Raw genomic sequence first — 144,179 nt, 5'->3', positions numbered from 1 at the left:
TGGGTTGAATGGTTAAATTCTCGCCAACAAGATCAGATTTATTGGCAAATTCCTGGAATCCAAGAAGCTGTCTTCAACACCGGAGAAGCTAACTACGTTCGCTTTCTTGGTCTCAAAAAGACTTCCTTTTATGTTCCTGCCAGGATTCTGCGTCAGTATGGAAGGGAGCAATCTATTGCACCTCCCCTTCATCATTTCTATCCGCCTGAGGATCTCAAGCCCAAGATTGTCAAAGCCGTTTCATCCGCTTGGGATGTCAGAATCATCAAACCTTTTAAAAAAGTCAACTGAGGAAGATTGTCGCCCGAAGAAGAAGTCTAAAAAAAATGCTTAGTTCCATGTTTAATCTTATCCGTTTATCTTTGAAAGAATGAACCCTGTACTCAAGCTTCAATGATTGATCAATAAAGTTCATCTTTCTCTCTCATCATCTTGGTCTATGCGTGCATCATTGTCTACTTGTTTCTGATTTTAAAATATGTCTTTCAAATATTTCAGGGCAGTAAAACACCATAGCTAACCCCATTGCTCCTTGGGTTCGGGTCTCTTCACGATTGGAGAGGAATTCTGTCTCTCCACCACCCTCTCTGAGAACCCCAGCATCTCCTCCTTTCTCATCCTCACCAATGGAATATAACCAAGATGGCCTTCCACCTGGTGCTATTACCGATACCCTCACCTTGATTCTCCAGCAACTTCAAGAGCTCAAAGAAGAGAACCGAGTTATCAAGGCTCAGCTTTCTGAGAAGTTGGGACCGTCGTTGTCCAAGGATAAATGGCCCATGCACCAAGCAACTACTTCAGCAGCACCTGCCCAACCAGTGTTCATCACTATCCCTGATAAAGCTGAAGAAGACTTAGAAAAGGAGCAGTACAGCGAGGATCGCAGTAAGCCTCCTCAGTCCGCGGTTGATAAGACAGTTATAGAGAAATTAGAAAGTCTTGCCAGGAAAGTTCAAGACATCCAGTTTCAAGACCAGGGTTGTTTCAATCCAAGTGATCTTACGCTGTTTCCCGAAATCCGTCTCCCTGCCAATTTTCAAATGCCAGATTTCGACAAATATGATGGTGTGGGTTGTCCAATCACCCATTTACAGATGTTTACCATCATGTGTCAGCCTCAAGACTTATCTCCTGAGCAAATGGCTCAATTGTTCCCGGTTTTCCTAACCAATGTCGCTAGAAGGTGGTTCATGGTCCTAGACAAGACTCGTTATAGGACATGGAAAGACATCGGGGAGCAATTCATCAGGCAGTTCAAATATGACGATGTGACAAAAATTACTAGAAAGGATTTGGAAAGGACCAAGCAAGATTCGAGGGAATCTTTTCTAATTTTTGTGAAGAGATGGAGAAGACTAGCAGCCCAGATGATGGAGCGCCCTTCTGAGGAAGAGCAGGTTCAAATAATCATGAAAAATATTTCCCCCCAGCATCAGTATCACATGTCGTTGCAGTATTATCCGGACTTCAAGCACTTTATCGTGGCAGGCACCCAAATAGAGGAGGCTATGGCTCAAGGTGTATTCAATCGAAGTAACCCGAATGCCAGAGAATTCAGGAAGTCTCCATCAGCTGAAATTAATAACCTTTCCCACTCCAAGCCTCAGCCTTCAAAACCTCAGAACCCCATGGTGATGGATTATACCCAACCTGCTGTCGCACCTCGGCCACAGGCCCAGACAGAATTTACCCCTCTCCCTCTTCCATCATCTGAGATACTCAAGGAGTGTCTAGCCTCAGGTCGCATAATCCTGCCCGACATTAAGGCTCTTCCTAATCCTTTACCAGCAAATTGGCAAACAGATCAACACTGCGACTACCATAGAAATTTCGGCCATCTCACTGATAATTGCATTGCCCTAAAATTCAGGATCCAGAGGTTGCTCGACAACAAAGATCTTGTGTTCGAGCCAAAACCCGATAACCCATTACCTGGTCATGCAAACCCTGCTGCTGCTGTCAGTGCTATAACCATAGGGAACCCAAAATTTGATCCTCTCACTCTTATCTGCGCCTTAGAACCTACATTTGAGACGTCTGGGTCAGAACCTTTTGAAGAAGAAGAAGATACAGACAGTAAAGATGTTCTAGTAGCTGCTATCATGATATGAACCAGCCTTCGCCGAGCTTCTGAAGCTAGACAGTTGCGGCAGTTAAAGTTTCAGTCGTTTACTATTTTATGTTGAGTCAGTCATCACGGTCAGTATAATTGTTGGGTCCGGTCTTATATTTCAAGGTTAATGCCTAGTTCAGGCAAGTTATCTTTTGCTTTTCTTTTTATTCAGAGTTGTGAATCCTGAGCATGTTCAGGATAGGTCGTCAGATGTAATAGCTTTTTCTTTAAATAAAATTTTAGCTCCAATACTTCACTTGTGTCTATTTCTTAAGTGTGCTTCTGATCTTAAAATAAGACTCTCTCCTCAAATGAGGGCAAAATTGACGAAACTCCACTTCAGTCACAGCAATTACTTGAACAAGAGCAGGAGCGCCAATCCCAGCCTTTCAAAGATGAAATTGAAGTGGTAAACATTGGCACTGAAACTTTGATTCAGTGAATGCTGATTAAAAGTACATTACCCTCTGAAGAGTGTGAAGAATTGATAAACTTATTTCAAGAATAAGAAGATTGTCTAGAAAAGCTACAACCGATACCAGGGGCAAGACATAGATAGAAAGCTCAAGAGAATGAAGAAAGTGAGAGACATATGCTATACAAGGGGCATAGAGTGGAAACAACTTTCATATTTCCAATCAATGACCTTGGTTCTCAAATTCATAGCATGAAGCCAACAAATTCAAGATAAGAAGTTCAAGAGCAAGCATTGAAAAGTGATCATCAGATATTAAGAGTTACAAATCCATAGATGGAGGATGTCAAAGAACAAGTTTCGCTCTATGAAAGTCGAAAACACATATTAGAATCTTGAAAGAAGAAGATCCATTATCTCTTATCTGGAAATGCCGTCAAACTCCGTAAAAAAAAAGAGAGAAAAAAATAATAATAATAAATAATCAGTACCAGAGGGACTCTAATAACTTATATCGAGTCCCAATCTGAACATCGGAAGGCCTTCTTTAGTCGAACAAATCCCAGAATCATAACCCAATGTCAAAACAAATACCTGTTTGCAAACCCTTTGAGCCAGAATAAAATTTTCTTGAAAACCCATCAAACTAGGGACATTCGCCCCGAACTACGCAAGACCTGATCCCTACACTGGGGTACGTAGGCAACTCGGTTGAACCGAGTTCGGTCGATTCAAAAAAAAGAAAAGAAATTCAATCCTTTCAGAAAAAAGAGGGACAAATTCCAAAAGAAGAGAAGTCAATTATTTCAGAAAGAAAAGAAAAAAAAGAAAAATCAATTAACCTTCAAACAAGTTATCTTCAAACTAGGGGCATTCGCCCTGAACTACACACGACCTGATTCCTACCTTGGGATACGTAGGCAACCTGTTCACAGGTTCGGTCGAAATCTTTGTTGAACCTTAAGCCATTCTTTGAAAAGCCCTATCCTACCTATAAAGTCCTTCTAGTGTTCAGAACTAATGATACAGGTCCCGAAACACAAAAAGTGAAAAAAATGATGAATAAGAAAAGGAACGGAGTTTGAAGATCTGCTAAACTGAAAACCTGAAAGGTCGGTCTAGGCAAAATTTAAGATCAGTCCCCTGCTAAGTTGAAAACCCGAAAGGACGGCTCAGGCAAAAGCTAAGGGGATAGCCTGCTGGATCAAAAACCTAGAAAGGTGGTTCAGGCTAGCACGGTCCGCCAAGTTAAAAACCCTGAAGAGGTGACTTGGTCACGGTAAGAGAATCATTATAAGAAGGCTACAGCCGGTATCAAGACTGAAGATCAACTGAAGTTTAAGCAAATTCAAGTGACATCCTCAAAACTGGGGGCATTGAAGCTAAGCAATCTTAGGGGGCGTAATTAAATCCTTGAGGCATTACTGTTTTAAGGAAAAAGTCCAGTGTTTACCAATTGAAAAACCATTTCTTGAAAGGATAGACTTACCAAATAAAACGTTAACTAAGTCAGAAGCATTACTGTGTCTGTCAGTGTAGTTAGTCAATCTTTGTCATTCTATGTTCACTCCTTCAGGGCTGCTCAATCCTTTGAGTAGTGCCTTTTATCTAAGTTTTCTCTTTAGAAAGAGTCAATCGTCGTTCTTATGTCCAAATGATGCAACTGTCTTGGTGAAGGAGGCCCGGCCTCGGCAGCTCCCTGCGATCGTATGAAAGAGCTCGGGAATCTAGTCAAGCAGCTTCATTTCAAAGAAGATCAACTCAGAAAAATTCAGAAGTAGAAACATCAGAAAGCCCAGCTTCCGTAAAAAAATTATACCCCAGGAAGGCACCTTAAGCTTGGAAGAGCCTCAGATGCAATGGTGGTTGAGCCAATTTCTCAGAAAGATGAACCATTAAAATTCCAGTTAGTTAAATTCTATCCTGGTCAAGAAATGTCTATCTAAACACCTGTCAAGAGGCAAACCCCACTTTTCCATGATCATATCGAAGAGAGCCGTTGTTCTAAATCACCAATCTCAAATATCTTGTTCAAGGTTTCAGTTATCAAAATCCCCAGAAGACAAGACCAGCAGTCTCTTTGAGAAAAATCTTGTTGAAGTTTCATAAAAGTGTTCATGATCCATTCTTGCTAGTAATGGTTCTTCGTTCCTAAGGTTTGCCGTTTCATCATTCGTCAAAGTCCTAGTTTCCAATATCTTTGTCGGGCACGATCCATAATATCCCCGATTTCATTGAGTTCAAAAAATCAAAAATTCATCAAATCCAATCTTACGTCAAATTCAAATTCATGAAAAATCTCTAAATTCTTCGTTGTTGAACTCATCAATCGAAGCTATCTCGTTTCTTTGAACCCGTTTGTGAACGTTGTCTCATCTTCCGGGTTCATTTGGGAATGGCCTGTTATCTTCTTCTAACCCGTTTGGGAGCGGTGCATCATTTTTTAAATCCATTTGGGAATAGTTTCTTATATTCTTCGAGCCCGTTTGTGAACGGTGTCTCATTTTCTGAGTCCATTTGTGAATGGTCTCGTGGTCTCTTTGAACCCGTTTGTGGACGGTGCCTCATTTCCCAAAAATAAAAAATTCATCAAATCCAATCCCCGATTCAAAAAATCCAATCCTACGTCAAATTCAAGTTCATGAAAAATCTCTAAATTCTTCGAGCCCGTTTGTGAACGGTGCCTCTTTTCTTGAGGCCATTTGTGAATGGTCTCGTCTTCTCCTTGAACCCGTTTGTGAACGGTGTCTCATTTTCTAAGTCCATTTGTGAATGGTCTCATATTCTCTTTGAACCCGTTTGTGAATGGTGTCTCATTTTCTGAGTCCATTCGTGAATGGTCTCATGTCCTCCTTGAGCCCGTTTGTGAACGGTGCCTCATTTCTCAAAAATCAAAAATTCATCAAATCCAATCCTCGATTAAAAAAAAATCCAATCCTACGTCAAATTCAAGTTCATGAAAAATCTCTAAATTCTTCGTTGTTGAATTCATCAATCAAAGCTATCTTGTTTCCTTGAGCCCGTTTGTGAACGGTGCCTCATTTCTCGAGTTCATTTGTGAATGGTCTCGTCTTCTCCTTGAGCCCGTTTGTGAACGGTGCCTCATTTCTCTAGTCCATTTGTGAATGGTCTTGTTCTCCTTGAGCCCGTTTGTGAACGGTGCCTCATTTTCTAAGTACATTTGTGAATGGTCTCGTCTTCTCCTTGAACCCGTTTGTGAACGGTGTCTCATTTTCTGAGTCCATTTGTGAATGGTCTCATGTCCTCCCCGTTTGTGAACGGTGCCTCATTTCTCGAGTCCATTTGTGAATGGTCTCGTCTTCTCCTTGAACCCGTTTGTGAACGGTGTCTCATTTTCTGAGTCCATTTGTGAATGGTCTCATGTCCTCCTTGAGCCCGTTTGTGAACGGTGCCTCATTTCTCGAGTCCATTTGTGAATGGTCTCGTCTTCTCCTTGAACCCGTTTGTGAACGATGTCTCATTTTCTGAGTCCATTTGTGAATGGTCTCATGTCCTCCTTGAGCCCGTTTGTGAACGGTGCCTCATTTCTCGAGTCCATTTGTGAATGGTCTCGTCTTCTCCTTAAACCCGTTTGTGAATGGTGTCTCATTTTCTGAGTCCATTTGTGAATGGTCTCCTATCCTCCTTGAGGCCGTTTGTGAACGGTGCCTCATTTTCTAAGTACATTTGGGAATATCTCTTATCTTCCTTGAACCGTTTGTGAACGGTGTCTCATTTTCTTCTAAAAATCGTTTGAGAACGATCTTTGTTCCTTCTCTTCAGAATCCATTCGAAAATGAAATCTCATTCTCTCATTGCCTGTTTGTGAACGGCGCCGCATCATAATCATTTTTGTAGACAGAGGAGATATTGCCATAGAAAAGATTACTTCAGCGGATAACGTGGCGAACCCTTTCACTAAGTCTCTTAGTCAAAAAGTGTTTGACAAGCATGTTGAGGGAATGGGTCTCATATATATATGTATGACTAGCTTTGAGGGCAAGTGGGAGATTGTTAGAGTTAGTACCCTAAAAACTAGTGTAAATTGATTGAATATCAATAAAGTTTTTATATTTCATGACAATATTGGGTATTATTATTTGAATATGTGAGATGTGCTTGTGATATTGACACATATTTGTCCTTGGGTAGCAAAGTAGGAATGCCATGCTTAGAGATTCACAGATCTCAAGAAGAAAGGAGCTATGGAATTCCGGTTCTTTGCAGACCTTAAAGGTTCGTAGTTGGGGACAAGATTGGACATCTTCTCCTGTATACAACTAACACCAATCTAGCCTACATCAACGTGTCATGGAGTGGCTTATCTCAGTCACTCAGGTAGTTGACCCTAAGCTAGAAGAGTGGGTGGGACGATAGGGTCGTGCACTGAACAGTATCACATTAGATTAGCCTGTGGACAGGAGATAGTAAGGCTATTCTACCAGACAGGACCCTTTACTTGTCCTTTGACCTGGGGGATCATATTAGTCTATGGGCACGTCTTTCTTTCTTGGTCTATCTAACAGTCGTTCCACTAAGGATCACTTAAGGGTGGTACTGGAATGTTTGACAAACCTTCGAGATTAATAAGGATACCCGAGATTGGATTCTCTGCCCAAATTATTGGGGATCATCTATAGTTTTTGTCAAGAGCAGTAGAATTATGATATTACCTGGCCAGGTGGATTTGATAAAAGGTTTATCAAAGGTTTTACAAATGCATATGCGGGTAAAAACAGCGTGACTAAACGATATACCAATAGTGGGCCTAGGGGGTAAACGCAGTCCACCTCCGTAGGACCCAACTCGGTAAATGAGGAATGGAGAAGCGACTTGCACATTTTTGGATGTGGTTTGGCGTAAGATGGTTTAACGGTTATCTTCAGAGTTACGTCTCGATGGAGGCCACTGACTCAATGCGATTGTAGCGTTGACTACGGAGCAAAATCGCAGTGGGGCCGCTTATTTGGTTCTACAGGATTTACCGTTGAACCCCTGCAATGATCCCACTCCTACTCGTTTGACCCATATGTATCTATTGGATACGGGTCCTGCATTTATAGAATTGCAGACGCTAACTTGGTTCGTGACATTTGAATGAAAGGGAAAATATACACACATAAAAGTGATGTGTATATACTAAAGTAAGGAATTTAAAATACTTGGCTTAGTTAAAAGTTAACTAAGGATATTAGGGGAATTAAATAAATAACTAATGAAGCTTTGTTGATAAAGACGATCACTATTTGTGTATAAAATAAAGTGACGAATTGGGTGGGACTCATCCACATATACGTCCAACACTATTTTATTTTTTAGTGCAAATATATATATTACAAGGTCTATTGCTTTTTGCATGGATCCCATCCGGTTTGTGTGTGTGTGTCTATATATATATATATATATGAGAAAACGGTTCCTACACATATGTGTAGAAAGTTCTCTACACACTAGCTTAAAATACAGTGGGGGCCCACATTGTTTGGGTGATCCAAGCCATTCATTTTAAAGGCCCTCACATAGATAGGGTGTCTACAAAAAATCAGATCCATAGGATCATCCCAACCCTACGATTTGTGGAGGTAAAATGGATGTCTTTAAACCATCACAAATTAGTCCATTTTTTGCCTCCACAGTTCGAATGGTTAGGATGATCCTATGGATCTGATTTTTTGTGGACACCCTATCTAAGTGAGGGCCTTAAAAATGAATGGTTTGGATCACCCAAATAATGTGGCCCCCACTGTATTTTAAGCTAGTGTGTAGATAACTTATCTACACATATGTGTAGGAACCGTTTTCTCTATATATATATATATATATATATATATATATATATATATATATATATGCACGGTAAGTATATGTGCATGGAAAGAAAGAGAATGATCTATTAATAAAATATTGGAAGCTTGACTTTTATAGCACTTGCCATATCCGAAATTGGAATTCACGCCAAGCAAGGTGAGCTGAATCATTCTTTATGTCATGTGTGTCCAAAATAGAATGGTTGCCACATTATTTGTATATGTAAATTTAGATAGTTTACTAGTCATTCGGATTTTTACTATGGAAACACAGCTTGTTTCTTTTAGCAAAGAAATTCTCTTTATGAACACTGAAGCTGCTAGAATTTTGTGGGAACAATTTACCCTAAACAGATTTCGTCCATAGCTTCTTCTGTCTCTTCTTATTCTTAAACTACGATTTGGCAGTAGTTTTACACTCTATAAAGCTCTACTAAAAGACAACGAATTCCCTTTCTAAATAACTGATTAAATTGGAGAGAACAATTGTTTTTCTCATTCCCTTGTGCGAAAGGATCCCATCGGATCAACTTGCGGCGATCGCGGCGATTCAAGGAGTAGATCAAGCAGACGATCAATTTCGCAATCACAAATAAGGTATTTGATATTATCTTTGAATTTCTTTTATCATCATAAGATCATCTAGTCCCTAGGAATTCTGGATAAAGGGCAAAATCTTTAGAAAATTTTTGTTCTACGTGATTTCCTTTTCCGCTGCGCGTATGGATTTTGCTCGAGGGTTACGACCCTTGCAACAAGTGGTATCAGAGCTAACTAGGGAATAGATTAGGAGGCTAACGAACCAAAGATAGATCGTGCGGTATATCCACTGTGAGTCCGGACGTTTATCCCGGCTATCTGAGGTTCCTAGCTTTTGTGTGCTTAATTGACTTAGGTACTGATGTGTAAAGATCAGCGGAAACGATCCACTCCCTGGAATTTTTGTGATGGTTTCTTTATATGGTTAGATAGTATATTCGAATACGATTCCAACGCATTAAGAATCATCGAATTTCGACGGCCGGATTGAGAGATATGTATTTCTAAAGTTGGACCTTGTTTGCTGATTTTTAATGCGAAAAATTGCAACTGGTTTTTCCTGTAATGTCCAAACAAGTTTGGAAAGTCTATAACCAGGTATAGATCTTTCAAACATTGTCTTGGGTTGATCCTAGCATGATCAGAACCTTCTAAGGTCTCCCGAACAATTAGATCCCACTGAAAGTTGTTCGGAATGTCATGCTATTCAAAAGTGTTCCTGGTAAACAACTTTTTATGTTTTTCTCAACCAAACAGATTTGTTTTCGCACGAAATTTGTATGGTGATTTATCTGATGTTAAAAATGGTTTCTAACATGTTTTCAAAGAAATCAGTGCCATGGCTTGTTAATTAAAAATTGATTAACTTGTTTTAAGTGCGAATCAATTGCTATTGGTGAATTTGGGCTGAACTTTCCTCTGGGGTTAAATACTGGTGCCGAAAAAGATTTTCGGACGAGATAACCTTGTTTCAGGTCTCGGACCTTGACTTTCTTGTTGAATGCCCTTTCGATTCTTCTTTGATACCCTTGGATATGATACAAGGCTCTCAGTCTCTTTTCATCAATCATCTGTAACTCATTATGTCTGGCTTTGGCCCACTCAGACTCTGGCAAATTCGCCTCCATTATGACTCTTAACGAAGGAATTCTCAGCTTAACAGGGAGGACTGCTTCCATTCCATGTATCCAAGAATAATATACTCTAAATTCAATATAATTTCCTCCATGATACAGTGGATTACTAAGGCTTCAAAAGGATTCACGGCATCAAAATTTCCACCCCTGGGAGTGATATTGTAGGCTACTATTTTGTGAATCAATCTAGCAGTATCATTCATGGAGCTGGCAGTGATGTTTAGCTTTTCTCTAGGAGGAGGTACAGTTCCTAAGGTTTTATATACATCCGTCATAATGAAGTGCTTGTCGATCTCATTCTTACTCCAGAAGAAAATTCTTTTACCATTATTGGGCACCTCAATAATTCTACAGAATTCAGCTATGTTTAGCCCAACCTATTTTTGAAGATATGTGTTCATCACAACACCGTTTTGTGAAATCTCAAGATTAGCATAGAAGTATTTGATCAATTCGGGATAAATTATAGCACCATATTCGAGGAAGAATTGTCAACCTTGATGTGCGAAGAGCGGCCTAAGTTGGAATTTCTCGAAGTCCTTGAAGATCACTTTTCTGCCTGAGATGAGGACACACTTTGAGTATTCTTCATCGCTGTCCATTGCCTTTTTATTGAAGAAGCGCTCGGTGGGGAACACTTCTTCTTCGGGTTCGGTTCTCGCTCGTTTGCCCTTTTGAGCGGTCGTCTTCCTCGAGGTAGACATTCTATAACTAGGGTTTTGAGGAAAAATGAGTTGAAGGATGAGGGATTAGGTAAATGATGATGAAAAATAGATGAAGATGATGAATGAAGAGAGAAATTAGTGGATTAGGGAGAGATACGGCGAGAAAGATGAAGAAGATGAACAATTGAGAGATTTAATGGAGAGAAACGAAGACGAAGGAAAGAAAATGAGAAATCAAGGAAGGGGGGATGGATCAAATTTCACTAGAACCCTTTAATCTTGAAGCTTTGACACTTAAAATTGATTTAGAGGCGAAGAGGAGCAAAAACCCTAGGAGAAAAATAAATGGCGGAAGTGAAAAATGAAACGGCGGAAGCCCTTTAAAAGCAGTTTTCGACCGTCGCGGTCGACCAGGTTATGACGGTTGCCCGCCGCGATACTACTGTCCATTTTTTATTTTTCACATTTCGACCTTCCACAGTCGTCCGCAGAAGCTCGGTCGCCGGCCGTGACAAACTTGTTCCTTTTTATTTTTGTCCAGATTGCCTTCCGCGGTCGTCCTCCGAGGCTTGGTCGACCGCCACACCCCTATTTTCAATTTCTTGATATTTTTCAAAGGATTTTGTGGACAAATCGATTTTCTTCTATTTTTATCGCCTTTATGGGATTCTAATGAACATGCAAACTCTATCCCTAAGCAATATGAGAACATCTAAAAGTTCATTTCGATTTTTCTAACATTGATGCTCAAGAGGATGATTGGACATATGTTTTCAATGGAGTTCTTTGTGGATACTCTAGATGATTTTGATAGATACACAATATGATACATGTTGATCTATGTCTAGCAATGTTTGACATGTTAGCTCTTCTAGTTGTGGATGTTAAGTGCATATGTGTGTGTTTTTGCACTTAGATGGATTTCAATAAACGATTTTCAATAAAGCACAACATACAGCCTAACGAGGTAATTTCTTATTTTCTTTATAGACTATAAGGATATATGATGTGATCATGAAGCTCAAGAAGCAAGGATACATTCTATTAATAACACGACTGATGAAATGTATCTATGATTAATTATGAAATAATATGTCATTAAAGCACAAGTGATCTAGATACAAATAATGCACTATTGAATAGTATCTAGATAGAATTCATATGATATAGCAATTAAAGCACAACCCCATATATTGATAATTTCAAACAATGAGTTGAGGGGGGTATTTTGGAACCCAAATCAATTTGGTTCCAATCAAGTTGTGTGTGGGAGTGTATCTTTTCTTATCCACACAAACTTGCTCGATTTCACAAATCTAACCCTACACCTAGATTTGTGATACCCTAATCTACCACAATATGAATATGAATAAGTGTGGGTAGATGAGGAACAAGTAGAACCACAAGAATACATATGATAACAAACATGTTTGTCATTTTCTTCTTGTATTCTTTGGTTCTTCATAGAGAGTTCTTTATTAACTAATTTAATCTTTTCGAAGCAATTTGTTTGTTGAGATAAATTAGCTTTTAATTTTTCTTCATTCTTACAAACAAGATTATATTTTTCATTTAAATCTTTGTTTGTGTTATCAAGGCTTTCTTTTTCTTTTCCAAGGCTAGTGCATTGTTTTATTAAGTCATCATTTTTTTTATCAAAATTTTGCTCAAATGACTTAATTTTTCATTTCTTGTCAAACATTCATTAACTTCTAATTTCAAATTTTCAATTTATTTTTCTAGGTTGGAAATTGAGTGTTTGAAAGAATTTTCATTTGCAAAAGACTTTTTATTCAAAAAATAATATTTTTATCATTTGAAGAGAGACTACTATTTTTCTCATAAAATTTTGTAAGATTTGTCCAAATATCTTTTGCATTTGTACATGATGATATTTTCTCAAAAGCATTAGGACATAGTCCACAACATATTATAATAATAGCTTTTGAATTTAATGAAAATAATTTTGCATCAATTTTAGTGCATTTTCTTATAATAGAAAATCCCCTTTCAATGACATCTAAGATGTCAAAGTCTATGGATTTGAGATAGGCAAGCATTTTTATTCTCCAACCTCTAAAGTTCGTTCCATAAAATACTGGAGAAATTATAGCGAATTGGCCGAGCTCGAAATCCATTTGGATTGTCACTGATCTTTCTCTTGTAGATTTTTAGATTTAAAAATCTCTTAAAGAGCCTAAGCTTTGATACCAAATAAAATACAAGGTGACAACCCAAGAGGTGGCGGGGTGAATTGGCTAATTAAAAATTTGAAGCTTAATTAAGTAGATTATTAAAATCAACTTACCAATTAAGCCTAAACAAGTCTAACCCTTAATTAATCAATAAAATAATTTATGCTAGAGATTAGATTTTACTTTATGCATATATACTCTAACCCTTGTTCAATCAAACATAAACATAAGTAAAGGGAAAGATTACCAAACACCCAAGTGCAAAGAGAAGGAGAAGAGAAAGCATCAACAAGGCACAAGATTTATAATGGTTCGGTCACGACTTGACCTACTCCACTCTTCCAAGTTTTCCTCCTTGGGATTCTTTACTAACCAATAAGATTCTTCAACGGGCGAATCTTAAAGCCATACACCAACTCCTTCAACTTCCAAGGGATCACACCCTTTCGCATGAAGCCTTTCCGATGACGCCTTCCTCTTACAAATGATTTACCTTTCTTTCCGGGCCAAATCGGAGACCCTCTTAGATAGGCGGATTACAAACTTTAATAGCTCACAAACTCTCTAAGGAATATATACAAATGTAAAGCCTATGGAGATCCTCTTGATAGAATGTAAAAATATAAGTTCAAAGAGGTTTAACCTTTCATGTAAAGTTTAGGTTCAAGAAGATGTGATTTGATCTTGCAAAAGGTTGTTTAGAAAGGTTTAGATAGTGTATATATAACCCACAAGGAAATATGACCGTTTGGGGGTAAAACTGAAAATTACAGGCTTGAAAAGTCAACCTGCGAAAGCCCCAACGGAAGTATTTCCTTGTCGCGGCGGTCGACCGAGGCATGGCGGTCGCCTGTCCATGTCGGGTTCTCAATTTTGAATTTCTAATTTCATACCGACATGGTCGACAAACCCTATGGCGGTCGCCCGGCGAGGGCAATACGTTTGAATAAAAATTTGGCTCAAAAACACTATCACGGTCAACCGGACCCATGGAGGTCGACCGCTCACACCATACTGGATTGTTTCTGTCTAAAACAAAAACCTATCTGCGGTCGCCCGGCTTACCCCTGTCGACAGGCCTGATAAATTTCGAGATGCCTTGAAATTCTAGTTAACATCCCGCGGTCGTCCGGCATAGCCCGGTCGACCGGCCCTGAGTAAAATTCCATTTTTAACTTTAAAAATCAGGGGATTTTGGGCTATGGTGTTTGGGCTTAAGTCCAAGGTTTTCAAACACATTTCTATGTGTGTGTTGATGGTTTTCAAAGATGTAAAATGTTAAGTATGAAAATCATTTTGAAAACCTTTTGAGAGTGCATTTAAACATAAAATCAAGAAGACTTCAAATACATTCTAATAGTGTATACCATTGAGTCTTCTTGGAATGTCTTGGCTCCTTTGCACTTCCTCGGACTTCTTCTGCTTGAGTGACCATCTTGAACTTTGTCATGGCTCTTGTGACTTCCTCCAATCTTCAAATCATTTTGAGAGGTGCATGAGAAGTCATCAAGGCATGTTCATCTCCAAGCTTCTTCTTAACACTTGTTGGGAACTTGTAGGATCTTCATGATGAGCTTCATGACTTGAACGTCTTCAAATGAGGATGTCTCAATTGTAGGTGCAAGCTCTTGATCAATGTGAGTGTGGATCCACAAGCCATGTGTTGTGTAATGGCAATATAACATATAAAATTCCTATGTAGAGCACAACATCTCACAGCAACACATTAGTCTGACAATGCTAATCAATTTGTGTTTGCTAGCATCAAAACAAGAAGGTAAGGTGGATGATTGAACCCATGAGAACCCTTGGGCTTACAGTTTCGTTGTGACCTTGCTTCAGTGCTTTTAGATCCCTCTTTGTCACATCTATCCCATCTTCCATAGAGAATTGCTCGACGAATCTGTTTGCAATATCTTCCAAAGTTCTAATTTCTTCGGATTTTAGGCTCAAAAATCACTTCTTCGCAGTTCCAACCAAAGATCTAGGAAACAAAAGAGCAATCTGCTCTAGGGCCAAGCCATGATGTCGTAAGAGAGGGATAACTGACTTGAAATGGCTCATAGGGCATCCTGTCCCGTCGTACTTGTCCAAATCTGATACTTTGAATTTCGGAGGTAGTGTGACCCCTAGGTATATCATGAAGTCGGCCATATTCAGCTTCTTAGAGCCTTGGAACTTCATGGTCTCCATTTCTTGGGTGAGCTTATCCAACCTGTCCACAATCCCTTTGTCTTTGTCAGGTCTATCTAGATGAGGGAGACAATTCTCTTCTGTATACTGTTCCTCATCAAAGTCATCCTTAACAGTGAATACAGCAGGCCTAGTTGCCACAGGGGGTAGAGGAGGTATAATTGAGGGTTATTGGTGTACAGGTTCCCTAGATGTAGAACCCCTATCACTTTTAGACGAGCTATTTCTTCATTGATGGTATTCAGTTGCGCAAGAATAACCTTCATCATCTCATTTGTGTCAAGAACATTGTTTCCAGTCTCGACCATTTGTTCAGGTGTGGCTTGGATGGGTGAAAGTATTTCCTGAAAATCGGAGAAAGGTAACAAAGGAGAAGTAAAAGAAGTAAGTTATAAAGACTTTCTGCTCAACTTGGAATCTGATGACTGACGAGACCAGGTTGGTTTTGAAATGAGGGTTTTCTTAGAAGCAATGACTGCTCATTCAAGAATCCTGAAAATGGAAGTATAAACACTAGATTAAAACATTGATAATCGAGATAATGTATTCTGCTCAAATAAAGATAAGATAAAGCATGAACACATTTTCATTGATAATGTCTGAACGGGTTATAAAGATAATAACAGGTAAAATGAAAGATAGTATGTCATAACAATGAAACTCTGGATAATAGGATGTTTATGACACATATCATATATTTACAAGATAGAATTCTCAACCATTTTCCTCCTATACTCTCACTTTCTTCAATTTAGGACCGTCAATGTCCTCAGACAACCAATCATAATAATCTGGAGTCACTCCTGCGTGCACTCCTCCCCCATGTACTCCTGCTCCATATGTTCCTTTAATAGTTTTATCCTGCAGAGGATGCGAGAGTACTTCAGATTTATGATCCCAATCCTCGCAGATACTTTTGGCAGAGTTCCGGGTAGATCTTTTGATGGGACGGACTGGTGCTGGCAGATAAAACTCAGTTATAATGCCCCCATGTGGACATTTAGATTGAACTCCCCCATATTGACGAAAATACGGTCGATATTGTAAAAAGAATTTTTTTCCAAACTAAGGACTTGAATGTATCGGCTGTCTCGAGTTTGGATTATTACCCAATGATCTATGAAAAACCTCCATGTAATTTGGTCAGCTTGCAGGGAGCTTAACCAATTGACCCATTCTTCCTTTTTGTAAAATTGAAAGTTTTGCGCTCCCATATGTGGTATTTGGACAAAACTTTATGTGTCGGGGGTATGAAAATCCAAAGTTTTATGCAAAGCCAGACATACAAAAGAACAGGGGAACCCATGAGAAAAGCATTTTGGACTTTGTTAACTAGGTTATCCAATCCATTGAAGGTTTCAGCAAGGATTGTTGGAATTGGATTTGCCCCTCTAGAAATTTGGTATACAAACTCTAACAGCAAAGGGGAAGCATAATGGGTGTCCCCTCTAAGCAGCCACCTAGAATAGACGCATAATACCAGGGCGTAGTGACGACTGGTTTGGTATTCAGGAGTAAACTTTCCGGGTTCACGAAAGTATTTAACTAGTTGTTTGATAGATACACCTTTCTCCCCTAGGATGGATTTCAAGGGTGCGATAGTGGGGGAATTAGCTTTTTGAAGACAATATGATGACCTAATTTTTCATCAATTCTAACCAGGGGCCAGTACGGTCACAACTCATCAGCCAACACCAATCCTCGAAAATTGGACAAACCTCCTGCATACCAAAACTGAATACATGGAGATCTGGCTGTCAAAACTCTACAGCTGCTTCAAGGAAATTTCAATCTACTGGAATGGAGGCCAGATGGTATAAATTAGAAATATTATGACTGGCAAAATTTAGACAACGTCCTCGATGATCAGAAATCCATTCCTTCAACACCTCGTTCGACCTAATGAAATACTTGATAATTAGGAAAAGTAGATAAGATAAAGATAAGAGTCAACTCAAAATACTGAGTTACAAAGAAGAATGATATTGGCGATAACTCATATACTGAAAGGATACAGGCAAAGTCAAAATTTTCCAACGACGATTTCAAAATGATCCAAGGGTAAGCAAACCCAATGGTAGATGTACATGGATCAGGCTGACAATCAAAAGGTCAAAGGATAGACTGTGGTCAAATGATCTATTCCTGAATGATGGAGCAAAGTAATTGACTACCTTGGACAAAAGACTTTATAGAAAAGTAAGTCTTAAAATAATCAAAGAATATGAAAGTGGAACATATTATCAATGGATCAAGAGATAGACCATGGTCATGAGTGTGACCAGACCTAAATCTGAAAATGATCAAATAAGGATGCCTCACGGAATGAGTAGGCCCCAATCTAATAATCAAGGAATATAAGATTTGAATTTATCATCAATAAATCAAAGACAGACCATGGCCATAAAAGTGACCAGATCTATATCTGAAGGGTGAATGAATGCATAGAGGATATAGAAATCGACTTTATCACCAACAAATCTAGGGATAGTGGCTATGAGAATGGCAGATAGAAGCCACTAGGCAGGTCTAGATTTGAAAGATGAATTATCATAATTGATTAGATTAGACAGGAAAACCTCACTAAATAAGTAGACCCTAATCTAATAATCAATATATATATATGTATATATATATCTATATACTATATAGCAGAAGAGAAATTAGAGAATTTTTTCAATTTTTTGAAAAATCTGCCAATTTAACACGTCAATGTGCAAGGTTTTTACGCTTTTTTGCCCTCCCACATATCTGTATATACTAGCTATGGGAGGGTGAAAATGACATTTACTTATTTCCCCCCAAATATCTTCTCATTTTTTCACCTACTACAGATATTTCTCTGCTCCTTATTTCACCTACTACAGATATCTTCTCCTTATCTCATGATTCTACTACATTATTTTCCTCTCAATCAAGAAGAGCCGGTCAGTTCCGTTCTTCTTCTAGATCTCCCTCTATCCCTTTGTTTCTCTCCATCTACAGCTTACCATTTCATTTAATAATTTATTTTGGTATTTTGCATTTAATCAGGGTATTTAGTTTGGGTTTTGTATATGGGTTTTGGGTTTTCGAAAATATATTTACTCCCTCATTTTTTATTGCAGGTGGAGTGAAAAAGAACCCGGGGGATCGCTCTCATGGAATGGAGCCGGAGTCCCTACATCCGTTGGGGAGTTCTTTTTCTTCTTTTTTAGGTTTGAGCTGTTGATCTTTCCCTATATCTCCATCACCCATGCCCTACTAGATCTACGCCACCATCCTCTTAAAGTGTTAACTCCTCTCCCTCTCTCTCTCTCCATCTCCCATTCGCTGCTACATCCCCACTGCCATCCTCTTTATAGATACTTTTACAAGTTTCGGGTGTTGATTTCCTTTAGGTTTGATTAAAACCTCTGTAATTTCAGTTTTTTTACAGATTTCAGCTGCTGATTTTACCATCCTCTTCACAGTTGTTTCCTTTTTCTCGGCAACCATACTCTTTAGGGGTTTAATTAAAGCTTCTTTCATTTCACAATACTCAATTATAATTTTCTTAACAGGTTTCAGCTGCTGATTTTACCATCTTATTTATAGATAAATGTTTCCTTTTTATTCACCAATATGCTCTTTTCGTCAAATTAAAACTTCTTTTGTTTCACAAATTTATCATCTTCCTCTCTGTGACATTATGTGTCTCATAATCTTTGGATCTAATGTTTCAGGCTTTTTGTTCCTATGACAGAGGTGACTCCAAATATAGAGATACCTTCTCTCTCTCTCTCTCTCTCTCTCTCTCTCTCTCTCTCTCTCTCTCTCTAAGCACTGCTCTATATGGGAGGTCTACTTATCACTGCCCAGAGAAAATAGCAACATGGTAAGTTCCATAACTCTAATTGCGTATTCGATCAATTTATTGCTATTAATAACATTCATGGTAACTCTATGTTCCATTTTTCTTTTTTACTTTCTCTCACTCTCATCTTAAATTTCTTGCCTCTTTGCTAATTTATTGTGAAATTTTTATGCCTTTAAGGTTAGGGTTGAGAAGTTCTTGATCTTTGAGTCTAGGGAAGCAATATGTTTAATTTTTTTTCTCTATTCTCAATTTATGGATGTTTTCTCAAATGCTAATAGAATTGATAACAACTCTTTATGACATGTAGTTAAGTTAAATTTTCAGTTTTACTTGATTTAAGTGATCATGTTTTTTCTGGAGCCAAATACCTTAATTATGCAGTTTTTACTGTGCTGCTTTTGAAGGTCCATTGGAAATATTCAAAGACCTTAGCAGCATGAATTTTCAGTTGGGATGAGATTGAAGATGCAATTTGATGGTGCAGATTGTCCAGAAAGAAGGTAAATATCTACATTTTCAATGATTTTCTAAAGTGGGATTTTGACCACTTTAATGGAAATTTAAGTTTTCATCTGTTGTGTCAGGTTTTCTATTGTATCAGATTCACAGTTATGATAATAGAAATTGGTGAGGTTTCATCCCAATGAACGAATTCTAAATTTATATATTTGAAGATTATTTTAAGCTTCTCAAAAAATTTCAGACCATGCTTCGATGATGTGAATGGTGCCTGCTCAGGCTTCTCAAAAAGTTCAGAGACTACTAAGTTTATATTGTATTATTTAGACTAATCTAATTTCATATCACATTGCATGTATGTCTTCTATCAGATCCTAAGTTATGTCCTTGCCGATTACATGTCAAATCATAACGTTATCATCCAGAAATGAAACAAAGTTCTAAGGTTATATTTTCTTACTGATAGACCTACATCTATAATCACTTGATGTGCATGAATAAATCTCAATTTCTTTGTGGTGAACAAAATCTTATCAAATAATATCATTCCATATTAGCTTTAGTAGACCTCCTTACACTTGCACACTTGCCTTAAACAAACCTTTGGATGCCATCACCAACTTCTTCAGGCCTGTATTAAGAGAAACTATAGAAAACAGGAACAAAAGCCCTACATTCTTGAAAACTGGAACTCTGAGGTTCGTGCATGAAAATAAAGAGTATTAGAACTGGTAGAGTTGTGATCTTTCAATGAATATCCTAAATACTTTTAATCATCCCATTTAGGAAAATGGATTGATCTGTGGCAAGGTGGTAGAACCCACCAGATGAAGGATTAGGATCATTATTGTTCAGATATAATGTGACATACCTTTCTATCACTGAACTGGTTTAAGGTTCACATCACAAATTGTGAACCAATCCAAGAACCGAAACCAAGTGTATCCCAACATTTAACAACTTAAACTATTGGAAGGTCATTTTAGTGTTTAAGCTAATGCACTCGCTATGTCCTTGCAAACTTGGTTCTCTTATTGTTTCTTATATAATTTGAGGGCTCTTTGATTTAATTGGAACACAACTACATTGTTATCCAACTTTGATCTGGCTATGAGGTGTTTCATTCATATAGAACTTTCATTATGTGTGTTTGGAAATTATTTTCTATGTTTTCAGGATCTTGAGGCAAGGAGATAGATCAACTAGAAGATTTTTTCTAATATAGAAATTATTTTCTATGTTTTCAGGATCTTGGAGCAAGTAGATACATTGATTAGAAGGTTGAATTAGTGGTATACCATCATAGTGCCTTTCATCGTCTTTGAAATACTTATTTCTTAAATGGTATGCCATGATAGTGCCTTGCATTCTTTTTGTCATAGATGTTTTCAATCCTTACTTTAGATTATTTATATTTTCTGTTACTTAAATGTTGATTTCAATCTTTAGTTGATCATTCCAGTGACCATTTATTCCAGATTTTTGAAGTTAATACTTTCATGTTGGAATGCCCACTTCAGACCCCGTGATTATGTCTATTTGGGTTCTTTGATTGTTTCCATTACTGAGATCTATGCCACATTTCATGTCAATGAGGTGGCATCATGCCCGCTAATGTTTTGGTAGAGGAAAACCATCAGTAGGGTGCTTATCCTTTCGTGTAATGGGTTTACATTTCTAAATATTATATGTTTTTCCTTTGGGATTTATGGGAAGGGCCCACTAATGGTTTTGGTAGAGGAAAACCATTAGTAGGGTGCTTTTCCTTTCGTGTAATGGGTTTACATTTCTAGATATTATGTCTTTCCTTTGGAATTTATGGCAAGGGTGTTTGGGTCAGTATCATCAAAGTGCACCTGCTTCTTGCCTATGCTTCCTTTCATTGAGGTGAGACTGATGGTCAATAATATACCAGATTCTTGTGCTTGGATCTCAGTTGCTTTAGTAGCCATTGGCTAATTGGAAAGTTAAGGACTTATTGGCCTAACTTCAACCATACTTTTATTTGATATAAGGGCCTTATGGTTGTTTATGAATATATATTTCTGTTATCCATGTTATATTCTTTGGAAAGTAGTAACAGTTAGGTAAAATATATCAGGTTTCATCATACTCACATTCGCATTCATGTTTCAAACAGTTTTCGTATTATCCATCAAAGCTAGCAACAGTTATTTAATAATCATTTTTTTTGCATTACCCGTTAAAGCTAGCAATGGTTAGTTATTAATCATTTATGTTTTCTCTATCGATGGGTATATATAGCAGAAGAGAAAAGGAGAGAATTATTTGAATTTCTCCCAAAATTCTATGAGAATTACACTTCACTTTTTTGACTTTTTTTTAACAAAGGCACCCATTCAACCCACATATTTTCAATCCTACCCCCTCCTTTATGCTTTTTAACAAAGGCACCCATTAAAGCCATATAATTTCAATCCTACCCTCCTCCTTTATGCTTTTTTCATAAAACAAAAGTGGACAAAGTCATGGTGGCATATTTGTTTTTGCAAAATTAAGGATTGGGTGCATATGTTACATAATACTACGAATTTTTGTTAACATATTACATAATAGTACGGCTTCATGACACCTTTCAAAATATTGACGAATTCTAGGCACCTTAAGAGGAACAACATTTATGGAAACCTCTATAGATTGGAGGGCTACGGTCAGCCTATGAAAATGATTTTACGGGCACAACCTATTTATGTTGTGTTCCATCACATGGACGGTTTGGATCAACCTGTGATGTGGTCCATACAGTTCTTTGTCGGCCTGTGCATCACACAGGGTTTTTTACTAGTATATATATATATATATATATATACATCCTAACCAGGGGAACCAACCCTAGTCTAATCTAGCTGAATCAAGAAAGTCTCGACTCATGACAGACTCCTGAGTGTGCTAGGACTGCGTTGTAGCCACATAAAGTGAGCTACCCTACTCTATAGATAGGATAAGGCTTCTAACTCTAAGCTCCACATGTGTAAGCAACACATGTTCATCCCTATATGCAAACAAAAAGACAATGCAATATATAGAGAGGGTAAGGCTGTGAGGTTCACCTGGCCAGTTGCATAGTTACTTGTATACCGTGAGTTCCCTCCAGTATACGAACTATGTCCGTTTTGCACACAAAGTTTCCAGCTGCTGAGTATACTACTAGTGCGGTGGCACTAGAAAGCGAGTATAACCCTCACGGCTCCTAGTCATAGAATCCCTCCGTAATAGGTCAATTTGATATCCATCCACAACAAACCACAACAGAAAAGTAACCACAAAATAGGAATATACGCAAGGGATGAGAGTGAGTGTGTGAGCCCTTAATTTATTTACGCACCTATTTCGTGCCCCTGGCTTCTAACGAAAAGGGTTCCCATTTAAAATAATTTTGGCCCAAATTTCTTCAAAATTAATAAAAAATGGTATTTTAACAGAGTTAGGCAATGTTCCAAGAACTCCCCAGCAGAGTCGCTAGCCTGTGGACCCCGATCCCAAGGAAACTGGCGAGGATACGAGATCCACGTCAATCCTCTGAGATCTCCACATGAAAAGGAGAGCTCTACCAAGGAACTCTCGAAAGTGTGCCCCTCACAGCATGAGTGGCGATGTATGTGAGATACCTCTTGATTCGGGGACTAGCCTGAAACCAAGACGTACCTGAAACAAAGAAGAGTCGCCATCCAAAGAAGTCGGTCCTGGAACCCATACTATACTCTGTTGCAACGGATAACCAGAGATACAAAAGGTCCGTGCCCGGTGACGAATGAAGAAGGTCCAAAGAGCACCCCATCACCCAAGTGCAAGTACTCGGTCTCTTATGCCATTTTATATTAACTTTGAAGAATTTTGGGTGAAAATCATGTGAAATGGGAACAGATATCTCCGAGAAGATGTCTACCTAAGCATGCATATCCCGGAGATAGGCAAAAGAAAAATAAACATCCAAGTCCTAAGAAGAGTTGATATCAGTGTCATCTGTCATTGGAATGAACACTAAAGTTCAACGTCTCTTAGAGAGGCATAAAAAACTAATGTATATCCAATATAAGATAACCCTGCTACCTATCTCCATATATCAAGTCTAACATCCATGCCTAAAGAGAATTAGTACCAGTACCTGTAGACACCCCCATTTTGCTCCGCTTTAATCAACAGAAGAAGTTAGTGTTTCGCTGTCGGTTTTTCAGTGTTTTCCATTCCTGTGTCCGCTTCATATGTTTTCTCAATCTTTCCGGTCATTTCTGCAATGTTCTGATTTTTTTCTGCCAAGTGTTGAGAAGGGTTATTCATGAGAATCCGAGCAAGAGAGAATTTGGACCCGTTTGGTAGGCCCGCATTGAGCACTTGTTTAGATTTGGATCAAACAGGGGGCCCGCACATTGTTTTAATGAAAAATGAGTTTTAAACCTACTTCGATCCAATACATAAAGATGCCCATCAAGGGAACAGTCAAGATCTCAGAGAGGCCCTGTTACGAAAACAACCAATCTACATTGTGGCCCAATCAAATGTGCAATTTTAGATAGTCTATGGTGAGAGTAGTACAGTGATATTAAGGCTGTTTTAAGTGAGCCACCCATTCCCATTGGGACCCCTCAATTGAGTGGTTCAAATTACCCCATTAAATGAACGGTTCGGGTCGCATGGAGTTTTGAACTTTTGTCCAAGAAGGAAATTGGGCCCGCTAGTGACTGGAAGAATCGGATTTGCTTCACATTAGGGGTTTGGTAAATAGGATTCGAGGATCACCCAAAAGAAAATGTTGATATATAGAGTGCAACTAATTGGTTGATCTAGATTATCCAAGAAGAAGTGGTGTAGATATAAAAGGGTGGTGCCAATATCAAGTTGGGTGATTTTGGAATCAACCATGTGGATCCCGTATGTTCGACTACACATGCCGTTTCTATAAAGTTGCCAAAAATCTCTATAAAGTTGCCAAAAATCAAGAGGGGTAAGGAGTGCTATTATCAATAGAAAAAGGATAACTCAAAGATGTAAAAAAAAGAGACTAATATGGAGAGGTGTCTGCCACTAATTGGAAGGATGCTAAAATTAGTTAGAATCCATCATCACCAAGAAAAGTAATAGGCGATTCTGCAAAAGGAAGAAATTCATCGATTAAGGCAATCCATACTAGTAGCCATGCATGAAGGGTAACTGCAGATCATTGCTGCTAAATATGGAGCATGCTAGAGGGCCCTGTTTTTGGACGTCTATGACTTGGCGGTGGGAGAACGTCCCAAGAGGGAAATCCATGTTGCTATTCTGAGGATTATATAGGAAATGTTCTATGTGGCAGAGAGGGGGAGAATAAGAGGAGAGGATCGCTCCCCACGGCAACTCTCGTATCCTTCTTCGAGCAACAGACCGCTTCCCTTCTTCAAGCAGCAGATCTCTCCACACAGCCAGCCCTCTCCATCTCTCTCGGATCCCTCCCCACTCCCTCTAGCCATCACTCTTGATCGCTCATTCTCTCTTTGTCTCTCTGATTCCCACCTTCTCTAAAAAAATAAAAAAATAAAAACAAAAAAATAAAAAAACAGAGTATCGTGTTTTCTGTTTCTCTCACCCTCTGTTTCTCTCGCATTCACTCCCTCTCTGTTTCTCTCACACTCATTCCTTCTCTGTTTCTTCCACATTCATTCCCTCTTTGCCAAACTCTCGATCTCTCATTCCCTCTCTAGCCATCACTCTCGATCTCATCTCCCATTCCATTTCTGCCTCTCTTTGGTCTCTCTCTCAACCTCTCTGTCTCTCGATCTCTCTGTCTCTCTTTGTTCTCTCTCTCAACCTCTCTGTCTCTCAATCTCTCTGTCTCTCTTTGTTCTCTCTCTCTCTCTCTCAACAGTGAAGGATAAAAACAAAGAAATAAAGAGAAGAAAAGGTATCGGATCGGATGTCGGCGGGATTTTTCTGATTCTTCGGTTCTTGGATTTGGCGAGGATCGCAATCAAAGGTAGGTGCACAATTCTCAGATTTTTCCAGGATTATTTGACATTTTTTTTTATATTTTTCGCATGATTTTAGTATTTAATTGAATTTAATTCAATATTATATGTGTGTGCTCAAAATCATGATCTACATGAGTGTTTCAATTCCGATTCGTCCCGAAACTTAATACACTGATCTATTTAAATATACTAAAATAACCATCGGATCGGATCGGACATTGAATCAAAGGATTTCGAAAATTTGAGTGAAGAGTGGAATTTAATTTAAAATAGTGGCTGAGTAATTACAAAATTCGAAAAATAGCTATCTCAGGATGACCTATTTTTTGGAATTTTAAATTTTTCTTGTGTTCATCACATCAGAACAAGATTAAGGGATATTTTTCGGAGTCATAATTTTATCGAAAAACGTGTTTTAAAAATAGAAAACTCTTCAAAAATATCTCTTTGACGAAGAAAAATAAAATATATACTAATTGGATTCCAAAATTAATGAAATTTCGTGAAAATATAATATGGTACTGATACATTCTACCATGAATTTTTAAATATTTTTGGATTTTTTTGGTATATTATTTAATATTTTCTTTGAAAATTATCAGATTTTGTGAGACTTTTTACTGACATTAGATCACAATTAAAATTCTCAATATTTTTACAGTAGTCTTATATTTTAAATTTATTGCTCCTGTAAAATTTTCAATTGATTTGGATCTTTTTTCCTTAGGGATGTAGTCTAAATTCATAATCTGGTCATAAAATTGAAAAATCCGAAATTGGTAGTAAATAGTCTTTAAAATTCATGAAAATCTCACAGCATGCTATGTTTACTCATATCTTATTTCTGTAGAAATTTCAATGAATGTAGATTTCTATTTCTAGTAGTTTCTGTGTTATTTTTGCAATCTGGTCTCATTATGGTTAAATCAAAATTAAATATGAGCTTAATATAAAAATCTATAGAACTCTGTCAGTAAGCTACATACATTACCATCTTGCTTCTGTAGAAGTTTCAATTCATTTCGAGTTCGTTTGCAATAATTTCACTTGTAAAATCACTCATATGGTTTAAAATTGATAAATTCCATTGAAAATTCGAAATTAATTAAAAATCAGTTTAAAGCTTCTAAAAGAACCTTAGAATTCTGTCACATGTTCACTCCTCAATCCATTGAAACAGAAATTTTAGGATCTTTAGATTTCCCTGGTAAAATGGCCAGTGCATCCATAATCGTATCCCAATTGCAATCGATCTTAGACAATTTGAATATTTAAGCTATAGCACGTTGTTGGCTCCGAGGTTACTGTCCACGGAAATCCTAAGATATGCGAGGCAATAAGGTGCTATAACCTAAGTATTAAATTGCACAAGGAAAGAGCGCACGATTCCCTTCCGTGGATGCTATTCTAGGCCGAAATTGGTGAACCATAGAACCTTTGGTATTCCTTAAATGTCCAGAAACCAAAAATCCTTGAAATCTGAAATTAATTAACTTCAAGAACTTGAATCGATTTGTCTCGAGTCTTTCGGAACCATTGGATTATGGTTTCCGATATAAGAACCATTAGAGCCCAATTTAGGAACACTGGTGTCAGGTCGTGTCCTAGGTTTTAGGGAGTCTTAGGTTTTAGGGAGTCCTAGAGTTAGGAGTCCAGCCACATCACGGACGTTTACTCTGTCAGTCTCTTTTGTGTGAAATTCAGATTGCCTTAGTGATCCCAAGTTCACATAAAAGATGAATTAAAATCAATAATTAAAATGCACAGGCCAATCGCGTGGGTACGAGAGACCAAGAGAGAGCGTGGCGGCTCGCGCCCCACCCCTCCTGCGGGATCGGGTCCCACAGTACCATCTGTCATTAGAATGAATACTAAAATCCGCTGTCTCATAAAGAGGCGTAGAAGACTAGTATCGATCCGATAACAGATAACCCTGTTACCAGTCTCTATTCATTCATATCTAATCCTAACTCATCACATCAAAAAAATGATAAAAGTACACATGCACAACTATAGCTAAAGAGATAAACCTGCACAGTGAGCAAATATCAGTAGATGATAGCGAAAGTAATAATCAGCGAAGAAAAAGAACTACATCTAAGCATGTAAGAGCTACAGCTAAGCATGTGAGAACTACAGCTAAACATGTAAGAGCTACAGCTAAGCATGTGAGAGCTACGGCTAAGCATACAAGAGCTACAGCTAAGCAGGTGAGTAAAGAAATAATCTCAGTCCGAAAGAAAACACACAATCATGGATCTATGCAAGAAATAGTGATAACCACAAAATCCTAAATCACTAGTAACAAACCCTAAGACTCTAATGTGAAGTTTGACTCGGACCAGGATGGCCATCCCAGCTGCTCTATGCATCCCGGCCTCGGAAAGAATCAGAGTCAACGTAGTTTGGTGGCCTATTCTAAGCTACAATGCCTAAATGTGCCTAGACCACACTAGACTCGACACGACACGACTCGACTCATGTTTAAGTTGTTTAAGTATTTTAAACACACCTATATGGCCCTAAACTAATGTAAGTCAACCTAGTCTAATGCAGGTGGGCCCTAAATCCTATGTATAACTAGGCTGTATGTCATAAGGAAAATAATGTGCTAACTAAGTGCTTCCTAGTCTAGCCATCGGCTCGACTACGTGTCTGACCGACCACGACTCAAGGCCTCCTAACTCTAGGGACACTCACATGAAAAGACACACAAAGCATCAACATAACCAGGATAGACTTCTAACTCTAAGACACCCCAAATATCTAGGACAGACTCCTAACTCTAGGTGAAGATCTTTTCGAAAACCGCCGTAAAAGATTTGTTTGAAGAATTTTTTTTGTTTTTGAATGATTTGAACATGTTTATTTTGAAATGTTTGACTAGACTTGGGATAAGGATCCCAAGTAGCCTACGTACCCCGTGGGAGGGGATCAAGCCAACGTAATTCGGAAACAGACTCTCCTAACTACTCTCCTAATGACTCGACTTTTCAAATGTTTTTGGATTTTCAAATATTTTTCAAGTGTTTTTGTTATTTTGAATATTTTAAAGTGTTTTTATTGTTTTTAACTCAAGAGGACAAATTCCTATCATCATAAGGGGTAGGACAGGCTCCTAAGATCTGCAAAGGTTGGACTGAATCCTATACCTTGCAGGGGCTGGACAGAATCCCATGACTCGGTGGAAGGCATGACAGAATCCTAACTCTACATGGGTTGGACAGAATCCTCTACCTTGCAAGGATTGGACAGAATCCCATGACTTATGAAGGTTGGACAGAATCCTAACTCCTTATGAATGTAGGGCAGACTCCTAAAATACTGACTCTCTGACTAAGGACAGACTCCTATCTATTAGCTAACTCCTAACCTATAAACTCTAAGGGAAGTGCTAACTAGACTAAAGCAAGTCTCTTAGAAGAAGATGAGACAAAGAAGTGTGCTAGTGAGACTGGGTAAATCTCCTAGACACAGAGATGGGCTCCAAGTAACCTTATCATTGCCCTTGCAATGATAAAATAGGGGTTAGGCAACTAAAAGACTAAGTTAGTCTTCTAACTTGAACGGGTGCTGTAATGCTGGGACTAATCAAGTCCCCTATACATGACTTGGTTGTGAGACCATGCATGTCTCCTAAGGATATGACTTTTCTACATGAGACAAAAGCATGTCTCCTAAAAGGGTGGGCTCTAGATGACTCTTTCATCGCCCTTGCAATGAATGGGGCTTCTAATGTACATGTAAAGTAATCATGATAATTTTTACCTCAACACAGTAACAGACTAATGCACAATACCTGTGCCATGACATTTCCACAACAACTCCTCTTACTTTTTTATTTACTCATTCTTCTATAAATTAATTTACTACATAATCCTTTGGGTATATAAGCTAACCATCAGGCACACCACTTCAAAATATAGTACCAAGCACCCATCCCCTAATGTTACTTCAGAAGATAGCGCTATTAATCCAACTATGCTTCTGCACATAATTAATTATCTATCCTAATTATCCACTACTACAACAATCCTAAAAAAATTGTGTTATTGTTATCTAACAAGTGGTTATAGCAGGGACTATCGAATGATCAAACCTTGAATTTATTATGGTACACATCACAAGTTACTTTACAAATCGCTCTGAGAAAAGTGAGCTCTACCTTTTACAACCCAAGGTTAGATAAAGCTACTAATCTTGTTACTAGTTGGATTAATCCAGCTACACATTGCATATTATACTTTTAAGGGATACAACCTACTAAACAAATGCCAAAAGTAATAATCTTCTTTACAGAGAATATACAATGAGATGCATCATTATCCAAAACCTTATATAGGAGACACACAGTATATGAATTTATTCTAGAATCAAAAAGATGTTCGAAAAAAAATGCCAATTGAAACAATGTAATTATCAGGATATGATAGAGTTTAAATTGACTCCTATAGAAAAACTACTGACAACTTAACACAAGAGAAGTCTTTCTTCTATTAACACTACTTTACCCTGTTAATTGCATTAACTCCTGATTTTCCCTCAACAGACCCATAGGCCCTGAAATAATACTAGCAAAATTGACTTTCAACAGATAACAAAAATAATATATAGCAAGAAGGAAAAAGAAAACAAACAGCTCTGATCATATCCATTAGATTAAATTTGGTTTACCCTTTTGAACCTTAAGATGTTTTTATCAGTGAACCATGCAAATCCAATTAAGGCAATTCCAACATGATGCAAAAAAATATATCTTGGGTCATGTCATTAGGCCATATACTTTGACATGAGAAATTTCAGCTATCTAGCAAATACTCCAAATTACACACTACCTCTAGCATCAAATGGTTATCACATCACATTTTACCAGGTCTCTTACTATTTATACACTTCAAAACCATTGACATGAAAGTTATGAGACATCAACTTAAATGGGGGACAACCTATTTATGCACAGTTACACCAAAAATTGATTATACTAATCACAAACTCCAAAAACATGCAAGAAAGAACCATCCTAATAACTTGCAAATCAAATTTGGAAAATAATCTCCAATCTTACATCCATATCATCACAGCAATGGATCTACTTTGTAGACGGCAAAGTAAGAAAAAGATCATTTTCACTGCAATTATCAAACGAAAACCATATCATTATCAACATTCCCCCCCTTTTAAACACCTACAACTGAACTAAACTCTTTCAAAGACACGATCTTCTTCTCTTTCCCTAATCAAGAGTAATAGAAATTGAAAGAGAGAGTAGGGGTAATTAATAAAAAGGTCTATAATGTTTAAGAGACTAAGTTGGGAGAGGATGAGAACAAGATAAAGAATACGTTGAGCAAGAAAAATCCCTGATAACATGAAGATTGACATATATGAGAGTACTCTTCTTGTTGCTTCAAAATAATTCACTTATAATGTTTCACTCTACTCAAAGCAAAAAGCCATTACATGTCTTTAAGTACTATAAGAGAAATTGAACAAGAAAAGGCACAAGGCATAAGACACCAAGCCCACTTTCTATTTGAAACCACCACCATAAAGAATAATTACCAAGGCATGACTCTATCAACTATAAGATGATAACTTGCTATCACTATTTTTACAACAATACACACAAACTAAATTTGATCTACTTCACTTGTTTCAATCATCCTCTTTAAAATTCTAAAGGACATTTTTAACATGAAACACATAGATCAGAGAGACAAGCTAGATTCAAGGCATTCCATTAGAGGTAAATCAAAGGATTTCTTTCATAACGGATATAATTCCCTTACTCACATGCTATATAACACATGCAGTCCAACACTCACATACACACACAATGACCTACATACACCTATACACTTATACATATACACTTTTACACAAGCACATATTCACACACTCATAGATACATAGAGATATACACACCTACTCACACACCCCTACACACAGACATGTATACACACACACATGTACACACACACACACACACACACACACACACACACACACACACACACATATATATATATATATATATAATGGCAAGCTGAACCGGAGATAAAAAAACATTTTTATGCAATTGACATAACACGCACATACTAGTTTCTTTTAGAAAGAGATTACCCAAATGTATGTAATATATAACAAAACAAGTGATTAAACAAATTGTGATTTATGTATACCAAGACAAAACAATATTTTCATATTACAAAGACCTTAAAACCCTGTAATGTGAGATATAAATTCACCCTTGAAATATAAGGTTACGATGTGAGGGTCAAGATCAAGACAAAACCTCATTTTTTCAGTTTTTTTTACCATACTACTTATTTTTAACAAAACAAGTAACTACCCCCTATGAACAACAAGCTGAAAGGGAAATGATGTTAAATTCTGATGAGCAACAGATAAGGATTTCACTCAATGACATTATTAAATCATGGCCATGAACTCCAAGAAATAAACCTTGTACGAGGTTATGTCCACAAGCCCAACAAATGGAGTCACTATAATTTCTGACTAATCCAATGAGAAAAGGGAATCCTTTTAGAACAGTTAGCTCTACCATTACAAATATCAATTGAATTCTAAAGACCTCTTGGAAATGATGATATAATTTGCGATTAGAAAGGGGCCTATATGTAACTCTAAAAAAAACTTTTGCTTTCTTTTCAACAATGACAACGAAACCATTGCAATACCAATTAACAAACAACCATTGAAATCACTATAGGCTATTACAGAGCATAAAAAAAAAATCAAATTGAGATACTCCTTTGGACTCATCATTTCAGTAAGGGTATAAAAAAATCAGTTTGTCTTCCCCAAAGCAATTGATCACACAAGTCAACAAATCTCAATCCCTTTCTTCTTATTCTACTTCTTTAATACAGTGGATGTAGTAGCACAAATAAACAGTTAGCTCTATTGAAGTAAAACAAAACACAATGACATGATTGACACTTAGAACATAAAACACCAATTCATATGTAAGCATTGACATACAAATTGTTTTATTTAAAGAAAATAATCAGCTCAACGAATGTAATAGATCGAATTTTTGTCATATCTTTTCTCACAAGTCTTAACAGAACATGTATGTCAAATCATTTTGATTCTTACAAAAGAATTGATCAAGAATTAAAGAAGATCAACAGTTTCTACAAAAATCAAATACAAACACTATATGATACACAAAATCTAGCACTTAGCACATGCCCAGACCTAAAATCTGCTAATCTCACACTACGAAAATGAAGCTACTTAGAGCATTTCAGTATCAAAACGAAGATGCAACGACATCACCCACAATGATCATCAATAAATGAGAACAATGATTTCCAATACTAATTCAAATAAAAAAACACGAAAGACATACCTGAAATTGAAGATTTCTTCTCTTCTTCTCCAAAATCTTACCTTTTCTTCTGAAAATGAGTGATGTTAGCTGAGAAAAAGTCTAATTTCTCTTTCTCCTGCTCTCTTCTAAATTTTGCCCAAATTTTTCTCTAAAATGGCCAAACCTTGATAACAATAGGATAGCTCTTGAATATCATGGCTCAGATCTGAAATTTTAGAGCTCAAACTTGAGTTCCAGGTTAGGATTTATAGGATATCTATCAAGAGGAATGAAAATCCTTAGGGTTTCTAAAGAGGGAAAACTCAGATCCGATGATATTCCAAAGAAAGAAATGATATTGCCATGAAAGAGAAGAAGAAACTAGCTAAAATGTTGTCCAACCGGAGCTCCGGTGAGGCTATTGGAGAAGATGATCGGAGAAGGAGAAAGAGGTCTAGGGTTTTAAGCAAGGATTTTTAGAGCTAAACAAAAAAACAGAGGTCTGATATTACATTCAAATGATCATTAACAAAGAAAAATAGAAAAGACAGTGACCTAAATTTGATCAGAACCTCGTCGGAGCTTGGCCGGAGAAAGTAACTGGAGAAGAAAATGCAATGGATTAGGGCTCGGTGATCAGATCTACTCTCTCTCTCTCTCTCTCTCTCTCTCTCTCTCACATTAGGTAGAAAACCTTCATTAAAATGAAAATAATGGCTTAAGTTGCTATTTATTAGGGGAAAAAATGTTGATATTAGCACTACCAATTTTGATGGGCGCACCAATGACGGAAAAATTGATGGGTGCACAACCAAATCGTGTCCTATTCGAAATCAGGTTCTGCACTTCCTGGGATAATTCACCCCCCTCTTGCATTTGCACTACGGTTCCCATTCGGCTCGGTCGCTGGGCAAACCTGCTCGGATTTCGATGAAATTTTGCAGGGACCTAGCTAGGACCCTAACCTAGCTTAGGGTGAAATTTGGGGCTTTAAAAACACTGATTTGATGGGGTTTTGTACAAACATGGAGGGTTTAAGGGTTCGATCAAAATGGGGTGTCTACACCTTGATCCATTGCTCCTTGACTTTGAACCTTAGATGAATCCAAAACTCAAACATCAAACACTATTAGTATAACCAAATCACATGTGTTTGGAATCAAATTGCCAAGGTTTGAACCATTGGGCTTACACAAAGACTTGACTAAATTCTTCAATTGTGATCTTCTTCTGCAAGTCTTGAGCCTTCTTATCTATTGATCACTTTCTTCCTTTGGCTCCAATGATCTTCAACTTTGCCCATGCATTGGAACCAATAATCTCCTATGGCTCCATTGATCTTCAATTTTCATTCATTGCCTTTCTTGACTAAACCAAACATTCTTAAACATGCAAGCATTAGTATCACAAAGATCATATTGTGTATGGAGCCATCAAAACACGACTCAAAAAGAGACCAAGGAAGAACCCTTGAGCTAACATTTTTGCTTGTAGCTGCTCTCCACTGTCCCATGTTCTCAGAGATGGAACATCTAATAACCATCCACTTCACATGTTCCCCTCTTTCAAGATGGTTGTTGATGTTAGAAGGGTCGTAACCCTCGGCCAAAATCCCTACGCGCAGCGGAACATGAAACCGCGTAGAACAAAAAATTTCTGAAGATTTTGCCCTTTAAAAAAGGATACCTAGGGTCTAGTTGATATGATAGTGACTGAAATAAAATATAGAACAAGTACCTCAGTTGTTGAGTCGAAGAAAACACTCTACGTGATCTACTCCTCGAACGGCCACGAACGATCCGATCGTTGTAGCACCGCAAGTCGAACCGATGGATTCCTTGTCTTGCACAAGGGGTAGAATAACAAATTTTGTTCTTCTATGTGGGCTGTTCAGAGCAGCACTAATGGGGAGAATTAAATTTCGTTGGAGCTTTCTTTTAACTTCTCACAATTTCTGATAAGAGTAGTGAGAGAGAGAGAGAGGGAAAGGCCACACACCTTCTCATGTTTGTTACTGTGTGTTCTATATATAACGGCCACGAATGATCCGATCGTTGTAGCACTGCAAGTCGAACCGATGGATTCCTTGTCTTGCACAAGGGGTAGAAGAACAACTTTTGCTCTTCTATGTGGGCTGTTTAGAACAGCATTAATGGGGAGGATTAAATTTCGTTGGAGCTTTCTTTTAGCTTCTCACAACTTCTGATAAGAGTAGTGTGTGTGTGTGTGTGTGTGTGTGTGTGTGTGTGAGAGAGAGAGAGAGAGAGAGAGAGAGAGAGAGAGAGAGAGAGAGAGAGAGAGGCCACACACCTTCTCACGTTTGTTACTGTGGGTTAGGGGTGTAAACAGATCGAATTCGGAGCAGATATGGCTATATCCGAATTCGATTACAATATATACTATCCGAATTCGGATTCGGATTCGGATTCGACGGATATTTAATATTTATTACCGAATTCGTATCCGCCGGATACTGTTCCTGTTCGAATTCGGATATTATCCGTATCTGTTTATCCGGTAAATTCGAACATTTTATTGCAGCACTTCATATTTTTTCTCCTTCTTACTCGAATGAATTTTCCAAACCCTAAAACTAGACCTCTACATTCTCTTCACAAAATTAACTCTCAAAGCCTAAAATATATAAGATCATCTTCTTCCTTTTAAAACAAAGGCAGAGAGAGAGAGAGAGAGAGAGAGAGAGAGGGAGGCGGTGGGGATGGATGATAGTGTTGATAGTGGTCTTTGGGTTTTTCCTTCTTTTTTTTTTGTATATGATGGAATGGGTTTGAGCGAGCTATTTTGATGGAATGGGTTTAGGCTATTTTTCTTTTCTTTTAGAAACAAAAGATAGTGTGTCATTACTAAAAATAAATATTAATGATATTATTAATAATAAATAAAAAGGACTTACTTCTTGGATTCGGATGTTAAACGGATCGGATATACCATTTACCAGATTCCCATCCGCTAAGAGCCGGATATCTCATAAACGGATTCGGATAATATCCGCTTGAAACGGATTCGGATAATATTCACTTTAAACGGATTCGGATGCGGACGGTAATCGAATTTCCGAATATCCATTTACACCCCTACTGTGGGTTCTATATATAAAATCCTTTTCCAAACAGCGGCATGCATAATTTTATACATAAAAACGGAACGTTTTTCTATCTTGATGTATGTGGCATGTTACCATAACATGCCATCTAAAGTTAGCAAGATATGCACATTCCTTTTCAAGTCAACACAATAAAACAACTTTGCTTTTCTCAATGCATGCAAGAAAAAACAACGAACATCAATTGGTTTTCTCAATTTGGCAAGTGTTGATGCCTTTATTCAAAAGAGTATCAATGTGGTGACTTTCTCTTTCCAATTATATTCATCCTTATATTATTATAAAAAGCAATCGGAAGTTTATATGTCGGAAATACATGGGCGTTTTTTATAAGAATGGGTCCCACCCCAAATTCGTATATGGATTCTTTTATAATTCCATTGAAAAATATTAAATCCATTTAATCAAAATAAGACAAAAACTTCCTACCCAATAGGAACAAAGCTCCAACCAAATTATTCTTTAATCCCCAAAATGCCCTTGGTCAACATTTAACCAACTTTGCATTCCTCTTTCGTCCTTTAGTGCATATACATTATTCAGACTATCTTTATCTTTTTATTAGCATCAAATGCTGTGAAATTAGTTCGCATTTGCAATCCAATAAATGAAGGACCCGTATCCAATAGATATAAAAGGGTCATTCGAGTTGTTAGTGGGATCGTTGCAGGGATATAACGGTAGATCCTGCAGAATCGAATAAGCGACCCCACTGCGATCTTGCTCTGTAGGCAACGCTACAATCACATTGAATCAGTGGCCTCCATCGCGACATAACCCTGAAGATAACCGTCAAACCATCTTACCCCTAACCACATCCAATATGTGCAAGACCCTTCTCCATTCCACATCTACCGAGTTGGGTCCTACGGAGGGTGGACTATGTTTACCCCTGGGCCCACTCTTAGTATACTGTTTAGTAACGCAGTTTTGACCCGCAGATGCATTTGTAAAAACTTTTGATAAACCTTTTATCAAATCCACCTGGCCAAGTAATATCACAGGTCTACTGCTCTAGACAAAAACTATAGATGATTCCCAATAATTTGGGCGGAGAATCTTATGTCGAGTATCCTTATTAATCTCGTAGGTTTGTCAAACATTCCAGTACTACCCTTAAGTGATCACTGGTGGAACCACTATTAGATAGACCAAGAAAGAAAGACGTGCCCCACAGACTAATATGATCCCTCAGGTCAAAGGACATGTAAAGGGTCATGTCTGGTAGAATAGCCTTACTATTTCCTATCTACGGGCTAGTCTAATATGATCCTGTTTAGTGCGTCATCCCATCGTCACACCCACTCTTCTAGATTAGGGTCAACTACCTAAGTGACTGAGATAAGCCACTCCATGACACGTGCATGTAGACCAGATTGGTGTTAGTTGTATACAGGAGAAGATGTCCAATCTTGTCCCCAACTACGAACCTTTAAGGTCTGCAAAGAACCGGAATTCCATAGCTCCTTTCTTCTTGAGATCTGTGAATCTCTAAGCATGGCATTCCTACTTTGCTACCCAAGGACAAATATGTGTCAATATTACAAGCACATCTCACATATTCCAATAATAATACCCAATATTGTCATGAAATAAAAAACTTTATTGATATTCAATCAATTTACACTAGTTTTTAGGGCACTAACTCTAACAATCTTCCACTTGCCCCCAAAGTCAGTAATGCATATATCTGAGACCCATTCCCTCAACATGTTTGTCAAACACCTTTTGACTAAGGGACTTAGTGAAAGGGTCTATCACGTTATCCATTGAGGCAATCTTTTCTATGGCAATATCTCCTATGTCTATAATCTCCCGTATCACATGATACTTCCGAAGGACGTGCTTAGATTTCTGATGAGACCATGGTTCATTCGCCTGAGCAATCGCTCCATTGTTGTCACAAAACAGCGTAATAGGTCTCTCGACAGAGGGTACGACTCCAAGGTCGTCCAAGAACTTTCGTAACCATATTGCCTCCTTCGCTGCCTCACTCGCAGCGATGTATTCTGCCTCAGTTGTAAAATTTGCGGTGGTCTCTTGCTTACAACTCCTCCGAGACACTGCCCCATTAGCTAAGGTAAACGCAAAGCCCGAAAAGGACTTCATGTCATCAATGTCAGACTGAAAGTTTGCGTCGGTAAAACTAGAAACTACCAATTCATCTGCACCATAGGCTAAGCAACAATGCTTGGTTCTCCTAAGATACTTGAAAATGTGTTTAGCTGCCATCCAATGTTCAAGTCCTGGGTCTGACTGATATTTGCTAACCACACTCACAGAATGACAGATATCGGGTCTTGTACATAACATGGTGTACATAAGACTTCCCACAACTGAAGCGTAGGGAACATTACTCATAGCTTGCTTATCCTCAGGTATCTTTGGACACATCTTCTTTGATAGCCTTATTCCATGCCTAAAGGGAATTAACCCTTTCTTGGAATCTGCCATATTATATCTTGCCTATATCTTATCAATGTAAGTTTCCTGTGATAGCCCAAGCTTCCTATTTTTTAGTCCCTAGACAATTTAAGTCCTAAAATATATGAAGCTTCACCCAAATCCTTCATTGCAAATGTACTGGAAAGCCACAACTTTGTATTAGATAACATTCCTGCATCTTTCCCAATGAGTAGGATGTCATCTACATACAACACCAAAAATGTCACTGCACTCCCACTGACCCTTTTGTAAACACAAGCTTCATCTATGTTTTGAGAGAAGCCAAATTCTTTGACTGCTTGATCAAAACGACGATTCCAACTACGAGAAGCCTGCTTCAATCCATAAATGGATCTTTGTAACTTGCACACTTTTCAACTACCTTTTCCAGCAGCCTCAATACCCTCTGTGGACCCCGATCCGAGGACGGCAGTGAGGGAACGAGTCCCTAACACCCTCTAGATCTCCACAATGAAGGAGAGCTCTGCCAAGGAACTCTCGAAACGGTTGCCACCCTCACAGCATAGCATGAGTGGCGATATAAAAGGAAAGAGATACATCCTGATCCAGAGCCAGGGCTCGAAACCAAGATATATCTAGAAATAACTCAGAGTCGCCATCCATGGATGCGCCATGGAACCAAAACAAATGCTCTGTTTGCAATGGATAACCAGAGATACAAAAGGTCCGTGCCTAATGACGAATGAAGAAGGTCCGAAGAGCGCCCCCAATTCGTCTATCTAAGCATGCATTTCCTGAGAATAGAAATAATAAGCACACAAAAAAAATGGAAGAGGTGCCACCTAAATATTGCCAGGTTATGAGTGACATACCTAACTGGTGTCTAAGTTCTGGTGGACATACGCATGCAAGCTACAACTAAAGGTATAGGATCAATACAAGAAAGTAAGAAAACACATCATACAATAACAAATCCTAAGACTCTAAACGATTTAGCCCGAGTCCTCGGATGGTCTGGTATTCATCCAAAGAAGCCTACGTATCCCCGCCTCCACGAGAATCAAGGCAACGTAGTTCTTCGCACATATTCTAAACTATGATACCTAAGACACCTAGACCTCTATCTTAGACTCGATCTAAAAGACCGGACTAGTTATTAAAGCTTCTTGAACGATTATTTAAATTCCGGTGAATTGTAGATTTTAGGACACCCTATATGCCCTAACTAAATGCAGGTTAGCCCTAAGCTAATGCAGGTGATTCCTACAACCTATGTGTAACTAGGCTGTATTCCCTAAGGAAAACAAAGGGTTGACTAACGCATCCTATTCTAGTCATCAGTAGGCGATGTGGATCGCCAACTGACCGGACAGAGGCGCTCCTATAACTCTAGGACAAACCCCTAACTCTAAAACAAGCACAAACAAACACATAACAAATCAAAGACAAACTCCTAACTCTTAAACTCTCTATCTAGGACAAACTCCTAACTCTAGAGGAAGATCTTGTTAAAAACAAGGTTTTGAAGAAAAATGGGTAAAGCATTTATTTACAAAGTTTGGCTGGACTTGGGATGAAGATCCCAAGATGCACTACGTACCTCGTGGAAGAGGATCAACCCAACGTAGTTCGAAACGAACTTTCCTAATACGCTATAAGACTCAACACTTTAGATTTTTTTTAAAGGTTTTTTATGTTTTCAAATGGTTTTGAAGTGCTTTTATATTTTTGACGATTAAGAGTGTGCTAACACCCTTCGGCTAAAGGGGATCCGATAGAAGAGCCTCCTTACCCACCATATCGCGGTAGAGTAATTTAGAGGGAAACGGGATCCCTAAAGCCTAAGGGGGAAAGAAGACAAACGAGGGAACTAAAATTCCGATACGAGAAAAAAACAATCTCAAAGAGAAGACCAAAAGCTGACGAGGCTTAGCCAGCATCCAAAAGAGACGAATTCTAACCTGCGAGGGAAAACCCTAAATAAACGAGAGATGAAAAGCTTCTAACCCTAAGGGTAAAATTCTAAACAAAAGGAACAGACAAAACCCTATAAAAAGAACTACTAAATCGATAGAATCTCGAAACTCGAAAAGGATCCCGACGAACGTGTATAGAATAGTCCCGGAAAGAAAGGAAACCCCTCAAACCCTGTGAACACCATAAGATGGGAAAAAATGATAAGAAGGGCAAGGGGTTGGCTCATGAAATATTCCGTCATCGCCAAAACCCGAGGATAATATTCCCAATGAAATTCCGAGAATTGAGGAAAGTCCCTAAAACAAGCAGGAATGTATCTCGACAAACTAAAATAAGGCTCATCCCGAAAAATGAAAGGAGGAGGAAACAAAATGGGTCTCTAGGTAGCCTCATTGCCGCCTTAAAATTCAAAACCTCTAGAATACACAAAATTGAAACCCAAATCCCAATGAAATCAAATTAGAAAGCCAAACCCTAACTCTACGCTATTAGGATACATACCCGAACTCAGAATCAAGGAAGAAATGAGACTAAACAACTAAAGCCAAGGGCACACACATTCTAGGTCCATATTGTTCGACTGCACATATGAAAAGCCATGGAATTGGGAAAAGACCAAGGCCAAGGACCAAACCCTATCATTGTGGTATGCACATCATTCAGTCTACATATCAAAGATGACCAAATTGGAGCAAAGCTGAGGCTAGTAGTTAAACCCATATCTACAATATGCATATACATCCCAAAGACTCCAAAATAGAAATGGAATAAAAAAAAAACACAACAAAACCTTACCCCCAAGAGCGATCTGAGACACAATCAAAATGAATCCTAGACCAAATCTTAAGGTGCTGGGGTCTCATTCATGACCAGACGAGTACATGAAGATCTTAACAAATGCAACTTCTCGCCAATAGGGATTAGAAACAGGGAGTATAGAAATTTACAATGGCAGTAACAACATGACATGTCTGAACCCATTCTTTGAAAAATTAGGATAATGAAACCAACCCCAAAAGTAGATGAAGGTTGGATATAGGGCGATTAACTCTATCTCTGAGATCAAGTCATATCCCCTTCTTCTCCCTCCCCTTTTTTTTTATTAAAAATTTTTAGAGTTGAAAATGGAGAATGAAGAGTTTATGATAATTTTGAACAAACCATATCACAGAGAAGGAAATGAACCTTAATGAAGACCAAGATTTAGGAGTATATGTAAACACAAATCACACCATAAAGAAACTAGATTTTTGCAAACCTGAAGAAGATGACCGATGCCCAATGATCGAGGTTGTCAACGGCACGAGGCGATGACGATGATCGAATTAGGCGACAGAAGATCAAATTTATTGATTGGAGCCGATTGTGCTATTGGTCGACGATCGCCAGGTTGAGCGGGTTGCTGGATTTGACGAGAGATCACCGGAGATGGTGGCTGGAAATTGAGGGGTGGGAGAGATGGGTGATGGGGTTGGAGATGAAGAAAAGGATGGATGGGGTGGCCGATGGAGATCGTCAGATTCCGGGCCGGAATCTACCAATTTCGCAGGTAGAAGAGGTGTTGGGGTTGAAGGAGACGTGGAGATGGAGGCCGATCGGAGATGGGGTTGGTGGTGGTAGGGTTGCACCTCCCCAACCTCCTCCTCTCTGTTTTGTCTTCTCTGCAATTCTATCAAACCCTAACCTAAAAAAAAAAAAAATCTGCAATGGAGGTGGAGGAGATGAGGATTCGAGATTAGAGGTGGGTTTTGATGGAGGTTGGTGGCTTCTCACCGGATCCGGGCAATCCGGTCGGAGAAGATGGGTTAATGGCCGGAGTTGGTGGTGGGATTCGGCTGTGGGTTACAGAGGAGGAGAGGGGTTAATGGCCGCAGGTGTTGGTGGTGGTCGTTGGTGGTGGTGGTGGTGGAGAAGAATAAAAATGGAAAAAACAAGAATAAGAAGAGGAAGAAATGGAGGTGTTGTTCGGCTGTGGGGAGATGGGGTTCGCCGGATTTGGGTGAGATGCCCAGAGAAGATAGGAACGGTTGGATCTCCTGCGGGACAGCCGGAGAAGATGACCGGAGTTGGGTTTGGGTCTTGCTAGGTGTGGGTGAGATGGGTGATGGGGTTGGAGATGATGGTGGTGGAGAGGATGGAAATGGTGATGAGGACGGCCGAATGGTGGTGGCGATCGGAAAGGAGGTGGAGTTCAAACTCTCTCTTTCTCTTTGCCGATTTTCTTCTCTCGGCTGCCCCCCAAAATGAGATCCCCTCCTAAACCCTAACCGGTTGGGTTTTTATAAATGGAAATGCCAAAATTCTACCCCCTTCCTAGTTCTATGAACAGCCCCCATTATGCTACTTCACACCCCTCTGCTCATAGAAAGATGCTATTAGAACTACAATATTTTGATATTCGCACTCTTTCCCTGGATAATCTACCCTCCTTTTATATAAGAAATGAAACATTGGAGCCCATTTTCTCTTCGGGACAGCGACCTTTTAGTAGTGTATATGAAACCCACATTTGTAAGAGAGTGGCTCCGGCAAGAAAGGGGCCACTATAAAAATGAAATGCTTTCCCAACTCCTTTTTCTACTAACAGATTCCCTCCATATAGTAGGTGGTGGGCCCACGAAAATGAGAAGCACTGAAGAACAAGAGTTGGTCCACCATTCACTGCTCCTTATTATTATCCATGCATGGCCGAATAGATGCCAGCTCCTTCAATAGTTTAGAACTTCACAAGGGAAACCAATACCGACACTTGACACTACCATGCTTCAATAATGCACCACCCTTTTCTTTACTTGACACTTGTGACCTTATATACATGCTTCGATTAACACACTCACTCGCCCTGACCATTTCCATCAATTTTTTTGAAATTTTCCGAAACTTTACCTGGGATCTTAAACTACTCTAGCGCATAGATTGGGACGCTAGATCACTACCCTGGTAGGGTTTTTATTCAAACCGAGCCGATTAGGGTATGGTCAAAATGGGGTGTCTATAGATGCCCCTCTTTGGCAGAGCGTGCTTGTCGCGTGAATGCCAAAGCTGAACAGACAACACATTTTGATCTACCCAAAAACAAAGCAAAGGAAATTTTGGATTTTAATTTCGAAACACAAAGGTAAACTGGCAAAAAAACTTTTCAAAAGACTCGAGGTCCGCAAGCACTGGTGAGATAGCCTCTCTCCGACCCTTAACTCAAGAAAACATATCATGACATATCAAAGAGATGGCTTCTCTTTAAACTCTAAACTTGGCAAAACAAACCATATTGGTGAAACTACTTTTCACACAAATACTCCAAACAAAGGGAAAACTACTTTTCCAACAAACATCGCGACGACGAGAAACTACTTTTCTCCAAAACCTCCTCAGCCATGAGAAACTACTTTTCTCACATTCTTCATCAATGAGAACTACTCCTCTCTAAAAAAAAACTCTATTCATGAGAAACTACTTTTCTCCAAAATCTCTATCTCTGAGAAACTACTTTTCTCCAAAAACTCTATCTCTGAGAAACTACTTTTCTCTCTAAAATCTCTATACCTGATAAACTACTTTTCTCTCCAAAAACTCTGCCTTTGAGAAACTACTTTTCTCTTCCAAAATCTTCAAATAATTGAGAAACTACTTTTCTCTTCAAAAAAACTTCAAATAATTGAGAAACTACTTTTCTCTTCAAAAACCTTCAAATAATCAAGAAACTACTTTTCTCTTCAAAACTCTATTTTTGAGAAACTACTTTTCTCTTCAAAGAAACTTCAAATAATTGAGAAACTACTTTTCTCTTCAAAAACTCTATCTTTGAGAATCTACTTTTCTCTCACAATCTTCATAATCACGGGGAAACTACTTCTCGCCCGATTTTTCAATTAAAAGGGGAAACTACTTTTCGCCCAATCTTCCAAACAATGGGGAAACTACTTCTCGCCCAATCTTAAAACCAACGGGGAAACTACTTTTCACCCAAAACTTCCAATTAAAAAGGAAAACTACTTTTCGCCCAATCTTCCAAACAATGGGGAAACTACTTCCCGCCCAATCTTAAAATCAACGGGGAAACTACTTTTCACCCAAAACTTCCAATTAAAAGGGGAAACTACTTTTCGCCCAATCTTCCAAACACGGGGAAACTAATTTTCGCCCAATCTTCCAAACAATGGAGAAACTACTTCTCGCCCAATTTCTCAATCAACGGGGAAACTACTTCTCGCCCAATTTTTTAATCACGGGGAAACTACTTTTCGCCCAATCTTTCAAATCAAAGGGGAAACTACTTTTCGCCCAATCTAAAAATATGGTGAAACTACTTTTCACCAGACGATAGCTATACAGACCATTGCTGAAATCCATCTGTTTAGCTATCCGGGTAACTCTGACTCCTCTCTTTCAAGGTAGCGAATCACCCAAGATTTATATGATCCTGCCAAACAGTTTCATATTAATCCACGCAGATATACCTGACTCCTAACTCTTTAGGTAGCGGTACATTGCGAAGCGATGATTAAGCAAGTCACTACTTGACATTTCATTGCTAATCATCTCGGTATTCAAATATTTGAGGAAACTATTTCTCTCTCAAACATTCAATACCAAGGCGAAACTACTTTCACCAAACAACAATTAAACAGGCCACTACTTGGCACCTCACCAAACATCAAAAGATTTCATTTTTTCCTGAAAAAATGCCCCTTGTTTGGGTTTAACAAAGAAAAAGATTTTTTTAGGCCCATAGGGCTTGCAAACATGATTGATGGGTTTATCGATCTTGTATCGAGTTCATTGATAGCATAGCTATCTCCTGCCGAGAATAAATGGGAATGCATGATCATTGCTGAAGACCAGACTCGAAAAACTTGATAGAATTTTCAAGTATTCTCTTTTAAAGAGAAGAAAAAGCATTCTGCTAAGATTTTGAAGATTGCAAAAGTGAATTCTAGACTCCGTTGGGTACTAGATTTTCTGAAACATTGACTCTTTCAAAGAATGAGTTCAATTGATGAATTTGATTCAAGAGAGCGTTCAAGCTTCTCTTGCTCCTATTTGATGAAAATATTTATCTCAATTATCTTGTATTTGATATCTTTTATGACGCAAGTCATAAAAGATGCCCCTAGTATGATTACTTCCATGATAGGATTCATAAGAAAACAAAACCAGGATTATAAAGAAAGTTTAAGTTTGCTTGGGTTCTTTCTCTGGTATATGGGTAAAAGAATATCCACAATGGATGAGTCTGAGAATTTTTTTTCTTTTATTGCTCACTACTTGAGGCTTTGATGTCTCTGGCAAGTTTGAACAAAATGTCTCTTGCCCTTTCCTTGATTTCGAAACCAGGATCTACTCTGAATTTTCTTCACATTTAAAAAGGTATACTCTTGCTCTTCCAGTGCCAAACACTTCGGACATTGAGAGAGAAAAAAATGATAAAAATAAGAACAAGACTTCCAATGACTCAATCAAAGAAGACTCAAATTACTCAAGGGACTTGACTCACTTTTGATTCATCCTTAGATAAAATGTGTTATTTTATTATGGTAAGGCTAGCCACTCTTAGAGTACTCTCAAAAACCATGTCAAGAGGCTCTAGTTTCCTCCATCGGGACATCCGTCATGGTTATTACCCCTTTGGGTTGCTCGGTTTTAATGCCCCTAGTTTAAAAGGATATCAAAGCAAGTCTCACTGACACTTCTCCGATTCCGGGATCCTGTCCTGTTTGAAGACTACTTCTCCATCTCCTTGATTTCTCTCTTCACAGGAAGTCACAACTATTGCCTTCCAATATTCGGTCTAAAAGACCACTTGTCTCAACTTTCGCTTGCACTAGAAGGACTTTCTAGGAAGGCTTAGGTTCAAAAGGGTGTGATATTTAAAGTTCAAACGATTTGGACCGAATCTGGTCTGGCCAGACTACCTACGTACCCCAAAAATGGAGGATCAGATCCGCGTAGTTCCCTTTGAGGTTTCTTAAATAATGGTTTAGCATTTAGCTTCAAAGATTTGAAAGGGATTTTATCCCAAGGTTTGACCGAACCTGAATTAATCAGGTTGCCTACGTACCCCTGAAGAGTTAGGGATCAGGTCCGACGTAGTTCGGGTGCATAAATGCCCCGGGTTTATAATGTGTTTGAAAAGAAATTGTTTAATTTTGCTTTTGGCCCAAAGGGTTTATAGAAAGATTTTTGAACGTTGGGATTTTGGCCATAAAAGTTCAGACGTCCAAGGATGGTCTCCTGATGTATTTGATGTACAAGCTCTTTTGCTTAAGGTTCAAAGACTTAAAAATTTTCTAGGAGTCTGACGGCATGTCAGGCAAAGCTACAACCACTGTGCTCCACTCCCATCTCGAAGATCTTAAATTTATGCTCAAGGTTCCACAACTCCTTGTCTCTTTCTTTTTTTTTTCTTTTTCTTTTTTTAAACATGTGGAATGTCTTTACTCTTGAAATGTTCCACCCTGAAATCATACTGAAAATATGCAGCCCAATTGTTCTTTTTAAGGCTTAAATTTATAATACGAATTCCTTGGATGAAAGCCTTCCCTCATTATCTCATCAGCTCCACAGGATGTCTGATGCTCATCTCTTTAAAATTTTACTCTTCAACTAGATGTTTAAAGCCGATAAAGTCTTGCTTTGCTCAACGACAGGGCATTCCCTTGGTTTATCCTTATAGGATCAAGCAAGACTACCTCAAACCCCTCTAAACAGGTTTATCAATTCTTTACGCTCCTCGGGAGATAAATTTTTGCCACTCCATCTTTCTCGAGTTTCGAATTTCGATACCATTATCAATGGCTTCGATTTCTTCTTCAAGTGGCTAAGCTCAACGCTCTTCCTCTCGTTTGACCATCTTTCAGATCTCGAGGTGAATTTCGTCTGCATTCTCATCCGAGAAGGGGGTCTTTAGTTGTTTTAAACATTAAATCCAAGAGTGAATCATAAACATTGAAGATACAAAACCAAATGCTATATTGAATTGAAAACTTTGAAGTACATAGATGACTCACAGACATGCCTCTATAGGCTCTTCATCGGTTCTGATAAAAAACAAAACACTGACTCTATTTTTTTTTGGTGTCATTGACACTACCAGACTCACCAACTTTCAACCTAGGAGTTGGTATAAACTTCACAAAAAACAAATATAGAAACAAGATACTTGACATATGACTCTTGAAACATAACAGTTGAACAGAGGCGAGGACTTGGCACTGAAGTTCACAAGTAGCACGCCTTCCTCCATGTTAATGCTGGCTAAGGAGTTCGACCCTGGTTCAGAAACCTTGGAAAGGGTGGTCCTCTGAAGTCCTGTTGACTTGGCCCAAATTGTCTTTGAAAACCTGATGGTGACAGCACCTTCTCTGTCTCAACATTCTCAAGATATTCAAACTCTGACATTCTTTCTTTTCCCTTCAACTTATTCCCTGGCTCTGGAGTGACATAAGTGACGGGATCTCTGCGAGGTTGAATGGTTCTTTCAAGTGTCTGGTTCGCAAAAGCATAGATTTCAGCAAGAGCAGAAAAGTCTTTCTCTATCCGGGCCTCTATGATACTCACAGAATTGATCCATCCTCCAATTGTTGGGGAATGGTTCAGGCACAGGTTTAATATCTGGAAGTCTCAAACAACCTTCACTGACCCATTTCTTCATGATGGCTATAAGAGAACAAGGCATTTGAGTGAATTCTCTTTCCCATTTCTGACACATCTTTTCTTCCTCTACCACTGGCTTCTTTAAAGGTTGGCGAGAAGGTTCAACATTCTTAACCTCTCTCGGAGCAATGAGAGGCTTCCTAAGAGGTTGGCGAGAAGGTCCAACACTTTTAACTTCCTTTGGAGCAATGTAAGGCTTTTTCCCATTATGCAAATCAACATATCTATCAAGGATTAAACTCTGAACCGAGGACTCTTCAGTCATAGTACCGATATCAACAAGTTGCTTTGGAGCAGAGTCACATTTAATGGACAAGTGCTGCATCTGAATTTTCATCTCCCTCACCTCCTCAGTTAGCATAGCCATCTGACTGAAGAGCTTGACCATCCAGTTTTCCATTCTGACAAGTGTAGTCCTCTCAACAGATTCTTCTACAGATCGAGTGTTTGATGGGACAAGTGGCGTATCAGAAATAGGGTGAATGAGAGATGCAGGATCCAAGATTGGTCCTTCAGTAGAAATGACATTTATCTAAGCTGATGGCGGGACAACATGAGCATCGAAAGGCTCCTCAATAGCGAGCTCGTCTTCATCGATCATATCCTGCACTTTATGCTTCAGAGTATAACATTTATCAGTTGTATGACCCGAACCACGATGATATGCACAAAATAAATCCTTTCTCCAATTCTTAGGCAGAGGATTGGGTAGGACTCTTTGTTCAGGCAATTCAATCTTGTTGTCCTTGATCAATCTCCTGAGAATGTAGGATAACGAGCAAGGAAGCGGAGTAAATCTTCTTGTTTTCTTTTCTGTTGATTCTTCCCCTTCCAATATTGTTTTGACTGGAGTCCTAACAGAATTGACATTATGTACCTCATTTTGCTCGACCATAGGTCTTTTCCCTTCTTTGATATCAGATAAAGTCTTGGACCTCAGGCCTTTTACCAAAGCATCTTCAATTTGAGTTCCCGTCTTTATCAGATGGTCAAAACTTGGGTAGTGCTGAGGTGCCTTGAAATGAAAATATTCGGAGGATAGGCTCTTTACTACCAGTTTGATTTGATCTGCCTCTGAGAGTGCTTGACTCAATTGCGCTAACTTTCTTTTCCATCGCCGGATAAAAGAGGTAAAGGTCTCCTGCGGCCCTTGTTTCAACTGCTTCAAATCCCTCTTCGTAACCTCTATCCCGTCCTCCATCGAAAATTGTTCAACCAGTTTGTTTGCAATAGCCTCCATAGTCCTGACTTCTTCCGGTTTCAGGCGCAAGAACCACTGTTTTGCGATTCCCACAAGGGACACTGAGAATAGTTGTGCCATCTGCTCGGGGTTGAGTCCTTGTTTTTGGGAAAGCTTTATGAACCATCCTACATGACTCCGAGGACACCTAATCCCATCATATTTATCATAGTCAGGAGTTTTGAATTTGGGTGGCAGAATAGCCTTAGGAGGTATCATAAACTCAGAAATATCGAACTTCTTTGGTCCCTGAAATTTCATATTCTCTACATCTTGAGCCAACTTTCTGAACTTGTCGTACATCTCCTTCTCTAACTTGTCATACATCCCTTTCTCTTTACTGACCACAAGTACACAATATTCTTCAGCATATTGCTCATCTTCTAAATTGATTTCAAATGGTGAAACAGCTGGTTTATTTGAATCTGGAGACGCAACTTGAGGAAATTGGGATACTGGCCCTCTAGAATTGGAGGCCTTGTCAGTACTTTGAACTTTCAAATGAGTAATCTCTTCATTCATGCTCGCCATATCGCGGGTAAGACTTTTCAGCATCTCTTGAATGGCTATCATTGGATCAACTGGGTCAGCCATTGGATGAACCTCTGGTAATTCAGACAACTCAAACAAAGAGAGTAAAGGTATTCTCGATGTAATGGGAAGACCAAATGAGTCTAGATACCGAAGATGGTCTAGACCAAACAGGTTTGGCTTAGTTATCTCTTTTGAGGGTGATAGCGACAATTGCTCACCTTAAGAATCACTGAAATGAAGGTTAAAACACTAGGTTAAATTGATGATAACTGGGATAAAATATCTTGTACAAATAGAGACAAAAACAATCCTGAACATGTTTGGATTACAAAATAGATAAGTCAATCTACGAAGGTCAAAGAAAGGTAGACATTGATAACATGACCTACACCAACAGGATCTCAAGGAATCTTCAATTTATCCCTTTAAGTCTATTTGGGATATGGCTGCTCTCTTTTGGGTATGAAAAAGTTAGGAATGATAAACACCCCTAATCTAAATGAGTTTAGACCTCAGCAATAATCATGCACTTGCGACAGATAGGCAAGATTTAGCTAATCCATCAATGATCATGATATAAGAAAGGTAAATCCATGATGGAAAATATGAATCAATTATATGTACAAAAGAAAAAAAAAAATAGATTATGACTAAAGTCAAGAATCTGATGATAATCCACAAATTGATAAATATGAATAAACAAAAGTATCACGATACAACAAACTCATGGTTTATCCCTGACTATGGAGAATAGCAGTCATACTCAAAATGCTCTAGGTAAAATCCGGCAGCATAACGGCTATACAAGAAGGTCGAAGTAAGGTAAACCATGGTTTAACTAACTCTAAAGGATAGCCATTATGCTCAAAATATTCTGCGAAAATTTCGGCAGCATAACGACTAGACAAGAAAGCCAAGGTAAGGCAAACTCACGGTTTAACTAACTCTAAAGAATAGTGGTCATGCTCAAAATATTCTGGACATAATTCGGCAGCATGACGACGCTAAAAAAGATTCCCACCACTCAACCAAAGGTATATGAATAACGGTGGTAAGATAAGCTCGGAATATGGTTACCAGAGAAAGGTGACCAAATGAAGGACCGACCAAAGGTGAGAACATATATGACAAAGGGTCAAATCCTATAATCAACAGATCAAAGGATAAAACTCGGCCAAGGAAATGGCAAGCAAAAGCCACTGACTAGATCTAGATCTGAACAAAGAATGGATATAACCAATTGAAATGAATAAGGAACTCTAACTAAGATTAGAACCCTAATATACATAATCAGTATATATAAGTATATATACATACACATATATCCTAACCAGGGGCACCAGCCCTAATTCTAAACTAGCGGAGTTAAGGAAGTCTCGACTCAAGACAGACTGATGAGTGTGCTAGGACCGTGTTGTAGCCATATAAAATGAGCTACCCTAGACTACAAATGGGACAAAGCTCCTAGCTCTAGGCTCCACATGTGTGAGCAACACATGTTCGACCCTATATGAATGCATATATATATAGTGTCCTAGCAAGGGTTCCCTAATTTTGGTTCTAAAGGGAGCAACTGAATATATATATACATAATATAATGAAATAAAAGTAGGGCCCAAGCATATCTGCAGGGTACTATGCATATGACCATACCTTTGATGTATAACGCCAGCACACCCAGCATTATACAGAGTATGTTCATCGCTCATCGGCTGCTGTAGAACACCAACACACCCAGTGTCTACGGCTGCAGCTCCGGCGCATAGCTTGGAAATAGATACAACGGTTCCCTCAAGGTCATAATTGCCCATCTGGTACGCGTCATATCTATTCCCTGGGGCCAATAATGAAAAGAATGAAACAAATAAAGAATATGACAATGCATGATGTGTAGTGTGTGAATCCCTTGTTTTAGTTACGCACCTATCTAGTGCCCCTGGATTCTAACGATAGAGTTCCCATTTACAATGATTTTAGCTCAAATTGCTCCAAAGTTAGTAAAAATGGCAATTTTATAGAGTTAGGCAATGTTTCAAGAACTCCCCAGGAGAGTCGCCAGCCTGTGGGCCCCGATCCGAGGACGGCGGTGAGGGAACGAGTCCCTAACACCCTCTAGATCTCCACAATGAAGGAGAGCTCTGTCAAGGAACTCTCGAAATGGTTGCCACCCTCACAGCATAGCATGAGTGGCGATATAAAAGGAAAGAGATACATCCTGATCCGGAGCCAGGGCTCGAAACCAAGATATATCTAGAAATAACTCAGAGTCGCCATCCATGGATGCGCCATGGAACCAAAACAAATGCTCTGTTTGCAATGGATAACCAGAGATACAAAAGGTCCGTGCCTGATGACGAATGAAGAAGGTCTGAAAAGCGCCCCCAATTCGCCCGAGTGCGAACACTTGGTCTCTTATGCCATTTATTATTAACCTCGAAGAGTTTTGGGCAAAAATCATGTGAAATGGGAACAATCCTCATGAGTCGTCTATCTAAGCATGCATTTCCTGAGAATAGAAATAATAAACACACAAAAAATAAATGGAAGAGGTGCCACCTAAATATTGCTAGGTTATGAGTGACATACCTAACTGGTGTCTAAGTTCTGGTGGACATACACATGCAAGCTACAGCTAAAGGTATAGGATCAATACGAGAAAGTAAGAAAACACATCATACAATAACAAATCCTAAGACTCTAAACAATTTAGCCCGAGTCCTCGGATGGTCTGGTATTCATCCAAAGAAGCCTACGTATCCCCGCCTCCACGAGAATCAAGGCAACGTAGTTCTTCGCACATATTCTAAACTATGATACCTAAGACACCTAGACCTCTATCTTAGACTCGATCTAAAAGACCGGACTAGTTATTAAAGCTTCTTGAACTATTATTTAAATTCCGGTGAATTGTAGATTTTAGGACACCCTATATGCCCTAACTAAATGCAGGTTAGCCCTAAGCTAATGCAGGTGATTCCTACAACCTATGTGTAACTAGGCTGTATTCCCTAAGGAAAACAAAGGGTGGACTAACGCATCCTATTCTAGTCATCAGTCGGCGATGTGGATCGCCAACTGACCCGACGAAGGCGCTCCTATAACTCTACGACAAACCCCTAACTCTAAAACAAGCACAAACAAACACACAACAAATCAAAGACAAACTCCTAACTCTAAAACTCTCTATCTAGGACAAACTCCTAACTCTACAGGAAGATCTTGTTGAAAACAAGGTTTTGAAGAAAAAGGGGTAAAGCATGTATTTACAAAGTTTGGCTGAACTTGGGATGAAGATCCCAAGCTGCACTACGTATCTCGTGGAAGAGGATCAACCCAACGTAGTTCGAAACGAACTTTCCTAATACGCTATAAGACTCAACACTTTAGATTTTTTTTAAAGGTTTTTGATGTTTTCAAATGCTTTTGAAGTGCTTTTATATTTTTGACGATTAAGAGTGTGCTAACACCCTTCGGCTAAAGGGGATCCGATAGAAGAGCCTCCTTACCCACCATATCGCGGTAGAGTAATTTAGAGGGAAACGGGATCCCTAAAGCCTAAGGGGGAAAGAAGACAAATGAGGGAACTAAAATTCCGATACGAGAAAAAAACAATCTCAAAGAGAAGACCAAAAGCTGACGAGGCTTAGCCAGCATCCAAAAGAGACGAATTCTAACCTGCGAGGGAAAACCCTAAATAAACGAGAGATGAAAAGTTTCTAACCCTAAGGGTAAAATTCTAAACAAAAGGAACAGACAAAACCCTATAAAAAGAACTACTAAATCGATAGAATCTCGAAACTCGAAAAGGATCTCGACGAACGTGTAAAGAATAGTCCCGGAAAGAAAGGAAACCCCTCAAACCCTGTGAACACCATAAGATGGGAAAAATGATAAGAAGGGCAAGGGGTTGGCTCAAGAAATATTCCGTCATCGCCAAAACCCGAGGATAATATTCCCAATGAAATTCTGAGAATTGAGGAAAATCCCTAAAACAAGCAGGAATGTATCTCAACAAACTAAAATAAGGCTCATCCCGAAAAATGAAAGGAGGAGGAAACAAAATGGGTCTCCAGGTAGCCTCATTGCCGCCTTAAAATTCAAAACCTCTAGAATACACAAAATTGAAACCCAAATCCCAATGAAATCAAATTAGAAAGCCAAACCCTAACTCTACGCTATTAGGATACATACCCGAACTCAGAATCAAGGAAGAAATGAGACTAAACAACTAAAGCCAAGGGCACACACATTCTAGGTCCATATTGTTCGACTGCACATATGAAAAGCCATGGAATTGGGAAAAGACCAAGGCCAAGGACCAAACCCTATCATTGTGGTATGCACATCATTCAGTCTACATATCAAAGATGACCAAATTGGAGCAAAGCTGAGGCTAGTAGTTAAACCCATATCTACAATATGCATATACATCCCAAAGACTCCAAAATAGAAATGGAATAAAAAAAAACACAACAAAACCTTAACCCCAGGAACGATATGAGACACAATCAAAATGAATCCTAGACCAAATCTTAAGGTGCTGGGGTCTCATTCATGACCAGACGAGTACATGAAGATCTTAACAAATGCAACTTCTCGCCAACAGGGATTAGAAACAGGGAGTATAGAAATTTACAATGGCAGTAACAACATGACATGTCTGAACCCATTCTTTGAAAAATTAGGATAATGAAACCAACCCCAAAAGTAGATGAAGGTTGGATATAGGGCGATTAACTCTATCTCTGAGATCAAGTCATATCCCCTTCTTCTCCCTCCCCTTTTTTTTTATTAAAAATTTTTAGAGTTGAAAATGGAGAATGAAGAGTTTATGATAATTTTGAACAAACCAAATCACAGAGAAGGAAATGAACCTTAATGAAGACCAAGATTTAGGAGTATATGTAAACACAAATCACACCATAAAGAAACTAGATTTTTGCAAACCTGAAGAAGATGACCGATGCCCAATGATCGAGGTTGTCAACGGCACGAGGCGATGACGATGATCGAATTAGGCGACAGAAGATCGAATTTATTGATTTTAGCCGATTGTGCTATTGGTCGACGATCGCCAAGTTGAGCAGGTTGCTGGATTTGACGAGAGATCACCGGAGATGGTGGCTGGAAATTGAGGGGTGGGAGAGATGGGTGATGGGGTTGGAGATGAAGAAAAGGGTGGATGGGGTGGCCGATGGAGATCGTCAGATTCCGGGCCGGAATCTACCAATTTCGCCGGTAGAAGAGGTGTTGGGGTTGAAGGAGACGTGGAGATGGAGGCCGATCGGAGATGGGGTTGGTGGTGGTAGAGTTGCAGCTCCCCAACCTCCTCCTCTCTGTTTTGTCTTCTCTGCAATTCTATCAAACCCTAACCTAAAAAAAAAAAAATCTGCAATGGAGGTGGAGGAGATGAAGATTCGATATTAGAGGTGGGTTTTGATGGAGGTTGGTGGCTTCTCACCGGATCCGGGCAATCCGGTCGGAGAAGATGGGTTAATGGCCGGAGTTGGTGGTGGGATTCGGCTGTGGGTTACAGAGGAGGAGAGAGGTTAATGGCCGCAGGTGTTGGTGGTGGTCATTGGTGGTGGTGGTGGTGGAGAAGAATAAAAATGGAAAAAACAAGAATAAGAAGAAGAAGAAATGGAGGTGTTGTTCGGCTGTGGGGAGATGGGGTTCGCCGGATTTGGGTGAGATGCCCGGAGAAGATAGGAACGGTTGGATCTCCGGCGGGACAGCCGGAGAAGATGACCGGAGTTGGGTTTGGGTCTTGCTAGACGTGGGTGAGATGGGTGATGGGGTTGGAGATGATGGTGGTGGAGAGGATGGAAATGGTGATGAGGACGGCCGAATGGTGGTGGCGATCGGAAAGGAGGTGGAGTTCAAACTCTCTCTTTCTCTCTGCCAATTTTCTTCTCTTGGCTGCCCCCCAAAATGAGATCCCCCCCTAAACCCTAACCGGTTGGGTTTTTATAAATAGAAATGCCAAAATTCTACCCCCTTCCTAGTTCTATGGACAGTCCCCATTATGCTACTTCACACCCCTCTGCTCATAGAAAGATGCTATTAGAACTACAATATTTTGATATTCGCACTCTTTCCCTGGATAATCTACCCTCCTTTTATATAAGAAATGAAACATTGGAGCCCATTTTCTCTTCGGGACAGCCACCTTTTAGTAGTGTATATGAAACCCACATTTGTAAGAGAGTGGCTCCGGCAAGAAAGGGGCCACTATAAAAATGAAATGCTTTCCCAACTCTTTTTTCTACTAACAGATTCCCTCCATATAGTAGGTGGTGGGCCCACGAAAATGAGAAGCACTGAAGAACAAGAGTTGGTCCACCATTCACTGCTCCTTTTTATTATCCATGCATGGCCGAATAGATGCCAGCTCCTTCAATTGTTTAGAACTTCACAAGGGAAACCAATACCGACACTTGACACTACCATGCTTCAATAATGCACCACCCTTTTCTTTACTTGACACTTGTGACCTTATATACATGCTTCGATTAATACACTCACTCGCCCTGACCATTTCCATCAATTTTTCTGAAATTTTCCGAAACTTTACCTGGGATCTTAAACTACTCTAGCGCATAGATTGGGACTCTAGATCACTACCCTGGTAGGGTTTTTATTCAAACCGAGCCAATTAGGGTATGGTCAAAATGGGGTGTCTACACCCTCTGGCTAGACCATATAGATATCTTCCTGAATGTTTTCATTCAAGAAAGCAGTTTTAACATCCATCTGCCAAATCTCGTAATCGTAATGTGCAGCAATGGCCAATAAAATCCTGATGGACTTTAACATGGCTACAGGCGAGAAGGTTTCTTCATAATCTATGCCAGCCTTTTAATTATAACCTTTCGCCACAAGCCGTTCTTTGTAGGTCTCCACCTTCCCATCAGGGCCCTTCTTCCTCTTGAAGATCCATTTGCATCCAATTGGCTTAAGGCCTTCCTGTGGATCAACTAGAGTCCAGACCCCATTAGAATACATAGAGTCCATTTCGGATTTCATGGCATCTATCCATTTTCTCGCATCAACGCCCAATATCGCCTCCTTGTAGTTAAGGCGATCCGTCTCATTTTCATCTGAAACCAAATTATATGCTTCACCCAAATAGAGAAATCTACCGGGTAGTCTAATCTCCCTAGTGCTATGTCGGAGTGTTGGAATTGGTACAGTGGATATTTTCTCAGTCTCCTCATGTCTCTCTATTAGATTCTCAGGTTCTTCCTCGAAGGCAACCCTTTCCCTATTACTTGCATTTTGGATGAACTCTTCTTCCAAGAATGCGGTGTTTCGGCTTACATAACAATTATGTTCATCAGGGTTATAAAACCAATAACCCTTCGTTTCCTTAGGGTATCCAATAAAGAGACATCTTTCAGTTCGAGTCTCTAACTTACCAGTGCCTATTCTCTTGACATGAGAAGTACAACCCCATATCCTCGTATGATTCAATGAGGGCTTTCTGTTCGTCCATATCTCATATGGTGTCCTAGGTACTAACTTAGTCGGGACTCGATTAAGGATGTAGAGCATTGTTTCTTAGGCAAACCCCAAAAGAAACAGTGGCACTCCTACAAAGCTCATCATGGATCCATGTCTAACAAAGTTCTATTTCTCCTTTCTGACACACCATTCAACTCGGGTGTCGCAGGTGGAGTCCATTTAGATAATATTCCATGTTCCTTTAGGTAATCCTTAAACTCATCCGAGAGATACTCTCCTCCCCAATCGGAGCGAAGAGTCTTGACTCTCTTGTTTAACTGGTTTTCTACTTCATTCTTGAACTCTTTGAACTTTTCAAAGGTCTCAGACTTTCGTCGCATTAGATACAGGTAGCCGTACCTTGAATGGACATTCGTGAAAGTCACGAAGTAGATAAACCCTCCTCTCGCAGGATGAGAAAAAAGGTCCACAAACATCAGTGTGGATCAATTCTAGTACACTTTCAGCTCTTCCACTTTTGACTTTGAAAGGAATTTTGGTCATTTTGCCTTGGAGGCATGGTTCACAAGTTGGAAAGGGTTCCACTTGGATAGAATCCAATGGACCATCTTTCACTATCCTTGTGATCCGCTCTAGGCCAATATGACCTAATCGAATGTGCCAAAGGTGTGTTGGAATTACAGTGTTCCTTGCATTAACACTTTAAACATTCTCAATATTGGTTACGTTCTCTAAGGAGTATTAAATACAAACCATTTGCCATTGTACCTTTCACAATAGAGGAATTTTCCTTTTTAATCAAAACAGAAGTTTTGTTGAAGTCTACCGAATAACCATCAGTAACAAGTTTAGAAACATAAATCAAATTCCTTCTAATGAAAGGTACATAAAGACAATCTTTTAATAGTATATATCCGCCAGAGAATGCCAAAATGCAATCACCTACAGCTTGGACTGCAACCGTTGCATCCGTTCCAACCTGTAGGTTGAGCTCGCCCTCAGTCACCCTTCTGCTTTTCCTGAATGCCTACAAAATATTGCATATGTGTGAGGTCGCACCTGTATCAACACACCAGGAAAAGACATGACCAATCATATTGGTTTCAGCAACAAAAACTTGAAACATACCTTGAGAATGTTTGTCGCCTTGCTTGCTTGCTAAGTAGCTCCTACAGTTGCATTTCCAATGGCCAGTCTTGCCACAGTGGAAGCACGCATCATTGCCTTTGGTTGACTTTTTCTTAAAGGTTTTCTTGTTCTTGACGATATGAACCTTTTTCTTGGAGGCTTGGCCTTTTCTTTTCCCTTTTCCCTTACCTTTCGGCTTGGGTGCTCAAGGTACACTACCTTCTGCCAGGAAAGCACTTTTCTTATTCTTTTTCTGCAGGTCCTCTATTGATTGAAGATGATTCAACAGTTCTGTCAACGTCATTGACAACTTGTTCATGTGATAGGTCATCACGAACTCGTTGAATGATGAAGAGAAGGAGAACAGAACAATATCCACCTGTGTTTCAGCATCCATGATGGCACCCAGGCCATCAAGCTCATTAAGGAAGCCCATCATTTTCAAAACATGATCTTTTACTGGGGTTCCCTCTACCATCTTTGTGGATACTAGGCCTTTGATCGCAATCATTCTAGCACTGCGACTGTGCTCTCCAAACATCTCCTTGAGATTTAGCATTATATCAGAGGCAACAGCCACTCCAACATGTTGTTGTTGCAACACATTGGACATGGAGCCAATGATATAGCATTTTGCCAATTTATTATCATCAAGCCATTTCTGCTTTCTGTCCCTTTCACCTTGGGGAGCATCAGGACCAGGCAATTCAGGTTCACCAGTGGTCAGAACCCAGTAAACCGTAGCGGCTGTGAGCACCAGTATTAAGTTCCTTTTCTAGTCTACGTAGTTTGGGTCAGTCAACTTATTATCATCAAGAATCTTAGCTAATGGGTTGAAGGAAGCCATCAAACCTATAGCAAAAGAAAATTTATATGTAAGCATAACGACCATCTCATATTACATTAGTTTTATGATTCCATCGGATCTAGGTTTTCGATCTACGATAGTTTTGCCCATTGTGTGTCTCATTCACAGGCCCCTCAACTTGTGAATCAAGAGAAATCGACGATTTCTCCAGTGGGCACTGGAAACTTATTCGTAAAACTTTTGAATAAGTGGATTCTTCTAATCCATTATGTCTCACATAATATCCAATTCGTTTTTGGCCTCCAAGCCTCGCGGTATGTTTATCCTTTGGGCATCAATACCCTTTGCTTCGTTAAGTTAGACCCGTCGCCTCAAAAACTAATGCAAATCTACAATGGCTTCTGCTTTGGCATATGACCACTGCATTTTGCACATTGCCCTTATCCTTGTAGGAATCTAATGGTTACTCTAGTCTAAATAATAAAATCAGCTTCTGCTTTGACATATCACCATTCTACCCTTTAGACTAGCCAACCATTAGATGGCTATGGAAGGCCATGGAGTTTAATCATTTCAATTCAAGCTCCATTCACAACTTAATATCAATTAAGAGGGTCATTTTCTTTGGGAGTGTTAGATTATTACATGCATGGTGTAAATAACAACCATCACATGGGAAAGTAAACATACATCATCCAACATAAAGCAAAGAATCCATCACATGAAAGCATCCAACCAAACCATGAAACAATAACAAACACATCAATAAGCTCAATAAGGTATTTTGGATTATAGGGATCATCCCACTGACCTTAATTGAATAAGGGAATCCCTACAATACCATATTACCAAATTAAGAGTGAATTTGGGCAACTTAATGCTTTCGCACAAGGAAAAATCCACTGACCTCAAGGCGAATTTTGCAAGGGGTATAAGTCTGAAATTTGCCTCAAATAATAAGACAAACAACATCAGCAACATCAGCATACTAGTTCTCCTAGATTGAATCGAACACCGCCTCCATCCGCTAGACCATCTGGAGCATCTCCATGCCACGATTGAAATGATCTATCCACCATCTCTAAGAGAGCGATCTCATCCTTTTATGGTCTTCAATAAACATGAAAATAAACTACTCTAGAGTCCTATACTAGCCTAGATAATCTATACATCATGATAAAAATCTCCATGGGAAACCAGTCATCCGCCCAACTGCCCAAAGGGAGTGAATCCATAAAATTAAATTAAATACATTGCGGACTTTAATCATTACAAACCATTAATATGAAAAGAGAACACATCAGCACATCTACAAATAATTAACCCATAAATCTTGTTCATGAATAGAGGTCCAACATCCCTTTTTGCCCAAATTCACCAATAGCGATTGATTCGCACTTAAGACACGTTAATCAATTTTTTAATTAACAAGCCATGGCACTTATTTCCATGAAAACATCTTAGAAACCATTTTTAACATCAGATAAACCACCATAAAAATTTCGTGCGAAAACAAATCCGTTTGGTTGAGAAAAACACAAAAAGTTGTTTACCGAGAACACTTCCGAATAGCATGACCTTTTGAACAAGTTTCAATGGGATCTAATTGTTCGGGAGACCTTAGCAGGTTCTGATCATGCTAGGATCAACCCAAGACAATTTTTGAAAGATCTATACCTGGTTATAGACTTTCCAAACTTGTTTGGGCACTACGGAAAAAACCCGTTGCAATTTTTCGCATTAAAAATCAGCAAACAAGATCCAACTTCAAAAATTCATATCTCTCAATCCGCCCGTCGGAATTCGATGATTCTTTATGCGTTGGAATCGTATTCGAATATACTATCCAACCATATAAAGAAACCATCACAAACATTCTAGCGAATGGATCGTTTCTGCTGATCTTTACACATCAGTACCTAAGTCTATTAAGCACACAAAAGGTAGGAACCTCGGATAGCCGGGATAAACGTCCGGACTCACAGCGGATATCCAACATGATCTATCTTTGGTTTGTTAGCCTCCTAATCTATTCCCTAATTAGCTTTGATACCACTTGTTAGAAGGGTCGTAACCATCGAGCAAAATCCCTACGCGCAGCGGAACATGAAACCGCGTAGAACAAAAAATTTCTGAACATTTTGCCCTTTAAACCAGGATACCTAGGGTCTAGTTGATATGATAGTGATTGAAATTAAATATAGAACAAGTACCTCAGTTGTTGAATCGAAGAAAACACTCTGCGTGATCTACTCCTCGAACGGCCACGAACGATCCGATCGTTGTAGCACCGCAAGTCAAACCGATGGATTCCTTGTCTTGCACAAGGGGTAGAAGAACAACTTTTGCTCTTCTATGTGGGCTGTTTAAAAAAGCACTAATGGGGAGAATTAAATTTCGTTGGAGCTTTCTTTTAGCTTCTCACAATTTCTGATAAGAGTAGTGAGAGAGAGAGAGAGAAAGGTCACACACCTTCTCATGTTTGTTACTGTGTGTTTTATATATAACGGCCACCACGAACGATCCAATCGTTGTAGCACCGCAAGTCGAACCGATGGATTCCTTATCTTGCACAAGGGGTAGAAGAACAACTTTTGCTCTTCTATGTGGGTAGTTTAGAACATCATTAATGGGGAGAATTAAATTTTGTTGGAGCTTTCTTTTAGCTTCTCACAATTTCTGAGAAGAGTAGTGAGAGAGAGAGAGAGAGAGAGAGAGGCCACACACCTTCTCACGTTTGTTACTGTGGGTTCTATATATAACGGCTATGAACGATCCGATCGTTGTAGCACCGCAAGTCGAACCGATGGATTCCTTGTCTTGCACAAGGGGTAGAAGAACAACTTTTGCTCTTCCATGTGGGCTGTTTAGAACAGCACTAATGGGGAGAATTAAATTTCATTAGAGCTTTCTTTTAGCTTCTCACAATTTCTGATAAGAGTAGTGAGAGAGCGGCCACACACCTTCTCACGTTTGTTACTGTGTGTTCAATATATAAAATCCTTTTCCAAACAGCAGCATGCATAATTTTATACATAAAAACTGGAACGTTTTCTTTCTTGATGTATGTGGCATGTTACCATAACATGCCATCTAAAGTTAGCAATAAAGATATGAACATTTCTTTTCAAGTCAACACAATAAAGCAACTTTGCGTTTTGCTTTTCTCAATGCATGCAAGAAAAAAGAACGAACATCAATTGGTTTTCTCAATTTGGCAAGTGTTGGCAAGTGTTGATGCCTTTATTCAAAAGAGTATCAATGTGGTGACTTTCTCTTTCCAATTATATTCATCCTTGTATTATTATAAAAAGCAATCGGAAGTTTATATGTCGAAAATACATGGGCGTTTTTATAAGAATGGGTCCCACCCCAAATTCGTCCTATATGGATTCCTTTATAATTCCATTGAAAATATTAAATCCGTTTAATCAAAATAAGACAAAAACTTCCTACCCAATAGGAAAAAAGCTCCAACCAAATTATTCTTTAATCCCCAAAATGCCCCTGGTCAACATTTAACCAACTTTGCATTCCGCTTTTGCCCTTTAGTGCATATACACCATTCGGACTATCTTTATCTTTATCTTTTTATTAGCATCAAATGCCGTGAAATTAGTTCGCATTTGCAATCCAATAAATGCGGGACCCGTATCCAATAGATACATCGTTGCAGGGATTTAACGCTAGATCATACAGAACCGAATAAGCAGCCCCACTGCGATCTTGCTCCGTAGGCAACGCTACAATCGCAATGAGCCAGTGGCCTCCATCGCGACATAACCTTGAAGATAATCGTCAAACCATCTTACCCCTAACCACATCCAATATGTGCAAGTCCCTTCTCCATTCCTCATCTATCGAGTTGGGTCCTACGAAGGGTGGACTGTATTCACCCCCTGGGTCCACTCTTGGTATACCGTTTAATAACGCAGTTTTGACCCGCAGATGCATTTGTAAAAAGTTTTGATAAACCTTTTATCAAATCCACCTGGCCAGGTAATATCACAGGTCTACTGCTCTTGACAAAAACTGTAGATGATTCCCAATAATTTGAGCGAAGAATCCCATGTCGAGTATTCTTATTAATCTCGTAAGTTTATCAAACATTCCAGTACTACCCTTGAGTGATCACTGGTGGAACCACTATTAGATAGACCAAGAAAGAAAGATGTGCCCCACAGACTAATATGATCCCTCAGGTCAAAGGACATGTAAAGGGTCTTGTCTGGTAGACTAGCCTTACTATCTCCTGTCTACGGGCTAGTCTAATATGATCCTGTTTAGTGCGTCATCCCATCGTCACACCCACTCTTCTAGCTTAGGGTCAACTACCTGAGTGACTGAGATAAGCCACTCCATGACACGTGCATGTAGGCTAGATTGGTGTTAGTTATATACAGGAGAAGATGTCCAATCTTGTCCCCAACTACGAACCTTTAAGGTTTGCAAAGAACCGGAATTTCATATCTTCTTACTTTCTGAGATATGTGAATCTCTAAGCATGGCGTTCCTACTTTGCTACCTAAGGACAAATATGTGTCAATATTACAAGCACATCTCACATATTCAAATAACAATACCCAATATTGTCATGAAATAAAAACTTTATTGATATTCAATCAATTTACACTGGATTTTAGGGCACTAACTCTAATAGTTGCCTCCACCTTTTAGATAATGACATCCGGCATGTAACTCCTTTGATCCTATCTGGCCAGGTCATCATCCCAGTAACTCGATCTCTTATGACCGATTTTGAATTCAAAAACGAGTGTATACATGTATCAATTCAGTTAAGAAGTAAAGAATATTTCGAGTACGCACAAAGCACACTAGTACAGGATTTGATTTCATATTCACCAAACTAGGTTATTATTATTTGGATCATTTGATCTGCATGTGATATTTGATATCATCTTTACAATTTCTATCATTGCAAATGTAGAGGCCTGTCTATTCATGGGGCCAAGACAATCATTGTCTAACTCTTTTAGAGATGCTACTTGGGTCGGGCACAACTCGAACCCTACGGCTTCAATTCGATTTCAGCTTGGGTTGGGTTGGGTTGGGTTTGGGTAGGAAAAAGGGAACCCGATTTAATTTCAAGTTGGGTTAGGGTTGAGGCTTGGGCAACTCAACCCGACCCGAGTTGCACCCCTATGTCTATTCCAACCATGAGTTTTTTCAATCAAAACTGTGATAATATAATTTTTCTTCAAGAAATGCATTAACAGACTATCCTTAAAACCCATGGCTCAATGCGAGGTTTGCAACTTTAGGCTACCCATATCAGGCCCAGAGAGTCTAAACTACAATAATTTCACATTGAAAAGAATAATGCATAAGAATAATAATTAGAAGTTCAGATATGAACATAAAAAAAAGCCATTTCAAAAAAAAAAAGTAGTTTAGATGGAATAATATCTGAGTTTATTGTTTGGATTTCTCATCTTAGATTGGAGATTTTATTTCATCAAACATATTACAAACGGTGTAAAATGGCTATTATCTCCAAGCATATTATTTGTCTGAAGCAAAAGAACTAGTAACAATAATCAAGAAATGAGGGGAAAATGTCATGGGAAACATGTACTCTGATGTAAGTATTCAATCAATTTAGTTCCTGCAAGGTCACTTTTTTTTTTTGCCAGACTACTTTCAGGGCCTCTGTATTCAACTTGTGATGTTGAAGAATAATTTTGAATAAAAACCCAGATGTTGGGAAGCCTCTCATATCATTTACCAAAACCAAAAAGTTTTGCAAAAAAGTTCTTATTCTTGCCACGAGGAGCAGGTTGTGCTTCCTGTGTTGCTGCCGGTACTGGTGCTTGAGTTGTTGAATTCCTTTGAGCTGTAACCAAAAGGAGAAACATCATGCAAATCAAACTAAAAGTTGTATTAGTATACATAAGTGTTGGTATCTTTAGTATGAACAAGTGTAAAATTCATGCTATGAACAACATATTTTGAACCTTAATTCACCTCACCTACTTCATCCAGGTTTTGAAACTGACAAGATTATTCCTGGATATCTTACTAGATTCATTTATGAAAACCCAATTCATTCTTCTTCTCAAGTTATTGACCTAATCTACATAACCATTCAAAAAAAAAACAATACATAAACATTTGATTTATTACTAATCACATTGAATTATCCCATATGCACCTCTCCCACTTCGCAATCTGATAATTCCTAGAAGCTTAAGGTCATAAGTTATGGTACAGTTTTTATTTTTTTTTACGTAAACAAAAACTCTTGAATCCCTCATTTGGTGAGCAGATTTTCCCCCCCTCTGCTTTTGATAGTTGTAGCCCTTTTTTTGTTTTCGCTTCTCCAATTCGTTAATTTCCAAATGTAGCTCCATTTGATGAGTGGCTGCATATCATGAAGGGGAATTCCAAAAACTAATAGCTTTAAAATGTGTTTTCACATGTATATTTTAAGTGTTAACTTGGCAAAGCAGAGCTAGAGCATGTGACAAACAGTATTGAGCAATATGTGTATATTTTACTTATTTCCATATCACAATATTTTAGATAACATATAGAACTTCTTAAGTAAATGAAATGTGAATTAATAATTTTAAGGTAATGACATTTCTACCCGCTTTTCGAGCATTTCCAGTCCCTTTTATTTGTCTTTACTAACAAATGACTTTATTTCAAGGAAAAAAGCGGGTTGGGAATGCGGTTATTTTTAGGACATGACAAATAAAAGGGGTGAAATGCAGGAAAGGGGGGTGGAAATATCATTTCCCATAATTTGTAAATCAACGAGAACTTGGAAAATAATTATCTAAGAAAAATATGTTTCTGCTTTGGATTCCAAAGAAGGCTGATGTTTTACCTGATTTTGGTGAAACTGGTTTAGTCTTTATGTTTTTCACAACACCACGAGTTGCATCTGAAGTTCCCATGTTGATTTCTTGGTAAGAATTGGAGACCGACTTTCTAACTGAAACCCTATGCTCGGTGGGTGATCCATTTTCATCATTGCCTGTCACCATATCAAATTAAGTTATATTCATTTTGTATGTTCTGTTTTCACAGCGAATGATTGCAATATATACACTCATGATCCAGTGTAAATCTTAGGAATTATCAAGACAACTGAAGTTTTCACCAAACAATCGAAAGGTATACTATCTCATCATTATTTCCATTAATTTTTCTTAGATACAAAAGACTTATCTGCAATGCAAAAGTCAACTTTAGAGGCATGATTAAGAAAAAGAAGAATGCTTATGCCCCAAATGTAATATAAGTATTAAATTTGGCGATTCATGAAAATAGTTCACATACATATGAAATTCCAATGCTTTTATTGACAATATCATTTGACTAATTTAGTATAATATAGTATATTAAAGAAGGCAAAGGACAAACTTTTAGGGGAATTTCAGAAGCAATAGTATAATAGGAGATATAATACGAAATATGGAGGAAGAATTCATATTCAAAGAAAGTAGGAATAGTTTTTGTTGAGTGTGAATAATTAATTCTGATAAATAATATACATATGACACTTACTATGTCCAAACAGCAAAAAGCAAAATCAATAGACAATCCCTGTGTTGCTACAAACATGGTTGTGTTGCACATGCATCGAAAAATAGTAAGACACCTCACCTTGTAGAGAATAGGTTCATATTTGCCCCATGAAATATGCATAGATGAGTACGTATATTTCAGAGGGACAAGTAAAGAAACAAAGTGACACTGAAAATTGGGCTTCAGAAGTTTCATCGATATTTATTATCATAAAATAAATGACAACAAAACAAGTAATGTATCGTTGACAAGTGAAACACACAATAGCGCCCAATTTTCAGTCTAAGAGATATTGAGTGATTAAAAGTTACCATTCAAAAACTTCCCTAACAGAACTACTGTGCACTGAATTCTTGTTGAAAAGACATTAGTATGGATTATGAGATAAATGTGGTTATTATGCCACCAACCGGACTCTGTCTTTCTTGAATGTCTTTGTTTCTCTGGAAAATAAATTTTTTATGGTCATGAATTGTTGATTCAATATGGTTTGTTAGCATGACATGACAATATGATGTCATGTGACTATTGTGACACACACAAGAATCTTTATGCAGGTCATTAAGAATTCTTTAAAGTCGTCGTAATCTGCTCCTCCAAATCTTATACTCAAAGACATTTCCAGATAACAATATTCCCAATTTGATATGTATCTCCAACACAGAAGCAAGCATAATATAGGCACGAACTTTTGATGATTTGGATCTAGAACTCAATAACCTAACCAAGGATTGAAATGTGGGTTACGGTGTTGGTTTCTGCTGAAATTATGTAAATGAAAACAAATTTCAGTTTTTTAAAAATTCCGGAAAAAATGGAAATTTTCTTTAAAAAATCAAACTTAAAATTTGGCCAAAATTTTGGCATTTCGGGCGAAATTTAAAACCTTGCACCTAACATGCAGTTTTGTTCTTGGATCCCAGAGTAGATGATTTTCTCATCGACTGTACTAAGAAGGTTATAGTGATGAGGCTATTCTTCAACCTAACATCATTTAGAAATATACTGGGAAAACTAGCAACTTACAAGGTAACCAAAGACAGGAGGGGTATGAATAGTGCCGAATCCAACCACACGGTAGAGGAGCCATCAACAAGAGTTACTAGATCAGATATTAACAAAATATTTAATGAAGAAAAAGCTGTGGACTTGCTAATCATGTGGTGAATAACCATGGAATCAGAAATTAAATGACTTATTTGCATCTCCTTTTTTTTTTGTTGTTTGGAGGAATATGCCTCTAATGATACGAGGGACAATATGCAACCGAAGTTGAAATTATTCATAGATGTACTGATACTGATTTCCCATCAATTGAACATCTGAACAGAATAGGATAATGCCAAACATTACCAATTAATTTGCAAGTTTTCACTTTCATTCTGGGAAGTCACCCTTTCAGTTCTCAAATCCTTGACCGATTATTTTAAAGGACTTTAATAAGCCCTGGATGATCGGAATCCTAAACAACACAACTTCTGATTGGAATAAAAAATAAAAGCTATAATGTTGGATTCCTTCAAAACTTCACCTAGATGAATGAAATCAAAACCAAATAAGATGAAAGTATATCTTTAAAAAAAATCTTCATTACTATTTACCAAATTTAAATCGATCCATATATTTTAGCATTTTGTTTTCGCGTTAGAATGAAATGCCTTCTAGAACATAATGAGCTAATCAGCTAACAGAATCTGGCACAAAACAATGTTTATCAACCTGTGACTAAGTTTGATTTGAGAATTTCTTCATTATGAATGTAGCACATGTTGGTAACATGGTTGGCTTATTAAGGTTTTCTTGGTTGTTCTTAAAGTACATGCCTATGTTGTTTTGTTTGGGGCATCTTAGATATTTTATAGTTGTAGGGTGGTTCTTATGGCTAGATAATTATTTGGAATTGGGAACTAATTTATTTATTTAGAATAAAAAAGTGAATAAGATGTATTTTCTAGCGAATCTTCTTTATTTCATGTTAATTTATTAGAGGATTAATCATATGGTATCTAGCCCTGTTTTTCAAAACAAGGGCATCATATGTTAAAATACTTCATAGATTTTTTGAATTAGAATGCTCATGAAAAGGCCAATGTTATCGTCGTCACAAACAAAACACAATATATATATATATATATATATATATTGATTTTATTTAGGAAGTGATATGAATACTCACCGGTTTTGAGAATGGACCTCCTCACTGTATTAAACACTTATTTGGTTGCCTACCCAGGACCATATTGATCTAGCCCATTTTGGGAACTGATTTCCTACACAAGTACTCTAAATTGCATATATATTTAGTACTATAGACCAATGTTAAAACTTAAATACTCAAAAACTTCACTTGGAGATGGACTCAGCGAGTGTCCAAGTCAAATGAGTTTTAATAGGCTAGACTCTGTGATGCGGATTGTAGGCCAGTAAGTTACATATTTGCTCGCTAGGACCTTTAGGGATTTATTACCATGGTATTTAGTTTCAAGGATTTATATTTTCATGTTTTTAGTTTTTTAGGGCTTTTATTTTCTATGTTATTTAGAAATTAGGGATTTATTTATTTTCCATGGAATTTTATTTCCATTGCCTATATATAGGCCTCATGTATTAGGAAATATTAGTTCTTGATGATTAAAGATCGATTGAGAATTTCTCCCCCATATTTCTTATTTTCTTCCCCTCTATTCTTCCTCTCCTCCTTCCCCTCTATTCTTCCTCTCCTCTTCTTCTCCTTTCTTCTTCTTCTATTTTTCTCCTTCTCTTTTTCTTCTTCTTCTTCTTCTTCTTCTTCTTATTTTCTCCTTTTTCTTCTATTTCTCTTCCCTAGCCTACGTCACTCTGATTATCATTGACTTGGATGAGTTTACTGACTTGGTGGATGACTCAGTAGGATAAAATCGTCAACACAACTGGTTAAACCAATTGCATCAGAAGCATGAAATCAGTTTATATATACAAAGAGTAATAGAATGACTTACTTGCAATAGAGGGCTTACCATAATTTTTCCGCATAGTATCCAGAAAAGAGTTATCCCGATGATCTTCCATCACTAGATGAAAAACAGAAAATTTAAATTTAAAGTTTTAAAATTACAGAATATTTCATGTATTTTTAGTAGATAAACATACATTGATCAAAAAGGGCATGTCTGTGATTTGGGGTTGAACCAACCAACAGCAACTGTACTGCTTCTCTATCTCTATTCGTAGATAATTTAGAGGAAACATTCAAGTTATCTGTATCTAAAAGAATACCTGCAAGCTGGAAACAGGGTGAGATCTTAAAAGCCAAAAAATACACATAAAAATATAAGAGTCTTTGGGTTAGAAAGGTAATATAGGACAATTAAAAAGTGTAATAAAACAACAGCATTTTGTAAGCTAAACTACCAACAATTTCTTCAAATAGGGGGTCTGAACTAGATTGTAAGCATCCTCACAGTAAATATCAGTAAGAATCGTGCATTTTGATCCCACCTGGTTATACAAAGACAAGCTCATAAGTACAATATTTTTTTTTTTTTGAATAGCTCATAAGTACAAGATAAGAGAAGGATTGCAGTCAAACCTCATTGTTCGTTTTGAGAACATCTTGTCCGACGACAAGAATACTCAGTTTCCTTGCCATTATTAGACTTTCTAGATCCACCTAACCGCAAATTTGAGAAAAAATCAACAAGAGATCCAAGTTCAAGCCCAAAAGGTGATTACCATTGGTCAATCCAGTCCTTCAGAAAATTTGAATTACCTTAAACAATTTACCAATATAAGAAGCATATAATGAAAAAAAAGGAAAGAATGATCCTGCTTAGGTTTTAGAATAAAGGATGGAGGTGAGTAAAGTGAGAAAGAGTAAAGTCAAGAAGAGTACAAAAGAAAGAAACAATTGCAAAGACTGGTGGTTTTGTATTTCCAATCATCCAATTACCACTTTTCTTTCTTGAAAAAAAATCATGAATCATAAAACTTAAGTTCATTAAGGGGCCGTTTGGATACGCGGATATTAGAATCTTGGATTTCATCAATATCCTAGATGGGAGACAAGAGAAGGAGACCCTCCGTTGTTTTTTGATTTCTCGCCCTTCTTTCCGTCGAGCAAGAGAGTATGATATTGTCATGTTTCCAGGTTTTAGAAATCTCTCTCAGGATGGGGGAGAGATTTCTAAAAACTGGATTTCTTAAAATCCAGGATTCCAAAGAGAAGCGAGACCTGGATCGTCACTTCCATTCATGCTGTAAGTAAAATCCAATTCTCCTCTGTTTGTCGCCTTAGGAAAGCCATTTATGGGATGAAACAATCTCCAAGGGTTGGTTTGGAAGGTTCAGTGATGCAGTTCTGCGCATTGGCATGAAGCAGTGTGTTGTTGATCACTCTGCTTTCAGCTACCAGTCCACTGCTAGATATATCTTCTTGATAGTTTATGTGGATGACATTGTGATCACATGAAATGACAAAGAGAGCATACAGAGATTAAAGACTTTCCTACAAGGACAATTTTCAATAAAAAACTTGAGTGTTCTCAGATACTTCCTTGGAATCGGGGTAGCACATTCTCGTTATGGTCATAGAGAAACTATACTTTGGATCATAGTTGTCGGAAACTCCTTGGGCGAGTGGGAAACCCGTTTCCCCTAAAACGCATTTCTCGCGGTTGGGAAACTTGTTTCCCCTAAAATGAGGGAAACACGTTTCGGAAACGTTTCCAAAGTATGATACAAAATTGGAGAAATGTTTCTGAAAGACATGGGAAACATATGGAAAACTTATGTAAATAATGTGTAAACGTGTGATAAACATATGCAACACTCGTAAAAAATGCATATGAAACGTGTAGGAAACATGTGTGGAACTTACGAAAATCATTTTGGAAAAAAAACATCATTTCCTAAGACGTTTCTCGTTTCCTTATATTTTTTTTCATGCGTTTCCCGTTTCCATTTCACGTTTCGTTTCCCGAATTCGTTTCCCACCCTGGTAACTATGTTTTGGATATTCTAAAGGAAATAGGTTCATTGGGGATAAAACCAACATCTATGCCTATGGATCCGAATGTGAAGCTCCTTCTAGATTAGGGAGACCTGTTGGATGATCCAGGTTGATACAGAAGGTTGTTGGAAAATTGATTTATTTGACAGTTACCCGTCCTAATATCTCATTCATTGCAGGGATAGTTAGTCAGTTTACAAGTTCTCCTCGCACATCCCATTGGGCAGCATTTATTTAGATTGTCAAATACTTGGGGTACACCTGGGAAAGGCTTATGTTTTAACAAAAATGGCCATAAGAGAGAGTAAACAGGTTCGCTGATGCAGATTGGGAGGGGTCTCCAATAGATAGGAAGTCCACAACGGGTTACTGTACCTTTGTTGGAGGTAATATGGTGTCTTGGAGAAGTAAGAAGCAAGACATTGTGTCTAAGTCAAGTGCGGAAGCAAAATACAGTGCTATGTCAGATACAAGTGGAGAATTGATTTAGTTGCGGTCCTTTCTATCAGAAATTGGTTTTCCACCTTCAGATTCAGCACGATTATATTGTTACAACAAATATTCCATTCAGATCGCTACCAACCCGGTCTTCCATGAACGAACCGAACACATTGAAGTGGATTGCCACTTCATTGGTCAGAAAATCCAAAGAAGAGAAATAAGTACCATGTTTACTCAATCAGCAGACCAGCTTGCAGATGTATTCACCAAACCATTAGGGCCTGCTAAGTTAAAGGATGCTTGTAACAAGCTAGGAATGTATGACATATGCATTCCATCTTGAGGGGGACTGTTGAATGTATTCACTCCATTTAAAAGGCAAACTGGTAATTTGTATTATATTTAATATATAAATGAAATCGTGGGCGAGGGAGAATGCAACTTTGGCTTCTCCCTTTCATACCATTGTCTATCTCTCTTCTCCTCTCCTCTCACCTTCTCTTCCCCCATTCACTCCATCATGTAGAAATCTAACTACATGGATTATAAAATCTAGGTATCCACAGTTCACACAGCCCTAAAGCTTTCCAAACTTTCCATGATTTTGTTGTCGAGATGATAAACTCACCCCTTTTTTCCCTCTACCGGGTGCGAAACTAAATCACCTTTGACAACCGGTACAATCTCTCTCTCTCTCTCTCTCTCTCTCTCTCTCTCTCTCTCTCTCTCTCTCTCATATTGGAAGTGTTACATTACAGCATCTCCAATTGATGAAAAAAATAGTACAGAAGTGAAAAAATAAAATCAATACAGATCTTTTTGTTTGCAGCGAAATGCCTAAAATGAAAGATTCACCATTTCTTTAAAAATTCAAATTTCAGGTTTTATAGTTTCCTCTCCTCTTTGTCGGTATTTTCCCTTTTCCTATATCAATAAATTGTTTGATTACATGCTCTCAGATTTCAAGGTAAAGAACAGAAGAGTATGAAGAGAAACTAAAATCGACCAATAAAGATCATTGAATTTATTCCAAAATAGTAAGCTACAAGGTCTTATAATTAAATTTTTCTTTCAAACTCGGAGTATCCCTGTAAAAGGGAAGCAAAGGTGGGCAAAAAGTGGGGAGATTTTTCCATTCCCCGTAAATGCCTTCCATTTTGCCATTTAAAAAATTAAAAATAAAAAATAAAATTGTTTCTCACAATATTCTGTTTGGTGAAGATACCTAACCAATTCTGGAAATTTAATTTTTGTAGCTTTAGGTATACACTTGCATCTTCCCTTATCAAATTTTCATTTTTTTTTTTTTTTACTTATGTATCTTCTTACATGCTCTTTCTTGGTTTGGTTTTGAAGAAGTAAATGTGGCTATGATGGGGGAGGGAGGAGAAAAGGTGTTAAAGTTGGTCAAAATATGTAATGCTAGTATAGTAATCATTTGACATCTACTTGTATAAATACCACCTATTTTCTCCTATATGGCTCAGTTTATTTGACGTAAATGGGCATAAAATTTGTTTTACGCCTATTTTAGGTTGAAAGAAAAAGAGCCTACACTAAATCAATAAAGATTAGAATGAAGTTTACACTAAGAGATCTCTCTATATCGTTGTACTGTTGTAGCTCTTCATATTAAAAGCATCTACATGGTATCAAAGGATGGAGACCAAAGAGTTTAATATCCAAACACTTTCACCTTGAGCAAGGTACGTCCCATTTTTCTCTCCTTTTTTTCATATCTAAATCTCCGGTAAAACTAATCTCCACCTATTTCTCCATTCTTCACCTTTCTAAAGCATCACTTAAGTAAGGTGCAAGTTAGCAACTGACTAATGTTCTCATTTTTACATGCACAAAGACAACACAATACCATTCAGTCAAGTTAGTCATGCATTTTAGCACATAACTAAGTACAAAACAAGTGCAAGTTAGCAACATCTCCTTACATATTTTTCAAAACCCAACATCCATCTTCTGCTCAAACATGCCACTACCAACCCTACACAACTCCTTTTCTTCTCATCCTTTCTCAAAGCACTATCCAAACCCCATATTTCGAGCGGTCTTCCTTTATCCCCTTGTTCTTAAAATGAAACCCTCTCATCATAAATCAGTTCCATATTTTTCTTAGACATCCTTATCTTCTTTTCTTATGTTTTCACAAACACTTGTTATTATCAATATCTCTCAAAACTTTTTCTCCCTATAGAAGAGTCAAATACTCCCTATCCTACTTGTCCAGGGACTTTTTGTTCGCCTTCAAGGCCTTTCTTTTCCTCCAAATGAACTGATAAAGGTAGAAAATAATGAAGTGAAGAGTGGAGTCCCTAATGATGTTACATCTACTGTTACTCTCACCCCTGTTTGGAGCGTAATCCTAAATACGACTCCAGGTATACTGATATCAACAATACTACTAGAAGTAGCCTATTTATATTCAAGGTCCTCATATACCTATCGTATTCAATCATTACAGGATGGTCATTGAGTACTCAAGGAGGCCTTCTCCTTGCACTGCCTCGGTACTTTCCTTGAGCTCCAGAAACTCGAGCTCCATATCGTTATACCCCACTAGCAAGAGATAGGATCCTCAACCTTCTGGAAGTTCACTACAGCTCTAGCTCATCATACGGGCATTGTTTTAAATTTCAGCCGAAATCAATAAATTTCAGATTTCGGTTTCAATTTCGCCCGAAATTAGGTCATTTTGACCAAAATTTAAATCCATGAATATGGGTGACCTCTCACTTACTAGGCCCTTTGAATTTTCGTGGGTCATAGATATTCACCAACACTATATCTATGATGACATGGGCAATATGTCCCCCATCTGTCCTTATTTTGAGACCATTGGGAATGACAACTTGTCTGTTCTCATTCCCAGGATCGCTTTGCCTCTATTTCTTCCTTTTATTATACTACAATTTTATCTTTATACCCGCCTGTGTTCTTGTGAATGATTTGCAAACAAAGAATCATCTCGCTAGATGTGTCTCATAAAAATTTATAGTTCCTAATGAATTCTTGATATCTTTTTCCTTCATGTCCTCATTCTGATGATCAAGTGTTCTATGCATTCTTTTCTTCTCCTTCATTGTCTCTGTCTCCATTTGGATGGTCAAGCATTTTACGTGTTTTAGTTATGCAGTTATTTTTATCTTCATGTAATAAGTCTATTACGTTTCCACTATTTCACAGTTACAAACTTGGTAATAAGTCTATCAAGTTTCCACTATTTCACAATTATAAACCTGTAAAATATTGTGAACTCCAATTTCATTCAAATAATAATATTAAGACATCTTGCCATTTTTTTTATTTTGAAATGGTCTTCTTTAGGCCCTACATCTTTTCCGCTTAAACTTGATCGTTTCAATGTTTGTGGTCTTCCCCAGCCTCTTCTTTTTTCTTTTTTTCTTTTTTTTTGAAAAATGACATTTCATTAATATTCAGATGGCATTCGGGACCAGGATTCCCAACCTGCATTACAAAATATTAAGATGAATTGGCACGGGCACACCCGAGACCAATTCAAAAGTAACCAAAATAAGTTGCAGAAAAACACAAACTTTTCCTTTCCTCTATTCTATAGTATCTATTTTTTACATCTTTAATAGCATTCTTTCAAAACTTTCGTCTGTACCTTTTTGAACTACACATAATTCTGGATCCTCTAAACAAGTACCTCTTGAAACTACAGGTAAACTGAAATTTCTGAAAACTACAAAAACTTCAAACTTCTAAAACGAGCAGAATTGCAATCTAAAATTCTAAAACTCCAGGTCTGATGTAAACCCCCAATAAAATATAGCAAAGCTAGAGTATCCAGACAGGGAAACCTAAGCGAAATAACGAATCTCTCAAGCTATGGCTAGTGAAGATCGAAAACTTCTGGATAATGACACACAAATCACAAAGCTATTAAACAGTAGATATCTTGAATGGTTATAGAGGGAACTTACCCTCTACGGTTCTACGACCCAAATTCTGAAACTTCAACAAAAGCCATCAGATTAAATCAAAACTTCATTACCCCCATCACACACTATACTGAGGGAGAAGTCAATACCCATCTTCTAACCTAGTTACTTAAACACCTTCTCCAATCTTCTTTTCAATTTGTTTTTCTCTTACCTTCTTCTCTTCCTTATCTCTTGCCTCCGTTGCAAGAAACATGTCTTTGGTTGCCCCCAAGTCTTCATCATATTCAATCCCAAATACATCCCCCATCGATAACAAATCTTTGAATTTTTCCAAGAACGATCCCCGACTTCTTGAACCTTCTGAGCTATCATCAACCTGCCTTGCCTTACCTTTAGAGTCCCCACTAGTCCTCTTGGCCCCCCAGCATACAGATCTTCAATCCGTCCTGAAATGACCGAGGTAACAGCTACCTCAGGATTCGGGTTGGATCGATTGTTCTCCAGGTCTTTGATAACAGACTTTCTTTCCTCCTCCCAGAGGCGCCACCGGGAGCGTCTTTCATTTTCTAGGACTTTGCTGAACATGGGGAGGTCAAGGAGAGGTAAGTGCAATTCATTATCACTTGTCGATTCAGAGTTAAGGTCGAGACAAGTGTTGTTGGTAGAGTTTTTCTTTAGCTGGGCATAACACTTTTTTAACTGGCTAAGAGAAGTCTCACAAGGGGTAGGCAACTCCTTTCTAGCAAGCTTTTCATTATAGCGAAAATCTTTTCGGAGCTCAATATCTCCAGCTTCATATGCAAAATCTTAGGCGGACGGAGAATTTCCACCCTGTGCCGATTTCTTTCCTGACATAGCTGGCAAAATAGAGGTGTCGAACTTTTGAAGAAGCTTCTGAGTGTCAGCAACCAGTCTCCTCCTCCTATGATCTTTTTTCCTAAAGATACCTTTAAGTTTTCTTGTAAATACTGAAAGACCACCTCAAGTAGTTAGCCCCTGTATTTCCAGGTTAGTACTTCTACGGGGTATGATGCATTTTCCTGTATGTGGGCGCTTTTCCTTTGGTTTTTTAATTTCACTATTAAATCTAGTTTTTATCTTTAGCCGAAGTCAGTATATAACTGTCAGCAACATCTTTTCGAAAGGCTTTTCCTTTCTCGCCACGAGCTGCTGCATTTAATGTTTTTTGTGCCGATCCATTTCCAGTCTGACCCACGACTATCAAAGCACTGCAGCTTTCCTACTCTCTGACATTCTTGGCGAGTTGGTGGTGGAAGGCTTGGGTGATTCAAAATTCAAATCGGGGCCGACCAACGGCTCCCTGGAGGGGTCGCAGGTATCGGGATTAGCATCTGTCACCTTTTCGAGTGAGGCAACCGTCGCCGGCAACTGAACGTCGGAGATCTGATCGGGGCCCTCACAAACATCCAAATTATCCTTACTGCTTGATTCCCCCATAACTGACAACGCCAAACTATTAATGCTATCCTCAGAGATCATCTTAACTCCAACAGAATAAATGCTGGAATCCACTCTTAGATTAATGGATGAGGGGATAGATTTCCAAAGGGGAGTTATGACAAAGGCTAAGGCGAAAGACATGCAGTGGTCATGATTCCCAAAGAGCTGGGTCTGGATCACCTGGCCTAGGTGCTGCCCAAGAGACTCCACAGATGACGTTGACCTGGCATGAAGAGGAATATCGTAAAATCTGATCCTGAAGGTTCTAGCACCCGTATTATATGCCGGAAACCAAGGCTGAAGGGAAGAGAGAAGCCCTCCCAGAGCAACACCTCCACGCCTGAGGATGGCAGTCGCCTGTGATTCTGACTCAAAACAAAAAAGGATATCTACTGAGTTAATAGAGAAGGGCTTTTGCAATTCTGGGAGGCCCCAACATCTTTTAGCCCACTCACATACATCTTTCAGCAGCCAAGCTCCAGCTTCAAGCTTCCAATGAGGCAGCTCTTTAGGTTTTTCCTTCTTTCTGTAACGACCCGATTCCCGTGACCGGATCGCTACAAGCAAACACCTGTCAAAATACTCGCAATAATTTTATTTATTTTTTAACAAACATCTATGAAACTTAAACAACTGCCATTCTTATTCCATAACTAAAGTGTTCCTTACAATAACATCGACATTTCAATAACATGTTCTACTAAATAAAATCCAAACTAGAAATTTCTTAAATAAAACCGAGACGTCGACGAAAGTATCGTCATTTCAATTATTTCTCCCATCGCTCTATGCTCCTAAACGTCCTCGTGGGCATCCTCTAATCCTGGGGAGAAAACAACGTCAAGCAGAGTGATAGTAACCTGGCAGGTATGATAGTTCAATCTAAACAGCTGATCAAGATCCATATTTATTCAAATAACATTCAAATACTTTTCCAACATAATAATTCATAGAGATTTTCTAAACCAGAATTCAATTCAAATACACTGAACAAATATTTTTCCAATATGATAATTTATAGAGATTTTCTAAACCAGAATTCAATTCAAATACACTGAACAAATACTTTTCCAATATGATGGAAGGTCCAGCCCTGATACCATGATGTGAAATCCCGATCCTACCCATGTAGATATTGTCCGCTATTGTCCGGTTCTGGGTCATGCCCTTTTGGGTCACTGCCCTTTTGGGTCCATGCCCTCCCCAGTTTTAAAACACGTCTACATACTAAGGAGAAATTTTCCATATACAGCTCAGCAACCTTTCCTACCTTTCTTAGAGCTTTTCAGAATCAAATAAATAAATACAATTTAAACTGAATCCATTTCAACATATAATATAGAATAACTTAGTAACAATGTAAATCAAATACTTCACCATTCTTGTTGGATAAATTGAAAGCCATACGAGCAAAGTTAGGTATCACCTGCCTTGTAAAGACCTCGGATGTATATATTGGGACGGCCTCTAAGTGAAAGTGTGAGGGGAATCAGCCTGAAGATAAAATCATATCCATGTTCTTTTAAGTCGATGTAAAGAATTGATAAGGGGTTGAAAAGTGTCAACGCACACAAGGGTTTTGAATTGATGAAATAATTTAACTTTGTGTGACGCTCCAAGATAAAACAGCCAAAGTTGGCTCCAGTCCACGTGCACTCGCTGACTGGTCCACCCAGAATCACCGTAGAACTGTGCTCAGATCAGAACGGAGGAAAGGAAGAAGACAAGCAGAAACTTTGATGTTTTCTGTAAAAACTATATCTCCAATGGTGCTGTTCTCTTCTTTTTATAGATGAGAATTTGACTGTTGGAGGATAATTAATCACCATTAAAAGAAAAAAAAACGTTTCTCTCTTAATTACCATTAAAAGACAAAAACGTTTCTCTTTTAATCACCATTAAAAGACAAAAACGTTTCTCTCTTAATTACCATTAAAAGACAAAAACGTTTCTCTCTTAATTACCATTAAAAGACATAAACGTTTCTCTCTTAATTACCATTAAAAGACAAAAACGTTTCTCTCTTAATTACCATTAAAAGACAAAAACGTTTCTCTCTTAATTACCATTAAAAGACAAAAACGTTTCTCTCTTAATTACCATTAAAAGACAAAAACGTTTTTGGTTTTGAAAACACACCACAAGCACATTCACCAAGGTCTTGTGTTCAAGTCCCCACATATGCAAGTCTTGTTCAAGTCCCCACATATGCAAGTCTTTTGCTTTAAAACAAGAGAGGGAAACATAATTTGAATCTTCCCTCCAAAATCTTTTCAAATCTTTTTATTATTTTGTTTAAAAATTCTAACAATTCAGTCTTGAAATTTAGATCCATCGATCCAAAGCCTAAATCTTAGGGTTATTTAAAGAAAAGTTAATCGCAGTCATTACACTTTCCTTTACCAAGTTAACCGGGATCTCAAGGGCTAAGGGGTCAACATGTATATCAGCCTAAGAAGGTCCGAATTTAGGCCTCCAAACCATGGCTGGGGCCAAGTTGGTTTTGAGATCTGAACATTTTCTACATGCGTTTCGAGATCAAAAGTTTTTCTATTGACATTTAGGACACGTCCAGTCACTGCCATTAGGGGGCAAACGACGGTTAAATTCAGACGCTCTAAGGCCAGGGATTCTTCTGGCCCCGAATTCCAATTGTCTCGCTCTGGTGTCCCTGTCCTCAATGCTACCCAAGGACCCCGAGTGGGATCTGGGAGGAGCCCACTGAGATCTATTCAGGTTATCGCCTTGCCCGAATAAACTGAGAGTCCTCCGACAGCAAATATTGAGGATCGCCAAGGATTCAAATACTTCCAGAGCATGGTGCCCTGCTTCAAGGAAATTTGGAAGTGATCCAACGTGTGGTCAAGGTTAAAGCCACACGAGCAAATAAGGGAGTCCATCGGGAATCCAGAAACAACGGTCGTCGTAGGAAGAGGCTGACGGCTTCTGAAAATGTCCCCGATAGTCATTTTGTTTGCCCTCACAAGTTTCTTTCCCTATTACATTATATTTGTTAATGCTTATTTTTTGTTCTCTTACATTTATCTTCTTCCCAAAAAATTAGAGGTTTTTTTTTTTACTTTATCTAATTTTCAAATGTTTGTTACCGTGCACAATGGCACATATATATTGTACTTTAGAGTGATGAAGGTGGTGAGTACACCTCCCAGTTTTTTTGACACTTCTGTCTCTCTCATGGTATCCACCAGCAATGTTTCTCCCCATATACTCCATCAACAAATGGAGTTTTAGAACAAAACAAAAGCATTGACACAGCACCGAGGCAGGCTTATCCATGCTATTCCATTCTCGGTTATAACTCACACACTATGGCCTATGGGATATGGTGATAACCAAAAGGGTTATTGATGTTACTCAACATCATCTTACAAAATTCATATCTTGCATCATATTTCCTTTGATGAATTTTAATTTTCTTATCTACCGAACACTGGGCATGAGATTACATAGGACATATCTATCTGTGTCAAATTGTAATTCATTTACCACTAGTGACATTGTAGATCCATATGAGAAGAGTAATGTTCGTCAAAAGCACAAGCAGCACAAAAAAAGCTCAAACGGTTAAAGATAATGAATTATCATTTATCAACTAATATTCTTATATCGAATTGCCATTACCTCTCAGAAACTGAGACGTGAAGAGTGCTTTTTACGTGGATCCCTTAAAGAGAAAGTATATATCAATTGATTAGAAAGATTTGAGATTGCTCGTTGTCATTACCTCTCAGAAAAACAAGATGGATGTGAAAAGTGCTTTTTACGTGCATCCCTTAAAGAGAGTATATATCAATCGATTAGAAAGATTTGAGATTGCAGACAAAGATCATTTCATTTGCTAACTTATGAAGACAATCTATGAGTTTGAAACACGCTCCCAAGGCGTGACTTAGAGAAATTATAATAGGTCTATCATTGATTGAGGATAAAAAAACCCTTAAAGGAACTTTTGAGATAAAGTATCTAGGAGGGTTGTACATTTTTTTAGACAAGATAGAGAGATCAAAGGAAGTGATGTTTCTATATCCTACGAAATATGTCATGGACCTACATGGTAGCATTCAAATGATAAAATGTAAACCTATGAGCACACCTACAAAGTATAAGAAAATATTAGTGGCATAAAGGGTCATTATCAGTATGTTTATGATTCAAGAGAGGAGCATCTTTAGTTATACAATAAAATCGTAAGATACATCGGTGGTACATTAGATAATGACTTATTCTATATAATTTTATAAGATAAGACACTAGAAGTGCATGCAAGGTTTTAAATTTCAGCCGAAATACCGAAATTTTTATTCTAGTTGGGGCCGAAATTGAAATCAACAAAATCTGAAATTTCGGCCAGAGTCCCAAATTTGGCTGAAATTACGAGAAAATGTGATTTTTTAAGTTTTTTTTTTCCAAAATTTCAGTACATAAATTAAATTTTCCTTTTTTTTTCCAAAATTTGGCCGAAATTTCAGTATTCTAGCCAAAATTTCGGTTTCGGACTTCGGCTATTTCCGAAACCGAAACCGAAATCTATATTTAAATCGGTGAGTATATGGTTATTCAGATTCAAAATGGGTAAGAAAACTAGAGACACATAGGTCAATATCAAGGTACTGTGTCATACTAAATACTAACATTATAGAGTATGAAGAAGAAGATATTGGCTGGATTGAGTGTGGATGCTGAGTAAAAATATATGATCTCTACCACAGCTGAGTTCCACTTACTCTGAGTGGATATAGCTCCATCGTGACGACATGTCTCTTGAAACTCATTACAAGAAGTTCATCTCTTTATGTCAGCAGCTTGATGTCTTTCTGCCACTCACTTCTGATATTAATGTTCTCCGGCGTCAACGGGAACAGATTCGAGTGGTGCACTATCTTGAGAGCCTAGGCCCAGAGTTTACACATCTGCACCATCAGATTCTTGGTTCTGGGAACATTCCTTCGTTGCGCGAGACTTACTTCCGAGCTCAACAGTGCGTTAGCGAGACTCCCTCTCACCCTACTTTTGACCGTTCGGCTCTTGCAGTATATGATGGTGGTGGTGGTACTCGTCCTTCTCAGGGTGGTGGTTCTTTTTCACGAGCTCGTGGCCGCGGTGGCCGTGGTGGTGGTCGTGTTAGGAGTGGGCGTGGCCGTCCTTATTGCACCCACTGCCAGCGCGATGGCCATGTCATTAAGACTTGTTACACATTGCACCCCGAGCTCAGGCCGCCTCGATCAGCTCACCTCAGCACTTCTGTCCCATCTGACTCAGTCGTCTCTGCCCCTGCCTTGCCACCTGCTGATGACTCATTCTCCTTTACGCAGGCAGACTATGAGGAGCTCCAGCGCCTTCGACAGAGTGCTTCACAGGCCACTGCGGGCTTTGCTCAGCTAGGTAGTTCACATACTACATTACTTTCTAGCTCCGGGTCTTGGATCATTGACTCAGGAGCCTCGAACCATATGACTGGTAACTCATCACAGCTCTCTTCTTTTTGCACTTTTCCATCTGTTTTTCAGTCCATTACTTTAGCTGATGGTTCCACTACCCCTATCACTGGTATTGGTACCACATGTCCTTCACCTAATCTTCCGCTATCTTCAGTATTGTGTGTACCTAAATCTCCTTTTAGTTTATTATCTGTTAGCCAAATTACGAAAAATATTTCTTGCTCTATCCCATTCTTTCCATCTTACTGTCTTTTTCAGGATCTTTCGACTGGGAGGGCGATTGGATCGGGTCGTGAGGTGGATGGCCTGTACTGTCTTGACTGTAGCCCCTCTTTGTCAGCTTTACACAGTTCAGTGAATGCCTTTCAGTAGCACTGTCGACTGGGTCACCCATCACTTCAGCGCCTCCGGGCAACATCCTTAGTTCCCTCTTCTGTCTCTCCATTTCATTGTCAGTCTTGTGAACTCGGGAAGCATCATAGAGTGTCTTTCCCTTCTCGAGTTGTCACTAGAGTAGATAGTTTATTTCAACTCGTGCATTGTGATGTATGGGGCCTTCTAGGGTCGCGTCGAATAATGGATTTCAGTATTTTGCTGTTTTTATTGATGATTACTCTCGAATGACTTGGCTGTATCTATTGAAAGATCGCTCCCAGGTCTTCTCTGCATTTCAAAATTTTCATAACGAAATAAAAAACCAGTTTAGTTGCAGTCTTAAATGCCTGCGTACTGATAATGCACGTGAGTTTTTTTCTGGTACTGGTGGCTTTCAGGATTATCTCTCCTCTCATGGCATTATCCATCAATCCTCTTGTGCATACACCTCGCAGTAAAATGGTGTCGCCGAAAGAAAACTGCGCTATCTACTTGAGGTGCCTCGCACTCTCCTCTTCCAGATGCATGATCCTAAAACCTACTGGTCTGACACCATTCTCACTGCTTGTTTCCTCTCCAATCGTCTTCCATCTTCGGTGCTTCATGGGGATTCTCCATTTCACATCGTTTATCCACATCAGGATTCATTCTCTCTTACGCCCCGTGTCTTTGGCTGTGTTTGTTTTGTCCATCATTTGGGACCTGGTCGCGACAAGCTTGACCCTCGGTCAGAACGACGTGTTTTTCTGGGTTACTCTCGCACCCAGAAAGGATATCGTTGTTATAGTCCGCGTCTACACCGTTGGTATGTATCAGCTGATGTGACCTTTTTTTAATCAGAATCATTCTTTGGCTCTACCTCCATTCCTCATGTTGTCAGAACGGAACCTGATGTGACAATTTCTCTTCCTGTTCTTCCCCCTCTTCCTGCGACTTCCTTAGCACCTCCTCCTGCTTGCCCCACTGGACAGGTTGATTCGTGTGATCCTAGGGTGGATCGTCCCCCTACTAAAGTCCAATATCAACGTCGTCAACAACAGGCACAACTTCCTCACACCGACAAATCGTCTTCATAGGCAGAGATCTCTTATTGCTTCACGTACTCGTTCTCATTCTACTGCTCACCCCATTTCTAATTTTGGTCTCTTATGATCGTCTAACTCTTCCTTTCAAAAGCTTTGTCTTGTCTGTGTCTTCTGTTGTGTTACGCCAGTCTCTGGATGAGGCTCTTCCTCACCCAGGATGGCGAGCTGCAATGGATCTTGAAATGGGAGCTCTGTATTCTAATCACGCATGGGATCTAGTTTCTCTACCTGCTGGTGCTCGTCCTGTAGGATGCCGATGGGTGTTCTCCATTAAATATCTACCTGATGGCACCGTTGATCGACTGAAGGCTCGTCTGGTGACCAAGGGCTACACTCAGACATTCGGTGTCGACTATCATGAGACGTTTTCCCCAGTGGCGAAGATTCCTTCCGTTCGGATTCTCCTCTCCCTTGCAGTAAATAATGGATGGCATCTTCACCAGTTAGATGTGAAAAACGCTTTTCTGCATGGCGACCTCCTTGAAGAGGTGTATATATGTTGCTCAGGGGGAGTTGTCCTCATCAGTCTATCGCCTCAGAAAAGCAATTTAAGGGTTGAAGCAATCGCCGCGTGCATGGTTTGGCAGATTTAGCAAGGCAGTTATGAGGTTTGGCCTCAAGCAGTGTGGTGTGGATCACTCAGTATTCAGTCATCAGTCCTCGGCAGGATGCATTATGTTAATTGTATATGTCGATGACATCATTATTACAGGGAGTGACTCAGGGGGAATTCGGAAACTGAAAGCCTTCCTACAAAAAGAGTTCGTGACAAAGGACTTGGGACGTCTCAGATATTTTCTTGGGATAGAGGTTGCATATTCTTCTAGTGGTTTGTCTCTATCACAGATGAAGTACGTTCTGGATTTGTTAGAAGAGACAGGAAATCTTTGTGTGAAACCTGTAGCTGCACCCATGGATCCAAATGTGAAGCTGGTTCCAGAAGAGGGTGAGTTGTTGAAAGATCCTGGTAGGTATAGAAGACTTGTGGGCAAACTTATATACCTTACGGTTACTCGCCCTGATATATCCTATGCCGTTGGGGTGGTTAGCCAGTACATGACCTCTCCTCGTACTTCGCATTGGAATGCAGTGGTTCAAATACTCAAATATCTGAAAGGTGCACCAGGAAAGGGATTATTATTCAAAAGACATGGTCATACACGAATTGAGGGGTTCTCAGATGCTAATTGGGCTGGATCCCCTGCGGATAGGAGATCGACTACCGGTTATTGTACCTTTGTTGGAAGTAACCTAGTTTCATGGAAAAGTAAGAAACAGGATGTCATTGCAAAATCAAGTGCAGAGGCAAAATACAGAGCCATGGAGCATACTACGACTAAGATTATTTGGTTGAGATCACTCCTAGCTGAGATTGGTATTGTGTTTCCTTCGTCGTCACAGTTGTATTGTGACAACAGAGCAGCTATCTATATTGCGACGAATCCGGTCTTTCATGAGAGAACAAAGCATATTGAAGTTGACTGTCATTTCATTCGTCAGAGAATCCAGAAAGGGGAGATACGCGTTGTATTTACTCGTTCTGCAAAACAGTTGGCTGACATGTTAACCAAACCATTAAATAAATCAAAACTGAGTGACATATGTAACAAGCTAGGAATGTACAATTTATACATTCCAGCTTGAGGGGGAGTGTTAGAATAAGCCTATATGCCTATGGGCATTTTAGTCATTGTAGTTGTACAGCTTTTATTATAGTAATAAAAGGGTGAGGGGGAGATACCCAACTCACACACTTTCTCTCTAATCTCTATATGCCTATAGGCATATAGGCTTATTCTAACAGCGTTCTTTGTGTCTATCTATTCTAAAATGTGGGTCTTCCTAATGCGGCAAGAAAGCAAGCTGCCTGTGAAGTTAAAGCTTGCTTTAAAGTGACATCGGCATTCACCATTTTTGTACTAGGTGTCATTTTTCATATTACATAAGCAAATTACCTATACCGTTCTTATATATATTATATGATAATTCAAAGACCAAATCACACTGAATGAATGACGAGGAAATAGCAAATGAATTTTCAAGCAACCCTGAAGTCATACAAGACATCAGAATAACAAGTGTGGAGTCGCTAGAAGAGTCTAGGAAGATTCATTTCCACTACCCCAGGAGAATTGATCAACATCCTGTGTGATGGTACACGTCCCCCACTGTAGTTGTGACATTCTGAATCCTCATGGGTAATGGAGTTAAAATGATCCACGCCATAGAATAGATATTTCTAAAGCTGGTGTAGTTCCTTTATGACTCACTTCATAAATAAAACTTGAGTGTTCAAAGATGTAATTCCACCACTGTTACGACTTACGACAAAAATCCAATGTTTCACATTAGCTCTGGCTCTGTGACATGGTGGCAGGGCCTCTAGGGGGATCCGATACGGATGTAGGTAGGATCAAATTTGCAGGGGGCATGCAAGTAATTGAGGTTACAATAAATTGGATCCAAAAGAGTGGGGATATGTTTAATCTTAAAAGCTCTCTGTCATTGTTGAGGTAACCTTGCTCTTAGCAACTAGCCCCTATATGTATCCATCACCAGTTCTAATGCATTTTTATCCTCAATTCCTTTATCAACTTTATATATCTCTCCTTAGAATTTTCTCCAATGACTTATAAGATCAATACATGAGTGATTCGACAAGGATCTCATTACACTAATGGAGATTGCTTGATGGAAAAGGCAGTGAAAGCCGTCCAGCTTGTCGACAATCAAAGTTTTGCGATTTTGATACGAAAAATATGAAAAGATTTGTAAAAACAATTTGATACAATAGGGTAGTTCACTCAAGAACCTTGCCCTTGCATTTTGTTCCCTATCCTTAAATACCTAAATCCAATTAATACACGTGTTATTAGTTTGTATATTTTTTCTGGTAGAATTGGTACATAGGGAACATAGAATTCCATGTGAATTAGCAAGGAACAACTTGCGAAGCTAAATGCTCCTAGGTGAGCAAAGGAAGAATTTCGAGGAAGCTTTAAGAAACAATACAAGTAACAACTGTTTTAGAAAGAAACTTGTAAAATGGATAATTATCCATTAGTTTGAATAAGTTGCTCATTTTACATAAATACTTATAAATTTCTTGTTTGTGAGAAATGAGGGTTATGTTCAGCGTAAAATGGGCATAAAACAAAATTTATGCCCATTTTTAACAAATTTTACACCCATTCAAAAAATGATACTCGTGTACTAAATTTGGACCATTGATGATTCCTACATGTACTCTTTGCTCATGGCGCTTTAGATGAAAGTATGAAACACCATCAACACGAAGATTCCTAAGATTTAAAAAAGTAGGCATAAAATTTGTTTTATGCCCATTTTAACGAAATCGAAATGAAAATGAGATCCTTTAAGATGTCTTTAAGCCTATTGCTTTGGTAACCCACTCGTCCGATAATAGTAGACCTTTGATAAAACTCAACTCAACTAAGCCTTTGTCCCAAACTAGTTGCGGTCGGCTAATGAATCCTTTAGAAAATTTTCATGAAGAAGGTGAAAGGGTCTACCCGGCCCAAATTGACTAAGTCTAATCCTGACACTAGTTGGGTTCGTCTACACATTTTCTTCCATTCTCTCCTATCCAAGGTCATGTTCTTTGTTATGTTCCTAGCCCTCAAGTCTTTCCTCACTGTTTCTACCCAAGTCATTTTCAGTATGCCCGTAGCTCTTTTAAATCCATCAACTTGGCACGAGTCACTTCTTCTCACTGGAGCATGCAAAGGCCTATGTTGGATATGCCCAAACCATCTTAAGCGGTGCTCTCTCATCTTCTCCTCAATTGGTGTCACCCCCACCTTTTTACAGATGTGTTCATTTTTAATTCGATCTAACCTTGTGTGGCCCCACATCCATCTAAGCATTTGCATCTCCGCTACACTCATCTTATGCACATGCTGCTTCTTGGTGGCCCAACATTCTGAGCCGTATAGAATGGCTGATCTCACAGCTGTCTTATAAAAATTTCCCTTCAACTTGGTAGGTATTTTACGGTCGCAAACAACTCCTGAAGCATGCTTCCACTTTAACCAACCTACTCTTATTCTGTAGTTAACATCCTCTTCAATCTCTCCTTCCTTATGTAAGATTGAACCAAGATAGCGCAAGATATCCCTCTTAGGTACCTCTTGCCCAGTCATATTTACTACATCATCGCCCCGTCTCCTTACATTACTAAAGTTGCACTCCATATACTCTGTCTTAGTCATGCTCAGTCTAAAACCTTTGGATTCCAAAGTAGTTATCCATAACTCTAACTTAGCATTAACTTCTGCTTTGGTTCATCAATTAATACTATGTCATCTGCAAATAACATACACCACGGCACCTCATCCTGGATACCCTCCCTAAGTTCATCCATAACTTGAGTAAAAAGATAAGGGCTTATAGCTAATCCTTGGTGCAGTCCTATTGTAATTGGAAACTCACTAGACGTGCCATCCGTAGTTCTTGCACTAGTTACTGCTCCACCGTACATATCCTTAATCATATCATGTTTAAACAGCCATGTTAAACAGCTGTCAAAGGTTATTACAGTTCCCAAAAAGCTATGAGAAGCCAATTAAAAAAATAAAAATAAAAATCTGAGCTTGTGCAATTATTAAAACATGGCAGTGTCAATATCAGTAGCCTAAAAAATATTTCTTTTAAAGTGTCCTCAAGTCATTGTTTGCATTTACAAATAACAAGGGAAATGATAATTGCACCCCGAGTCCCACCATTTATACCCCATTTTTTTCTGTAGATTACTTCATTTTCTCAAAATGACATACAGAATAAGCAAGAAATACTGCAATTGTTTTTAAAAAAAGGCACAAGCAAAACAGAGGTGATAAGACTGAAAATGGGGTGGAAATATCATTTCCAGATAATAATTACATGAAATGAAGAGGAAAGAAGATAGATCTGACCTCATCAGAGAAGAGCAAGGCAGTGACATCAATGCCCACATGTTGGAAAAGCCAAGCAGCTTGCCTTTGCTTCCACATCCTCCCTCTCTTCATGTTTATCACTGGAACTACCACCTCCCATCCTTCCTCCTTTTTCTCCTTATTTTCTAACAGCCAGGCATAACAAATGGCAGCAACGATTGTACTTGTACCTGCAAACCCACCACAAAAGACTTCGTAAAAAAAAAAACTTTATACAATGGTATTGGCAATGGTAAGATCCATTAAAGCAACAAATTGGATCATCTCACTGTTATGACCCTGAGTGAGGGCCCGCATACGTATGAGGCTGGGTGGGACCAGCCTGGCATGGGACAGGTTTAAAGGGCCTCCTAACCATCAGCCCTACAGCTTTTGGCATAATGTTTAGTTACCTAACATTTGATATGATAGTAATGTTATGTCATGATTGGCTTACCAATATACCAAAAGCTCCAGAGCTGATGAAACGCATTAGGTTAGGCCCTTTAAATGTGTCTCATACCAGTCTTTTACCTAGGCAGGTCCCACTCAGGACCGTAACACTCATAGTTCTGCAGAAGATTAAATAAATGATGGTTATGAATAACATGATACTCAACTGTTTGGAGATCCTGAGAGTATAATTTTGGACTGAGCAGAGATTTCGCCACTCGAAATTCGCCCAATCTTAGCCCTTCGTTCTTTCAAAAACAAATTCAACCGTCCAACATCATCATCCTCCGCTGGTTTAGTACACGAAACCAGCTGTTTTAAACTCAACAAATCAGTATCCGATCTCGAAAACTTCTCCATTGAACAAGTAGACGATGAAATAGACCTCCGATGAGTAGACTCGACGAGATTTTTCGGTGGAGACAACATCTGATTTTGTGGGTCCGTCCCCGTTCTAAATGTCCTCTTCGAAGGGATCGGTTTTGACTCGGAGGGAACATCTTGGAATCGGGATTTTGGGCGAATTGGTTGTCTTGGTGGGAGATTGAGGGAGTCTCTATCTTGTTTTTCTTTTGAAGAGTCTTGTTGTTTTTGCTCTGAATCAGTAGTAGTATGTGGTTTGAGGATGTTGGAGAACCATTGTTGCACTGCAGAAGCAGGGGATTTGTCTGCCACTGGCTCCAAGCTTTCGGATTTGTTTCGGCTATGCTTTGCAGATTTCAAAAGGATCTCTCCGCTAAAGCTTTCTGTAGACCTATTTCTGTTACATTTTGTAAATGTATACATACGGGTTATATGATATCATGCAGTACGGGGAGTGATACATGCGCCCCTGTTTTTTCTACTTGAGAGTTTAGACCAGCCCTCCAGTGTATTTTTGACTTATGACTGCTCTTTTTTACACTAGAGGTGGCTGTCTTGCGTAAAAAAACAGGGGGCCAATATATCATTTTTCAATGCTAAAATGTAACTTTGTACACAAGAGATACAGGTACATTTTTTGGGTTTGCATTCTGCTCGCTTATTATGCATAACTTTTCTAATGTTTGTAAGTTTCTTTTAGTTGATTGATATTGGCACTACTTTGTTTTAATAGTTGCACAAATTCAACTTTACTTTTCTTATTTAATTGGCTTCTAAGAGCATTTTAGGAAATGGAGTAACCTTTGGCAGCTGCTGCCTCAAGGTTGAGATACAAAGCCTCAAGCTTGAGTTAGTGCAATGGTAAAAAACAAATTTGGAAAATCTTTTATTGGAGAACTTTTTCAATAAAAGTTTTAATTGAAATTTTTCTACACTGGATTTTTTTACACCTCATGCACATTATAGGTAGCATAAGTTGGGCCATCATTTTACAACATATGTTTTGGGGAAATGCAATTTTCTTCCCGAGCCGGTGCATAAAGAGTAGTCATAAATACATTAGATTGGCTGGCTCAGGAAAGAAAAGGCGTAGAAATGAAGGTATTTTGCTAGTAAAATCTTAAGATTTAGCACTCTTCTATTTTCTCTCTCTTCACTTTCTATACTGATTGACACCCTACTGCCCCCTTATTTCGATAACAACACTACACAACAGGAAACTACTTGCCAAACACTTCTTACCACTACCCTACGAGGAGACTTCACTTCTGTTACACCTATTGACTATTTCAGTTCTAATATTCACCAGTACTACTCCACTGAGCCTCAAGGTAAAGGACTACTCCTGGACTATTCACCGTATCAATTGTTGTTTGACTACTCCTGGACTTGAAAAAACAACATCAATTGTTTAGCTTTTCCCAAATGAAGCATCAAATAATGGTGGGGCTAATGAGAATAAGGGAGGCATACGGCCCCCAGCCTATCAATTAATCCACGATAGTCTATATGGTGCACGTGGGGCCCAGAAACGACATGACCATTTTAGCAATTTTTTACGTAATAGCCATAAATGGGTTAAATAAGTTTATGGCTCATCAAATGGAAGGTTTGGATTATTCTATGGTATGGTATGGGCGGGGCCTACGTTCTTCAAAGATGGGCCCACCATTCCACAAATGGTTTCTGTTGGGCCCACCAACTGTTCCTGTTGTGTGTGTGGAGAAGGAGAGAGAGAGAGACAGAGAGAGTGTGTGTGTGGAGAGAGAGAGACCGGTCAAATGGTGGGAATACGTTAGCCAGCCGTGGGGGGGGGGGGGATAGCCTACAAGGTGGGGAAATATCAGCGCCCTAAATATATATTGAAAAATTTTAGCTTCAGATTTTCCTACCCTATTTGGATGGCAAGAATTTTCTGGAAAAAGTTTGTAAATGAAAAATATTTCAAAAATTTCCTAATTTTTTATGCAAAAGATAACTTCAACCAACCCTAATAATTTTTTACTTATAGAAACCTTCAATTTGTGATAATATCCATGTAAATTAATCATAATCATATCATTTCCCTCTAAATCATGAAAAGAAAAAAAATTCGATCAGAATTTTTTTTTCTTGCAATCGAAACACAAGTACTTTCTACACATACCTCCTTGCAGATCTTGAAAGTGGGTCTCTTCGATCAAGCAATGCTGCCGATGGTTCACTCCCACGACCTTTGGCAAACCTCGGTGACCCAATAAGTCGTGAAGGCATATCATGCCGAGAAGGTGAAGAAGCAACCATTCTCTTCGCTTCTTCAAGCCAATCCTCTGTAGGATTACTGTTACTATTTCTGCCACCCCCTTCTTCTTTCTTCTCCATCTCTGCATCCACCAATTTATACGCTTTTCGTTCAGTTTTTGCACTCCCATAGAACCAATCGTTCATTAAGTCTGTGAGGTCCGGTACCGGCTCCGGCCTCGCCCTTTGCTTTTCTGCAAGTTTCTTCTGCATACTCATAGCAGGATTTTTTTTCCTACTAATGAAAAAAAAGGAGAAACAAAAAGTTGGGTAGAGATATAGTTGATAAGGGATGAGTTGATTTGGTCTGGATTTGTTCAGGTAATTTCTCAAGACTGGAAGATTTTTCTACGTATTGGACATTGGACAAAACGATTTGGGAAGGCAAGAAATGGGTATTTTTTGTTTTGGTTTTCCTTCTTTGTCTCACATTCGGCATTGGGTTGTTGCTTTTTTATTGGAGGAATATGTTGTATGGTGATTCGGTCGTTCAACAAGGGAGTTTTTTTGCCGGCTTGAGACGGCCCATGGCTGGGGATTGGATCTATACTTGTAGTCGGGGGCCTACTAGCTAGGAAGAAGACAACATAAACTGCTCGCTGAATGTTGCCATTCGTGGTCGTACCTGTATGGCCCTCTAATTCTAATTCTAGTGATATAAATTGGGAAATGATGTCAGCACAAACATACTTTAATAGTTGCACTCTCACCTTGTCTTTTCTTTTTCAATTTGCTTGTGACTTGCGAAAGCTTTTTGGGAACTCAAATTACCTTTTGAGTTTTGACGGCTCTTTAAATACTAGAAGACAAGATGCTTTATACTCTGTTTGGTTGCCGGGGTTTTTTTTGTTCCTGGGAGTTATGTGGGAGAGTAAGTTAAATTTTGGTCCCATCCCATGTTTGGTTGCCTTTTAGCACTAGGTTTATTTTAATACCCATCTTGTAATGATTACTTGTTGGGTGAATTTTTTAATACCACTTTTGTAATGATTGCCTTTTCATCTCATCCCAAAATAACCTCAGAAACAAAAATAAACTCAGGAACCAAAAATAAGCTTGAGAAGAATTTTTTTTCTACCCAACAGTTCAAGCAACCAAACAAAGGTTTTTTTTTTAACCACCATAATCCGGCTAACCAAACATGGGATTTTTATTTTACCAGGATATTTTTAGGACTTTTTTTTTTCCCACCTATCTCCAAGGGTTTTTTTATCTCCCACATAACTCCCAGGAACAAAAAAAACCCGGCAACCATACAGAGCATTAGTGAAAAATATCAATACATGGTAGTGCTTACATGGTAGTGCTGGTATCATTTCCCTATAAATTTGGGGACTCTCTCTTTCTCTCTCATCTTAATAAAACAAAAAAGAGCGAATACAATACTCAAACTAAGAATTGGCTTCTAAGAGCGTTTAATGCTAACAACAAAGCTGTAAGATTTTTTTGTTTCTTCCCCTAAAAGTATAGGTTTATCTTGACTTCCTACTATTAAAGAACACTTCTAAACGAATTTACTTCACATTATCCATCTTGGGGGTAAGAAGGTACACACTAGATTCATTTTGTATAACTAGTAATCATGTTATTGTCTAGAGTAATTTTTATGATTTTAAAGGTATTTTAAGTTAAATTATGTGTACTGGTAGACTGATCTTTAATTAGTTGGGATTCGTGCCTAACACCATTCAATCCTATAACCAGAGAATCAACCTGTCTGGAAACATGTCTCATGGGTTTTGGACCTCAATTCAAAGTATCTACATTTCTTAAATTAGATTGGATCTGATTTGCATTTTTAGCCATGCCGCCTTCAACTTTAAATTTCCATAATCCTCCAAAACTAGCCACTTTGTGTTGGTTGTGTGAAAGTTTAGCCCCACGTTGCAGTCGGAGAAATCTTTTCTTTTTTTGTGGGTAAGCTGGAGTTTGCCATACCCCTACCAGATATATTATAACTGAGAAGAAACAGATACAGCAAGGAAAAAAGGACAGAGCAACCCCCAAACACATAGAGGGGGGAAACAAGCCCCTAAAAGAAAGCACAAAAAGGGGGGCAAGAGAAACAAAGACAACAAAAGAAAGCAAAACACCAAAAACAACACAAGCACATCACCAGCAGATAGGCACCAACCTAAACAACTCTGATCATGGAGGAGAAAACAGATGAGAGGCCAAGAGCCGGCCTTCAAAGGCTCCTCCTGAAACAAAGATTAGAGAGAGAAGGAATCCCACGGGTTGGAGGAAAGAGGAAACCAAGGGGGGATGATTTGCTTTTTTTTTCGAGTAACCCTCTCCCAAGATCCATGCTCTGCAAAAAGATTTTGGATCTGATTAGGATCAGCAATGAGATCTGCAATGGGTTGAGCTTCAGATTCTTCAAGGATAGCAAATCGATTGGAGTGAAGCAAGATCTTGTTAGGGAGAGCATTTGATCCTCTGATGCTTTCAGAATTCTTCACTTTATCTCCATCTGAAGAGGGAATTGCGTTTTCGATTTTCCTAGTTTCATCCCCCTGAAAATTCGGATCACTATTGGCTGGAATCTTTGGTTTCCAAACTTTCTTTGGGGGAATGTTGGGTCTGCTCTGCGTATCAGAGAAACTATTGCAATTGTCTGTCCCATGGCTGAAATCCATGCAATTTTTGCAAGGAGAGGGTTTCCAGTCATACTCCACCGATTGAAAATGGGTCCCCGTAGGTGTTTCTAATATGATAGAATCTGGAGTTTCTTTTCCACACTAACCTCAACACAAAGCCGGGCATACATTAGCCTAGACGCTTCGGCTGTTTGAGAATCCATATACAACAGTTTCCCAAAACGACTTGCGATTTTACTTAGTCCTCCGTGTGTCCAGAATTTTAGATGGAGGCCCTTCACCACCCTTATAAGTTGACGTTGTTTCCTACCAATCTAAAGAAAAAAGTGAAATGTGAAAAGAAAATTTAGAGTAGCAAAAAGAAACTCATGCATCGCATCATGGTGTGTGTTCTCTCTTGTGGTTCCTAACCATGGGTTTAATTTTTCTGTTTTATTTTAATCATTTTTTTGTTTTATTTTAATCTATTTTAATGCAAAATTATAGTTATGTTCTTGTTTAACTCTGCCAGCCTTCTTCAAACAAGAGCATGCAGATTAAGAACCTTTGGCACCTCATTAGCACGAAGAATTATCTTTGGACGGCCTGGTTCCACGCAAAATATGTAAAGCACAAAAATATTTGGACCATCCCGGTTCCAGCAAAGCCATCGTGGGGAGTGAGAAGTATCCTCAACTCCAAAAATATAGCAAAACAGTATGTTTGTTATCTTGTGGGGGACGAAAGCAGCATCGAATTATGGAATCAGCCGTGGCACCCGAAGGGGGGACTGAATACACTCATTTTGAAAAGAAGTACCCACTCCTCTCTTGTTGTAATGAAAATGCTGGACAATGTCACAAGCCAAGGAGTATGGAACCCTGTTTTGTTTAAGGAGTCCCTGAAGTAAGAAAAAATAAGTCTGGGTCAAATTCTGAGGAGTGGAAGCCAAGAAAACCTGCCAATATGAAAACCAGAACCAAGTAGAAAATTTACACTCAAATCAGCTTGGGAAGAAATCAGAAAGCAACATGAGAAGCCTGAATGGTGCAAAACAATTTGGTGCAAAGGGTTCACCCACCGTCAAGCCATTGTTACTTGGAAGGCTATCCAGGGAAGGCTAAATACGAAAGAAAGGCTCACTCATCTGGGCATCCGTATCGACAGAACCTGTAATCTATGTGGAGCAGCTGCTGAAAGCACCGATCACCTGTTTTTCAAATGTGGGTACTCGGCGGCCTGGATATAGAGGTCGATTCTATGGCGAATAGGATCAAGAAGTGTTGGAAATTTTAAAGAATTTGAAAAGCCAAAAGTGATTTTTGCCTTGTCTTTAAAATTTAGAGGAAAAGATTCAAATTTTGGTTTCCCTCTTATTTCAAAAGCTAGTGACTTTTGAGTGTAGTTCCAAGGTGGCTTGCGTGTAGTTCCAACATGGCAGCCATGTCATGCCTAGGTGGCTTGCGTGTAGTTCCAAGGTGCATTTCTGCCATAATGCTGTAGCCTGATTTTAAACCTGATTTTTGGTCTTCTATATGGAAGAATCTCAAAGTGTGGTAAACTAGAAAATTGTTGGTATTTTTGTGATGTTTCCAACGAGTATAGGCACTCTAAAATCGGATAAGTGGTTGAAGAGACATGTCCGTTTTAGTGGACTGTGTCTGTGGGTTCCCAAGCTAGTCAAATTTTGTGAGTTCCAATGCAATTTATGTAATGACCGAGTCATTTTGTCTAAAATGAATAAATAAATAGATAAACACCCTTATCAAAATTTTGTACCAATTGATATGTACACCCCACTTAAGATCCCCAAAATCAAATTATGTAGCCCTAATTGGATTATTAGGTGGATCTATCTAAGTTCATAGATTTAGCAAATTTAGTATCACCTTTTAAGTATTTCTTGTTCATTAAGAAAACTAAATTAAGTAAGGCTAGGATTTGTAAGACTCCTTAGTTGTAATAATAAGGGAAATAAATTAGGGGGAAAGCCAATTAGAAAAGTTAACGAAATTTAAAAGATTCAATTCCAAGAATAGCTATTCTAAATTTGTACACTTGCTATGAAGGTCAAACAAAATAAAGAGTCATATGGGGAAAAAGGAAATAAGATTTTTTTTTGGATTTTAGAAAGAGGGTGTGATGGGTTTTAAAAACCCAACGTATGGGTTTTCTACCCATTTTGCTGCCGCCCGAGAGAGAGAGAGAGAGAGAGAGAGAGAGAGAGAGAGAGAGAGAAGAAGAAGAAGAATCAAGAAGAGAAGAGGATCTAGGGCTTATCATTCAAGCAGTACTTTGAGTAAGTACCCACTAACTCTGTAAATTACTCTTTTTGATTTAGAACCTAAATTCCATCCTAAACTCAATTCTTAAAAATTTCAAACCCACATCCTACTCTTTTGAAGTACAGTGACTACCATGCTAAATTCTACATTGTCTTGCCCCAATTTGTTACATACATAAATCTCACAAATATTACAAGCCCTTTGACTTTTATACAATCTGAAATTCTTTTCAACTGATTTTCATGGCAACTTGTTACTCACACCCACAACCATCTTCGAGACTGTTGGATAAAATAGACGGATCAGATTTCTACAGATCTTATAAACAAATAATGAAAGAATGATATATGGCTTAGTTGAACCCAAAACACGTTACTTGAAACGAAAACATATTACTCGACCTCAAAACAGTGCAAGTCGAAGCCAAAAATCCATGTATTGTAAATTAAACCATAATTGAAATAAAACATGGAAAACAGATTGCACTTATCTCTTTTGATGGAAAAACGTTTATGGGAAACCCGATTAAGAAGAAGAAGGCTGAGTCGTGCCACTGGTCACTCTCCTTAAGAATCGTATCCGCCCCCTACCGGTGCAACCGGGATCCGCGAACCGATGCTCCAAGATAAAACACCTAAAGTTGGCTCCAGTCCACGTGCACTCGCTGACTGGTCCACCCAGAACCACCTTAGAACTGTGCTCAGACACGGAAGGAATAGAAGGAGATGAAGCAAAACCAGAAAACATAACCTTTTTTTTGTGTAAACCTCTTTATTTTTCTGTTGGCAAAAGCCACCCCAAACGTAGACCCCAAAATCCCTTAGCCTTTTCCAAACCATATTCTCCTCTCCTTTTTATAGACCACAAAGTGTCTGTTGGAAAGAGCCACCAATAATGGGTATTAATGTTGAGAAAAGCCACAATTAAAAGCCTTGAACGTTTCTCTTCCAACATTCATATCTATGACCGTTGGAGATGAAACGGTTTTGCAACTTTAATAGGTGTTATTATCATAACCATTTAGCAATTAATGAGGTAAAATGGAAACCGTTTTGGGCATTAAAAAGAATCTTTTCATTTAAAAAAACACTCAAAAGTCACTAGCTTTTGAAATAAGAGGGAAACCAAAATTTGAATATTTTCCTCTAAATTTTAAAGACAAGGTACACACAGAAAAAGGGTTATGTTTTCTGGTTTTGCTTCATTTCCTTCTATTCCTTCCGTGTCTGAGCACAGTTCTAAGGTGGTTCTGAGTGGACCAGTCAGCGAGTGCACGTGGACTGGAGCCAACTTTGGCTGTTTTATCTTGGAGCATCGGTTCGCGGATCCCGGTTGCACCGGTAGGGGGCGGATACGATTCTTAAGGAGAGTGACCAGTGGCACGACTCAGCCTTCTTCTTCTTAATCGGGTTTCCCATAAATGTTTTTCCATCAAAAGAGATAAGTGCAATCTGTTTTTCATGTTTTATTTCAATTATGGTTTAATTTACAATACATGGATTTTTGGCTTCGACTTGCACTGTTTTGAGGTCGAGTAACATGTTTTCATTTCAAGTAACGTGTTTTGGGTTCAACTAAGCCATATATCATTCTTTCATTATTTGTTTATAAGATCTGTAGAAATCTGATCCGTCTATTTTATCCAACAGTCTTAAGAATCATATTTGGGCTTCTTAAGATATGGATTTTACCAACAAGAAGAAAACCAAAAAATTCAATTCTGGAGGAAGAAAATTGGATTAGAGAATCTGTTAAAGGAAGAGGGCAGAGGGCCACGGCTCTAAAATTGGGGTTCCAATCTACCATATACAACATATGGAGAAAGAGAGAAACCAGCAAATTTTCGAAAATAAGTCCAGCCATAAAGCTCTGATCCTCAAGGAAATCATCAGCGACATCCATGTTCGCATTAATGGCCTCCCTCTTCAAGATAACCAGACTGAAACAAATTTCCAGGCTGCTACACACTTGGGATATAAATTCCTTCCATCATTAGATACCGAAAGGTACTGCTCATGGAAGAAACCTGAGAAATAAGAGGTCAAATTAAATGCATCTCTGGAGGAGGAAGGAGCAGCATTGGCGGATTACTTCGAAATGACAGAGGAATGGTCATGATGATATACTAAGAAAACGTGGAATGCGACGAAAGCACTGATATAAACATGCTCGAGCTTCAAGCCATTCTTCATGGCCTCAAAGTGGCAGTGGGTATAGAAATTAAGCGAATTTGGATTGAAGGGGACTCTTTGCTAGCAGTTCAAATCATAGAGAGAAAGGCCTATACACCATGGAAGGCAACCCAAATTGTAAATCAGATCAGATCCTGTCTGCTTTGATTTTTGGCATGGAGAATCTCACATATATGGCGAGAAGAAAATGCGCCCGCAGACTATCTCTCAAAGAGGCTTTGCCCTTGCAAGGGTGCAGATATCCCCCCACTGCTGCTATCTCAAAAATGTTTAGATCAGATTAAATCTGATAGAGATTGTAAAAATATGTTAGGCTTAAGGACTAAGATTAGGTAGAACCTGCTTGTATCGTGTTTTCTTTTTTGTTGGCCGATGTTAGCTCCTTCTCCAATTATATTCTTTTTTCCTTCTGTTTAATGAATTCTGGTCGGGGTCCGCCTAACCCCAGCTTGCTCATAAAAAAAAAATTATAGTTATTGATGGCGTCTGAATCCGGGTCTGCGATCGCGTGGTCGGTAGAGGACCTCCGCGGGGTCTGCAATCACAAACAAAGGGGGTCAGGGAGGTCTGGGGTGGGTCCCGGACGACCACTTTGACACCCAAGTTAGATCCTTCGACCAATCAATTATAAAGGACAGCGAGAAGAGGAGAGGGTTCGATCAGGTTTACCAGGACCAAGGCGCAGGTTCTTTTCTGGGTGTACGGATGGATGGGTCGGAGGGGACTAACAGGGAGAGTGGGATTAAGTTCTTAGTCTCCTCTGTCGTTGCCTTGCCTCTTTTTCCGGTTGTTTTGTGGGAACTGAGAAAAAATGATCCTTCTCTTCTTCCCCTTTCTTTCTTTTTAAAGGGTGGCGTGAGGACTTTTTCATCATTATGGAGAGAAAACCTTCCTTGGCGGGATTGGGCCGTTCCCCTGTCTGGACGGTGCGCGTCGTTTCACTGGATAATCCCTTTCATAATTTGTGATGATGAGGTTTGTACGGCGAGAAGGTGATACGTGTCGTAATCGCACGGTCTTGCCGTTTCCCCGTGCCTTTCTTTGGTTAGGTTTTATCGGTGCATGGACGACACGTGGCGAGATTTCGGAGTGTTGCTGTATTTATGTCCCATCAGTTATGACATAAAATTAGTGACCTATGGGTTTGACCATTGGCTTAGACGTGGGTCAGAGAGAAAGTGAAAGATTGCTAACTCAAACTACAATGCCTAGCGTACTTTTCATCTTAAATCTAGTTTTCATTTCAAAATTAATTTTGTACTTACTAAATTAGTCTGAAAAAATGTTTAGCTCTGCGCATCGGATCCCAAATATTTTGCCCGAGGGCTGCTAGCAAAACAGAAATCCATTTTGTAAAAAAAGACTAAACCCTTTGTTGTGACACATGCGCAAGAAGACAAGTAAGCTCGAATCCCACAAAATGCAAAAATCACTGTGGAGAATGACCAAATCTTTGGCCAATTCAACTTTCGTCTTTATTATTCAAACGGAGAAATTCAGAAAAATTCAACAATAATTTCCTTTGAAATCTAGATTCTAAAATGATCCACAGAAATAAGAAAGAATGATTCAATTAACATATAGATAATTTATTTATTTACTGTAGGATACACAATTAACTTATCTTAGTCACTTCACTAATTTTCAGTTTTAATTGTTCTCCTTTGTAGCTCCAATGCAGATGGATTTTGCTCCATGGCCTATCCATAGCGTAGGAAATAAATGATTTAGATCATTGGGAAATCTGTCAGATTTCTCCTTGAAAAAAATATGTCCATCCATCGTATAAGAACCCCATTTTGTATAACCTTGATTACTCATTATAAAAAATTTAAAAATATCCTTCAAATTACACCCGTAAAAAAAGATTTTTTTTTTTTTTTTCGCAAAGCAGGACATGTACCATGAAATATTTTCATGAACTAAAGATCATATATATGTCACTAGAGTAGTAGTTCTCCAAGCCCTGTTTAATTCCATTATTTTCTGGAAAAAGTTTGGGAAGGAAAACTATTTCTAAAAGTTCCTACTTTTTTACATACTAGATTATATAAATGAACTAACCATATTCAAGTTTTACTCAGATAGAAATTCAATTTATGATAATATCTATCAAAATAAACCAGTCATATCATTCCTCTCTAAAGTTTGGAAAGAAAAAAAATTTCAAGAAAATGTTTTCGATCAGAAATGTTTTTCTTGCAATCCAAACATGATGTCATGCCCCAAACTGTATACACAGTCCAGTACGAGACAGTGCCACACACTACAAGGCGAACCCTATAGTGCACAAGGCGTTCAATATCAGATTTTGAATTCAAAATAAACAAGTCAAAACAGGCATTAGATCACTATGCTAACTAAAATCAATTAACAATACTGTCAATAAATCCAAATCCTAATTCCATCCACATGTCCCAACTATAAAAGTTAAAAGATGTTTACATCAATAGCGTCTCAAGTTTCAAATAGATACTCACTCTGATAACTAAAAACAAAGTCCTATTCCTCGTAATGACAGAAGATGCAGCGCTCCCGCCGCGACTTACTTGAGAGTTAGTTCTCGGTATCTGAAATGTTGATCCACAAATGAGCGAAAGTCCAGAAAAGCAATAAAGCAGTTTAATAGTTATGCTGCGCAGGCTAAGGAATAAGAAAACAAGGACAATAAACAAACATTTCAGAATTTTTTTTAATTAGCAGTATTAAAATCAATGCTCAAGTTCGAAGATTGTTCTATGGAAGGCAATGATGCAGTTCAGAGTTTTCAATACAGGGTCAATATTTCAAAGCTTCACATGGTCATATGGTTCAGAAAATTCAATGGTTCTCATCATGATACAATGTTCAATGATTCAAAGAGATAGAGACTTGGTTCAGAGTTCGATATGGACACAGAGTCCTGTAGAACCCTGAGATTCCAATAGGCACGCTGCATTTAAAGGCCGGCAGTCACCAACCCCAAAAATAACTTATCGACAAGGCCAACATTTATCCCCCATTGGCGGGATCGATATAGTCTCCAGGTCAGCAGTCTAAAGTCCTTATATTCTAATTTCAGAGATAATCAATGTAATCATTGAGGATTGCAACATAAGCCAAGACTGTCCGAACAATGTCTAAATCATGGGAATCTAAATAAGGAGATTCACAAGTTCAGATATTCAATGAGATTCACAACTTCAGATATTCAATGAGATTCGCAAGTTCAGATATCTATTGGGTAAGAGTTTGATGATCTTTTCCATATTTCAACAACAATACAGATCTAGCTCAAAGTGAGGGAAAACTAAGTAATGCTATGGTACTTACCTTACTTGAATGTCCAACATTTCTATGTCTGAGTTGATCGATCGTCGTTCACGGTCCTTGTTCATCAAAAGATTCATTGGTAATAACAATAGTCACAACCGACTTTAAAAGTAACCAAATATCCCTAAACAAGTCATCATGAAGTCCTTTGGGGAATTCAAAGTTCGAAGGTCGATTCATAGGTACGATAGACTTTCCCATCCAAATAATGGTTTAAGGGTATGCAATCCATGCAAAAGAATACCAAAAACCAACCAAAACGGAAGTTTCCTCAAAATCCAGACCCCGCAGCTAGAACCGCTCACGGTCGACCTGTAGGTCGACATATTGGGGGTTCTATTCGAACCAGTACTGCTCACGGTCGACCTAGGAGCACGTTGTTCAAACCAGTGCGCCTCACGGTCGACCTTGAGCGCGCTGTTAGGTTTTTCTCCATTAAATCCAATTTTATTCCGAGTTTTCCCTATGAACTTCATTCGATCACAACTTTTTTGTTTCTCATCGGATCGAGGCATGGTTGGGTTCATTGGAAAACTCGTTGAACGAGGCTCCCAAAGAATCCGTCAAATATGCTGAAATCTCGCCAGAGATCTGCCAGAAAACGAAAAGAGAAGGAAGATCAAATCCAACAAACTTTAATCATGTCGAAAACAAGTTATTTATCAAACCCTATTCAAGAATCACAACATATCTATTATTTTTACCTCATATCTAGCGGAATCAAGGGCTTGATCGGTCTCCTCAGTGGGTCGTCTCTCTTCCTCCAACTTTTCTCCCAAGTTTAGCTTTTCTAATGAGAGAAAACGCCCATAATGAGTATTTATGGTCAATTAAAGCCCTAACTACAGCTTTTGAAGGAAAAGACTAAAATACCCTTGATTAATGACAAATCACGTTTTGGGGTATTTCACATGGCCTAAAGGAATAGAAATGATAGGAGCGAGTGCAGGAGGGGTGTTTCACATAGTGGATTCCACATTTAGTTGATCAAAACTCTCTATTGTAGGATATAGACAGTTAACCTATAGGTATTGTATTTATTTATTGTAGGATACAAAATTAACTTATCTGAGTCACTTCAGTAATTTTCAGTTTTAAGTGTTCACCTTTATAGATCCAATGGAGGTGGATTTTGCTCCATGCCCAGCCATAATGAGGCCTAGGAAATAAATGATTTAGATCATTGAGAAGGTTGCCCCCATGAATAGTTTTGCCTACTCAGATTTCTCCTTGAAAAAATATAAGAACCCCAATTTGAAGGATATTCTTAAATTGCTCATAATGGGTACCATTCAAAAACAACACTATTCTTAAATTGCATGATCTTAAATTGCTCAGATTTTTCCATCAAATTAGACTGAGGAGACCTTTACTTGGTACCATTCAAAAAAAAAAGAATGAAAGAACAGAATATCCTTCAAATTACACTAAGGATTAGTGTTTTTTTTTTTGGAAAGCAGGACATGTACTACTAAATATTTTCATGCAAGTATAGCCAATTTAAAGGTTCTTCTCTCTCTCTCTCTCTCTCTCTCTCTCTCTCTCTATATATATATATATATATATATATATATAAATATAAACATATATAGAGAAAGAGAGAGAGAGAGAGAGAAAATTGTTAGTGCGCTTAAACTCACCATTTTTTTGGTGCGCTTAAGTTGTTATAACGCCTCCCATTCGTTTAAATGTTTGGGTCTTGGTGGGTCCTGCTTAAGCGCACCAATGGGAGGCGTTATAACAACTTGAGCGCACCAATGGGAGGCGTTATAACAACTTGAGCGCACCAAAAAAATGGTGCGCTTAAGCTCACCAACAGTTTTCTCCTATATATATATAGTAATTCTCTAAGGCCATGTTTGATTACAAGATTTTCTGAAAAAGTTTGGAAAGGAAAACTATTTGTAAAAGTTCAACTTTTTTTATACACTAGAAAATATAAATTTAAAAGTTCTTCTGATCAATCTAGAGATCAGATATTAGTAGTTCTCTAAGGAACTGTTTGATTTTTCAAGATTTTCTGAAAAATAAAAAGTGGATAGTAAAACTATTTCTAAAAGTTCCTACTTTTTATACACTAGAAAATATAAATTGAACCAACCCAATTCAAGTTTTACTTAAAGAGAAATTCAATTTATGATAATATCTATCTAAATAACCATTCATATCATTCCTCTCTAAATTTTGGAAAGAAAAAATCTTTCCAAGAAAATTTTTTCCATCAGAAATGATTTTCTTGCAATCCAAACATGACCTAAAGGAATAGAAATGACAGGGAGTGCAGGAAGCGTGTTATAGTGGGTTCCACATTTGGTTGAGCAAAATTGTCTATTTAATAGGCCTTGCTTTGGATCAATTATTGCCCAAAAGTTAAGTCAAACATCCATATTTAACATAAAATATTTTATAATTTGATGTTAATAAACAATAGGGTCAAAAACTATATATAGACTTCACATTCAATAGCTAAAAATACACAGTATTCGATGCTAATTGGAGTATTTTTGGGACGTATGGGATGCAATGCAATTGCCTCTCAGATGAACGGTTCAGATCAGTCAAAGATGGGACCCACTGTTGAAATGACACGTCTCATCATCTTACAATGAGCCGCACCCTACCAATGTCTGGTGTGAAAAAGAAGATTGGCAAAGGAGGCACCAACGAAACGAGAGACGTAAAACCATGAATAAATTCATTTGCAAACTATGATTTGTGGACACGGACACGAGTGTCGCGTGTCGACACGGACACGGAGTGTCGGACATGGCAAACCCCCAAATTTTAGAAACGGGGACACGGCTAAAATAGAAAGTATATGTGATCATGATTTGTGGATATGGATTCGTGTGTCCATTTTCGACATGGATACACGTTGTCTAAATGAGGTAAACACAATATTCAATAAAAAAACATAATGTCATACCTGACATGGTACAAAAACATGTCCACACACCCACATTAAGTCTAACGCTTCCAGCAATACAAATAAAAGTGTCCAAAGGAGTGTCGACACGTGTGGACACAGGTGTCGTGTTGGACACGCGAGTTGGCAATAAATTCGAAGTGTCGGCCAAATCATAGTTTGCAAATGAGATTAATTCTCCTCAAAAGGAAAATTATCTCTTGTACAAAAAGTACGTATAAATGCAACAAAACCATCTTCAGTCTTACTGGCATTCAACAAACCACAATATCCCATTTGCAAATGAGCATTTACAATGACCTCATTTGCAAATACTACCCTGCTTTTAGTGCGTACCCAAACACAACCAAGGTCACAAATGCTGATGCAGGCTAAAACACAGCCAAAACCAATCCTAGTTGACTCGGTGGGGCATGATAGAGTGCTTGGTGAGTACACTCGGTTGACACGAACTTAACTCAGAAGAATAAAAAGAGTTTTGATTGACTTTGTAGGGGTAAAACAAGGACTCAGACAAGAAAGCAGTGAGGTAAAAAGAAGTCAACTCAGGTTCGTGAATGGAGTTTTGATTGTCTTGTCTGGTAAAACAAGGACGGCCAAAGTAAAAAGGAGTTGAGGAAAAATGATTTCAATTCGGGCCGAGTTGACAATGACGTGTGGGAGTTTTGATACTATGCTTATAACTCATTCTTCATTCTAGATATCATTTTAGCAAACGAATCGAGCCATCACCAACTTTGATCATATTTTTTTTTTTTTGAAAATTGACAATTTCATTGATACTATGGAAATTACATAGAGGACCAGGGGTCCCTCCTTGCATTACATAGGATCAATTAAGGGGGGCCAAGAGCATACTCCTGGGCCAGTAAGTACCAGAAGAAGTGATCTTCTGGCTCAACCACTACAGAGAGATCCACTTTCTCATACACTGCCACCCTGCTGAGTAACTATTTCACTTCCCTTTCGAGATCTTCGGCTACTGCCATTGACAAGAGTTCCTAATGACAACCCCTTCAAAGGCCTTGAGAAACCTCACCATAACCCTTTATTTCTTGAGGTCCCGATCTCCTCTTTACAAAAACAGGGAGGAGGCAAGGCATTCATCAAAACAGACTTGCCATCACCATCTATATAATCATTCAGTTTGTACTGTTGGACAAGTCGTCAAAGCCGAGCACTCCTTTTTTGTTTTTTCTGGAAAAAGTAGTGAAACATTTGTGCTGTAAGATCGCATCCTAAAGACCTAGCGCTTTCACCTCCTCTATGATATACTGGGTATGGAACTCTGGCAGGATAAGGAAGTCCTCCGAGATCCTAGCCAGGGATCCCTAACAACTTCTACTCGACAACCTTTCTTCCATCAGCCGAGAACCCATTGCCTTAGACACCTCCCGTTGTTGCCTCCTCTCAACCCTTTCCTCAAACGGAAGTTGCCTAAGGGGATGATTATACAACAGTGAAAGGTTGTCTTTAATCAGTATAAACCCATAGAGTCTTAACCCAGTGAGCGGCTTGACTTGTTTCCAGAACGCAGGGAAAAATAAATAGCCATCTATGTCTTCTTCCAGAATCAGAAGAGGATTCTCCTGGATCACCAGGGTTTTCCATACCTTCATTGTTAAAGATAAATCCAAAAAGAGCTAGGAGTTCTTAAGACTTTAAGAGTTCTTCACAAAATTTGATCAAGGGTACCTTTTAATAGCCATTCCAAGGCCTTGAAAAATCCGCTCCTAGAAAAGAGCACTAGAAAGTAGAGTACTGAAAAGACGCAAGGTGAAGGTCTGACTTCCCACCTACCGAGAAGAAAAAAGGGGGAGCATGCATCCGCTATAATCACTAGATAGTGGGCCCCCCAGCCCAAAAGCCAAAACCTACAACCGTCACGGGCCAAAACTTTTGAACCATAAGAGGGGCCTATCCTACCAGATTTAGAATATAATTTTAGGAGGTTCACCAATCTGTTGTTTTATCTTTTTTGCCCCTAAATTTGTGACCAAAATATTCATGAGAAACTTTCCTTGAGATTTCAGCCCCTTGGCCAAGGGTTTTGAACATAGTTGCCGGAAACTCCTTGGGCGAGTGGGAAACTCGTTTCCCCTAAAACGTGTTTCTCGCGGTTGGGAAACTCGTTTCCCCTAAAATGAGGGAAACACGTTTCGGAAACGTTTCCAAAGTATGATACAAAATTGGAGAAATGTTTCTAAAAGACATGGGAAACATATGGAAAACTTATGTAAATAATGTGTAAACGTGTGATAAACGTATGCAACACTCGTAAAAAATGCATATGAAACGTGTAGGAAACATGTGTAGAACTTTGAAAATCATTTTGGAAAAAACACATAATTTCCTAAGACGTTTCTCGTTTTCCTTATATTTTTTTTCATGCGTTTCCCGTTTCCATTTCACGTTTTGTTTCCCGAATTCGTTTCCCACCCTGGTAACTATGGTTTTGAACCATCATAATAGCTGCAAAAGGCTCGGTATTCAAAGCTCCTCCTTGCTCTTGGGGGGAGGCCAGCCGACTTGATATTCTTGGAAGGTGCGCCTAGGCAATCTATTTTCCCCCTAGCGGCAAGGCGTTTTTGCTTAGGAGGCTCAGGACACACCAACGGTAAAACTGATAGAATCATCTTATCCGATCCGACCGCACCTGTTTCGAGGCAAGCCACAGGCACTTCCTTGGGCGGCAAAACATTCGATTGGTTGGATTTGAAATTTGAATTCCAAATAGGATCCAAAGGCTTTCCAAGAAAACTCCTGACTCGCCAGAGAATGATCCGCCGGCGAGTGACAACCCAATTCTGGGAAACCCTGGGAAGCAGAGGGATCATGATCCCCTTGAAGCTCAACCCCGATGGTGTAGGTATGCTCAAGAATTCTAATTTTAAAATAGGATTTTGGGAAGTGCCAATGGGGGGCTAGAATTTTGGCCGACACAAAACTCATACAGTTCCGATAATTGCCTTCCATCTTAGTTTCTACAACCCTCCCAAAAAGGCTCCTTATATAGCCTCCACCGTTGAGACAGCCCAAGCATGCAAAGGGATGCCATAAAAGTGAACCCAGTGGGCTTCCTCACCTTGAACAAACTCCTTTTTCCATAGTGAGAGGGAGAGCAAATGGTTCCCCAAGGCCCCAGATCCCTTAGCAAGGATCTGTGACGCCTGGAACTCTGTTTCAAACATAAAGAGGAATTCATTCTTCGCCAATATAGCAAATGACAATGTAAAGATAGAATATCCCAAGACTCTTGTGCCCATTTCCAGAGCTCCTGCAAGGTCTCGTTATGATTTTTCTTTTTCCCTATTAAGCAAGCTCTTAGGGAACCCATTTGTGTGTCCACTTCCCTCCCCGAGATAGATAAAAAAGGACTCCCTGAATTTTTGTGATGATAAATTTTACCCGAATCAGGCCAACGATCATCCTTATCACCGATGGAATCTACTCTAGAGGATGAGCTAGCACAAGAAACCCATTTTGAAGGGATTCTGGCCCAGTGGCACCAACAGCATTCGCCTCGCCAATTGAAGTTAAGATATTGACAGGGAGAGCAGAACCATACTCCCGATCTATTATCTTGATATGGTTTGAAACTCCCTGTAAGTCTCCCCCTCCCCCCACATCCAGAGGCGTGCTAGGTGGGGGGATCGATTTCACTCTAACTTTCGAACACCTTCTGCATCTATTCGGCCAGCCAAAATTATGGTAGAGACAACCGGGGCATTGCCAATCCACGGCCATCACTTCTTCAATTTTCCTCCCTGTTCATAAGTTGAGATTGTAGGATCCTCCTATCCCCTGTTATTTTAGTGGCTTTTGGTGTTGGGGAAGTTTTATTTAATGTTCAGTTACCAACTTTGATCATATTTAATCCAACCCATCTCCAAAGGTCTCCTATCATTCTCTAAAAACTTCCTAACAACATTGGGTAATAACAACTTGAGCCAATAAACCAAAATCCTGTCTATAGCTGAGGATGAATATTTTCCAACCAACAATCAACGTAACAACCAAAGAACTTCCAATAAATTTGAAGGGGATACTGGCCCAGACTTGTTTCAACAGACATGACTCTCCCAATAATGACTGAAACACCTAAGATGAAAAAACAAGACATTCATTCTATAGTCAATTCAGAAAAGGAACAATCAAATAGAGATGAACTCGTGAGGGCAACAACATAGAATAATAATTAAGAAAAAAAAACTTCAGAAGCCTTCAGAGTGAAAATCCTAAGGAGCATATCTGCATTTGGCCAATTATAAAAAGTGTGGCTGAATATGATCTAAACAATCGGTGGTGGGTGAATATGATGACTCACGTCAGATTGCTATGCATGGCCAGTAGTCTTCCAGTTTTTCTCATGGTGATGATACAGTAGCTGTCTCTAGTAAGGACCATGGAATACAGCAAGTTAGTGAAGCAAGTTCAAAAACTCTCCACCAAGCATCCTTCTCCACTTCAACTGCTGCTGCCACTCACACACTTATCATGTACCACTGCAGTATTTGATTTCCAGTCATCCTCCTCTTTGGTTATAGATTCTGTTAGAAGGCATTTTGGACATTGTACATGGAAACCTATTTCACATATATATAGTTCATATTACATGGGAGCTCCCCAAGAGGGACTCTCACCTTCTCCCTCACTTCTTCTTCTTCCTCTTCTTCTCTTAACCATCTCACTAACATGGTATCAAAGCTGATCCTAGAAGATTGAAGAGTGAAAAAGAAGAAGAAAAGCAAAAACAAAAACCCTAGCTACCACCATTGTCTTCTCCGGCAGCCTCCCACTCACCGCCCCACCATCTTCTCCAGCATACCAGCCCCTTCACCACCCTTCTGCAACTCTTCTACCACCGCCTATCAACACTCCATTCCCCATCTTCGCCCACCCAAACCCCTCCATTACCGCCACCAATCACCTCCCCTCCATTACTGTCACCCTTCTGCAACTCTTCCTTCACCCACCCCACCTCCATTACCACCACCCACCACCACCTCCATCTCCGGCCAAACCTCCCTTCGCCTCCCACCTCCATTGCCATAAACCCCATTTCGTAAACCCTACACCCTAATCCCCTTCCGGAAATTGCACCCTCCACCCCTACCTTCTTCCTCCACCATCTGCCACCAACCCTCCCAAACCCTATCCCTCACCACCATCCCAATCTCACCGTAACCCTAACCCTCCTCTCAACCAAAACCCAACTGAAGTGAGAAATGAAATCCATTCCCATTCCAACTTACACCCATTCCAATTCCCCTTCCCATTCTGAAACCTATCACCCATTCCCAGTCCCCTTCCCATTCCAATTCCTATTCGCATTCCTCTGCAAAATCCCATTCCCATTCGGAAACCTCTGTCCAAACCCTAATCCCCCCCTATAAATTCCCTCTTCTTTTCCTCCTTCAATGGCCTCAATTTTCCCTTTCTCCTCTTCTTGTGGTGCAGCTCCGGCTTCGGCTCCGGCTCTGTGTGTGTGGTCGGTCTTTTGTGTTTGATGTGTTCTTGCTTGTGCTCTGATCCTTGATCCGTTCTGGAGCCGTGTGGTGCTATGGTAGGCTAGTTCTATATTGCCCTATTGGTTGGTTGTGGGTTATTATCTCTTCTCCGGTTGTCGTGGCTTCCTGTCTACGTGTTACTTACTAGTTCCATCAGTTACCTCTTCTCGTTCGATCGAAGAAGTGATGTTTGACAGATTTCTCTTCATGGTACTCCGACGTTGTCTGTTGTGTGCCCGACCTGACTGAGCCCGGGGTTGTTGCTTCTTTTGCTCTCTCGGGCTGTGGTTTCTGTCGGCCTCTTCACTGATGGCTCTTATCTAATCTCTCAATATTGTGGCTCTTATCTAATCTCTCAATATTGTGGTTGACGTTGGTGTGATTTGGTTTGCCTATTTATTGGTGATTCGTTGCTGGTACTTATTTGAGACGCTTCACTCATGGGTCTCTCGCGTTCGACTCTTACGAATGTTTCTGCTCAGTCTGGAGGAGATCATAGTTTTCATGGCTATAGTTCTAACTCAGGGGGAGGCCATGGTTCTACTAGCTGTGGAGATTGCCTTTGTACACATTGTGGTCTGGACGGCCGCTTTGCCGCCTTTTGTTATGATATGCATTCTGAATTGCAGGCCTCACGCTATGCGCATCATGCATCTGCCCAGTTGCTGTGAACACTATTCCTTCCTCATCTGCACAGCTTGACCCTACAGATTCCATGGTTGCCTTCTGAGCCGAGTATAAAGACCTCTTGCACTCTCTGGACAACAGCGACCCGCCTATTGTCACTCTTGCCCCTCACGGTAGCACTCCGTCCGGTTTCTGTAGTAGTTATGGGTCATGGCTCATTGAATCGAGGGCTTCACATCATATGACTGATAAGTCAGGTATCCCCTCTTCATTCCGGTCTTCGTCTTCATCCCATGTCTCTGTTACTTTAGCTGATGGACTTCCTCTCCTATCTCAGAAGTCGGAGTCGCCCCTCTTTCTTGAGTATTATATGTACCTAAATTTCCTTTTAATTTGCTTTCTGTTAGTCAGTTAACTAGCACTCTTCATTGTTCTGTTACATTTTCTCCTTCGTGTGTTTTTCAGGATCTGACGACTGGGAAGACCATTGCTTCAGGCTGTGAGGTGGACGCTCTAGATTATCCGGATCATCCGATGCTCACTGTTGCTTTATGTAGTTTTGTTGATGCCTCAATGGCACTATCGATTGGGCCATCCTTCTATCGCTAAATTGCATTGATCTGGCATTGTTTCAAACCCTATTCCTTCGTTTCATTGTGAGTCATGTGAGTTGGGAAAACACCATCGTGCGTCCTTCCCCTCTCGTGTAGTTATTCGAGTGCCAGTCCTTTGAGTTAGTGCATTTTGATGTGTGGGGTCCCTGTAGTACTTCTTCCTTATTTGGTTTTAAGTATTTTGTTATCTTTATGTATTATTATTCACGTATGACATGCTTGTTTTCAATGAGGGATCGTACTGAGTTGTTCTCTGTCTTTTGCACCTTTTATCATGAGATTTCTAACCAATATAATTCCTATATTGGTTGTTTGCGCACTGATAATGTGCGTGAGTATTTTTCTTCTACTTCTGGATTTCGCTCGTTCCTTGAGTCACATGGTATTGGAGATCAGTCTTCGTGTGCCTAAAACTCTCAACAAAATGGGGTCGCAGAGTGAAAACTAAGATATCTACTAGATGTAGCTCGTACCCTACTTCAGACGAAGGTACCCAAACTCAATTGAGGTGAGACCGTTCTTACCGCATGTTTTCTTATCAACCGTCTTCCCTCCTCCGTGTTGGATGCACGCTCTCCGTTTTCCGTCATTCACCCTTCGGGTGCCCATTTCCATTACCTCTTCAAGTCTTTGGGTGTGCTTGCTTTGACCATAGGTTAGGACCCGGCTTAGATAAGCTAGATGCCCATTCAGAAAAAATTATCTTCCGTGGCTACCCTTGCACACAGAAAGGGTACAAGTGTTACAGACATACCCTCTGGTGTGCCTTTGTCTGTACTGATGTCACCTTCTTTGAGGATACCCCTTACTTTTCTGCATGTGGCACCGGTCATGTTCCTACTTCTTGTCTGCCTCTTCCTTAGGGGGTCACAGTGACCAGGCCCGAGCGAGTGTTTACTAAAAACACAAGTCTCGGCAAAGTCATAAGACCATGATCTGTGCTTGAAAGGGCCCTATGTCCGTTTATCGCCTACTAACCTATGCGTGTTTAACACCGGTAGAAAGAGGGCATTGCCTTGAGGTAGGATTTCTTTGAATTTTAGAATGCCGTACTTTTTTGTCTAGGTTCTCTAAACATTGCTCTATTTGTAGAGAACCTGGTTGCCTATTCAGGATTTGTGATCTCATGCTGCTTTGCTACTTCGAGCAGATCCAAAGCAGCCTTTTGCGCCAACGGAATGGACAGCAGACTACCGATTTCAGGCCATACCATTGGTCTAAACTATCAGAATCTTGGTTCCCCATGAGCTTTCGGCCCAAGCCCCATCTGTTTCAGAAGGTTCGGAGATTCATTAAAAAAATAGGAATGTCAGAGCTGTTAGCATGCATGTCCCTAACTACCTCGTTCCTGATTGCATTCTCAATCAATCGGTCTCCTTATGACTGTTTGAGAAAGGTGATTCTGAGGATCATATCCTCTAGGGTGTTAGGGCATGCAACCTTGAAACGGGACGCGAGCTCCTCCTCGGACGGATTCCTCCTTTTGCTCCTCAGCCTACGGGGTATTAGCAGCTGTTTTTAGTTGTTGTTCCCCTCCCAGGGGCAAGTTCTTACGCGCCATCTTTCTTAAGTGGAAACGTGACTTTCATAGGCCTCCGGGTTACTGGTGCTCTGCTTGAAACTACGATAATTGATTTTTGAGACCAGTGCAATAAATGTGCTTTTGAGACTTAGCCTGAGGCTCTTCAATGTCAACCATAACAACCTTGTTGTACTTTGTAAATCCCATCTCCCGATCATTCAATTCAAGGGCTTTTACTAATTTGATTTCGGTTGGCATCGATTTGCAAGAAAGGGCAGACAGATAAATGGCACCGGGCATGGGATACACAGGCAGGAGAGCTGATTTGACCGGGACTCTTTAAAAGAACAAAAAATGAGGAAGAGCTCTGTTATGCCTGCATCACCTTGTCCGTTGCAGATTTACTCTCTTCGTCCTCGCCAGATTGTACCCGTTGATCAGACCGCTTCTGCTTAAACACCACCTCCGACCGATCCACCTCCTCAGTCTGGCGGATCCGCATTACTGATCTACCCATTGATTCTGTTACGTCCCCTATTGCTTCTCGTACACGCTCCTATAGTATTGCTCATCCGATGTCTCATTTTATTTCATATGATCAACTCACCGATGTCTCATTTTATTTCATATGATCAACTCACCCCAGCCTTTCGTGGTTTTGTATCTTCATTATCCTATGTTAGTTTACCGAGGTCTGTTGCAGGTTTACCGAGGTCTGTTGCAGGGGCTCTGGCTCATCCAGGTTGGCATGCAGCCATGGATATGGAGATGGATGCTCTCCATAATAATCGTACTCGGGACTTGGTTTCATTACCTCCAGGTGCTCAGACAGTTGGTTGGTAACAGGTGTATACTGTGAAATACTTGCCATATAGTATTGTTGAAAGATTAACGACATAGTTGGTAGCCAAGGGTTACACTCAAACCTTTGGCGTTGATTATACTTAGACGTTTTCTCCCATTGCCAAGATTCCTTTTGTGCGGGTTCTGATCTCACTAGCTGTCAATAAGGGATATGGCCACTTTACCAGCTCGATGTTAAAAATGCCTTCATGGTGATCTAGAAGAAGTTTATATGAAGCAATGTCCGGGGTATGTTGCTCAGAGAGAGAATCGGTTATCGGTGTGTCAACTAAGTAAAGCCATCTATGGGCTAAAACAGTCTCCTAAAGCGTGGTTTGGGAGATTCAGTAAGGTTGCACTGAGATTTGGGACGTAGGACACTAGGATACTAATTATTTGTTTTTTTTCCTTTTGGAAGGTCGGCAAGAAGTTTCTTGATTTATTAGGATTTTGTCTCCTCAGTGTACTCGGATTACACTTCTAATTATAGTTGCTTTCTTATTGTGATAGGATTCTAGATCTTTCTTTTAAGAGAAGTTTACTTAGTTAGGGATTGCCTTTCTTTTATATAAGAGGTTGTAAATCGTGAGTTATAATAAATCAAAAACATTGGAATAAAAGTTTCTCTCTTTAACTCTTTCTTCTTCTCTTCTACTCTCTCTTCTGTCCTACTGGATTCTAGGGTTCTTCTTCCCTAGTAGGTTCTAGAGCAATTTTCAGATCGTACGCTTCGGCTCTGATTTTCGCTTGATCAGCTGCGCCAGTTGGTATCAGAGCGAGGTTCTCCATCGGATCCAACTATTTTGCACTCTATAGTCGCTTCCTGAAAGTTCAGTTTCCCTGAACTCTTATACTCGGTGAGTTAACTGCTCGATTATTTGAATCCCAAAACCAGCTTTCTGGTTTCTAGCAGAACCACTTTTCCCCCTCTTTTCTTAGGCAAAGTCAGCATAGAAATCCTTAGTTTTCAATCAAAAACACATCCAGATTTCCCTGTAGTTTTAGCAAAATACCTGCGAAACCAAATTTCCACTACCCTTTTTCTTTGTGATTTCCAAAAGCTCGTCTACCCCACCCTGTTATCAGCCGCATAACCTCCCTATAACCTAGCTCGGCATAAAGACAGCCTTTTCATTCTCGTTTTTCAGCCACTTAATATATGCATAAAGCTGTCCACCTTCCTCCTTTGTCGTAAAACCCAACCATATAGCTTGCAACTTGCCGCCCTTCATCCCTTCCCTGATTTTCAGCGGCAACAACCCCTTTCCGATACGCATATTCCTTGTTTTATTCAGCTGATGCAAATCCCTAAAAAGTAGCCGCATGTCACCTTTGTTTAACGGGAAGAAAATCCCCATATGATTCCCTTTCCTAGTCGATCACCAAACCCATATTTCCCTAGAAAGTAGGCACAAACCTTCCCCTTTTTCGTACCTTTACCTTTTTAGAAACTGAAATCCTTTTTTGATTTAGCAAAATCATATCCTTAGTTTTAAGTGCAAATCCACTCTGTAAGCTAGTCAAGCATCTTTTTTTTATAACCAAGAACTCCCAAGCTTACCCTTAACTGATTCTAAATATAAAAAACGCCACTCTCTTTGTTTTGCGCTAGAGTTACCCCACCTCACATTTCTAACCTTTCTTACTCAAAACCATGGTACTACTCTTCGCTTTTTTCTTATCAGACCACTACACTTGCCTTTCGATTCCTTTTAATCATATTCTAAATAAAACACTACTAACCAATTCTTCACCCTAGTTCTTTAACCCTTTCTTCAACCCATCCTTCCCATTCTTTAACAACCTTTTCCCTTTCCTTTATTAAAACTCAATGAAGATGTTTATTAGACTTCTATCCCTTTTAACAATTCCAATAGTCATTTTCCAACTTTCCCATCTCTTTTCTTCACTAGTTCCCTTACCTTTTTCAGTTTACCTTTTCTTTCCATTTTCCCTTTATTTTACGTGCTCTTAACCTTTAATGGCGCCATCATTTGTACCGTCTTTCTTTGGTGCGGTGACTGTGAAGCCACGTGCTTGGCATGGATAGATGCCAATGAGGATTATCAGGAGAAATACGGTTGGACCCACCAAGATATGATTAAGTGTGCAAGAGCAACCGTAGGCTTTCATGCCAAATCCTTCTTAATAAGGATGGAAAGAGAATGATATAGATCGAGACAATCACCCTTCAATTGTTGGTATGAAATACGTGATACTTTCATCAAAGAATTTGCACCAATCACTTATTGAGAGTCCTTGAAGATCCAAGCTAGACAGAGACGGGTGAAAGCCCAAAAGTCCAAGGACCGTGCCAAGAAGAGAGCCACGTGTCTTCTAATTCAAAAGACATGGCTCATGTACCAGACCAGAAGAGAATATAAGACTTACACCAGTTCTGCAATCAAGGTTCTTAGTTGGTGGCGACAAAAGATTGCTCGAGTTAATTACTTGTGCACCAAGTACAAGGCTGGCAATTAAACTCGTGAAAATGGGGATCCACCCACCCTTCCCCGCACGAGGCAGGGATTCCCCAATTTAAGCGGACAAGGATGGGGAATAAAGAAATTCCCCGAAGCAAGGACAGGGCAAGGATGGAGATGGGATGGCTCGAGCCCTGCCCCGCCCCAACCCACCCTGTAATCCCCGTCTATAATTTACATAAATATCCCTATATATCTTTCTATAAATTGTTATATTTTCGTTTGGAACTGTGATTCTTTTTTTTTTAACAGGGTAGCCAAATTTTATTGAAGAAAAAAAAAAGACCGAGATGGTCCGAACAAGAGAAAGGAAGAGAACAAGAGAAAATACAAGAGAGAAAAAATACAAGAGAAAAAATACAAAAACAAAGAAGCTCAAGGAGGGAGCTCATCATAAAGAGCCAAAGCCTCAAGCGAAATACCCAATCTAGCCAAGCCATCCGCCACCTCATTTGCGTTACGCCGAACATGGTGAAATTCAATCCACCTAGACTTAGCTATGTCGAACATTTCGTCAAAAAAATTGTCAAATCTCCATGGAGGCTTTTGAGGTCCGTTAGCCACTGAATAACATTGGACGAATCTCCCTCCACTACAACTTTATCACAGTCATCTCGAGGTACAAGAATCAAGCCTTGGTATACCGCCCGAACCTCGGCTTCCGTGGCATCGGCTATGCCAAGCGGGCCGCCAAAAGCCCACAATACCTTTCCTTCATCATCTCTAAGAACCCCCCCAATATCGGCCTGATTCCGTGGCATCGGCTATGCCAAGCGGGCCGCCAAAAAAATTGTCAAATCTCCATCAAAGTTTAATTTTATGAAACCCGGTAATGGAGGAATCCATATTTGAACCACTTTCTGCTTGATCTCCTCACTTCCACAAACCTCTCGCCATCTTTCCCATAGGTCGTAAGAGGAGAGAAAAGCAGAGGGAAGTGACTTAGCCCAAGAAATCACCAAAGCAATGACTTTTAAGAAAAGAAATTGTGCATTCTTGGCCCTTCCTTTAAAGATCTTTGCATTTCTTTCCTTCCATATTACCCAAATGATTGCTAAGAAACACATCTTCCACAAAATTCTACCCTTGCTTTTTCCAAGGTGCCTTGGACCACCCTAAAAATAGGTCAAGTAAATTTTGCGGAAAAACCCAACAAATACCAAACCTTCGGATCACTTTGCACTAAATCTCCCTTGCTACTTTGCAATGGATTAGAAGATGGGACACTGACTCCTCATTCTCCATACACATAGAACAATGATTGACAATCAAAATCTTCCTTTTTCGAAGGAATTCCACCATTTGAATGCGATTACTCAGAGCAGCCCATCCAAAGGTAGAAATCGAAGGTGGAGAATGAAATTTCCACACTCTTGCAATATTGGAGGACACCGGGCTAGTCATAAGATGATTATAATAGGATTTGACAGAAAAATCAACATGTGTGTTCCATATCCATACCCTGTTATCAACCCCATCACATTTTATGTATGTTTTATCAAGCATTACCAACAACCTACCAATAGAATCAAATTCATGATCGAAGAAATTTCTCCTAAAGCGAGGGTCCCAAATAATACTCCCATCTCTACGCTCAAAGTTGTCACTAACCAAGCCATCTTTCATGGATGCAATCACGTACAAATCCGGGAAAAAATCTTTAAGAGTGTTATTCCCACACCATAGATCAAGCCAGAAGCGAATTCTATGGCCGGAATACACTCGGAATCTCACTCCTTCTTCAAACAAAGAGCCAAACCTAAGATTTCTCTCCACATTGTGAGGCCTTTATGCTTGAAGGAATCCTGGGATGTCCAGCTCCCAGGGGCAGACCGCAGACACATATTTTCCTTCAATGACTTTCACCCATAAATGGGATTCCTCTTTACCAAACCTCCACAACCATTTACCAAGCACAGCTATATTAGTCTCCTTAGTCCTTCTAATTCCTAAACCCCCACCTTTAATGGTTGTACAGACTTTCTCCCATTTTACCAAAGGAATGCCCCTCTTATCATCACTCCCTCCCCATAGAAAACGTCTTTGAATTTGCTCAATCCTAGATGCCACACTAGCAGGGCACTTAAATAAAGACAGTTGGTAGATAGGAATGTTGGCCAAAACTGCTTTATTAAGGTAATTCTACGATCCCGAGACACAACATTTCTCTTCCAGGTGTCAAGCCTTTTTCCCACTCATTGAACCACATGATCCTAACATCCTTTTTTGGCTCTCCCAATCCCCAATGGAAGACCAAGATAAGTAGTAGGAGGAGAATCCATCTAACAGCCCAGTAGACCTGCTAGAGCTTGAAACGTGCTGGACACCGGATGGATCCCAAAAGCACTAGATTTGTGGAGATTTGATTTTTGACCTGTGATCGCTTCATAGCATTTAAGGATAACTCTCAAATTCATCATCCTACTAACATCTGGAGAACTAAAGAGGAGAGTATCATCTGCAAACTGTAAATGTGATACTTCCAAGCCACCCTCCCCAATAAAGAAGCCTTCAATTAAGCCCAAGCTTTTGCTTTTGTCAATAAGCTTGCTAAGAATTTCCGCTACCATGGCAAAGAGGAAAGGGGATAATGGATCTCCTTGTCTAAGTCCCCTGGACGACTTGAAAAAACCTCTTGGTGACCCATTTATGAGGAAAGGGAACCAGGCGGAGGAAACAAATCTAATGATTCAGTTCCTCCATCTATGGCCAAATCCCATCCTTTCCATGATGTAATCTAGGCAACTCCATTCCACCCTGTCATAGGCTTTCCCCATGTCCAATTTGCATACTATCACACTTCTACCTAGCTTGTAATACATGTCCACCACTTCGTTGGCTACCAAAGAGCAGTCAAGAATTTGTCCCTGACTAAGAAAAGCACTTTGGCTGCCCGAGATAATTGACGGCAACACCTGTTTTAATCTCTCAGCTAAGACCTTAGCCAGGATTTTGTAAATGCAGCCCACAAGGCTGATGGGACGAAAATCAGATACTAAGGAGGCTCCTTTAACCTTAGGAATTAGGGTTATGAAGGTAGCACCTGTGCCATGATCCAAGTCTAAACGTTCATAAAATTCTGTGAAGAAACGGAATATATCCTCCCTCACATATTCCCAACATACCTGAAAGAAAGTAAGGCAAAAACCATCTGGCCCCGGAGCTCTATCCCGACCCAAAGAAAAAAAACCCTTCTCAATTTCCTCTTCAGAAAACTGTTTTTCGAGCTTTTCCATGTCAGAAACTTGAAATCTATCAAATAAAGTCCATTCAGGTATCAGGCACAACCCCTCATCCGATGAACAATCGCTGGAAGAAGCTAGTAATTTCCTTTGAGATCTCTTCCTTGTTATATGATAAGCTGTCATTCACACGCAGGCATTCGATGCGATTCCTTCTTCTCCACGCACTCGCAATACCGTGGAAGTACTTAGTGTTCTTGTCACCTTCTGATATCCATTTTACCCTAGATTTTTGCCTCCATGAGATCTCTTCTTGGAGAAGCATGCTATTGTACTCTTCTTTAAGACTTCCCACCTCTTCCTTGGAAGCTAATCCTGCTTCCACAGCTACCCGAATTTCCTTAATCCTACTCAACAACCATCTCTTTCTATTATGACCTTCGTTATTTCTATCACGACTCCATACTTTTAGTCTCTCCTTTAATAACCGTAGCTTAGATCCAATCACCACATCCGCTGGGCCATCCACTTTGGCACTCACCCACCATCCTCCCAGCCTTTTCTCCATCTTAGGGCACTGTAGCCACGATATATCGAAACGAAAAGGAGTAGGACCCCAAGATTCCAATTTGGGGTCTAATAAAATGGGGCAGTGATCCGACACCGTGTGGTCTAGAGCTTTTTGGTAAAGTTCCAAGAGAGAATCCAACCACCTGGGACAAACTAAAAATCTATCCAACCTGCTTTGACTATACCCTCGAGACCAGGTGAATTGGGCTCCTGACATAGGCAAATCAATGAGCTCACAATCAGAAATAAAATCATCAAAGGCCATCATTTGGGTACTTAAACTGGTGCATCCCGCTCTTTCCTCTATACATCTAATTTCATTGAAGTTGCCTCCGAGACACCACGCGGTATCACATCTCTCCCTAACTTCAAGAAGTTCCTTCCAAAAAGCTACCTTTTCCTCTATCCTCACTGGCCCATAGACCCCAGTAAAAGACCAACGAGAGCCATCACACAATTTCAAAAAAGACACAGTTACTAAAAAATCTCCAATGAAGCTATCAACCAATTCAAAACCGGATGTGTCCCAAGCTATCAAAATACCCCCTGATGCACCTACGGCATCTTTTGAAACAAAATCTCAACTACCCGGTAACCCCACAAGTCTCAACACATTCCTACAAATCTGAGCCAATTTGGTTTCCTGCAAGCATACCATATCATACTTGCCTTAATCGACGCTTTAACCTGAATCTTTTTTTCGACACACCCTAATCCATTCACATTCCACGAGAGGATCTTCATTCAGACACACGATAGCGAGATGCTCTCCCACAACTGGAACTCTTGCCCGCTGCCGAGAATTCCACCAAATCTTTTGTTTTGCTCCCCACTCCATAATTAATCACTGACTTTAGCCTTGATATTTCTCTTTGCATCTTCTTAGAACCATCATTGTTGGGCATCCCCATTCTACTACCACCCAGGCTATCTCTAAGTTCAGCTTGGTAAAAGAACTTCCTCAAATTTTCTTCTGTCCCTCTGAATGTTAAACCCAAGGTTTTACTAGCCAACATTGTGTGATTCACAAAGATATCCAATAACTTTGCCTCCTGAAAGCTAGACGCTAGAGCCTCAATTGCACTAACAATATCTTCCATTTCGCATCTCCGTAAATTCTCGACACACTCAGAGACTCTAAACTCCCTATCCTGCTCAACTACTCCTCCTTCTATCATCAGATTGTTGGAAATACCCGAAACACCACGGTGGGGAGATAATCGGGTTTGGTATGGAACAACACATGGGTCTAGGGTTGGGTTCAGAGTTATACAAGGATCAAGGGGTACTACTGATGAATTGGATGGAAAGACTAGCTCGGAATCCTGCAAAAGAGAAGAGTGGAGAGACAAAGCAGAACCCATGTTACAAAACAACTCAGACCTACCTCCGGATGGGCAACCCGATAGATTTTGCATTCTCAGGGTCTATTCCGGAAAAGAAACATCATGAATCATTTCAGGGCTCAACTGATACTCCTCTGTGGTCCCAAAAATTGCATCCCTGTTTGAAAAGTCTGATGAACTACGAGCACCCAATGTTACACAGGCCGCACCACTACAAGCACTAGCTTCACCCATCAAACTAGGGGACCTCAGAAAGCTGATCTCAGGCAGGGACTCAGAACCCTCTGATAGATAAACCTCATCTCCAGAATCAGCTTCATCAGATGAACAGTCCGGCACAAATGATTCCCCACTCGTAGACGGTTGCTCCAAATGATCGAGCCAAGAACTGCAGGTAAATGGTACTTGAAGCAAAGCTCCACCATCAACCAAAGATTCAAAAGCATGATCCCCACCATTCAACTCTGAGATCTCGATGACATTTAGGTTATAACCATCGCTGCAGACTGTCGCCAAACCATCTGTTTGATTAAAATCCAAGGCGGAAGTAATACCTGCCCAATCTTGGTTCTCCTGAACAAACCTGGTTTGCCGAGAAGGATGTTGCGATCTTTGTTGTAGTCTAGAAATACCACGCGGTGAAATAATAGTCGCTAATAAGGACCTAGCTTGCAGAGGGGATCCTCCCGGCGAGAACACTATTAAAGGTGTGCTGGAGTCTGTTTCACTGGACCTAACTCCCATCACTGGGCTAGTTGCCATGGGCTGAATCATCAGATTTGATTTGAGAAGGCCCATTAAATCAGAAATAACTTGCATGTATGGCCCACCGTCCAAAAATGTATACATAGTACAAAGACCAAAATCAGATTGGGCGAAACCCACTCTCTCGCCGCTTTGCATAGCTTCGGAAAAACAAACCGCCCTTGATTCTTGATACCCGGTCCCACAAATCACGTGATTAGTGGGCGGAAATGATGAAGACAGATTTTGCACGTCATTCACGCCTAGTGATAGACACTTGTCCACTACCATTGAGCTGCGAACGGCTGGCTGAGTACCATTTTGAATTTCAAATTGGGTATCCTGCGCCAAACTCTAACTTGCACCACCGGCAAACAAGTGCTATCGTGCACCCTTTCATCAGCTACCTCCAGCTCCGAACCAGCTCTAGCCGAGGAAGCATCAACCATTCCCAGCTCAATTCCTGGCAACCGCGTCTCAAATTCCGGGAAGACTGAGTGACTGACTTCGCCCTCAACCTCGTCTCCATCACTAGATTCCTCCATATCCTCGCCACCACCTACTCGGATTTTACAAGCTTTGATCCAGTACTTTTCTCCATCAATTATTGCCGGAAGAGAAACGGAATTTGGAGTCTCACCTCTAGATTCAACCTGCAGCTTAGCCACCTTATAACCCCTCCCGGCTTTACAAGCGAAGTCCACATATAATACTCTCCCAATCATGCTACCTAAGCTTCTGAAATTTTCCTCACACCAAGCTTGAGAGGGGATACCAGAGAAAGACCACCACTCTGATTTCTGCAGATTAGAGAATTTGTGTTTCCATTTTTTAAGCTCAACGAAAGGGGAATTCCTGGCTTTTATCCACAAATCCAGAACTCTGATCGGGTCCATGTCACAAAGTGGGAAAACCATCACCTCCAGCACATCAAGCCTATAGATCCAGAGAGGATTCTTCGCCCCAGACCACACTCTTAGCCATTTTTCTAGGGCTGAGAGATCGCCAGACCATCCTTGTCTAATCTTTCCCCCAAAACTCCGATCAGCTTGCTTAATTGATGATAAAAAATCCCTCCTTTTCCTTTGGCCATTACTGAGTATAGAGTCCCCTGCAGATGGTATTATTCTCACACTCTTCAACGTTTGACGTCACTTCCTGTTGGATCTCCGATACGATAATATTTTCCTGGGCTGAACTGATATCAGTACCTGACCATATTTTTCCACATCTCCAACAAACTGTTCTTCGTTTGAAATTTCGAAAGCTGCATTTTCTACAGCTCCAGTCCCCCAGCCTGCCCTCATTTCTTCTTTGAGAGGCTCTAGCAATCTTACTTCCTCTCTTGTTTAGGACCTTACTCCATCCCGAACCATCGATACCTTCTTGTCCATCATTTTTGCCTCGATTATATTGATCACCATCACCACCTCGATCACCATGACCGCCACTCCAAAAAACCACGTCCGTTTTGATTTGGAAAGAAAAAAAACTGACTCTGTTATCTTTACCCGCTTGAATAAACTGAAAAAGGGAATGGAAAGGAGCATGAAGGGCTTGGGCCCTAAAAGAAAAAGTCTCGCCAGAGAAGAAGTGAACAGGAGATATTCGCTGGAGAAGAAGTGTAATAACTGAAAAGACTAAAAAGATATTCGCCGGAGAAGAAGAGGAGACTGTGATTCTTATTTAATAATTGTTTAATTAGATTAAAAGGAGTAGAAATTGTTATTATAGCAGGGCAGGGATGGGGCGGGGAATTTTTCCCCGTAGTGTGCGAGGCAAGGGCGGGGATTAGGTTTTCCCCGCAGGACGAGGACGGGGATTCCCCGCCATCCCAGAAGCGGGGACGGGGAATTTAACTTGAGGGGACGAGGACGGGGAATGCAACATCCGGCCCCGCCCCGCCCCTAACCAAGGATGCTACCAACATCATTCAGAGCACATGGAGAGCCTGAATCACTCAGCAGAGCATCGTCATGAAATTCTTAGTTGTCGTGCATGAGACAGAGATGACTGACGGAGATTTACGCCATCTCTATGACAACGCCATTCATACCGACCACATTGAATGATACATTCTGCCTTAGCTACTTCGGATCGAAGAGTTTATCGAAGGAGTGATTTCTAGTTGAATCAAGTTCAACCTTCTGTACACACATGCCGGATTACCAAGCAGATGGAAGAATCCGATTCGATGGAAAGGATTTCCATTTGGAAGTCGAAGCGAGCAGCTCATCCGTACAGATCTATTCCACAACGGGTCTAAATTTCAGCTTGTTCTCCTCATTTTTGTCTAAACACGGGGACAAGTTTCTTTCAAGTGGGAGGGACAGACATAAGACACTAGATTACTAATTATTTTATTTTTTTCCTTTTGGAAGGTTGGCAAGAAGTTTCTTGATTTATTAGGATTTTGTCTCCTGAGTATAATAGGATTACACTTCTAATTATAGTTGCTTTCTTATTGTGATAGGATTCTAGATCTTTCTTTTAAGAGAAGTTTACTTGGTTAGGGATTGCCTTTTATATAAGAGGTTGTAAATCGTGAGTTATAATCAATCAAGAATATTGGAATAAAAGGTTCTCTCTCAAACTCTTTCTTCTTCTCTTCTACTCGCTCTCTTCTTTCCTAGTGGATTCTAGGGTTTTTCTTCCCTAGTGGGTTCTAAAGCAATTTTTGGATCGTACGCTTCGGCTCCGATTTTTGCTTGATCAGCTACGTCAATTTGGCATGAGGCAATGTGCAGTTGATCATTCAATGTTTAGCTCTCAGTCGACTAATGAGTGTATCTTCTTGATTGTCTATGTGGATGATATTGTCATCAATGGAAGTGGTAAGGTATTCAAAATCTAAAGGCATTCCTTCATAAAGAATTTTGCACAAAAGATCTTAGTCATGTTAGATATTGTTAGCCCAAGAGTTCAACAAGTACTCCCATTGAAATGTTTTGATGATTAACAAACTCAATTTGTTATAAAAAAGGTTTTATACACTAATGATTTCCATTGGCAAAGTCATTGTGTTCATAGCGTAGCATCCTCAAGATTGCATGACAAATGGCAAATCATTCAAGCTCAAAGTGATATCAAAAGCATGAAGAAGGCATCACCATCACAAAGGAAATTTAAAGACAAGAGAAGACCAATACAGAGGCAAGTCAAAGGCATTCAAAGACAAGGTTGAACTCTAGCCTAACAAGAATGGCAAACAACTCAAAAGTTCAAGCTTGGCTCAAGCATCAATGGAGTTGAGTGAAGACATGTCAAAGCCTCTACAAGGTGCCAACAAGATTGAAGACCAAGTAGAATTAAAATGTAAATGGTCCTTCATGTATAATCTAGGTCTATGGCACAAATGAGAGTTAAAATCAAACTAAGTAGAACTTAATGGGTTTGTGAATGTTCATAGTGGTGTCCCAACATTGTTGGACCCTCATGACATTCCATTTAACTTGATAAATTAAAGTTCCAAAAGCCCAAACAAAGTCAGCAAAAAATATAAGGAAAAACTGTTGTGCATAGGCTTCTCGGAGCTCTGAGCTCGGAACTCCGAGAATGGTTCCAGGTTTAAAAAATAAAGGGATTTCGGCCCACTCGGAGCTCCGAGCCCGGAGTCCGAGAAGACCGTTGGGGAGCTTAAAAAATGTGTATTTTCTCCCCTCTATAAATATGAACCTTGGGACTTTTGGGGAACCAACCAAGGAGTTCAAAAAACATTCTAAAAGCACTAAAAGGCATTGATTCTTCTTCTCCTCAAGATTTTCACTCTCCATCTCTCTCTTGTGCCTTTACCTTAGATTATTCTTTAGAGACTTTTGGGTTTTCATTTGTTGATCTTTTTCTTGTGAGAGTGAGTGAGCTTTACTTGTAATTAGCCTATCTAGAGGCAAGCAAGCTAAAACCTTTCATCTTCTTTGTATTTGGCACAAAGGGCGCCGTAGAAGACTCTTGGAGCTTGAAGCTCGATTTGTACAAGGCGGAAGGAACGCCGTATTTAAGTTCCTTGGAGAAGATAGTGGAATCCTCAAGGAGAGCAACTTGAGAAGAGTGGAGTAGGTCTTGAGCTAAGACCGAACCACTATAAAAATCCTTGTGTCAAAGCTTCTTTGTCTCTTCACCTCTTCTCTTGTGGAAAGCATTTTACTATTGCTTCGAATACTATTTTTGATTTCCTATTCAATCTAAAACTAGTGCAATCTAAGTTTTCAAAATCCTTAAAATTTGAAAAGACACCCAATTCACCCCCTCTTGGGTTGCTAAGTGGAATTTCAGATACTTTCTTGGTATTGAGGTGGCCTATTCACTAGGAGGATTGACCTTGTGTTAGAGGAAATACGAGCTCGACATTCTAGAAGAGACGGGTTCTTTGGCAGTGAAGCCAGCTGAAGTGCCCATGGACCCTAAATATGAAGCTTCTTCCTTATCAAGGGGACTTGTTAGAAGATCCAGGTAGATACAGGAGACTAGTTGGGAAACTTATCTACTTGACAGTGACTCGTCCAGACATGTCCTGTTGTCAGAATTGTGATTCAGTTTATGAGCTCGCCACGTACACCTCTCATTGGGCATCGATTACCCAAATTGTCAGATAATTGAAGAAAGCTCCTAGAAAAGGCTTGTTCTTCAAGTGACATGACCACCTGAATCTTGAAGGGTTCACTAATGCAGATTGTGGGAGGTCTCCTGCAGATAGACAGTCGACTACAGGATATTGCAACTTTGTTGGGAGAAACTTGGTGTCATGGAGAAGCAAGAAGCAGGATGTTGTGGCCAGATCTAGTGCAAAGGCTCAGTATCGGACAATAGCCCATACTTGTGGGGAATTGACTTGGTTAAGGTCGTTTATGTCTGAGATTGGTATTCCCTCTTCATCTCTAGTGATAATAAACCTACTGTTCACATTGCCTCAAATCTGGTTTTTCATGAGCGGACTAATCAGATTGAGGTGGATTGCCATGTTATCTGTCAGAAGATACATAGTGGAGAGATATCTAGTCTTTACTAGATCAGAAGATCAGTTAGCTGATGTGTTCACTAAATCTCTCGGTAAGGCAAAGCTATCTGATATTTGTAACAAGCTGGGGTTGTATGACCTACACTTCAGCTTGAGGAGGAGTGTTAGAAGGGTAGTTTGGACATTGTACAGGCAACCCTATTTCACACACACGCACACACACACACACACACATATATATAGTTCATAATTACATGGGAGCTGCCCAAGAGGGGCTCTCAAGTCTCACCTTCTCCCTTCCATCTTCTTCTTCTTCTTGCTCTTCTTCGTCTTGCTCTTCTTCTCTTAACCATGTCTCACTAATAGATTCAAGTGTGTGTACTCGTATATAACGTAGCTCTACAGTTTTTTCTTCCTTAAAAAAATTTGTGAATCATTCATCCGTTGTTCTTGCTGATGTTTCTACTTCTATAATTAGAGGAGAGGTCTTGTTCGTACCACTTCTTCCATGTCCTTATCTTCTGTTCTATAAGTTCCCGACATTTTAGTTAACCTTCTTTCAATCGGTCAATTGATAAAAGCCTTAAATTATTGCATAAACTTTTATACCACTTGTGTTTTTCAGGATCTCCAAACGAAGAAGATTATTGATGGAGGGAATGAATTAGATGAATTATATTATCTTGAAGTGCAACCGAAGGCTACTGTGTTCACCTCTTCCGTGACCTTATCTTCTATTCTATATGTTCCCAAATTTCCAGCTAATAATTTTTCAATCAATTGACAAAAGTCTTAAACTATTCTGTACCCTTTTATCCCACTTGTATTTTTCAGGATCTCCAAACAAAGAAGATTGATGAAGAGTGTGAATATGATGAATTATACTCCCTTGAAGTACTTCAAGTGAAGGCTATTGTTATTGCACTCCATTCTAAAATATTTGCACTTCAATGGCATTTTAGGCTTGGTCATCCGCCTACATGGAAGATCAAGAAAACGGTTCCTTCAGTAAAGTTAGTGTCCAGTTTTGAATGCAAGGTTTGTGAACTTGGTAAACAACACATGTCAGTGTTTAGGTCTCCAGTCAATAAAAGAAGTTTAGCTCCGTTTGATTCAGTCCACTCCAATCCCTATCGTGTGTCAAAGTGTCTTTGGATTTAAGTATTTCATCACCTTTTTTTAATTGTTAAGTATTTCATCACCTTTGTGGATGATTACTCTAAGGTTGCTCCATTGTGACCTGGTGGTCACAGGTTCGAGTCACAGAAATAGCCTCTTTGCAAAGCAGGGGGTAAGGCTGCGTGCATCTAGCCCTCCTCAGACCCCGCAATGGCGGGAGACTCTTGCACCGGGCCGCCCTTTTTTTGTGGATGATTACACTAGAATGATTTAGTTTGTCCTTGTTAAAAAGAAGGGCAAAAGTTCTTTCTATTATAAAATCATTCCACAGAGAAATAAGTTCAATTTGGTAAAGATAACTGTATCTTTTGTTCTAACCATGCCTTAGAATACGTGAAAATGACCATAGTGTTTTTGTGCTAAGAATAGTAGTATTCATCAAACTTCTCATGTTCATGCTCCTCAACAAAACAGAGTGGCTGCAAGAAAAAATAGACATTTCTCGTACAATGATGATTCATATGGGTGATCCAAACAGTCATTAGGGAAATATGTTAACTGTATGCTATCGCATGGTTTCTTCATGTTATAAAGTGTGAGCTTAGTAAAGCTCACCAAGTAGTGTTTTGAGGTGCCAAACTTAGCATGTTAGAAGAGTATTAGACTTGGGAGATTGGTTCTCTGGAGTCTTAGACACAGAAAATTAACAGGAGGATTATTTTCTTTTTTCAACGGAGTGCAGAAATTTAAAAAAAAAAAAAGAATAGAAAAAAGAAAGAACGAAAGAAAAGATCAGTAACAACAAGATAAAGTTTGCCAGATGTACCAACCATAACTGAAACACCATTTCAGATTTTCATACAAGAAACCATTTTCTGCCCTAATCAAACTTCAATTAACTGTAACTATCAAGGGATAGAGGAGTTTGCCAAACCACATATGCTAAAAATGACAGTAAAAGCAAAAGAAGAGCAAAACTAGAAACTGTATAACATGGATGTAACCTGTGTTCTTCCATCACTCACCGATTATCATCAAATTCAGCACCACTGATATCTGAAGGCATTTTGATGTAGAGAAGAAGAAAAAGATTCATTTGATAATGGATTGAATGACACCCGCCCCAACTGTCTTCCGACCTTCTCTGATAGCAAACCTCATTCCTTGCTCACACGCAACAGGCATAATAAGTTCAACCTCCATCGTCACCCGGTCCCCAGGCATGACCATCTTCGATTCTTCGTCCTTATCGTTCATGATTCTAGTTACCTTACCTGTGACATCAGTCGTCCTCATATAGAATTGAGGCCTGTAACCAGCGAAGAAAGGAGAGTGCCTCCCACCTTCCTCCTTCTTAAGGACATAAACTATGGCCAAAAACTTAGTGTGAGGAGTAATAGTACCAGGCTTGGCAAGAACCATCCCTCTTTGAATATCAGCCTTTTGTATACCTCTCAAGAGAACCCCCACATTGTCACCAGCAAGAGCCTCATCCAAAATTTTCTGAAACATCTCAACCCCAATAACAGTAAGGTTCCGGGTCTCGCGAAGACCCACAAGATCAACAGTTTCCCCGACCTTCACCGTGCCTCGCTCGACACGGCCGGTAGCAACAGTCCCACGTCCTGTGATTGAAAAGACGTCCTCTATAGCTAGCAAGAAGGGGAGATCAGTCTGGCGCTGGGGGATGGGAATGTAGCTATCTACAGAGTCCATAAGTTCATAAATCTTATCCACCCAAGGGTTTTCCCCCTTCTTGATTGCGGGATTCGCCATTAGGGCTTCTAGGGCTAAAAGGGCAGAACCAGATACAATTGGAATATCATCTCCAGGGAATTCATAGGAAGAAAGAAGCTCCCTTACCTCAAGCTCAACCAATTGGAGAATCTCTTCATCATCAACCTGATCTTGTTTGTTTAGGAAAACCACCATATTTGGAACCCCCACCTGTTAAAGTATAAAAGATTAAATAATGCAATCTCCAACGACTTAAGCTTTTGGAGTAATTGGTTGTTTCACATGGCATCAGAGCAAAGGTCCTAAGTTCAAAACTCCTTGATATTAAAAATCCACATGTACACGTGCCAGTATAGGTCAACCCTAAAAAAGAGGGGCCACACGTGAGGGGGAGTATTAAAGTATAAAAGACTAAATAACGCCATCTCTAACTGCTTAAGCCTAACCAACTGTTTTTTTTTATGATTATTATTTAATGGCAATGAATCATTGATAATAGACTAAAGAAAAAGTAATGGCAATGAATCATTGATAATAGACTAAAGAAAAAGAAGAAGAACATGAAAAAAACAGGACAGAGCTAAAAACAGACCTGTTTTTTTTTTTTTTTGGTGGGTAAGCTGGGGTTAGGCAGGGCGCCTACCAGATATCATTAAAAAGAGAAAAAATACAATCAAGGAGCTAAAAGGCCAACAGTTTGGGGGACGAACCCCAACAAAACCAGCAGCAAACAATGTATAAGACCACAGAAAATTTAAAGAGGCAGACGAGTGTGGTGTTCCGAGTATCCTTTGAGCCTGTTATTCCCTAATTTACTTTTGGTGGGTGCAGATAAGGAGGTGCTAGTGTGTGAGTGTTTTGAAAGAGTTGAGCAGAAGGTAGTATGGTGCCCAAGATTTGGAAGAAACTTTTTTGAGAGGGAATTGTCCTCCCTCTCAAACCTGTTCGAGATCATTGAAAAATGCTATATAAAAAGATCAGGAATGGATAAAAGAATTTGGACTTGGTGCCCTTCTGGTGTTTTTTCGGTCAAATCTTGTTATGCTCGGCTGGTTGTTGGGGAGGAGGATTGTTTATTGGCGAAGGTTTGGTCATTTCATTGTCCCCCAAGAGTAGGCTTCTTTGGATGGTCTGTTAGTTGTGGTCGAATTCGGACTATGGATTTCCTTAGAAAAAAAGGAATGTGGTTAGTGGATCACTGTCCTTTATGTTTGCAGGATGGTGAGTTCATTGATCATTTGTTTTTGCATTGTAGGTTTGCTAGAGAAATCTGAGGTCTGATTCTATCGAGATTTGGTATCCAATGGGTCTTTCCAAGATCAATCTCCCAACTCTTAATTGTTGGGATTTTGTCTCTTGGAAGAAAAAGGGGAAGGTTTTTATGGAGGTTTTGCCTTTTGGCCATGTAGTGGTCGATTTGGAAGGAAAGAAATGGAAGAGTATTTGAAAGGAAGGTTAAATCAGCTTATGGGGTTTATTTGAGAATAATTGTTGTATCCATACAATGTGCGAGGAGCATCCCTATGTTTTGCTGCGTCTCAGCCTTCGATCTATGGGAGGGGTGGCAAATAGTCTGTAATGAGGCGGCAATCAAACCTAAGGTAATTCAAAAGTGGAATCCACCTCCGATTGGATATTTCAAGCTAAACTTTGATGGTGCTAGTTTTGGGAATCTAGGCCCGTTGGGATTTGGTGGCCTCCTCAGGAACGATGAAGGACTGGTAGATGGGCTTTCTCTGGGCCCTGTGGTATTACAGACTCTAATGAGGCGGAAGTCAAAGCCGCTTATTCGGGTATTTTACATTTGGACAAAGAAATTATGGATAAACTGATTGTAGAAGGAGATTCTTCCAAGAGATGGATTTCGGGTTCCGCGCACCACACCCCACCCCCCCCCCCCCCCCTAATGGCGATTTCTTAGCATGGTTGAGGAGATTTCAGATTGGGTGATGGGATCTTCTGCCTCCTTCGTGCATATTAGGAGGTCAGCTAATGGCGAAGCTGATTTTTTAGCCAAAGCAGGAATCAATAGAGTGCGTTTGGAGTGGTTTGATTATATGCCACCATAATTGTTATTTTTTATTGTTGTTTTTTTCTCCCTCTGTAATTTTCTTTGTGGACCATCTCGGTTCCTTTTTAATATATTACCATTTCAAAAATATATATATAGACATGGGACTTACAATCTAGGATACAAAACTCCAAAGGAGTCATCTAAGACAAGGGCCAGCAGATCAGAGGGCAGGTTAGAGGGAGGAAGATCCTCTCCTTTGATGCAACAATTAGTTTTGGATAAAAAAACAGACCTGTTTGGCAAGAAGGACGTGCTCTTTAGTCTGTGGCATAGGGCCATCTGCGCCTGAAACCACTAAAATCGCACCGTCCATCTGAGCTGCGCCAGTGATCATGTTCTTGACAAAGTCAGAGTGGCCGGGGCAGTCCAAGTGGGCGTAATGGCGATTTTCAGTTTCATATTCGACTGTGGCTGTGTTGATTGTGATTCCTCTTTTTCTTTCTTCGGGGGAGGAGTCTATTTCATCGTACCTTTTGGAACCACTGTTGCCCATCGAAGCTAGGGCCATGGTGAGGGCTGCGGTGAGAGTGGTCTTGCCATGGTCTACGTGACCTATTGTGCCTATGTTGACATGGGGTTTTTTGCGTTCAAACTTACCATGGGCTGATTTGATTATTAGCCAAGATGGGTTTTGCCTTTGATTCTGTTTGTGGGTTGGGGTGGATTTTAAGTGAAGAATTTGTGAGGGATTGATGAAAGAGGAAGAGAGAAGAGGAGAGAATGAGGGGTTTTTAAAGGGGAGCGTTGCTCTGATTCTAGTGGGGGTTGGAGAGGATGATGAGAGGAATAGAAGCTTGGGAGAAGAATGGTATGATGAAGGTGCTCCTACCATTGATGCCATGGCCGATGCTTTAGAGAGGAAATGAGTTTCTTAGATTATGAGTTTATGAGTTTTTTATATGGTGCCCGACGTTAAGTCCCCTTCATGGAACTTGACGCTCGGGCACCATATATTTTCCTGAACAGTGAGAGCACCCAAAATTATGGAACATGCAATTTCTTTCTTATTTGATGCCTAACATCCATCCCTTGATCTCCGTTGAATCTGGGACGTATATTATCAACCGAGCCCCATTATAAGTGGATCTATAAATAGAATTCGGTAGGTAACAAAATACTTCCAAAATTGGTTCTTATTTGTAGAATTGTAGTTATCAAAGATTTGCAAACTTTTTTCTAACTGCATTTATTTAGTTAAATATACATATTTTGAAAAAAAAAAAGCGGTTTGTAAAATATTAGTTTACTTAGTGAACCAATATGTGCGTTGTGGAGTGGATGAAGGCTTTGAGCTATTAGATTGTGTGGGATTAGATATGTATATCATGCGGGTCTGGGTTCGACAAGATGGACTTGAGATGTTGATGTGCTTGTTATATAGAGATTTGGTTCGTTGCTCTTGGTATTATGAGGATGCTCAATTCCGAAGGTCTCACCTATTTAGATCTTCGGGCTCGAATCTAGATGCTTAATTGGGAACTAATTAGGATGTAGTGCTACTCAAATCTGGCTGAACGAACGGACAACTATGATGCTATGTGTCCCGCCAAAACCTGGCTCTAACGACAGGAAGGATGCTATTGACCTGTGGCTTGTGCTTACAGACAAACAGTTAAGGACTGATAAGGGTAAAAATAGCAGCCCAATAGGAAGCTGCCACATGGCATAAGGATCCTCTGGCAATTTTCTCTGAAGTTAAAAGGGCCGAAAGACAACGTCGCTCCGAGTCCTCGGAAGTTCGGTAGAAAGCTTCCTAAGTATTTCTCTACTTTCTCTCTCGGGTAAAGAAACTAGAATTTTCGGACGGTATTTTCTCAAAAAATAATGGAAAAACAGAGAAACTGAGGTTTTCTATTGAAAATCTGATTCTAATCTGGTTAGAATCTCCTTTTTACACTTACCTTCTTATTTATAAGGCTTGGATCCCAAATCGCAGTGTGCGATTTGGAAATCGCACCCCTCAATTTTTGGGAATCCAGCAAGTCGGTTGGGGGTATTCTGGGTATTTTTAGGATTTTCGGGAGTTCCGGCGGGCTATAACTCCTTCGTTTGGGCTCAGAATTGCACACAATCGAATCCGTTAGACTCCTTGCAGCAAGGAGAATCCAGTGAACCTTATTTCATGCTTTAAAGTGGTGCGGGCAAATTTGGTGCGTCTGAAATCAGGTTTTTAGGGTTTTTCGAGAGTTTTCGGTAACTTTAAAATACCATAACTCCTTCGTTTGGATCTCAAATCATGCGCTGTCAGATTCGTTGGACTCCTTGCAGCTAGGAGAATCCAATAAACCTAGTTACACGCTTTGAAATGGTATATGCAATTTTTGCACCTTTTTTTTTTACCCAAAGTTAAGTTTAGGCGAATGGCGTGTAAAAACGGGCTTCTTTGGTTGTGCCGTAAAAGGTGGGTGTTGTGTGGAAACGGGCTTTTGGGTTTTAATTTTGGGGCAAATTTGTTTTTGAGAAGTATTTCCTATTTTGCAAACCAGGGAAATCGAGAGAAAGATAACAGAAACGGTCATATTGTGTTGGGACTTCATGTATACCCATTCAAAGGGTCTAAAAAATATGATGAACATACTCCAACACTAAAAACCCCTTGAAACTCATTTGTGAATTATTTTTGGGTAAAAACTCTCACCAAACTCATTGTGCTTTGATTTTGGGAAAATCCATTTGAGATTGGTTTAGGCTCATTTGCAAATTATTCTTGAGATAAATTGTTTGAGCTACAAAGTGTATTCAAGCCTACATAGAGGCTAATTACTTCTTTTTCGTTCGATCGGTGGTGAGGGCATCCATTTTTAATTCCCTCGGAGAAGGGCTTAGTTTTTGGCCGTGTACGAGAGACATTGTAAATGTAACGACCCGATTTCCGTCGAGCCGCTACAAGCAAAAGAAAAACCCGCTGAAAAATACCATAATTTTTTTTTTTTTTATAAACTAAATTATTACATTTTTAAACTTGCCACAACCGCAAATCTTATTCAAATTTGAAACCCAAGTAAAAGTCGTAGTCTGAAATTAAACATAAGTCTTGCAAAATAAAATAAAATTTAAAGACAATGACATAGCACGTCATCGGAACCCAAGAACCAAACTCCACTACGCTCTCCTCTCCCCTTTCTCCTTCTAGGTCTCCTCATCAGCAAAGGCAGCATTCCCAATATTTTCGTTTCCTGTGGTTTAAACAACGTAAGCAAGATTTTCCAGTAACTAAGCTCAAGTACATCAAACAATAATGGTGAGAGGTAATGTAGAAGATCCCATGAAGAATATGCTGTTAAATGAAATATGAAACTATAAAGAAATAATATAAACCATAATGAAATAATTAAAGGAACTCACATCTTTAATGTATAAACTCTATAAATGACAATTCTATAAATGACATGCGACGGCTACACCCCGGGCTCATCTGGCATTTTCCCCTCTTTGTTTTATTCTTTCATTTATTTCCGTCCAGGTACCCTGCCTCACGACTTATCCACTACCCCCGTCTAAAGGTAGTGGCGGTTTTGGACTTTTGATTACGGATGACAGACATCATGTCAAGCCGCCTTAGGGATTATTTTCCCTTCGGTAAGATTATCAACACAAGGCTGCGCACTCTGATCGTGTTGACTTTTGACCATTTTGGTCCAAGGACGACACAACGGCCTCCCTTATATCCCCAACTATATGCCCATGACAAAGCAGAATAAAGCATAAAGTAATCCATTTTTTTGACTTTTGATAAACATCATGCAAAGCTAACTAGAATCAATCCAACATTAACAAGCCCATATTGAGAGATATACAAGAATAGTATACTGTCACTTGCCTTACACTTTTGCCGGATGAGAGAACCCACGAAGTCCTAAATAAGGATAAAGGATCACTCAACCTGAAAGTGAGACCAACACCCGATCACACTTGATTCACACCATATTACTATATCTAGCTTATAGAGGTTTTGGGGTGTTAAATATTCTTTCATTTTGGGGTTTTAAGTCATTGCTGAAATTTCAGATTCAATGAGTTAAATTTCATATTTAATGAGTTCATAAAAGTGCTGAAATTTTCGTTTTAAAAGGGTTCATAAGTGCTGAATTTTTTTTTTGTTTTAAAAGGGTTCATAAAGGTGCTGAAATTTCAGTTTAAGTTGCTGAAATTTCAGTTTTAAAATGGTTTATAAGTTGCTGAAATTTCAGTTTTAAAATGGTTTATAAGTTGCTGAAATTTCAGTTTTAAAATGGTTTATAAGTTGCTGAAATTTCAGTTTAAAAGGTAAGTTTAAGTTGCTGAAATTTCAATTTTAAAAGGGTTTATAAGTTGCTGAAATTTCAGTTTTAAAATGGTTTATAAGTTGCTGAAATTTCAGTTTAAAATGCTGAAATTTCAGTTTAAAAGGTAATATCTTCGTTTTAAAAGGATTCATGAAGTTGCTGAAATTTCAGTTTTAAAAGAGTTTATAAGTTGCTGAAATTTCAGTTTTAAAAAGGTTTATAAGTTGCTGAAATTTCAGTTTTAAAAGATAATATCTTAACGTTTTAAATCTTGATCAAAGGTAATATCCTAACGTTTTAAATCTTGATCAAAGGGTACAACACTATGATCCATTTTTTTAGGTTAAGCAATATAGGGTACTTACTTGGAGTGGATTGAAGTTGGAATGGTTGGATCACCCACCTTCTTCACTTCTCCTCCTCTCCTTCTTCTTCTATTTCTCACTTTTTCTTTGCAAGGGAGAAATGAGCACACATTCTATTTGAAAGGAAAAAGAATGGCCAACTCAATTGGTTTCTTTCTTCCTCTTCTTTTTTTTTTATATTTTTATTTTGATGGTTAGATTCCTCCTCTTAGGTGTCATTTTTATATTTGTTGCAATAATAGGTAGTTGTTGAGTTTTTGTTTAATAGGTAGTTGTTGGTTGTTGAGTTTTGTTTAATATGTAGTTGTTGGTTGTTGAGTTTTGTTTAATATGTAGTTGTTGGTTGTTGAGTTTTGTTTAATATGTAGTTGTTGGTTGTTGAGTTTTGTTTAATAGTTAGTTGTTGGTTGTTGAGTTTTGTTTAATATGTAGTTGTTGGTTGTTGAGTTTTGTTTTGTTTTTATATTTGTTGCTAAAACAAGGACCCTTGATTCTTAGATCATTAGATCCAAGATGGATTGATGATCTAGGCCATTGATTTGACAATAAGGATAAAAATTTAGATTTTACAAAAATCATAAGGGAGATTGAAAAAGGTGGTCTTTACATTCTACCCCCCTTGTAAAGGAATTTCGTCCCCGAAATTCAACTCCCACAAGTATAGATTTAAAATCCTAGAGGTAAAACTGGAAAAATCCTTTTATCTACAAGCATAACTTGCAAAAGACAAAGACAAATCAATCTACTCTAAAATTTATTTTATTTTATTACCTTAGAAGAGTTCCGGAAATTTTTTCTGAACTTCCGACTCACGCTCCCAAGTAGCCTCTTCGACGCCGTGGTGACGCCAAAGCACTTTGACTAAGGGAATTGTCTTGTTCCTTAGGACTCTCTCCTTGTGCTCCAAAATGCGCACTGGCCCCTCGGAAAAGGACCAATCTCCCTGCAGCTCTACTTCGTCATCCACAAGAATGTGAGAAGGGTCGGGATGGTATAAGCGAAGCATGGACACATGAAATACATTATGCATCCGATCAAGGTTTGGAGGCAACTCCAGCTCATATGCTCGAGTTCCGACTCGCTTAGAGATACGATAAGGTCCGATGTAACGAGGGCTTAATTTTCCTTTTCTTCCGAATCTCATCACTGCCTTGAAAGGTGAGATCTTTACAAACACTTTATCTCCCACAGCGAACTCGAGCTCTCTACGCCGCTGATCAGCATAGCTTTTCTGCCTACTCTGTGCTACCTTCAATCTGTCTCTGATTAAAGTCACCATCTCTGCAGCCTCTTGTACAATTTTTGGCCCAAGCAAGTGCTTCTCTCCGGCTTCTACCCAACACAACGGGGTTCTGCAAGGACGACCATACAATGCTTCGAAGGGGGCCATCTGAATGCTCTGCTGATAACTATTGTTATAGGTGAACTCAGCCAAGGGCAAGTGCTGCTCCCAGTCTCCTCCAAAATCAAGAATGCAGGCTCTCAATAGATCTTCTATAATCTGATTTACCCTCTCCGTCTGGCCATCAGTTTGAGGGTGATAGGCAGTGCTAAAGTTCAACTTCGAACCCAAGGCCCCATGCAATTTACGCCAAAAGTTGGAGGTAAATCTGGTGTCTCTATCTGATACAATAGATGAAGGCACACCATGCAATCTGATGATTTGCTCAACATAAACCTCTGCCATCTTGTCCAAAGTCCAAGTCTTCTTCATGGGAATGAAGTGTGCGGACTTGGTAAGACGGTCTACTATCACCCAGATGCTATCAAATCCACGCTTAGATCTTGGCAATCCCATGACAAAATCCATGGACAGACTGTCCCACTTCCATTCAGGGATTTCCAAAGGTTCAAGAGTACCCCCAGGTTTCTGGTGCTCGATTTTAACCTTCTGACAAGTCAAGCATTTAGAAACATAATCAGCCACATCTCTTTTCATTCCACTCCACCAGAAGTTCCTCTTCAAGTCTTGATACATCTTAGTGCTACCCGGATGGATGGTGTAGCGAGACTTATGAGCCTCATCTAAGATGCTCTTCCTGAGATCTTCCTTAGCCGGTACACAAATCCGACCTTTAAGATAAAGACAATCATCTGGTCGAATAGATAATTCTGGCCTGGAATCTATAACAGTCCGCAACTGAATAATCTCAGTATCAGCAACTTGAGCTGATCTGATCGACTCTAACAAGTCCGACTGTACTCGTAAGTTGGCTATGAACGAACTTTCACCAATCTCACAAGTCCCCAGTGATAGATCCCTAAATTGTTCCAGAAGTCTCCATTCCTCCATCATCAAGCAAGCCATTGAAGTACGATCCTGCCTGCTAAGGGCATCTGCCACAACATTGGCCTTCCCAGGATGGTAGCTCAAGTTGAAATCATAATCTTTCAGGAACTCGAGCCACCTCCTCTGGCGCATGTTTAATTCCTTCTGATCAAAGAGGTACTTGAGGCTTTTGTGATCTGTGAAGACTTCAAATTTTACCCCATACAAATAATGCCGCCAGATTTTGAGCGCAAAAACCACCGCTGCTAGCTCCAAATCATGAGTGGGATAGTTTACTTCATGCCTCTTCAATTGACGTGACCCATAGGCGATCACCCTACCTGTCTGCATGAGTACACAACCCAATCCCTTGATGGAAGCATCACTGTACACAACATACTCCCCCCCTTCAGAAGGAAGAATGAGAACTGGCGCAGAAGTTAACTTCTTCTTCAACTCCTGAAAACTTTGCTCACATTCATCATTCCAGACAAACTTTATATTTTTTCTAGTCAACTTTGTCAAGGGACCCGCCAATGTAGAGAAACCTTCCACAAACCTTCTGTAATACCCTGCCAAGCCCAAGAAGCTCCTGATCTCAGTCGCATTGGTGGGTTGCTTCCACAATGTAACTGCCTCAATTTTTGCTGGGTCGACGGAGATACCCTCTTTAGAGACCACGTGACCTAAAAATGTCACGCTCTCTAACCAAAATTCGCACTTGGAGAACTTGGCAAACAATTGATTATGTCTTAAAGTCTTAAGTACATGCCTCAAATGATTTACATGATCATCCCTGGACTTCGAATAGATGAGGATATCATCAATAAACACCACTACGAACAAATCTAAGAAGGGCTTGAATATTCTGTTCATCACATCCATGAATATCGCCGGGGCATTTGTCAACCCAAACGACATCACTACAAATTCAAAATGGCCATAACGGGTCCTGAATGCAGTCTTAGGAATGTCCTCAGCCCTGACTCGCAGTTGATGATACCCTGATCTGAGGTCAATCTTGGAAAAGTAGCAGGCTCCTTGCAGCTGGTCAAAGAGATCGTCAATCCTCGGCAAGGGATATCGATTCTTAATGGTGACTTTGTTCAGCTGTCGATAATCAATACATAGACGGAGGCTACCATCCTTCTTCTTCACAAATAAAACAGGAGCACCCCACGGCGAAGAACTTGGCCTGATGAATCCCTTCTCAAGTAACTCAGACAATTGTTCCTTCAGTTCCTTTAGCTCAGCAGGGGCCATCCTATATGGTGCCTTGGATATAGGCTTGGTCCCTAACTCGAGGTCGATGGTGAAGTCAACCTCTCTGTGGGGAGGTAGATCAGTGAGGTCCTCGGGAAAGACATCGAGAAACTCCCTCACTACAAGAATATTTGCCGCTGAAAGTTCAAGTTTATCATCTTCCCTTTTTACATAAGCGAGATAGCATTCGCAACCCTTGCTTATCAATTTCTGAGCCTTGAGCGCTGCAATAATTCTGATCTTCTTAGGGCATTTCACACCCTCAAATACAAACTCCTCCTCTCCAGGAATACCAAATTTGACCAACTTATGGAAGCAATCGACACTAGCGTGATAAGATGCTAGCCAATCCATGCCGAGAATGACCTTGAAGTCATTCATATCTAATAAGACAAGGTCTCCCAGAAGCTCCCTGTCCCCAATCTTAATTACACAACCCTTACATACTAAATCTGTAACTACCACATCCCCTATAGGCGTAACAACTCTCAAAGAATTTAGCAAAGGTACCGGGATCAGATTTAATTCTTGAGCAAAGACAGGAGATATGAAGGATAGAGTAGAGCCAGAATCAATTAAAATATGAGCAGGCACATGATTAATAAAGAGCTGACCTTCGATAACCGCATCTGAAGCCTCTGCATCCTGCTGGCTTAGGGCAAAGACTCGGTTCACTGGTGCCTGAGGTGCATTTCTTCCCTGGTTCTGGGTACGGTTCTGATTTCCCCTCCACAGGGTTTGCTGCTGTGCAAGTGGGGGTCGAGGCTGATTCTGCTGCTGCGGATTTCCCATTGTCTTGACATTCTGATTCACATAGGGCGGCACAAATTTTTGATCTTTCCCTGTTGTTCTAAACTCCTGGCGCTTGATCCTAGGACAATTTCTCTGCTTGTGCGAAGGATCTCCGCAATTAAAACAAACATTCATGGTCCTCCAGCACTGACCACTATGAGCTTTTGCACAAATAGGGCACACTGCTCTAGATGGAGTACCACTATCTGTCCTCTGCTTCTTAGGGGGAGGCATCTGGCTTCTATTTGCAGAAAACTGAACTCGCGTCGCCTGCACTAACTTTTCACTGCGCTCTGCAACTTCAGCCATCTCACAGGCTTCTACCAAAGTCTGAGGTCTCAGATTGATGATGTTCGCCATGATAGAAGGGCGAAGACCATCGATAAATTTCCTTACCTTGTCTTCCTCGGTAGCGGCGTACCCGGGTGCATACCTCGACAATTGTCTAAATTTGGCCCCATACTGGGCCACAGTCAATACTCCCTGACTCAACGACGCAAACTTAGATGCCAATGCGTTCTTCACATGAGCTGGGAAATACTGATTATTAAATCGTACCTTGAATTGAGCCCATGACTCATCCTTCGCTGCAGGATAACTTTGCTCAACCGATCCCCACCATACACCAGCGTCAGCTTTCAGCAAGAAGGTGGCAAGACGAATCCTCTGAGCATTGGAGCAATCCATGACGGCGAAGATACGCTCAACTTCTACTATCCAATGGTCCGCCGCCAAGGGATCCCCTGCCCCGGAGAATTCAGGAGGGTGATAATCCCTAAACTGCCGATGAAGTAAGGAGGAGTCTACTACTGCCCTCAGCTCCTGACCTGCTACTGCCCTCATCTCCTGACGTCCTGCAAGTGACGCCGCAATGTTCTGAAGCGCAGCCTGATTGGCTTCCTGAGCCTGTGCTAAGGCAACTTGATTGGCGGCTTGCGTCTGAGCCTGTCCTCTCAAGAGCTCTGCAATCATAACCAACGGGTCCTGACCTTGACCTTCCTCATTCTGGTCATTTGCTGAGCTAGCATTCCCTCTTCTATGGTATGTCTTGTTTGGTTGCATCTGTAAGATGAACAAACCAAATTAATTGTATACATAAACAAGGAGTATTCCTTGTAAGCTTCTTGCTAATAGCATAGTATTTTAGACTCTTATATCTTGTCCTACTACCCCTTTCCTAGACGTACCCAAACTCACAACCCAAGTTTTTCGAAAACCTAGGGCTCTGATACCAAAACTGTAACGACCCGATTTCCGTCGAGCCGCTACAAGCAAAAGAAAAACCCGCTGAAAAATACCATAATTTTTTTTTTTTTTATAAACTAAATTATTACATTTTTAAACTTGCCACAACCGCAAATCTTATTCAAATTTGAAACCCAAGTAAAAGTCGTAGTCTGAAATTAAACATAAGTCTTGCAAAATAAAATAAAATTTAAAGACAATGACATAGCACGTCATCGGAACCCAAGAACCAAACTCCACTACGCTCTCCTCTCCCCTTTCTCCTTCTAGGTCTCCTCATCAGCAAAGGCAGCATTCCCAATATTTTCGTTTCCTGTGGTTTAAACAACGTAAGCAAGATTTTCCAGTAACTAAGCTCAAGTACATCAAACAATAATGGTGAGAGGTAATGTAGAAGATCCCATGAAGAATATGCTGTTAAATGAAATATGAAACTATAAAGAAATAATATAAACCATAATGAAATAATTAAAGGAACTCACATCTTTAATGTATAAACTCTATAAATGACAATTCTATAAATGACATGCGACGGCTACACCCCGGGCTCATCTGGCATTTTCCCCTCTTTGTTTTATTCTTTCATTTATTTCCGTCCAGGTACCCTGCCTCACGACTTATCCACTACCCCCGTCTAAAGGTAGTGGCGGTTTTGGACTTTTGATTACGGATGACAGACATCATGTCAAGCCGCCTTAGGGATTATTTTCCCTTCGGTAAGATTATCAACACAAGGCTGCGCACTCTGATCGTGTTGACTTTTGACCATTTTGGTCCAAGGACGACACAACGGCCTCCCTTATATCCCCAACTATATGCCCATGACAAAGCAGAATAAAGCATAAAGTAATCCATTTTTTTGACTTTTGATAAACATCATGCAAAGCTAACTAGAATCAATCCAACATTAACAAGCCCATATTGAGAGATATACAAGAATAGTATACTTTCACTTGCCTTACACTTTTGCCGGATGAGAGAACCCACGAAGTCCTAAATAAGGATAAAGGATCACTCAACCTGAAAGTGAGACCAACACCCGA

The 144,179-nt window shown here is 39.5% G+C and overlaps 3 protein-coding genes, 2 long non-coding RNA genes and 1 pseudogene across 10 annotated transcripts; 1 reads left to right on the top strand and 5 right to left on the bottom strand.

Moving 5' to 3' along the window:
* Positions 1–18,193: 18,193 nt before the first annotated feature.
* Positions 18,194–19,398, top strand: LOC143890653 (uncharacterized). The gene is made up of 3 exons (XR_013255207.1): positions 18,194–18,264; positions 18,772–18,923; positions 19,310–19,398. It is a non-coding gene; the product is annotated as an uncharacterized LOC143890653 (long non-coding RNA).
* An 18,066-nt stretch (positions 19,399–37,464) lies between these two features.
* Positions 37,465–38,244, bottom strand: LOC143891112 (secreted RxLR effector protein 161 pseudogene; annotated as a pseudogene).
* Positions 38,245–57,955: 19,711 nt separating this feature from the next.
* Positions 57,956–61,976, bottom strand: LOC143891385 (uncharacterized). Its single transcript, XR_013255304.1, has 3 exons — positions 61,214–61,976; positions 58,193–59,044; positions 57,956–58,091 (listed from the first exon to the last, which is right to left on the bottom strand). It is a non-coding gene; the product is annotated as an uncharacterized LOC143891385 (long non-coding RNA).
* Positions 61,977–64,432: 2,456 nt separating this feature from the next.
* Positions 64,433–92,552, bottom strand: LOC143889984 (uncharacterized). Of its 3 annotated transcripts, none has more exons than XM_077394425.1 (9): positions 92,185–92,552; positions 89,843–90,435; positions 89,223–89,413; positions 70,126–70,206; positions 69,948–70,034; positions 69,687–69,819; positions 69,536–69,607; positions 65,854–66,003; positions 64,433–64,854 (listed from the first exon to the last, which is right to left on the bottom strand). In XM_077394425.1, exons 1-9 carry the CDS (start codon positions 92,535–92,537, stop codon positions 64,739–64,741), a joined length of 1,776 nt encoding a protein of 591 aa, XP_077250540.1. In that variant the 5' UTR covers positions 92,538–92,552; the 3' UTR covers positions 64,433–64,738. The 3 variants fall into 3 exon arrangements, with proteins under 3 accessions (XP_077250540.1, XP_077250541.1, XP_077250542.1); XM_077394426.1 differs by having other exon boundaries at positions 69,554–69,607; XM_077394427.1 differs by lacking the exons at positions 69,948–70,034; positions 70,126–70,206.
* A 9,172-nt stretch (positions 92,553–101,724) lies between these two features.
* Positions 101,725–133,890, bottom strand: LOC143889983 (elongation factor Tu, chloroplastic-like). Of its 4 annotated transcripts, none has more exons than XR_013255073.1 (5): positions 133,170–133,890; positions 130,152–131,073; positions 103,391–103,476; positions 102,687–103,277; positions 101,725–101,944 (listed from the first exon to the last, which is right to left on the bottom strand). XR_013255073.1 is itself a non-coding variant. In XM_077394424.1 (2 exons), exons 1-2 carry the CDS (start codon positions 133,776–133,778, stop codon positions 130,219–130,221), a joined length of 1,464 nt encoding a protein of 487 aa, XP_077250539.1. In that variant the 5' UTR covers positions 133,779–133,890; the 3' UTR covers positions 129,909–130,218. The 4 variants fall into 4 exon arrangements, 1 of the variants encoding a protein (XP_077250539.1); XR_013255074.1 differs by having other exon boundaries at positions 102,692–103,277; XR_013255075.1 differs by lacking the exons at positions 102,687–103,277; positions 103,391–103,476.
* LOC143891111 (uncharacterized) lies at positions 120,503–121,228 on the bottom strand. The gene has a single exon (XM_077395756.1). The coding sequence runs from the start codon at positions 121,226–121,228 to the stop codon at positions 120,503–120,505; it is 726 nt and encodes a 241-aa protein (XP_077251871.1).
* Positions 133,891–144,179: the final 10,289 nt, after the last annotated feature.

This window comes from Tasmannia lanceolata, unplaced genomic scaffold (genome assembly GCF_043159265.1).
Source record: "Tasmannia lanceolata isolate RefF3 unplaced genomic scaffold, GAP_Taslan_0.1 ptg000013l, whole genome shotgun sequence".
Taxonomy (NCBI): domain Eukaryota; kingdom Viridiplantae; phylum Streptophyta; class Magnoliopsida; order Canellales; family Winteraceae; genus Tasmannia; species Tasmannia lanceolata.
This window is presented reverse-complemented; position numbering and strand designations above follow the sequence as displayed.

Bases quoted from the DNA above. Each gene is read 5' to 3' on its own strand.
- LOC143889984 (XM_077394425.1), bottom strand. From the start codon at position 92,537: ATGAGTATGCAGAAGAAACTTGCAGAAAAGCAAAGGGCGAGGCCGGAG. The intron at 69,820-69,947 runs GTAGTTTAGCTT...CCCTGTTTCCAG, and splicing joins CCTATTTGAAGAAATTGTTG to CTTGCAGGTATTCTTTTAGA. The intron at 69,608-69,686 runs GTATGTTTATCT...TTTTTCATCTAG, and splicing joins ACATGCCCTTTTTGATCAAT to TGATGGAAGATCATCGGGAT.
- LOC143891111 (XM_077395756.1), bottom strand. From the start codon at position 121,228: ATGGCCTTTGATGATTTTATTTCTGATTGTGAGCTCATTGATTTGCCT.
- LOC143889983 (XM_077394424.1), bottom strand. From the start codon at position 133,778: ATGGCATCAATGGTAGGAGCACCTTCATCATACCATTCTTCTCCCAAG. The intron at 131,074-133,169 runs GTCTGTTTTTTT...ATACTTTAACAG, and splicing joins ACGTCCTTCTTGCCAAACAG to GTGGGGGTTCCAAATATGGT.